This window comes from Ranitomeya variabilis, chromosome 6, assembly GCF_051348905.1.
Source record: "Ranitomeya variabilis isolate aRanVar5 chromosome 6, aRanVar5.hap1, whole genome shotgun sequence".
Classification (NCBI taxonomy): Eukaryota; Metazoa; Chordata; class Amphibia; order Anura; family Dendrobatidae; genus Ranitomeya; species Ranitomeya variabilis.
The window spans coordinates 404,486,993-404,630,135 of NC_135237.1; positions in this window are offsets into that span (position 1 = coordinate 404,486,993).

Consider the following 143,143-nt stretch of genomic DNA (forward strand, 5'->3'; position numbering starts at 1 on the left):
CCGGGTATCAGATTTTTTGACGTTTTCAGGTTTTGAGAAGAATCACTTAATTCCCCTACTTCTACATCTAGAGGGTTAAAACTATGTTGGAAAGCATCCCAAAAGAGTTCCCAAAGAGGGGGTATAGTGCGTGTTTAATTTGTGGAAAAAAAAATTTTGGCTGAAAATCAGCCATTTTTGGCTTGGCCGGGTATCAGATTTTTTGACGTTTTCAGGTTTTCGAAAAATCACTTAATTCTCCTACTTCTACATCTAGGGGGTTAAAACTATGTTGGAAAGCATCCCAAAAGAGTTCCCAAAGAGGGGGTATAGTGCGTGTTTGATTTGTGGAAGAAAAAATTTTGGCTGAAAATCAGCCATTTTTGCCTTGGCCGGTTATTAGATTATTTGACGTTTTCAGGTTTTGCGAAAAATCACTTAATTCTCCTACTTCTACATCTAGAGGGTTAAAACTATGTTGGAAAGCATCCCAAAAGAGTTCCCAAAGAGGGGGTATAGTGCGTGTTTGAATTGTGGGAAAAAAAATTTTGGATGAAAATCAGCCATTTTTGGCTTGGCCGGGTATTAGATTTTTTGACGTTTTCAGGTTTTGCGAAAAATCACTTAATTCTCCTACTTCTACATCTAGAGGGTTAAAACTATGTTGGAAAGCATCCCAAAAGATTTCCCAAAGAGGGGGTATAGGGCGTGTTTGATTTGTGGAAAAAAAAATTTGGCTGAAAATCAGCCATTTTTGGCTTGGCCGGGTATCAGATTTTTTGACGTTTTCAGGTTTTGAGAAAAATCAGTTAATTCCCCTACTTCTACATCTAGAGGGTTAAAACTATGTTGGAAAGCATCCCAAAAGATTTCCCAAAGAAGGGGTATAGTGCGTGTTTGATTTGTGAAAAAAAAAAATTTCGCTGAAAATCAGCCATTTTTGGCTTGGCCGGGTATCAGATTTTTTGACGTTTTCAGGTTTTGCGAAAAATCACTTAATTCCCCTACTTCTACATCTAGAGGGTTAAAACTATGTTGGAAAGCATCCCAAAAGAGTTCCCAAAAAGGGGGTATAGTGCGTGTTTGATTTGTGGAAAAAAAAATTTGGCTGAAAATCAGCCATTTTTGGCTTGGCCGGGTATCAGATTTTTTGACGTTTTCAGGTTTTGAGAAGAATCACTTAATTCCCCTACTTCTACATCTAGAGGGTTAAAACTATGTTGGAAAGCATCCCAAAAGAGTTCCCAAAGAGGGGGTATAGTGCGTGTTTGATTTGTGGAAAAAAAATTTTGGCTGAAAATCAGCCATTTTTGGCTTGGCCGGGTATTAGATTTTTTGACGTTTTAAGGCTTTGCGAAAAATCACTTAATTCTCTTACTTCTACATCTAGAGGGTTAAAACTATGTTGGAAAGCATCCCAAAAGAGTTCCCAAAGAGGGGATATAGTGCGTGTTTGATTTGTGGAAAAAAAAAATTCTGGCTGAAAATCAGCCATTTTTGGCTTGGCCGGGTATTAGATTTTTTGACGTTTTCAGGTTTTCGAAAAATCACTTAATTCTCCTACTTCTACATCTAGGGGGTTAAAACTATGTTGGAAAGCATCCCAAAAGAGTTCCCAAAGAGGGGATATAGTGCGTGTTTGATTTGTGGAAAAAAAAATTTTGGCTGAAAATCAGCCATTTTTGCCTTGGCCGGTTATTAGATTATTTGACGTTTTCAGGTTTTGCGAAAAATCACTTAATTCTCCTACTTCTACATCTAGAGGGTTAAAACTATGTTGGAAAGCATCCCAAAAGAGTTCCCAAAGAGGGGGTATAGTGCGTGTTTGATTTGTGGAAAAAAAATTTGGCTGAAAATCAGCCATTTTTGGCTTGGCCGGGTATCAGATTTTTTGACGTTTTCAGGTTTTGAGAAGAATCACTTAATTCCCCTACTTCTACATCTAGAGGGTTAAAACTATGTTGGAAAGCATCCCAAAAGAGTTCCCAAAGAGGGGGTATAGTGCGTGTTTGAATTGTGGGAAAAAAAATTTTGGCTGAAAATCAGCCATTTTTGGCTTGGCCGGGTATTAGATTTTTTGACGTTTTCAGGTTTTGCGAAAAATCACTTAATTCTCCTACTTCTACATCTAGAGGGTTAAAACTATGTTGGAAAGCATCCCAAAAGATTTCCCAAAGAGGGGGTATAGGGCGTGTTTGATTTGTGGAAAAAAAAATTTGGCTGAAAATCAGCCATTTTTGGCTTGGCCGGGTATCAGATTTTTTGACGTTTTCAGGTTTTGAGAAAAATCAGTTAATTCCCCTACTTCTACATCTAGAGGGTTAAAACTATGTTGGAAAGCATCCAAAAAGATTTCCCAAAGAGGGGGTATAGTGCGTGTTTGATTTGTGGAAAAAAAAAATTTGGCTGAAAATCAGCCATTTTTGGCTTGGCCGGGTATTAGATTTTTTGACGTTTTCAGGTTTTGCGAAAAATCACTTAATTCTCCTACTTCTACATCTAGAGGGTTAAAATTATGTTGGAAAGCATCCCAAAAGATTTCCCAAAGAGGGGGTATAGGGCGTGTTTGATTTGTGGAAAAAAAAATTTTGGCTGAAAATCTGCCAATTTTGGCTTGGCCGGGTATCAGATTTTTTGACGTTTTCAGGTTTTGCGAAAAATCACTTAATTCCCCTACTTCTACATCTAGAGGGTTAAAACTATGTTGGAAAGCATCCCAAAAGAGTTCCCAAAAAGGGGGTATAGTGAGTGTTTGATTTGTGGAAAAAAAAATTTGGCTGAAAATCAGCCATTTTTGGCTTGGCCGGGTATCAGATTTTTTGACGTTTTCAGGTTTTGAGAAGAATCACTTAATTCCCCTACTTCTACATCTAGAGGGTTAAAACTATGTTGGAAAGCATCCCAAAAGAGTTCCCAAAGAGGGGGTATAGTGCGTGTTTGATTTGTGGAAAAAAAAATTTTGGCTGAAAATCAGCCATTTTTGGCTTGGCCGGGTATTAGATTTTTTGACGTTTTCAGGTTTTCGAAAAATCACTTAATTCTCCTACTTCTACATCTATGGGGTTAAAACTATGTTGGAAAGCATCCCAAAAGAGTTCCCAAAGAGGGGGTATAGTGCGTGTTTGATTTGTGGAAGAAAAAATTTTGGCTGAAAATCAGCCATTTTTGCCTTGGCCGGTTATTAGATTATTTGACGTTTTCAGGTTTTGCGAAAAATCACTTAATTCTCCTACTTCTACATCTAGAGGGTTAAAACTATGTTGGAAAGCATCCCAAAAGAGTTCCCAAAGAGGGGGTATAGTGCGTGTTTGATTTGTGGAAAAAAAAATTTGGCTGAAAATCAGCCATTTTTGGCTTGGCCGGGTATCAGATTTTTTGACGTTTTCAGGTTTTGAGAAGAATCACTTAATTCCCCTACTTCTAAATCTAGAGGGTTAAAACTATGTTGGAAAGCATCCCAAAAGAGTTCCCAAAGAGGGGGTATAGTGCGTGTTTGATTTGTGGGAAAAAAAATTTTGGCTGAAAATCAGCCATTTTTGGCTTGGCCGGGTATTAGATTTTTTGACGTTTTAAGGCTTTGCGAAAAATCACTTAATTCTCTTACTTCTACATCTAGAGGGTAAAACTATGTTGGAAAGCATCCCAAAAGAGTTCCCAAAGAGGGGATATAGTGCGTGTTTGATTTGTGGAAAAAAAAAATTCTGGCTGAAAATCAGCCATTTTTGGCTTGGCCGGGTATTAGATTTTTTGACGTTTTCAGGTTTTCGAAAAATCACTTAATTCTCCTACTTCTACATCTAGGGGGTTAAAGCTATGTTGGAAAGCATCCCAAAAGAGTTCCCAAAGAGGGGATATAGTGCGTGTTTGATTTGTGGAAAAAAAAATTTTGGCTGAAAATCAGCCATTTTTGCCTTGGCCGGTTATTAGATTATTTGACGTTTTCAGGTTTTGCGAAAAATCACTTAATTCTCCTACTTCTACATCTAGAGGGTTAAAACTATGTTAGAAAGCATCCCAAAAGAGTTCCCAAAGAGGGGGTATAGTGCGTGTTTGATTTTTGGAAAAAAAATTTGGCTGAAAATCAGCCATTTTTGGCTTGGCCGGGTATCAGATTTTTTGACGTTTTCAGGTTTTGAGAAGAATCACTTAATTCCCCTACTTCTACATCTAGAGGGTTAAAACTATGTTGGAAAGCATCCCAAAAGAGTTCCCAAAGAGGGGGTATAGTGCGTGTTTGAATTGTGGGAAAAAAAATTTTGGCTGAAAATCAGCCATTTTTGGCTTGGCCGGGTATTAGATTTTTTGACGTTTTAAGGCTTTGCGAAAAATCACTTAATTCTCTTACTTCTACATCTAGAGGGTTAAAACTATGTTGGAAAGCATCCCAAAAGAGTTCCCAAAGAGGGGATGTAGTGCGTGTTTGATTTGTGGAAAAAAAAATTCTGGCTGAAAATCAGCCATTTTTGGCTTGGCCGGGTATTAGATTTTTTGACGTTTTCAGGTTTTCGAAAAATCACTTAATTCTCCTACTTCTACATCTAGGGGGTTAAAACTATGTTGGAAAGCATCCCAAAAGAGTTCCCAAAGAGTGGATATAGTGCGTGTTTGATTTGTGGAAAAAAAAATTTTGGCTGAAAATCAGCCATTTTTGCCTTGGCCGGTTATTAGATTATTTGACGTTTTCAGGTTTTGCGAAAAATTACTTAATTCTCCTACTTCTACATCTAGAGTGTTAAAACTATGTTGGAAAGCATCCCAAAAGAGTTCCCAAAGAGGGGGTATACTGCGTGTTTGATTTGTGGAAAAAAAAATTTGGCTGAAAATCAGCCATTTTTGGCTTGGCCGGGTATCAGATTTTTTGACGTTTTCAGGTTTTGAGAAGAATCACTTAATTCCCCTACTTCTACATCTAGAGGGTTAAAACTCTGTTGGAAAGCATCCCAAAAGAGTTCCCAAAGAGGGGGTATAGGGCGTGATTGATTTGTGGAAAAAAAAATTTTGGCTGAAAATCTGCCAATTTTGGCTTGGCCGGGTATCAGATTTTTTGACGTTTTCAGGTTTTGCGAAAAATCACTTAATTCTCCTACTTCTACATCTAGAGGGTTAAAACTATGTTAGAAAGCATCCCAAAAGAGTTCCCAAAGAGGGGGTATAGTGCGTGTTTGATTTTTGGAAAAAAAATTTGGCTGAAAATCAGCCATTTTTGGCTTGGCCGGGTATCAGATTTTTTGACGTTTTCAGGTTTTGAGAAGAATCACTTAATTCCCCTACTTCTACATCTAGAGGGTTAAAACTATGTTGGAAAGCATCCCAAAAGAGTTCCCAAAGAGGGGGTATAGTGCGTGTTTGAATTGTGGGAAAAAAAATTTTGGCTGAAAATCAGCCATTTTTGGCTTGGCCGGGTATTAGATTTTTTGACGTTTTAAGGCTTTGCGAAAAATCACTTAATTCTCTTACTTCTACATCTAGAGGGTTAAAACTATGTTGGAAAGCATCCCAAAAGAGTTCCCAAAGAGGGGATGTAGTGCGTGTTTGATTTGTGGAAAAAAAAATTCTGGCTGAAATTCAGCCATTTTTGGCTTGGCCGGGTATTAGATTTTTTGACGTTTTCAGGTTTTCGAAAAATCACTTAATTCTCCTACTTCTACATCTAGGGGGTTAAAACTATGTTGGAAAGCATCCCAAAAGAGTTCCCAAAGAGTGGATATAGTGCGTGTTTGATTTGTGGAAAAAAAAATTTTGGCTGAAAATCAGCCATTTTTGCCTTGGCCGGTTATTAGATTATTTGACGTTTTCAGGTTTTGCGAAAAATTACTTAATTCTCCTACTTCTACATCTAGAGTGTTAAAACTATGTTGGAAAGCATCCCAAAAGAGTTCCCAAAGAGGGGGTATACTGCGTGTTTGATTTGTGGAAAAAAAAATTTGGCTGAAAATCAGCCATTTTTGGCTTGGCCGGGTATCAGATTTTTTGACGTTTTCAGGTTTTGAGAAGAATCACTTAATTCCCCTACTTCTACATCTAGAGGGTTAAAACTCTGTTGGAAAGCATCCCAAAAGAGTTCCCAAAGAGGGGGTATAGGGCGTGATTGATTTGTGGAAAAAAAAATTTTGGCTGAAAATCTGCCAATTTTGGCTTGGCCGGGTATCAGATTTTTTGACGTTTTCAGGTTTTGCGAAAAATCACTTAATTCCCCTACTTCTACATCTAGAGGGTTAAAACTATGTTGGAAAGCATCTCAAAAGAGTTCCCAAAGAGGGGGTATAGTGCGTGTTTGATTTGTGGAAAAAAAATTTGGCTGAAAATCAGCCATTTTTGGCTTGGCCGGGTATCAGATTTTTTGACGTTTTCAGGTTTTGAGAAGAATCACTTAATTCCCCTACTTCTACATCTAGAGGGTTAAAACTATGTTGGAAAGCATCCCAAAAGAGTTCCCAAAGAGGGGTATAGTGCGTGTTTGATTTGTGGGAAAAAAATTTTTGGCTGAAAATCAGACATTTTTTGCTTGGCCGGGTATTAGATTTTTTCACGTTTTCAGGTTTTGCGAAAAATCACTTAGTTCTCCTACTTCTACATCTAGAGGGTTAAAACTATGTTGGAAAGCATCCCAAAAGAGTTCCCAAAGAGGGGGTATAGTGCGTGTTTGATTTGTGGAAAAAAAAATTTGGCTGAAAATCAGCCATTTTTGGCTTGGCCGGGTATCAGATTTTTTGACGTTTTCAGGTTTTCAGAAGAATCACTTAATTCCCCTACTTCTACATCTAGAGGGTTAAAACTATGTTGGAAAGCATCCCAAAAGAGTTCCCAAAGAGGGGGTATAGTGCGTGTTTGATTTGTGGGAAAAAAATTTTTGGCTGAAAATCAGCCATTTTTGGCTTGGCCGGGTATTAGATTTTTTGACGTTTTAAGGTTTTGCGAAAAATCACTTAATTCTCTTACTTCTACATCTAGAGGGTTAAAACTATGTTGGAAAGCATCCCAAAAGAGTTCCCAAAGAGGGGATATAGTGCGTGTTTGATTTGTGGAAAAAAAAATTTTGGCTGAAAATCAGCCATTTTTGGCTTGGCCGGGTATTAGATTTTTTGACGTTTTCAGGTTTTCGAAAAATCACTTAATTCTCCTACTTCTACATCTAGGGGGTTAAAACTATGTTGGAAAGCATCCCAAAAGAGTTCCCAAAGAGGGGTATAGTGCGTGTTTGATTTGTGGGAAAAAAAATTTTGGCTGAAAATCAGACATTTTTGGCTTGGCCGGGTATTAGATTTTTTGACGTTTTCAGGTTTTGCGAAAAATCACTTAGTTCTCTGTCATGGTTCCCAATGGCAAGGGAACGTAAGAAACATATAAATAACGAACGAGCTCTCGGGTGATGGAAACTCGAGTTGACCGTGAGCTAAATCTACCACACAACTAACAGTAGCCAGGGAGCATACCTACGGCTTCCTAAATGCCACGCGCCAGCCGGAGGACTAACTACGCCTGGTAGAGGAAGAAACAGACCTGGCTTACCTCTAGGGAAATACCCCAAAAGATGATAGCAGCCCCCCACATGTAATAACGGTGAATTAAGAGGAAAAGACATACACAGTATGAAAGTAGATTTAGCAAAGAGAGGTCCACTTACTAGATAGCAGTAGGATACAAAAGAGGACTTCACGGTCAACTGAAAACCCTTTCAAAAACCATCCTGAAATTACTTTAAGACTCCTGTGTCAACTCATGACACAGGAGTGGCAATTTCAGCCCACAAGAGCTTCCAGCTACAGAGAATTACAAAAACTGCAAACTGGACAAAAGGTACAAAACCAAAGGACAAAGTCCACTTAGCTGATCAGCAGACTAGTAGCAGGAACATGCAACTGAAGGCTCAGGTTACAATGATGACCGGCAAGGAAATGACTGGAGAGCAAGGCTAAATAGGAAACTCCCAAACACTGATGGAAGCAGGTGAACAGAAGCAGCAAAGTGCAAACAAGTCACCGGTACCACCAGCAACCACCAGGGGAGCCCATAAAGCGGATACACAACAGTACCCTCCCCTTAAGGAGGGGGCACCGAACCCTCACAAGAACCGCCAGGGTGATCTGGATGAGCCCTATGAAAGGCCCTCTCTGAAATTTGCCGCTAAGGCGCACTCATTCCACTGAGTAAGCACAGACCATTTACGAAATTTTTGGCAGTATATCTCAGCTTCATCTTGCCCTTGAGATAGGGCTATCAAAGCTTTTTCAGCTTGAATCTCCAAATTAGGTTCCTCATAAAGCAACCCTAAAGCCAGGAAAAACGCATCCACATTGAGCAACGCAGGATCCCCTGGTGCCAATGAAAATGCCCAATTTTGAGGGTCACCTCGCAGCAAAGAAATTACAATCTTAACCTGCTGGACAGGATCTCCTGAGGAGTGAGGTCTGAGAGAAAGGAATAATTTACAATTATATTTGAAATTCAGAAACCGAGATCTATCTCCGGAAAACACCTCTGGTGTAGGGATTTTAGGTTCAGAAATAGGAGTATGCATAACAAAATCTTGTAAATTTTGAACCTTCGTAGCAAGATTATTTAAACCTGCAGCCAAACTCTGAGGGTCCATCTTTAAACAGGTGAGCTCAGAGCCATTCAAGGATTATAAGGAGAGAAAGGCAAAGGCAGTAATTAGAGCTGAAATACAACTGATACAACTATGGAGCAAGCATAGGGGAAACGAAAAAAAAAAAAAATTTACAGACTTCTTTTTTCTCTCCTTTCTTCTGCCAATAAGTTTAACACGGGCCGGTCATACTGTCATGGTTCCCAATGGCAAGGGAACGTAAGAAACATATAAATAACGAACGAGCTCTCGGGTGATGGAAACTCGAGTTGACCGTGAGGTAAATCTACCACACAACTAACAGTAGCCAGGGAGCATACCTACGGCTTCCTAAATGCCACGCGCCAGCCGGAGGACTAACTACGCCTGGTAGAGGAAGAAACAAACCTGGCTTACCTCTAGGGAAATACGCCAAAAGATGATAGCAGCCCCCCACATGTAATAACGGTGAATTAAGAGGAAAAGACATACACAGTATGAAAGTAGATTTAGCAAAGAGAGGTCCACTTACTAGATAGCAGAAGGATACAAAAGAGGACTTCACGGTCAACTGAAAACCCTTTCAAAAACCATCCTGAAATTACTTTAAGACTCCTTTGTCAACTCATGACACAGGAGTGGCAATTTCAGCCCGCAAGAGCTTCCAGCTACAGAGAATTACAAAAACTGCAAACTGGACAAAAGGTACAAAACAAAAGGACAAAGTCCACTTAGCTGATCAGCAGACTAGTAGCAGGAACATGCAACCGAAGGCTCAGGTTACAATGATGACCGGCAAGGAAATGACTGGAGAGCAAGGCTAAATAGGAAACTCCCAAACACTGATGGAAGCAGGTGAACAGAAGCAGCAAAGTGCAAACAAGTCACCAGTACCACCAGCAACCACCAGGGGAGCCCAAAAAGCGGATACACAACAGTTCTCCTACTTCTACATCTAGAGGGTTAAAACTATGTTGGAAAGCATCCCAAAAGAGTTCCCAAAGAGGGGGTATAGTGCGTGTTTGATTTGTGGAAAAAAAAATTTGGCTGAAAATCAGCCATTTTTGGCTTGGCCGGGTATCAGATTTTTTGACGTTTTCAGGTTTTGAGAAGAATCACTTAATTCCCCTACTTCTACATCTAGAGGGTTAAAACTATGTTGGAAAGCATCCCAAAAGAGTTCCCAAAGAGGGGGTATAGTGCGTGTTTGATTTGTGTTAAAAAAATTTTGGCTGAAAATCAGACATTTTTGGCTTGGCCGGGTATTAGATTTGTTGACGTTTTAAGGCTTTGCGAAAAATCACTTAATTCTCTTACTTCTACATCTAGAGGGTTAAAACTATGTTGGAAAGCATCCCAAAAGAGTTCCCAAAGAGGGGATATAGTGCGTGTTTGATTTGTGGAAAAAAAAATTCTGGCTGAAAATCAGCCATTTTTGGCTTGGCCGGGTATTAGATTTTTTGACGTTTTCAGGTTTTCGAAAAATCACTTAATTCTCCTACTTCTACATCTAGGGGGTTAAAACTATGTTGGAAATCATCCCAAAAGAGTTCCCAAAGAGGGGATATAGTGCGTGTTTGATTTGTGGAAAAAAAAATTTTGGCTGAAAATCAGCCATTTTTGCCTTGGCCGGTTATTAGATTTGACGTTTTCAGGTTTTGCGAAAAATCACTTAATTCTCCTACTTCTACATCTAGAGGGTTAAAACTATGTTGGAAAGCATCCCAAAAGAGTTCCCAAAGAGGGGGTATAGTGCGTGTTTGATTTGTGGAAAATAAATTTGGCTGAAAATCAGCCATTTTTGGCTTGGCTGGGTATTAGATTTTTTGACGTTTTCAGGTTTTGCGAAAAATCACTTAGTTCTCCTACTTCTACATCTAGAGGGTTAAAACTATGTTGGAAAGCATCCCAAAAGATTTCCCAAAGAGGGGGTATAGGGCGTGTTTGATTTGTGGAAAAAAAAATTTTGGCTGAAAATCTGCCAATTTTGGCTTGGCCGGGTATCAGATTTTTTGACGTTTTCAGGTTTTGCGAAAAATCACTTAATTCCCCTACTTCTACATCTAGAGGGTTAAAACTATGTTGGAAAGCATCCCAAAAGAGTTCCCAAAGAGGGGGTATAGTGCGTGTTTGATTTGTGGAAAAAAAATTTGGCTGAAAATCAGCCATTTTTGGCTTGGCCGGGTATCAGATTTTTTGACGTTTTCAGGTTTTGAGAAGAATCACTTAATTCCCCTACTTCTACATCTAGAGGGTTAAAACTATGTTGGAAAGCATCCCAAAAGAGTTCCCAAAGAGGGGGTATAGTGCGTGTTTGATTTGTGGGAAATAAAATTTTGGCGGAAAATCAGCCATTTTTGGCTTGGCCGGGTATTAGATTTTTTGACGTTTTAAGGCTTTGCGAAAAATCACTTAATTCTCTTACTTCTACATCTAGAGGGTTAAAACTATGTTGGAAAGCATCCCACAAGAGTTCCCAAAGAGGGGATATAGTGCGTGTTTGATTTGTGGAAAAAAAAATTCTGGCTGAAAATCAGCCATTTTTGGCTTGGCCGGGTATTAGATTTTTTGACGTTTTCAGGTTTTCGAAAAATCACTTAATTCTCCTACTTCTACATCTAGGGGGTTAAAACTATGTTGGAAAGCATCCCAAAAGAGTTCCCAAAGAGGGGATATAGTGCGTGTTTGATTTGTGGAAAAAAAAATTTTGGCTGATAATCAGCCATTTTTGCCTTGGCCGGTTATTAGATTATTTGACGTTTTCAGGTTTTGCGAAAAATCACTTAATTCTCCTACTTCTACATCTAGAGGGTTAAAACTATGTTGGAAAGCATCCCAAAAGAGTTCCCAAAGAGGGGGTATAGTGCGTGTTTGATTTGTGGAAAAAAAAATTTGGCTGAAAATCAGCCATTTTTGGCTTGGCTGGGTATTAGATTTTTTGACGTTTTCAGGTTTTGCGAAAAATCACTTAGTTCTCCTACTTCTACATCTAGAGGGTTAAAACTCTGTTGGAAAGCATCCCAAAAGAGTTCCCAAAGAGGGGGTATAGTGCGTGTTTGATTTGTGGAAAAAAAAATTTTGGCTGAAAATCAGCCATTTTTGGCTTGGCCGGGTATTAGATTTTTTGACTTTTTCAGGTTTTGCGAAAAATCACTTAATTCTCCTACTTCTACATCTAGAGGGTTAAAACTATGTTGGAAAGCATCCCAAAAGATTTCCCAAAGAGGGGGTATAGGGCGTGTTTGATTTGTGGAAAAAAAAATTTTGGCTGAAAATCTGCCAATTTTGGCTTGGCCGGGTATCAGATTTTTTGACGTTTTCAGGTTTTGCGAAAAATCACTTAATTCCCCTACTTCTACATATAGAGGGTTAAAACTATGTTGGAAAGCATCCCAAAAGAGTTCCCAAAAAGGGGGTATAGTGCGTGTTTGATTTGTGGAAAAAAAAATTTGGCTGAAAATCAGCCATTTTTGGCTTGGCCGGTTATCAGATTTTTTGACGTTTTCAGGATTTGAGAAGAATCACTTAATTCCCCTACTTCTACATCTAGAGGGTTAAAACTATGTTGGAAAGCATCCCAAAAGAGTTCCCAAAGAGGGGCTATAGTGCGTGTTTGATTTGTGGAAAAAAAAATTTTGGCTGAAAATCAGCCATTTTTGGCTTTGCCGGGTATTAGATTTTTTGACGTTTTCAGGTTTTCGAAAAATCACTTAATTCTCCTACTTCTACATCTAGGGGGTTAAAACTATGTTGGAAAGCATCCCAAAAGAGTTCCCAAAGAGGGGGTATAGTGCGTGTTTGATTTGTGGAAAAAAAAATTCTGGCTGAAAATCAGCCATTTTTGGCTTGGCCGGGTATTAGATTTTTTGACGTTTTCAGGTTTTCGAAAAATCACTTAATTCTCTTACTTCTACATCTAGAGGGTTAAAACTATGTTGGAAAGCATCCCACAAGAGTTCCCAAAGAGGGGATATAGTGCGTGTTTGATTTGTGGAAAAAAAAATTCTGGCTGAAAATCAGCCATTTTTGGCTTGGCCGGGTATTAGATTTTTTGACGTTTTCAGGTTTTCGAAAAATCACTTAATTCTCCTACTTCTACATCTAGGGGGTTAAAACTATGTTGGAAAGCATCCCAAAAGAGTTCCCAAAGAGGGGATATAGTGCGTGTTTGATTTGTGGAAAAAAAAATTTTGGCTGATAATCAGCCATTTTTGCCTTGGCCGGTTATTAGATTATTTGACGTTTTCAGGTTTTGCGAAAAATCACTTAATTCTCCTACTTCTACATCTAGAGGGTTAAAACTATGTTGGAAAGCATCCCAAAAGAGTTCCCAAAGAGGGGGTATAGTGCGTGTTTGATTTGTGGAAAATAAAATTTGGCTGAAAATCAGCCATTTTTGGCTTGGCTGGGTATTAGATTTTTTGACGTTTTCAGGTTTTGCGAAAAATCACTTAGTTCTCCTACTTCTACATCTAGAGGGTTAAAACTCTGTTGGAAAGCATCCCAAAAGAGTTCCCAAAGAGGGGGTATAGTGCGTGTTTGATTTGTGGAAAAAAAAATTTTGGCTGAAAATCAGCCATTTTTGGCTTGGCCGGGTATTAGATTTTTTGACTTTTTCAGGTTTTGCGAAAAATCACTTAATTCTCCTACTTCTACATCTAGAGGGTTAAAACTATGTTGGAAAGCATCCCAAAAGATTTCCCAAAGAGGGGGTATAGGGCGTGTTTGATTTGTGGAAAAAAAAATTTTGGCTGAAAATCTGCCAATTTTGGCTTGGCCGGGTATCAGATTTTTTGACGTTTTCAGGTTTTGCGAAAAATCACTTAATTCCCCTACTTCTACATATAGAGGGTTAAAACTATGTTGGAAAGCATCCCAAAAGAGTTCCCAAAAAGGGGGTATAGTGCGTGTTTGATTTGTGGAAAAAACAATTTGGCTGAAAATCAGCCATTTTTGGCTTGGCCGGTTATCAGATTTTTTGACGTTTTCAGGTTTTGAGAAGAATCACTTAATTCCCCTACTTCTACATCTAGAGGGTTAAAACTATGTTGGAAAGCATCCCAAAAGAGTTCCCAAAGAGGGGCTATAGTGCGTGTTTGATTTGTGGAAAAAAAAATTTTGGCTGAAAATCAGCCATTTTTGGCTTTGCCGGGTATTAGATTTTTTGACGTTTTCAGGTTTTCGAAAAATCACTTAATTCTCCTACTTCTACATCTAGGGGGTTAAAACTATGTTGGAAAGCATCCCAAAAGAGTTCCCAAAGAGGGGGTATAGTGCGTGTTTGATTTGTGGGAAAAAAAATTTTGGCTGAAAATCAGCCATTTTTGGCTTGGCCGGGTATTAGATTTTTTGACGTTTTAAGGCTTTGCGAAAAATCACTTAATTCTCTTACTTCTACATCTAGAGGGTTAAAACTATGTTGGAAAGCATCCCACAAGAGTTCCCAAAGAGGGGATATAGTGCGTGTTTGATTTGTGGAAAAAAAATTCTGGCTGAAAATCAGCCATTTTTGGCTTGGCCGGGTATTAGATTTTTTGACGTTTTCAGGTTTTCGAAAAATCACTTAATTCTCCTACTTCTACATCTAGGGGGTTAAAACTATGTTGGAAAGCATCCCAAAAGAGTTCCCAAAGAGGGGATATAGTGCGTGTTTGATTTGTGGAAAAAAAAATTTTGGCTGAAAATCAGCCATTTTTGCCTTGGCCGGTTATTAGATTATTTGACGTTTTCAGGTTTTGCGAAAAATCACTTAATTCTCCTACTTCTACATCTAGAGGGTTAAAACTATGTTGGAAAGCATCCCAAAAGAGTTCCCAAAAAGGGGGTATAGTGCGTGTTTGATTTGTGGAAAAAAAAATTTGGCTGAAAATCAGCCATTTTTGGCTTGGCCGGGTATCAGATTTTTTGACGTTTTCAGGTTTTGAGAAGAATCACTTAATTCCCCTACTTCTACATCTAGAGGGTTAAAACTATGTTGGAAAGCATCCCAAAAGAGTTCCCAAAGAGGGGGTATAGTGCGTGTTTGATTTGTGTTAAAAAAATTTTGGCTGAAAATCAGCCATTTTTGGCTTGGCCGGGTATTAGATTTTTTGACTTTTTCAGGTTTTGCGAAAAATCACTTAATTCTCCTACTTCTACATCTAGAGGGTTAAAACTATGTTGGAAAGCATCCCAAAAGATTTCCCAAAGAGGGGGTATAGGGCGTGTTTGATTTGTGGAAAAAAAAATTTTGGCTGAAAATCTGCCAATTTTGGCTTGGCCGGGTATCAGATTTTTTGACGTTTTCAGGTTTTGCGAAAAATCACTTAATTCCCCTACTTCTACATATAGAGGGTTAAAACTATGTTGGAAAGCATCCCAAAAGAGTTCCCAAAAAGGGGGTATAGTGCGTGTTTGATTTGTGGAAAAAAAAATTTGGCTGAAAATCAGCCATTTTTGGCTTGGCCGGTTATCAGATTTTTTGACGTTTTCAGGATTTGAGAAGAATCACTTAATTCCCCTACTTCTACATCTAGAGGGTTAAAACTATGTTGGAAAGCATCCCAAAAGAGTTCCCAAAGAGGGGCTATAGTGCGTGTTTGATTTGTGGAAAAAAAAATTTTGGCTGAAAATCAGCCATTTTTGGCTTGGCCGGGTATTAGATTTTTTGACGTTTTCAGGTTTTCGAAAAATCACTTAATTCTCTTACTTCTACATCTAGAGGGTTAAAACTATGTTGGAAAGCATCCCACAAGAGTTCCCAAAGAGGGGATATAGTGCGTGTTTGATTTGTGGAAAAAAAAATTCTGGCTGAAAATCAGCCATTTTTGGCTTGGCCGGGTATTAGATTTTTTGACGTTTTCAGGTTTTCGAAAAATCACTTAATTCTCCTACTTCTACATCTAGGGGGTTAAAACTATGTTGGAAAGCATCCCAAAAGAGTTCCCAAAGAGGGGATATAGTGCGTGTTTGATTTGTGGAAAAAAAAATTTTGGCTGATAATCAGCCATTTTTGCCTTGGCCGGTTATTAGATTATTTGACGTTTTCAGGTTTTGCGAAAAATCACTTAATTCTCCTACTTCTACATCTAGAGGGTTAAAACTATGTTGGAAAGCATCCCAAAAGAGTTCCCAAAGAGGGGGTATAGTGCGTGTTTGATTTGTGGAAAATAAAATTTGGCTGAAAATCAGCCATTTTTGGCTTGGCTGGGTATTAGATTTTTTGACGTTTTCAGGTTTTGCGAAAAATCACTTAGTTCTCCTACTTCTACATCTAGAGGGTTAAAACTCTGTTGGAAAGCATCCCAAAAGAGTTCCCAAAGAGGGGGTATAGTGCGTGTTTGATTTGTGGAAAAAAAAATTTTGGCTGAAAATCAGCCATTTTTGGCTTGGCCGGGTATTAGATTTTTTGACTTTTTCAGGTTTTGCGAAAAATCACTTAATTCTCCTACTTCTACATCTAGAGGGTTAAAACTATGTTGGAAAGCATCCCAAAAGATTTCCCAAAGAGGGGGTATAGGGCGTGTTTGATTTGTGGAAAAAAAAATTTTGGCTGAAAATCTGCCAATTTTGGCTTGGCCGGGTATCAGATTTTTTGACGTTTTCAGGTTTTGCGAAAAATCACTTAATTCCCCTACTTCTACATATAGAGGGTTAAAACTATGTTGGAAAGCATCCCAAAAGAGTTCCCAAAAAGGGGGTATAGTGCGTGTTTGATTTGTGGAAAAAACAATTTGGCTGAAAATCAGCCATTTTTGGCTTGGCCGGTTATCAGATTTTTTGACGTTTTCAGGTTTTGAGAAGAATCACTTAATTCCCCTACTTCTACATCTAGAGGGTTAAAACTATGTTGGAAAGCATCCCAAAAGAGTTCCCAAAGAGGGGCTATAGTGCGTGTTTGATTTGTGGAAAAAAAAATTTTGGCTGAAAATCAGCCATTTTTGGCTTTGCCGGGTATTAGATTTTTTGACGTTTTCAGGTTTTCGAAAAATCACTTAATTCTCCTACTTCTACATCTAGGGGGTTAAAACTATGTTGGAAAGCATCCCAAAAGAGTTCCCAAAGAGGGGGTATAGTGCGTGTTTGATTTGTGGGAAAAAAAATTTTGGCTGAAAATCAGCCATTTTTGGCTTGGCCGGGTATTAGATTTTTTGACGTTTTAAGGCTTTGCGAAAAATCACTTAATTCTCTTACTTCTACATCTAGAGGGTTAAAACTATGTTGGAAAGCATCCCACAAGAGTTCCCAAAGAGGGGATATAGTGCGTGTTTGATTTGTGGAAAAAAAATTCTGGCTGAAAATCAGCCATTTTTGGCTTGGCCGGGTATTAGATTTTTTGACGTTTTCAGGTTTTCGAAAAATCACTTAATTCTCCTACTTCTACATCTAGGGGGTTAAAACTATGTTGGAAAGCATCCCAAAAGAGTTCCCAAAGAGGGGATATAGTGCGTGTTTGATTTGTGGAAAAAAAAATTTTGGCTGAAAATCAGCCATTTTTGCCTTGGCCGGTTATTAGATTATTTGACGTTTTCAGGTTTTGCGAAAAATCACTTAGTTCTCCTACTTCTACATCTAGAGGGTTAAAACTCTGTTGGAAAGCATCCCAAAAGAGTTCCCAAAGAGGGGGTATAGTGCGTGTTTGATTTGTGGAAAAAAAAATTTTGGCTGAAAATCAGCCATTTTTGGCTTGGCCGGGTATTAGATTTTTTGACTTTTTCAGGTTTTGCGAAAAATCACTTAATTCTCCTACTTCTACATCTAGAGGGTTAAAACTATGTTGGAAAGCATCCCAAAAGATTTCCCAAAGAGGGGGTATAGGGCGTGTTTGATTTGTGGAAAAAAAAATTTTGGCTGAAAATCTGCCAATTTTGGCTTGGCCGGGTATCAGATTTTTTGACGTTTTCAGGTTTTGCGAAAAATCACTTAATTCCCCTACTTCTACATATAGAGGGTTAAAACTATGTTGGAAAGCATCCCAAAAGAGTTCCCAAAAAGGGGGTATAGTGCGTGTTTGATTTGTGGAAAAAACAATTTGGCTGAAAATCAGCCATTTTTGGCTTGGCCGGTTATCAGATTTTTTGACGTTTTCAGGTTTTGAGAAGAATCACTTAATTCCCCTACTTCTACATCTAGAGGGTTAAAACTATGTTGGAAAGCATCCCAAAAGAGTTCCCAAAGAGGGGCTATAGTGCGTGTTTGATTTGTGGAAAAAAAAATTTTGGCTGAAAATCAGCCATTTTTGGCTTTGCCGGGTATTAGATTTTTTGACGTTTTCAGGTTTTCGAAAAATCACTTAATTCTCCTACTTCTACATCTAGGGGGTTAAAACTATGTTGGAAAGCATCCCAAAAGAGTTCCCAAAGAGGGGGTATAGTGCGTGTTTGATTTGTGGGAAAAAAAATTTTGGCTGAAAATCAGCCATTTTTGGCTTGGCCGGGTATTAGATTTTTTGACGTTTTAAGGCTTTGCGAAAAATCACTTAATTCTCTTACTTCTACATCTAGAGGGTTAAAACTATGTTGGAAAGCATCCCACAAGAGTTCCCAAAGAGGGGATATAGTGCGTGTTTGATTTGTGGAAAAAAAATTCTGGCTGAAAATCAGCCATTTTTGGCTTGGCCGGGTATTAGATTTTTTGACGTTTTCAGGTTTTCGAAAAATCACTTAATTCTCCTACTTCTACATCTAGGGGGTTAAAACTATGTTGGAAAGCATCCCAAAAGAGTTCCCAAAGAGGGGATATAGTGCGTGTTTGATTTGTGGAAAAAAAAATTTTGGCTGAAAATCAGCCATTTTTGCCTTGGCCGGTTATTAGATTATTTGACGTTTTCAGGTTTTGCGAAAAATCACTTAATTCTCCTACTTCTACATCTAGAGGGTTAAAACTATGTTGGAAAGCATCCCAAAAGAGTTCCCAAAAAGGGGGTATAGTGCGTGTTTGATTTGTGGAAAAAAAAATTTGGCTGAAAATCAGCCATTTTTGGCTTGGCCGGGTATCAGATTTTTTGACGTTTTCAGGTTTTGAGAAGAATCACTTAATTCCCCTACTTCTACATCTAGAGGGTTAAAACTATGTTGGAAAGCATCCCAAAAGAGTTCCCAAAGAGGGGGTATAGTGCGTGTTTGATTTGTGTTAAAAAAATTTTGGCTGAAAATCAGACATTTTTGGCTTGGCCGGGTATTAGATTTTTTGACTTTTTCAGGTTTTGCGAAAAATCACTTAGTTCTCCTACTTCTACATCTAGAGGGTTAAAACTATGTTGGAAAGCATCCCAAAAGAGTTCCCAAAGAGGGGGTATAGTGCGTGTTTGATTTGTGGAAAAAAAAATTCTGGCTGAAAATCAGCCATTTTTGGCTTGGCCGGGTATTAGATTTTTTGACGTTTTCAGGTTTTCGAAAAATCACTTAATTCTCCTACTTCTACATCTAGGGGGTTAAAACTATGTTGGAAATCATCCCAAAAGAGTTCCCAAAGAGGGGATATAGTGCGTGTTTGATTTGTGGAAAAAAAAATTTTGGCTGAAAATCAGCCATTTTTGCCTTGGCCGGTTATTAGATTATTTGACGTTTTCAGGTTTTGCGAAAAATCACTTAATTCTCCTACTTCTACATCTAGAGGGTTAAAACTATGTTGGAAAGCATCCCAAAAGAGTTCCTAAAGAGGGGGTATAGTGCGTGTTTGATTTGTGGAAAATAAATTTGGCTGAAAATCAGCCATTTTTGGCTTGGCTGGGTATTAGATTTTTTGACGTTTTCAGGTTTTGCAAAAAATCACTTAGTTCTCCTACTTCTACATCTAGAGGGTTAAAACTCTGTTGGAAAGCATCCCAAAAGAGTTCCCAAAGAGGGGGTATAGTGCGTGTTTGATTTGTGGAAAAAAAAATTTTGGCTGAAAATCAGCCATTTTTGGCTTGGCCGGGTATTAGATTTTTTGACGTTTTCAGGTTTTGCGAAAAATCACTTAATTCTCCTACTTCTACATCTAGAGGGTTAAAACTATGTTGGAAAGCATCCCAAAAGATTTCCCAAAAAGGGGGTATAGGGCGTGTTTGATTTGTGGAAAAAAAAATTTTGGCTGAAAATCTGCCAATTTTGGCTTGGCCGGGTATCAGATTTTTTGACGTTTTCAGGTTTTGCGAAAAATCACTTAATTCCCCTACTTCTACATCTAGAGGGTTAAAACTATGTTGGAAAGCATCCCACATGAGTTCCCAAAGAGGGGATATAGTGCGTGTTTGATTTGTGGAAAAAAAAATTCTGGCTGAAAATCAGCCATTTTTGGCTTGGCCGGGTATTAGATTTTTTGACGTTTTCAGGTTTTCGAAAAATCACTTAATTCTCCTACTTCTACATCTAGGGGGTTAAAACTATGTTGGAAAGCATCCCAAAAGAGTTCCCAAAGAGGGGGTATAGTGCGTGTTTGATTTCTGGAAGAAAAAATTTTGGCTGAAAATCAGCCATTTTTGCCTTGGCCGGTTATTAGATTGTTTGACGTTTTCAGGTTTTGCGAAAAATCACTTAATTCTCCTACTTCTACATCTAGAGGGTTAAAACTATGTTGGAAAGCATCCCAAAAGAGTTCCCAAAGACGGGGTATAGTGCGTGTTTGATTTGTGGAAAAAAAAATTTGGCTGACAATCAGCCATTTTTGGCTTGGCCGGGTATCAGATTTTTTGACGTTTTCAGGTTTTGAGAAAAATCACTTAATTCCCCTACTTCTACATCTAGAGGGTTAAAACTATGTTGGAAAGCATCCCAAAAGAGTTCCCAAAGACGGGGTATAGTGCGTGTTTGATTTGTGGAAAAAAAAATTTGGCTGAAAATCAGCCATTTTTGGCTTGGCCGGGTATCAGATTTTTTGACGTTTTCAGGTTTTGAGAAAAATCACTTAATTCCCCTACTTCTACATCTAGAGGGTTAAAACTATGTTGGAAAGCATCCCAAAAGAGTTCCCAAAGAGGGGGTATAGTGCGTGTTTGATTTGTGGGAAAAAAAATTTTGGCTGAAAATCAGCCATTTTTGCCTTGGCCGGTTATTAGATTATTTGACGTTTTCAGGTTTTGCGAAAAATCACTTAATTCTCCTACTTCTACATCTAGAGGGTTAAAACTATGTTGGAAAGCATCCCAAAAGAGTTCCCAAAGAGGGGGTATAGTGCGTGTTTGATTTGTGGAAAAAAAATTTGGCTGAAAATCAGCCATTTTTGGCTTGGCCGGGTATCAGATTTTTTGACGTTTTCAGGTTTTGAGAAGAATCACTTAATTCCCCTACTTCTACATCTAGAGGGTTAAAACTATGTTGGAAAGCATCCCAAAAGAGTTCCCAAAGAGGGGGTATAGTGCGTGTTTGATTTGTGGGAAAAAAATTTTTGGCTGAAAATCAGCCATTTTTGGCTTGGCCGGGTATTAGATTTTTTGACGTTTTAAGGCTTTGCGAAAAATCACTTAATTCTCTTACTTCTACATCTAGAGGGTTAAAACTATGTTGGAAAGCATCCCAAAAGAGTTCCCAAAGAGGGGATATAGTGCGTGTTTGATTTGTGGAAAAAAAAATTCTGGCTGAAAATCAGCCATTTTTGGCTTGGCCGGGTATTAGAATTTTTGACGTTTTCAGGTTTTCGAAAAATCACTTAATTCTCCTACTTCTACATCTAGGGGGTTAAAACTATGTTGGAAAGCATCCCAAAAGAGTTCCCAAAGAGGGGATATAGTGCGTGTTTGATTTGTGGAAAAAAAAATTTTGGCTGAAAATCAGCCATTTTTGCCTTGGCCGGTTATTAGATTATTTGACGTTTTCAGGTTTTGCGAAAAATCACTTAATTCTCCTACTTCTACATCTAGAGGGTTAAAACTATGTTGGAAAGCATCCCAAAAGAGTTCCCAAAGAGGGGGTATAGTGCGTGTTTGATTTGTGGAAAATAAATTTGGCTGAAAATCAGCCATTTTTGGCTTGGCTGGGTATTAGATTTTTTGACGTTTTCAGGTTTTGCGAAAAATCACTTAGTTCTCCTACTTCTACATCTAGAGGGTTAAAACTATGTTGGAAAGCATCCCAAAAGATTTCCCAAAGAGGGGGTATAGGGCGTTTTTGATTTGTGGAAAAAAAAATTTTGGCTGAAAATCTGCCAATTTTGGCTTGGCCGGGTATCAGATTTTTTGACGTTTTCAGGTTTTGCGAAAAATCACTTAATTCCCCTACTTCTACATCTAGAGAGTTAAAACTATGTTGGAAAGCATCCCAAAAGAGTTCCCAAAAAGGGGGTATAGTGCGTGTTTGATTTGTGGAAAAAAAAATTTGGCTGAAAATCAGCCATTTTTGGCTTGGCCGGGTATCAGATTTTTTGACGTTTTCAGGTTTTGAGAAGAATCACTTAATTCACCTACTTCTACATCTAGAGGGTTAAAACTATGTTGGAAAGCATCCCAAAAGAGTTCCCAAAGAGGGGGTATAGTGCGTGTTTGATTTGTGGAAAAAAAATTTTTGGCTGAAAATCAGCCATTTTTGGCTTGGCCGGGTATTAGATTTTTTGACGTTTTCAGGTTTTCGAAAAATCACTTAATTCTCCTACTTCTACATCTAGGGGGTTAAAAATATGTTGGAAAGCATCCCAAAAGAGTTCCCAAAGAGGGGGTATAGTGCGTGTTTGATTTGTGGAAGAAAAAATTTTGGCTGAAAATCAGCCATTTTTGCCTTGGCCGGTTATTAGATTATTTGATGTTTTCAGGTTTTGCGAAAAATCACTTAATTCTCCTACTTCTACATCTAAAGGGTTAAAACTATGTTGGAAAGCATCCCAAAAGAGTTCCCAAAGAGGGGGTATAGTGCGTGTTTGATTTGTGGAAAAAAAATTTGGCTGAAAATCAGCCATTTTTGGCTTGGCCGGGTATCAGATTTTTTGACGTTTTCAGGTTTTGAGAAGAATCACTTAATTCCCCTACTTCTACATCTAGAGGGTTAAAACTATGTTGGAAAGCATCCCAAAAGAGTTCCCAAAGAGGGGGTATAGTGCGTGTTTGATTTGTGGGAAAAAAAATTTTGGCGGAAAATCAGCCATTTTTGGCTTGGCCGGGTATTAGATTTTTTGACGTTTTAAGGCTTTGCGAAAAATCACTTAATTCTCTTACTTCTACATCTAGAGGGTTAAAACTATGTTGGAAAGCATCCCACAAGAGTTCCCAAAGAGGGGATATAGTGTGTGTTTGATTTGTGGAAAAAAAAATTCTGGCTGAAAATCAGCCATTTTTGGCTTGGCCGGGTATTAGATTTTTTGACGTTTTCAGGTTTTCAAAAATTCACTAAATTCTCCTACTTCTACATCTAGGGGGTTAAAACTATGTTGGAAAGCATCCCAAAAGAGTTCCCAAAGAGGGGATATAGTGCGTGTTTGATTTGTGGAAAAAAAAATTTTGGCTGATAATCAGCCATTTTTGCCTTGGCCGGTTATTAGATTATTTGACGTTTTCAGGTTTTGCGAAAAATCACTTAATTCTCCTACTTCTACATCTAGAGGGTTAAAACTATGTTGGAAAGCATCCCAAAAGAGTTCCCAAAGAGGGGGTATAGTGCGTGTTTGATTTGTGGAAAAAAAAATTTGGCTGAAAATCAGCCATTTTTGGCTTGGCTGGGTATTAGATTTTTTGACAATTTCAGGTTTTGCGAAAAATCACTTAGTTCTCTTACTTCTACATCTAGAGGGTTAAAACTCTGTTGGAAAGCATCCCAAAAGAGTTCCCAAAGAGGGGGTATAGTGCGTGTTTGATTTGTGGAAAAAAAAATTTTGGCTGAAAATCAGCCATTTTTGGCTTGGCCGGGTATTAGATTTTTTGACTTTTTCAGGTTTTGCGAAAAATCACTTAATTCTCCTACTTCTACATCTAGAGGGTTAAAACTATGTTGGAAAGCATCCCAAAAGATTTCCCAAAGAGGGGGTATAGGGCGTGTTTGATTTGTGGAAAAAAAAAATTTGGCTGAAAATCTGCCAATTTTGGCTTGGCCGGGTATCAGATTTTTTGACGTTTTCAGGTTTTGCGAAAAATCACTTAATTCTCCTACTTCTACATCTAGAGGGTTAAAACTATGTTGGAAAGCATCCCAAAAAAGTTCCCAAAAAGGGGGTATAGTGCGTGTTTGATTTGTGGAAAAAAAAATTTGGCTGAAAATCAGCCATTTTTGGCTTGGCCGGTTATCAGATTTTTTGACGTTTTCAGGTTTTGAGAAGAATCACTTAATTCCCCTACTTCTACATCTAGAGGGTTAAAACTATGTTGGAAAGCATCCCAAAAGAGTTCCCAAAGAGGGGGTATAGTGCGTGTTTGATTTGTGGAAAAAAAAATTTTGGCTGAAAATCAGCCATTTTTGGCTTGGCCGGGTATTAGATTTTTTGACGTTTTCAGGTTTTCGAAAAATCACTTAATTCTACTTCTACATCTAGGGGGTTAAAACTATGTTGGAAAGCATCCCAAAAGAGTTCCCAAAGAGGGGGTATAGTGCGTGTTTGATTTGTGGGAAATAAAATTTTGGCTGAAAATCAGCCATTTTTGGCTTGGCCGGGTATTAGATTTTTTGACGTTTTAAGGCTTTGCAAAAAATCACTTAATTCTCTTACTTCTACATCTAGAGGGTTAAAACTATGTTGGAAAGCATCCCACAAGAGTTCCCAAAGAGGGGATATAGTGCGTGTTTGATTTGTGGAAAAAAAAATTCTGGCTGAAAATCAGCCATTTTTGGCTTGGCCGGGTATTAGATTTTTTGACGTTTTCAGGTTTTCGAAAAATCACTTAATTCTCCTACTTCTACATCTAGGGGGTTAAAACTATGTTGGAAAGCATCCCAAAAGAGTTCCCAAAGAGGGGATATAGTGCGTGTTTGATTTGTGGAAAAAAAATTTTTGGCTGAAAATCAGCCATTTTTGCCTTGGCCGGTTATTAGATTATTTGACGTTTTCAGGTTTTGCGAAAAATCACTTAATTCTCCTACTTCTACATCTAGAGGGTTAAAACTATGTTGGAAAGCATCCCAAAAGAGTTCCCAAAAAGGGGGTATAGTGCGTGTTTGATTTGTGGAAAAAAAAATTTGGCTGAAAATCAGCCATTTTTGGCTTGGCCGGGTATCAGATTTTTTGACGTTTTCAGGTTTTGAGAAGAATCACTTAATTCCCCTACTTCTACATCTAGAGGGTTAAAACTATGTTGGAAAGCATCCCAAAAGAGTTCCCAAAGAGGGGGTATAGTGCGTGTTTGATTTGTGTTAAAAAAATTTTGGCTGAAAATCAGACATTTTTGGCTTGGCCGGGTATTAGATTTTTTGACGTTTTCAGGTTTTGCGAAAAATCACTTAGTTCTCCTACTTCTACATCTAGAGGGTTAAAACTATGTTGGAAAGCATCCCAAAAGAGTTCCCAAAGAGGGGGTATAGTGCGTGTTTGATTTGTGGAAAAAAAAATTTTGGCTGAAAATCAGCCATTTTTGGCTTGGCCGGGTATTAGATTTTTTGACGTTTTCAGGTTTTCGAAAAATCACTTAATTCTCCTACTTCTACATCTAGGGGGTTAAAACTATGTTGGAAAGCATCCCAAAAGAGTTCCCAAAGAGGGGGTATAGTGCGTGTTTGATTTGTGGACGAAAAAATTTTGGCTGAAAATCAGCCATTTTTGCCTTGGCCGGTTATTAGATTATTTGACGTTTTCAGGTTTTGCGAAAAATCACTTAATTCTCCTACTTCTACATCTAGAGGGTTAAAACTATGTTGGAAAGCATCCCAAAAGAGTTCCCAAAGAGGGGGTATAGTGCGTGTTTGATTTGTGGAAAAAAAAATTTGGCTGAAAATCAGCCATTTTTGGCTTGGCCGGGTATCAGATTTTTTGACGTTTTCAGGTTTTGAGAAAAATCACTTAATTCCCCTACTTCTACATCTAGAGGGTTAAAACTATGTTGGAAAGCATCCCAAAAGAGTTCCCAAAGAGGGGGTATAGTGCGTGTTTGATTTGTGGAAAAAAAAATTTTGGCTGAAAATCAGCCATTTTTGGCTTGGCCGGGTATTAGATTTTTTGACGTTTTCAGGTTTTCGAAAAATCACTTAATTCTCCTACTTCTACATCTAGGGGGTTAAAACTATGTTGGAAAGCATCCCAAAAGAGTTCCCAAAGAGGGGGTATAGTGCGTGTTTGATTTGTGGACGAAAAAATTTTGGCTGAAAATCAGCCATTTTTGCCTTGGCCGGTTATTAGATTATTTGACGTTTTCAGGTTTTGCGAAAAATCACTTAATTCTCCTACTTCTACATCTAGAGGGTTAAAACTATGTTGGAAAGCATCCCAAAAGAGTTCCCAAAGAGGGGGTATAGTGCGTGTTTGATTTGTGGAAAAAAAAATTTGGCTGAAAATCAGCCATTTTTGGCTTGGCCGGGTATCAGATTTTTTGACGTTTTCAGGTTTTGAGAAAAATCACTTAATTCCCCTACTTCTACATCTAGAGGGTTAAAACTATGTTGGAAAGCATCCCAAAAGAGTTCCCAAAGAGGGGGTATAGTGCGTGTTTGATTTGTGGGAAAAAATTTTTTGGCTGAAAATCAGCCATTTTTGGCTTGGCCGGGTATTAGATTTTTTGACGTTTTAAGGCTTTGCGAAAAATCACTTAATTCTCTTACTTCTACATCTAGAGGGTTAAAACTATGTTGGAAAGCATCCCAAAAGAGTTCCCAAAGAGAGGGGATATAGTGCGTGTTTGGTTTGTGGAAAAAAAAATTCTGGCTGAAAATCAGCCATTTTTGGCTTGGCCGGGTATTAGATTTTTTGACGTTTTCAGGTTTTGCGAAAAATCACTTAATTCTCCTACTTCTACATCTAGAGGGTTAAAACTATGTTGGAAAGCATCCCAAAAGAGTTCCCAAAGAGGGGGTATAGTGCGTGTTTGATTTGTGGAAAATAAATTTGGCTGAAAATCAGCCATTTTTGGCTTGGCTGGGTATTAGATTTTTTGACGTTTTCAGGTTTTGCGAAAAATCACTTAGTTCTCCTACTTCTACATCTAGAGGGTTACAACTCTGTTGGAAAGCATCCCAAAAGAGTTCCCAAAGAGGGGGTATAGTGCGTGTTTGATTTGTGGAAAAAAAAATTTTGGCTGAAAATCAGCCATTTTTGGCTTGGCCGGGTATTAGATTTTTTGACGTTTTCAGGTTTTGCGAAAAATCACTTAATTCTCCTACTTCTACATCTAGAGGGTTAAAACTATGTTGGAAAGCATCCCAAAAGATTTCCCAAAAAGGGGGTATAGGGCGTGTTTGATTTGTGGAAAAAAAAATTTTGGCTGAAAATCTGCCAATTTTGGCTTGGCCGGGTATCAGATTTTTTGACGTTTTCAGGTTTTGCGAAAAATCACTTAATTCCCCTACTTCTACATCTAGAGAGTTAAAACTATGTTGGAAAGCATCCCAAAAGAGTTCCCAAAAAGGGGGTATAGTGCGTGTTTGATTTGTGGAAAAAAAAATTTGGCTGAAAATCAGCCATTTTTGGCTTGGCCGGGTATCAGATTTTTTGACGTTTTCAGGTTTTGAGAAGAATCACTTAATTCACCTACTTCTACATCTAGAGGGTTAAAACTATGTTGGAAAGCATCCCAAAAGAGTTCCCAAAGAGGGGGTATAGTGCGTGTTTGATTTGTGGAAAAAAATTTTTTGGCTGAAAATCAGCCATTTTTGGCTTGGCCGGGTATTAGATTTTTTGACGTTTTCAGGTTTTCGAAAAATCACTTAATTCTCCTACTTCTACATCTAGGGGGTTAAAAATATGTTGGAAAGCATCCCAAAAGAGTTCCCAAAGAGGGGGTATAGTGCGTGTTTGATTTGTGGAAGAAAAAATTTTGGCTGAAAATCAGCCATTTTTGCCTTGGCCGGTTATTAGATTATTTGATGTTTTCAGGTTTTGCGAAAAATCACTTAATTCTCCTACTTCTACATCTAAAGGGTTAAAACTATGTTGGAAAGCATCCCAAAAGAGTTCCCAAAGAGGGGGTATAGTGCGTGTTTGATTTGTGGAAAAAAAATTTGGCTGAAAATCAGCCATTTTTGGCTTGGCCGGGTATCAGATTTTTTGACGTTTTCAGGTTTTGAGAAGAATCACTTAATTCCCCTACTTCTACATCTAGAGGGTTAAAACTATGTTGGAAAGCATCCCAAAAGAGTTCCCAAAGAGGGGGTATAGTGCGTGTTTGATTTGTGGGAAAAAAAATTTTGGCGGAAAATCAGCCATTTTTGGCTTGGCCGGGTATTAGATTTTTTGACGTTTTAAGGCTTTGCGAAAAATCACTTAATTCTCTTACTTCTACATCTAGAGGGTTAAAACTATGTTGGAAAGCATCCCACAAGAGTTCCCAAAGAGGGGATATAGTGCGTGTTTGATTTGTGGAAAAAAAAATTCTGGCTGAAAATCAGCCATTTTTGGCTTGGCCGGGTATTAGATTTTTTGACGTTTTCAGGTTTTCGAAAAATCACTTAATTCTCCTACTTCTACATCTAGGGGGTTAAAACTATGTTGGAAAGCATCCCAAAAGAGTTCCCAAAGAGGGGATATAGTGCGTGTTTGATTTGTGGAAAAAAAAATTTTGGCTGATAATCAGCCATTTTTGCCTTGGCCGGTTATTAGATTATTTGACGTTTTCAGGTTTTGCGAAAAATCACTTAATTCTCCTACTTCTACATCTAGAGGGTTAAAACTATGTTGGAAAGCATCCCAAAAGAGTTCCCAAAGAGGGGGTATAGTGCGTGTTTGATTTGTGGAAAAAAAAATTTGGCTGAAAATCAGCCATTTTTGGCTTGGCTGGGTATTAGATTTTTTGACGTTTTCAGGTTTTGCGAAAAATCACTTAGTTCTCCTACTTCTACATCTAGAGGGTTAAAACTCTGTTGGAAAGCATCCCAAAAGAGTTCCCAAAGAGGGGGTATAGTGCGTGTTTGATTTGTGGAAAAAAAAATTTTGGCTGAAAATCAGCCATTTTTGGCTTGGCCGGGTATTAGATTTTTTGACTTTTTCAGGTTTTGCGAAAAATCACTTAATTCTCCTACTTCTACATCTAGAGGGTTAAAACTATGTTGGAAAGCATCCCAAAAGATTTCCCAAAGAGGGGGTATAGGGCGTGTTTGATTTGTGGAAAAAAAAAATTTGGCTGAAAATCTGCCAATTTTGGCTTGGCCGGGTATCAGATTTTTTGACGTTTTCAGGTTTTGCGAAAAATCACTTAATTCTCCTACTTCTACATCTAGAGGGTTAAAACTATGTTGGAAAGCATCCCAAAAGAGTTCCCAAAGAGGGGGTATAGTGCGTGTTTGATTTGTGGAAAAAAAAATTTTGGCTGAAAATCAGCCATTTTTGGCTTGGCCGGGTATTAGATTTTTTGACGTTTTCAGGTTTTCGAAAAATCACTTAATTCTCCTACTTCTACATCTAGGGGGTTAAAACTATGTTGGAAAGCATCCCAAAAGAGTTCCCAAAGAGGGGGTATAGTGCGTGTTTGATTTGTGGGAAATAAAATTTTGGCTGAAAATCAGCCATTTTTGGCTTGGCCGGGTATTAGATTTTTTGACGTTTTAAGGCTTTGCGAAAAATCACTTAATTCTCTTACTTCTACATCTAGAGGGTTAAAACTATGTTGGAAAGCATCCCACAAGAGTTCCCAAAGAGGGGATATAGTGCGTGTTTGATTTGTGGAAAAAAAAATTCTGGCTGAAAATCAGCCATTTTTGGCTTGGCCGGGTATTAGATTTTTTGACGTTTTCAGGTTTTCGAAAAATCACTTAATTCTCCTACTTCTACATCTAGGGGGTTAAAACTATGTTGGAAAGCATCCCAAAAGAGTTCCCAAAGAGGGGATATAGTGCGTGTTTGATTTGTGGAAAAAAAATTTTTGGCTGAAAATCAGCCATTTTTGCCTTGGCCGGTTATTAGATTATTTGACGTTTTCAGGTTTTGCGAAAAATCACTTAATTCTCCTACTTCTACATCTAGAGGGTTAAAACTATGTTGGAAAGCATCCCAAAAGAGTTCCCAAAAAGGGGGTATAGTGCGTGTTTGATTTGTGGAAAAAAAAATTTGGCTGAAAATCAGCCATTTTTGGCTTGGCCGGGTATCAGATTTTTTGACGTTTTCAGGTTTTGAGAAGAATCACTTAATTCCCCTACTTCTACATCTAGAGGGTTAAAACTATGTTGGAAAGCATCCCAAAAGAGTTCCCAAAGAGGGGGTATAGTGCGTGTTTGATTTGTGTTAAAAAAATTTTGGCTGAAAATCAGACATTTTTGGCTTGGCCGGGTATTAGATTTTTTGACGTTTTCAGGTTTTGCGAAAAATCACTTAGTTCTCCTACTTCTACATCTAGAGGGTTAAAACTATGTTGGAAAGCATCCCAAAAGAGTTCCCAAAGAGGGGGTATAGTGCGTGTTTGATTTGTGGAAAAAAAAATTTTGGCTGAAAATCAGCCATTTTTGGCTTGGCCGGGTATTAGATTTTTTGACGTTTTCAGGTTTTCGAAAAATCACTTAATTCTCCTACTTCTACATCTAGGGGGTTAAAACTATGTTGGAAAGCATCCCAAAAGAGTTCCCAAAGAGGGGGTATAGTGCGTGTTTGATTTGTGGACGAAAAAATTTTGGCTGAAAATCAGCCATTTTTGCCTTGGCCGGTTATTAGATTATTTGACGTTTTCAGGTTTTGCGAAAAATCACTTAATTCTCCTACTTCTACATCTAGAGGGTTAAAACTATGTTGGAAAGCATCCCAAAAGAGTTCCCAAAGAGGGGGTATAGTGCGTGTTTGATTTGTGGAAAAAAAAATTTGGCTAAAAATCAGCCATTTTTGGCTTGGCCGGGTATCAGATTTTTTGACGTTTTCAGGTTTTGAGAAAAATCACTTAATTCCCCTACTTCTACATCTAGAGGGTTAAAACTATGTTGGAAAGCATCCCAAAAGAGTTCCCAAAGAGGGGGTATAGTGCGTGTTTGATTTGTGGAAAAAAAAATTTTGGCTGAAAATCAGCCATTTTTGGCTTGGCCGGGTATTAGATTTTTTGACGTTTTCAGGTTTTCGAAAAATCACTTAATTCTCCTACTTCTACATCTAGGGGGTTAAAACTATGTTGGAAAGCATCCCAAAAGAGTTCCCAAAGAGGGGGTATAGTGCGTGTTTGATTTGTGGACGAAAAAATTTTGGCTGAAAATCAGCCATTTTTGCCTTGGCCGGTTATTAGATTATTTGACGTTTTCAGGTTTTGCGAAAAATCACTTAATTCTCCTACTTCTACATCTAGAGGGTTAAAACTATGTTGGAAAGCATCCCAAAAGAGTTCCCAAAGAGGGGGTATAGTGCGTGTTTGATTTGTGGAAAAAAAAATTTGGCTGAAAATCAGCCATTTTTGGCTTGGCCGGGTATCAGATTTTTTGACGTTTTCAGGTTTTGAGAAAAATCACTTAATTCCCCTACTTCTACATCTAGAGGGTTAAAACTATGTTGGAAAGCATCCCAAAAGAGTTCCCAAAGAGGGGGTATAGTGCGTGTTTGATTTGTGGGAAAAAATTTTTTGGCTGAAAATCAGCCATTTTTGGCTTGGCCGGGTATTAGATTTTTTGACGTTTTAAGGCTTTGCGAAAAATCACTTAATTCTCTTACTTCTACATCTAGAGGGTTAAAACTATGTTGGAAAGCATCCCAAAAGAGTTCCCAAAGAGAGGGGATATAGTGCGTGTTTGGTTTGTGGAAAAAAAAATTCTGGCTGAAAATCAGCCATTTTTGGCTTGGCCGGGTATTAGATTTTTTGACGTTTTCAGGTTTTGCGAAAAATCACTTAATTCTCCTACTTCTACATCTAGAGGGTTAAAACTATGTTGGAAAGCATCCCAAAAGAGTTCCCAAAGAGGGGGTATAGTGCGTGTTTGATTTGTGGAAAATAAATTTGGCTGAAAATCAGCCATTTTTGGCTTGGCTGGGTATTAGATTTTTTGACGTTTTCAGGTTTTGCGAAAAATCACTTAGTTCTCCTACTTCTACATCTAGAGGGTTAAAACTCTGTTGGAAAGCATCCCAAAAGAGTTCCCAAAGAGGGGGTATAGTGCGTGTTTGATTTGTGGAAAAAAAAATTTTGGCTGAAAATCAGCCATTTTTGGCTTGGCCGGGTATTAGATTTTTTGACGTTTTCAGGTTTTGCGAAAAATCACTTAATTCTCCTACTTCTACATCTAGAGGGTTAAAACTATGTTGGAAAGCATCCCAAAAGATTTCCCAAAAAGGGGGTATAGGGCGTGTTTGATTTGTGGAAAAAAAAATTTTGGCTGAAAATCTGCCAATTTTGGCTTGGCCGGGTATCAGATTTTTTGACGTTTTCAGGTTTTGCGAAAAATCACTTAATTCCCCTACTTCTACATCTAGAGAGTTAAAACTATGTTGGAAAGCATCCCAAAAGAGTTCCCAAAAAGGGGGTATAGTGCGTGTTTGATTTGTGGAAAAAAAAATTTGGCTGAAAATCAGCCATTTTTGGCTTGGCCGGGTATCAGATTTTTTGACGTTTTCAGGTTTTGAGAAGAATCACTTAATTCACCTACTTCTACATCTAGAGGGTTAAAACTATGTTGGAAAGCATCCCAAAAGAGTTCCCAAAGAGGGGGTATAGTGCGTGTTTGATTTGTGGAAAAAAATTTTTTGGCTGAAAATCAGCCATTTTTGGCTTGGCCGGGTATTAGATTTTTTGACGTTTTCAGGTTTTCGAAAAATCACTTAATTCTCCTACTTCTACATCTAGAGGGTTAAAAATATGTTGGAAAGCATCCCAAAAGAGTTCCCAAAGAGGGGGTATAGTGCGTGTTTGATTTGTGGAAGAAAAAATTTTGGCTGAAAATCAGCCATTTTTGCCTTGGCCGGTTATTAGATTATTTGATGTTTTCAGGTTTTGCGAAAAATCACTTAATTCTCCTACTTCTACATCTAAAGGGTTAAAACTATGTTGGAAAGCATCCCAAAAGAGTTCCCAAAGAGGGGGTATAGTGCGTGTTTGATTTGTGGAAAAAAAATTTGGCTGAAAATCAGCCATTTTTGGCTTGGCCGGGTATCAGATTTTTTGACGTTTTCAGGTTTTGAGAAGAATCACTTAATTCCCCTACTTCTACATCTAGAGGGTTAAAACTATGTTGGAAAGCATCCCAAAAGAGTTCCCAAAGAGGGGGTATAGTGCGTGTTTGATTTGTGGGAAAAAAAATTTTGGCGGAAAATCAGCCATTTTTGGCTTGGCCGGGTATTAGATTTTTTGACGTTTTAAGGCTTTGCGAAAAATCACTTAATTCTCTTACTTCTACATCTAGAGGGTTAAAACTATGTTGGAAAGCATCCCACAAGAGTTCCCAAAGAGGGGATATAGTGCGTGTTTGATTTGTGGAAAAAAAAATTCTGGCTGAAAATCAGCCATTTTTGGCTTGGCCGGGTATTAGATTTTTTGACGTTTTCAGGTTTTCGAAAAATCACTTAATTCTCCTACTTCTACATCTAGGGGGTTAAAACTATGTTGGAAAGCATCCCAAAAGAGTTCCCAAAGAGGGGATATAGTGCGTGTTTGATTTGTGGAAAAAAAAATTTGGCTGAAAATCAGCCATTTTTGGCTTGGCTGGGTATTAGATTTTTTGACGTTTTCAGGTTTTGCGAAAAATCACTTAGTTCTCCTACTTCTACATCTAGAGGGTTAAAACTCTGTTGGAAAGCATCCCAAAAGAGTTCCCAAAGAGGGGGTATAGTGCGTGTTTGATTTGTGGAAAAAAAAATTTTGGCTGAAAATCAGCCATTTTTGGCTTGGCCGGGTATTAGATTTTTTGACTTTTTCAGGTTTTGCGAAAAATCACTTAATTCTCCTACTTCTACATCTAGAGGGTTAAAACTATGTTGGAAAGCATCCCAAAAGATTTCCCAAAGAGGGGGTATAGGGCGTGTTTGATTTGTGGAAAAAAAAAATTTGGCTGAAAATCTGCCAATTTTGGCTTGGCCGGGTATCAGATTTTTTGACGTTTTCAGGTTTTGCGAAAAATCACTTAATTCTCCTACTTCTACATCTAGAGGGTTAAAACTATGTTGGAAAGCATCCCAAAAGAGTTCCCAAAAAGGGGGTATAGTGCGTGTTTGATTTGTGGAAAAAAAAATTTGGCTGAAAATCAGCCATTTTTGGCTTGGCCGGTTATCAGATTTTTTGACGTTTTCAGGTTTTGAGAAGAATCACTTAATTCCCCTACTTCTACATCTAGAGGGTTAAAACTATGTTGGAAAGCATCCCAAAAGAGTTCCCAAAGAGGGGGTATAGTGCGTGTTTGATTTGTGGAAAAAAAAATTTTGGCTGAAAATCAGCCATTTTTGGCTTGGCCGGGTATTAGATTTTTTGACGTTTTCAGGTTTTCGAAAAATCACTTAATTCTCCTACTTCTACATCTAGGGGGTTAAAACTATGTTGGAAAGCATCCCAAAAGAGTTCCCAAAGAGGGGGTATAGTGCGTGTTTGATTTGTGGGAAATAAAATTTTGGCTGAAAATCAGCCATTTTTGGCTTGGCCGGGTATTAGATTTTTTGACGTTTTAAGGCTTTGCGAAAAATCACTTAATTCTCTTACTTCTACATCTAGAGGGTTAAAACTATGTTGGAAAGCATCCCACAAGAGTTCCCAAAGAGGGGATATAGTGCGTGTTTGATTTGTGGAAAAAAAAATTCTGGCTGAAAATCAGCCATTTTTGGCTTGGCCGGGTATTAGATTTTTTGACGTTTTCAGGTTTTTGAAAAATCACTTAATTCTCCTACTTCTACATCTAGGGGGTTAAAACTATGTTGGAAAGCATCCCAAAAGAGTTCCCAAAGAGGGGATATAGTGCGTGTTTGATTTGTGGAAAAAAAATTTTTGGCTGAAAATCAGCCATTTTTGCCTTGGCCGGTTATTAGATTATTTGACGTTTTCAGGTTTTGCGAAAAATCACTTAATTCTCCTACTTCTACATCTAGAGGGTTAAAACTATGTTGGAAAGCATCCCAAAAGAGTTCCCAAAGAGGGGGTATAGTGCGTGTTTGATTTGTGGAAAAAAAAATTTTGGCTGAAAATCAGCCATTTTTGGCTTGACCGGGTATTAGATTTTTTGACGTTTTCAGGTTTTCGAAAAATCACTTAATTCTCCTACTTCTACATCTAGGGGGTTAAAACTATGTTGGAAAGCATCCCAAAAGAGTTCCCAAAGAGGGGGTATAGTGCGTGTTTGATTTGTGGACGAAAAAATTTTGGCTGAAAATCAGCCATTTTTGCCTTGGCCGGTTATTAGATTATTTGACGTTTTCAGGTTTTGCGAAAAATCACTTAATTCTCCTACTTCTACATCTAGAGGGTTAAAACTATGTTGGAAAGCATCCCAAAAGAGTTCCCAAAGAGGGGGTATAGTGCGTGTTTGATTTGTGGAAAAAAAAATTTGGCTGAAAATCAGCCATTTTTGGCTTGGCCGGGTATCAGATTTTTTGACGTTTTAAGGCTTTGCGAAAAATCACTTAATTCTCTTACTTCTACATCTAGAGGGTTAAAACTATGTTGGAAAGCATCCCAAAAGAGTTCCCAAAGAGAGGGGATATAGTGCGTGTTTGGTTTGTGGAAAAAAAAATTCTGGCTGAAAATCAGCCATTTTTGGCTTGGCCGGGTATTAGATTTTTTTACGTTTTCTGGTTTTGCGAAAAATCACTTAATTCTCCTACTTCTACATCTAGAGGGTTAAAACTATGTTGGAAAGCATCCCAAAAGAGTTCCCAAAGAGGGGGTATAGTGCGTGTTTGATTTGTGGAAAATAAATTTGGCTGAAAATCAGCCATTTTTGGCTTGGCTGGGTATTAGATTTTTTGACGTTTTCAGGTTTTGCGAAAAATCACTTAGTTCTCCTACTTCTACATCTAGAGGGTTAAAACTCTGTTGGAAAGCATCCCAAAAGAGTTCCCAAAGAGGGGGTATAGTGCGTGTTTGATTTGTGGAAAAAAAATTTTTGGCTGAAAATCAGCCATTTTTGGCTTGGCCGGGTATTAGATTTTTTGACGTTTTCAGGTTTTGCGAAAAATCACTTAATTCTCCTACTTCTACATCTAGAGGGTTAAAACTATGTTGGAAAGCATCCCAAAAGATTTCCCAAAAAGGGGGTATAGGGCGTGTTTGATTTGTGGAAAAAAAAATTTTGGCTGAAAATCTGCCAATTTTGGCTTGGCCGGGTATCAGATTTTTTGACGTTTTCAGGTTTTGCGAAAAATCACTTAATTCCCCTACTTCTACATCTAGAGAGTTAAAACTATGTTGGAAAGCATCCCAAAAGAGTTCCCAAAAAGGGGGTATAGTGCGTGTTTGATTTGTGGAAAAAAAAATTTGGCTGAAAATCAGCCATTTTTGGCTTGGCCGGGTATCAGATTTTTTGACGTTTTCAGGTTTTGAGAAGAATCACTTAATTCACCTACTTCTACATCTAGAGGGTTAAAACTATGTTGGAAAGCATCCCAAAAGAGTTCCCAAAGAGGGGGTATAGTGCGTGTTTGATTTGTGGAAAAAAATTTTTTGGCTGAAAATCAGCCATTTTTGGCTTGGCCGGGTATTAGATTTTTTGACGTTTTCAGGTTTTCGAAAAATCACTTAATTCTCCTACTTCTACATCTAGGGGGTTAAAAATATGTTGGAAAGCATCCCAAAAGAGTTCCCAAAGAGGGGGTATAGTGCGTGTTTGATTTGTGGAAGAAAAAATTTTGGCTGAAAATCAGCCATTTTTGCCTTGGCCGGTTATTAGATTATTTGATGTTTTCAGGTTTTGCGAAAAATCACTTAATTCTCCTACTTCTACATCTAAAGGGTTAAAACTATGTTGGAAAGCATCCCAAAAGAGTTCCCAAAGAGGGGGTATAGTGCGTGTTTGATTTGTGGAAAAAAAATTTGGCTTAAAATCAGCCATTTTTGGCTTGTCCGGGTATCAGATTTTTTGACGTTTTCAGGTTTTGAGAAGAATCACTTAATTCCCCTACTTCTACATCTAGAGGGTTAAAACTATGTTGGAAAGCATCCCAAAAGAGTTCCCAAAGAGGGGGTATAGTGCGTGTTTGATTTGTGGGAAAAAAAATTTTGGCGGAAAATCAGCCATTTTTGGCTTGGCCGGGTATTAAATTTTTTGACGTTTTAAGGCTTTGCGAAAAATCACTTAATTCTCTTACTTCTACATCTAGAGGGTTAAAACTATGTTGGAAAGCATCCCACAAGAGTTCCCAAAGAGGGGATATAGTGCGTGTTTGATTTGTGGAAAAAAAAATTCTGGCTGAAAATCAGCCATTTTTGGCTTGGCCGGGTATTAGATTTTTTGACGTTTTCAGGTTTTCGAAAAATCACTTAATTCTCCTACTTCTACATCTAGGGGGTTAAAACTATGTTGGAAAGCATCCCAAAAGAGTTCCCAAAGAGGGGATATAGTGCGTGTTTGATTTGTGGAAAAAAAAATTTTGGCTGATAATCAGCCATTTTTGCCTTGGCCGGTTATTAGATTATTTGACGTTTTCAGGTTTTGCGAAAAATCACTTAATTCTCCTACTTCTACATCTAGAGGGTTAAAACTATGTTGGAAAGCATCCCAAAAGAGTTCCCAAAGAGGGGGTATAGTGCGTGTTTGATTTGTGGAAAAAAAAATTTGGCTGAAAATCAGCCATTTTTGGCTTGGCTGGGTATTAGATTTTTTGACGTTTTCAGGTTTTGCGAAAAATCACTTAGTTCTCCTACTTCTACATCTAGAGGGTTAAAACTCTGTTGGAAAGCATCCCAAAAGAGTTCCCAAAGAGGGGGTATAGTGCGTGTTTGATTTGTGGAAAAAAAAATTTTGGCTGAAAATCAGCCATTTTTGGCTTGGCCGGGTATTAGATTTTTTGACTTTTTCAGGTTTTGCGAAAAATCACTTAATTCTCCTACTTCTACATCTAGAGGGTTAAAACTATGTTGGAAAGCATCCCAAAAGATTTCCCAAAGAGGGGGTATAGGGCGTGTTTGATTTGTGGAAAAAAAAAATTTGGCTGAAAATCTGCCAATTTTGGCTTGGCCGGGTATCAGATTTTTTGACGTTTTCAGGTTTTGCGAAAAATCACTTAATTCTCCTACTTCTACATCTAGAGGGTTAAAACTATGTTGGAAAGCATCCCAAAAGAGTTCCCAAAAAGGGGGTATAGTGCGTGTTTGATTTGTGGAAAAAAAAATTTGGCTGAAAATCAGCCATTTTTGGCTTGGCCGGTTATCAGATTTTTTGACGTTTTCAGGTTTTGAGAAGAATCACTTAATTCCCCTACTTCTACATCTAGAGGGTTAAAACTATGTTGGAAAGCATCCCAAAAGAGTTCCCAAAGAGGGGGTATAGTGCGTGTTTGATTTGTGGAAAAAAACATTTTGGCTGAAAATCAGCCATTTTTGGCTTGGCCGGGTATTAGATTTTTTGACGTTTTCAGGTTTTCGAAAAATCACTTAATTCTCCTACTTCTACATCTAGGGGGTTAAAACTATGTTGGAAAGCATCCCAAAAGAGTTCCCAAAGAGGGGGTATAGTGCGTGTTTGATTTGTGGGAAATAAAATTTTGGCTGAAAATCAGCCATTTTTGGCTTGGCCGGGTATTAGATTTTTTGACGTTTTAAGGCTTTGCGAAAAATCACTTAATTCTCTTACTTCTACATCTAGAGGGTTAAAACTATGTTGGAAAGCATCCCACAAGAGTTCCCAAAGAGGGGATATAGTGCGTGTTTGATTTGTGGAAAAAAAAATTCTGGCTGAAAATCAGCCATTTTTGGCTTGGCCGGGTATTAGATTTTTTGACGTTTTCAGGTTTTCGAAAAATCACTTAATTCTCCTACTTCTACATCTAGGGGGTTAAAACTATGTTGGAAAGCATCCCAAAAGAGTTCCCAAAGAGGGGATATAGTGCGTGTTTGATTTGTGGAAAAAAAATTTTTGGCTGAAAATCAGCCATTTTTGCCTTGGCCGGTTATTAGATTATTTGACGTTTTCAGGTTTTGCGAAAAATCACTTAATTCTCCTACTTCTACATCTAGAGGGTTAAAACTATGTTGGAAAGCATCCCAAAAGAGTTCCCAAAAAGGGGGTATAGTGCGTGTTTGATTTGTGGAAAAAAAAATTTGGCTGAAAATCAGCCATTTTTGGCTTGGCCGGGTATCAGATTTTTTGACGTTTTCAGGTTTTGAGAAGAATCACTTAATTCCCCTACTTCTACATCTAGAGGGTTAAAACTATGTTGGAAAGCATCCCAAAAGAGTTCCCAAAGAGGGGGTATAGTGCGTGTTTGATTTGTGTTAAAAAAATTTTGGCTGAAAATCAGACATTTTTGGCTTGGCCGGGTATTAGATTTTTTGACGTTTTCAGGTTTTGCGAAAAATCACTTAGTTCTCCTACTTCTACATCTAGAGGGTTAAAACTATGTTGGAAAGCATCCCAAAAGAGTTCCCAAAGAGGGGGTATAGTGCGTGTTTGATTTGTGGAAAAAAAAATTTTGGCTGAAAATCAGCCATTTTTGGCTTGGCCGGGTATTAGATTTTTTGACGTTTTCAGGTTTTCGAAAAATCACTTAATTCTCCTACTTCTACATCTAGGGGGTTAAAACTATGTTGGAAAGCATCCCAAAAGAGTTCCCAAAGAGGGGGTATAGTGCGTGTTTGATTTGTGGACGAAAAAATTTTGGCTGAAAATCAGCCATTTTTGCCTTGGCCGGTTATTAGATTATTTGACGTTTTCAGGTTTTGCGAAAAATCACTTAATTCTCCTACTTCTACATCTAGAGGGTTAAAACTATGTTGGAAAGCATCCCAAAAGAGTTCCCAAAGAGGGGGTATAGTGCGTGTTTGATTTGTGGAAAAAAAAATTTGGCTGAAAATCAGCCATTTTTGGCTTGGCCGGGTATCAGATTTTTTGACGTTTTCAGGTTTTGAGAAAAATCACTTAATTCCCCTACTTCTACATCTAGAGGGTTAAAACTATGTTGGAAAGCATCCCAAAAGAGTTCCCAAAGAGGGGGTATAGTGCGTGTTTGATTTGTGGGAAAAAAATTTTTGGCTGAAAATCAGCCATTTTTGGCTTGGCCGGGTATTAGATTTTTTGACGTTTTAAGGCTTTGCGAAAAATCACTTAATTCTCTTACTTCTACATCTAGAGGGTTAAAACTATGTTGGAAAGCATCCCAAAAGAGTTCCCAAAGAGAGGGGATATAGTGCGTGTTTGGTTTGTGGAAAAAAAAATTCTGGCTGAAAATCAGCCATTTTTGGCTTGGCCGGGTATTAGATTTTTTGACGTTTTCAGGTTTTGCGAAAAATCACTTAATTCTCCTACTTCTACATCTAGAGGGTTAAAACTATGTTGGAAAGCATCCCAAAAGAGTTCCCAAAGAGGGGGTATAGTGCGTGTTTGATTTGTGGAAAATAAATTTGGCTGAAAATCAGCCATTTTTGGCTTGGCTGGGTATTAGATTTTTTGACGTTTTCAGGTTTTGCGAAAAATCACTTAGTTCTCCTACTTCTACATCTAGAGGGTTAAAACTCTGTTGGAAAGCATCCCAAAAGAGTTCCCAAAGAGGGGGTATAGTGCGTGTTTGATTTGTGGAAAAAAAAATTTTGGCTGAAAATCAGCCATTTTTGGCTTGGCCGGGTATTAGATTTTTTGACGTTTTCAGGTTTTGCGAAAAATCACTTAATTCTCCTACTTCTACATCTAGAGGGTTAAAACTATGTTGGAAAGCATCCCAAAAGATTTCCCAAAAAGGGGGTATAGGGCGTGTTTGATTTGTGGAAAAAAAAATTTTGGCTGAAAATCTGCCAATTTTGGCTTGGCCCGGTATCAGATTTTTTGACGTTTTCAGGTTTTGCGAAAAATCACTTAATTCCCCTACTTCTACATCTAGAGGGTTAAAACTATGTTGGAAAGCATCCCACATGAGTTCCCAAAGAGGGGATATAGTGCGTGTTTGATTTGTGGAAAAAAAAATTCTGGCTGAAAATCAGCCATTTTTGGCTTGGCCGGGTATTAGATTTTTTGACGTTTTCAGGTTTTCGAAAAATCACTTAATTCTCCTACTTCTACATCTAGGGGGTTAAAACTATGTTGGAAAGCATCCCAAAAGAGTTCCCAAAGAGGGGATATAGTGCATGTTTGATTTGTGGAAAAAAAATTTTTGGCTGAAAATCAGCCATTTTTGCCTTGGCCGGTTATTAGATTATTTGACGTTTTCAGGTTTTGCGAAAAATCACTTAATTCTCCTACTTCTACATCTAGAGGGTTAAAACTATGTTGGAAAGCATCCCAAAAGAGTTCCCAAAAAGGGGGTATAGTGCGTGTTTGATTTGTGGAAAAAAAAATTTGGCTGAAAATCAGCCATTTTTGGCTTGGCCGGGTATCAGATTTTTTGACATTTTAAGGTTTTGAGAAGAATCACTTAATTCCCCTACTTCTACATCTAGAGGGTTAAAACTATGTTGGAAAGCATCCCAAAAGAGTTCCCAATGAGGGGGTATAGTGCGTGTTTGATTTGTGTTAAAAAAATTTTGGCTGAAAATCAGACATTTTTGGCTTGGCCGGGTATTAGATTTTTTGACGTTTTCAGGTTTTGCGAAAAATCACTTAGTTCTCCTACTTCTACATCTAGAGGGTTAAAACTATGTTGGAAAGCATCCCAAAAGAGTTCCCAAAGAGGGGGTATAGTGCATGTTTGATTTGTGGAAAAAAAAATTTTGGCTGAAAATCAGCCATTTTTGGCTTGGCCGGGTATTAGATTTTTTGACGTTTTCAGGTTTTCGAAAAAATCACTTAATTCTCCTACTTCTACATCTAGGGGGTTAAAACTATGTTGGAAAGCATCCCAAAAGAGTTCCCAAAAAGGGGGTATAGTGCGTGTTTGATTTCTGGAAGAAAAAATTTTGGCTGAAAATCAGCCATTTTTGCCTTGGCCGGTTATTAGATTATTTGACGTTTTCAGGTTTTGCGAAAAATCACTTAATTCTCCTACTTCTACATCTAGAGGGTTAAAACTATGTTGGAAAGCATCCCAAAAGAGTTCCCAAAGACGGGGTATAGTGCGTGTTTGATTTGTGGAAAAAAAATTTGGCTGAAAATCAGCCATTTTTGGCTTGGCCGGGTATCAGATTTTTTGACGTTTTCAGGTTTTGAGAAAAATCACTTAATTCCCCTACTTCTACATCTAGAGGGTTAAAACTATGTTGGAAAGCATCCCAAAAGAGTTCCCAAAGAGGGGATATAGTGCGTGTTTGATTTGTGGAAAAAAAAATTCTGGCTGAAAATCAGCCATTTTTGGCTTGGCCGGGTATTAGATTTTTTGACGTTTTCAGGTTTTCGAAAAATCACTTAATTCTCCTACTTCTACATCTAGGGGGTTAAAACTATGTTGGAAAGCATCCCAAAAGAGTTCCCAAAGAGGGGGTATAGTGCGTGTTTGATTTGTGGAAAAAAAATTTGGCTGAAAATCAGCCATTTTTGGCTTGGCCGGGTATCAGATTTTTTGACGTTTTCAGGTTTTGCGAAAAATCACTTAATTCCCCTACTTCTACATCTAGAGGGTTAAAACTATGTTGGAAAGCATCCCAAAAGAGTTCCCAAAAAGGGGGTATAGTGCGTGTTTGATTTGTGGAAAAAAAAATTTGGCTGAAAATCAGCCATTTTTGGCTTGGCCGGGTATTAGATTTTTTGACGTTTTAAGGCTTTGCGAAAAATCACTTAATTCTCTTACTTCTACATCTAGAGGGTTAAAACTATGTTGGAAAGCATCCCAAAAGAGTTCCCAAAGAGGGGATATAGTGCGTGTTTGATTTGTGGAAAAAAAAATTCTGGCTGAAAATCAGCCATTTTTGGCTTGGCCGGGTATTAGATTTTTTGACGTTTTCAGGTTTTCGAAAAATCACTTAATTCTCCTACTTCTACATCTAGGGGGTTAAAACTATGTTGGAAAGCATCCCAAAAGAGTTCCCAAAGAGGGGATATAGTGCGTGTTTGATTTGTGGAAAAAAATTTTTTGGCTGAAAATCAGCCATTTTTGCCTTGGCCGGTTATTAGATTATTTGACGTTTTCAGGTTTTGAGAAGAATCACTTAATTCCCCTACTTCTACATCTAGAGGGTTAAAACTATGTTGGAAAGCATCCCAAAAGAGTTCCCAAAGAGGGGGTATAGTGCGTGTTTGATTTGTGTTAAAAAAATTTTGGCTGAAAATCAGACATTTTTGGCTTGGCCGGGTATTAGATTTTTTGACGTTTTCAGGTTTTGCGAAAAATCACTTAGTTCTCCTACTTCTACATCTAGAGGGTTAAAACTATGTTGGAAAGCATCCCAAAAGAGTTCCCAAAGAGGGGGTATAGTGCGTGTTTGATTTGTGGAAAAAAAAATTTTGGCTGAAAATCAGCCATTTTTGGCTTGGCCGGGTATTAGATTTTTTGACGTTTTCAGGTTTTCGAAAAATCACTTAATTCACCTACTTCTACATCTAGGGGGTTAAAACTATGTTGGAAAGCATCCCAAAAGAGTTCCCAAAGAGGGGGTATAGTGCGTGTTTGATTTGTGGAAAAAAAAATTTGGCTGAAAATCAGCCATTTTTGGCTTGGCCGGGTATCAGATTTTTTGACGTTTTCAGGTTTTGAGAAAAATCACTTAATTCCCCTACTTCTACATCTAGAGGGTTAAAACTATGTTGGAAAGCATCCCAAAAGAGTTCCCTAAGAGGGGGTATAGTGCGTGTTTGATTTGTGGGAAAAAAAATTTTGGCTGAAAATCAGCCATTTTTGGCTTGGCCGGGTATTAGATTTTTTGACGTTTTAAGGCTTTGCGAAAAAATCACTTAATTCTCTTACTTCTACATCTAGAGGGTTAAAACTATGTTGGAAAGCATCCCAAAAGAGTTCCCAAAGAGAGGGGATATAGTGCGTGTTTGGTTTGTGGAAAAAAAAATTCTGGCTGAAAATCAGCCATTTTTGGCTTGGCCGGGTATTAGATTTTTTGACGTTTTCAGGTTTTCGAAAAATCACTTAATTCTCCTACTTCTACATCTAGGGGGTTAAAACTATGTTGGAAATCATCCCAAAAGAGTTCCCAAAGAGGGGATATAGTGCGTGTTTGATTTGTGGAAAAAAAAATTTTGGCTGAAAATCAGCCATTTTTGCCTTGGCCGGTTATTAGATTATTTGACATTTTCAGGTTTTGCGAAAAATCACTTAATTCTCCTACTTCTACATCTAGAGGGTTAAAACTATGTTGGAAAGCATCCCAAAAGAGTTCCCAAAGAGGGGGTATAGTGCGTGTTTGATTTGTGGAAAATAAATTTGGCTGAAAATCAGCCATTTTTGGCTTGGCTGGGTATTAGATTTTTTGACGTTTTCAGGTTTTGCGAAAAATCACTTAGTTCTCCTACTTCTACATCTAGAGGGTTAAAACTCTGTTGGAAAGCATCCCAAAAGAGTTCCCAAAGAGGGGGTATAGTGCGTGTTTGATTTGTGGAAAAAAAAATTTTGGCTGAAAATCAGCCATTTTTGGCTTGGCCGGGTATTAGATTTTTTGACGTTTTCAGGTTTTGCGAAAAATCACTTAATTCTCCTACTTCTACATCTAGAGGGTTAAAACTATGTTGGAAAGCATCCCAAAAGATTTCCCAAAAAGGGGGTATAGGGCGTGTTTGATTTGTGGAAAAAAAAATTTTGGCTGAAAATCTGCCAATTTTGGCTTGGCCGGGTATCAGATTTTTTGACGTTTTCAGGTTTTGCAAAAAATCACTTAATTCCCCTACTTCTACATCTAGAGGGTTAAAACTATGTTGGAAAGCATCCCACATGAGTTCCCAAAGAGGGGATATAGTGCGTGTTTGATTTGTGGAAAAAAAAATTCTGGCTGAAAATCAGCCATTTTTGGCTTGGCCGGGTATTAGATTTTTTGACGTTTTCAGGTTTTCGAAAAATCACTTAATTCTCCTACTTCTACATCTAGGGGGTTAAAACTATGTTGGAAAGCATCCCAAAAGAGTTCCCAAAGAGGGGATATAGTGCGTGTTTGATTTGTGGAAAAAAAATTTTGGCTGAAAATCAGCCATTTTTGCCTTGGCCGGTTATTAGATTATTTGACGTTTTCAGGTTTTGCGAAAAATCACTTAATTCTCCTACTTCTACATCTAGAGGGTTAAAACTATGTTGGAAAGCATCCCAAAAGAGTTCCCAAAAAGGGGGTATAGTGCGTGTTTGATTTGTGGAAAAAAAAATTTGGCTGAAAATCAGCCATTTTTGGGTTGGCCGGGTATCAGATTTTTTGACATTTTAAGGTTTTGAGAAGAATCACTTAATTCCCCTACTTCTACATCTAGAGGGTTAAAACTATGTTGGAAAGCATCCCAAAAGAGTTCCCAAAGAGGGGGTATAGTGCGTGTTTGATTTGTGTTAAAAAAATTTTGGCTGAAAATCAGACATTTTTGGCTTGGCCGGGTATTAGATTTTTTGACGTTTTCAGGTTTTGCGAAAAATCACTTAGTTCTCCTACTTCTACATCTAGAGGGTTAAAACTATGTTGGAAAGCATCCCAAAAGAGTTCCCAAAGAGGGGGTATAGTGCATGTTTGATTTGTGGAAAAAAAAATTTTGGCTGAAAATCAGCCATTTTTGGCTTGGCCGGGTATTAGATTTTTTGACGTTTTCAGGTTTTCGAAAAATCACTTAATTCTCCTACTTCTACATCTAGGGGGTTAAAACTATGTTGGAAAGCATCCCAAAAGAGTTCCCAAAGAGGGGGTATAGTGCGTGTTTGATTTCTGGAAGAAAAAATTTTGGCTGAAAATCAGCCATTTTTGCCTTGGCCGGTTATTAGATTATTTGACGTTTTCAGGTTTTGCGAAAAATCACTTAATTCTCCTACTTCTACATCTAGAGGGTTAAAACTATGTTGGAAAGCATCCCAAAAGAGTTCCCAAAGACGGGGTATAGTGCGTGTTTGATTTGTGGAAAAAAAAATTTGGCTGAAAATCAGCCATTTTTGGCTTGGCCGGGTATCAGATTTTTTGACGTTTTCAGGTTTTGAGAAAAATCACTTAATTCCCCTACTTCTACATCTAGAGGGTTAAAACTATGTTGGAAAGCATCCCAAAAGAGTTCCCAAAGAGGGGGTATAGTGCGTGTTTGATTTGTGGGAAAAAATTTTTTGGCTGAAAATCAGCCATTTTTGGCTTGGCCGGGTATTAGATTTTTTGACGTATTAAGGCTTTGCGAAAAATCACTTAATTCTCTTACTTCTACATCTAGAGGGTTAAAACTATGTTGGAAAGCATCCCAAAAGAGTTCCCAAAGAGGGGATATAGTGCGTGTTTGATTTGTGGAAAAAAAATTCTGGCTGAAAATCAGCCATTTTTGGCTTGGCCGGGTATTAGATTTTTTGACGTTTTCAGGTTTTCGAAAAATCACTTAATTCTCCTACTTCTACATCTAGGGGGTTAAAACTATGTTGGAAAGCATCCCAAAAGAGTTCCCAAAGAGGAGATATAGTGCCGGTTTGATTTGTGGAAAAAAAAATTTTGGCTGAAAATCAGCCATTTTTGCCTTGGCCGGTTATTAGATTATTTGACGTTTTCAGGTTTTGCGAAAAATCACTTAATTCTCCTACTTCTACATCTAGAGGGTTAAAACTATGTTGGAAAGCATCCCAAAAGAGTTCCCAAAGAGGGGGTATAGTGCGTGTTTGATTTGTGGAAAAAAAATTTGGCTGAAAATCAGCCATTTTTGGCTTGGCCGGGTATCAGATTTTTTGACGTTTTCAGGTTTTGAGAAGAATCACTTAATTCCCCTACTTCTACATCTAGAGGGTTAAAACTATGTTGGAAAGCATCCCAAAAGAGTTCCCAAAGAGGGGGTATAGTGCGTGTTTGATTTGTGGAAAAAAAAATTTTGGCTGAAAATCAGCCATTTTTGGCTTGGCCGGGTATTAGATTTTTTGACGTTTTCAGGTTTTCGAAAAATCACTTAATTCTCCTACTTCTACATCTAGGGGGTTAAAACTATGTTGGAAAGCATCCCAAAAGAGTTCCCAAAGAGGGGGTATAGTGCGTGTTTGATTTGTGGGAAATAAAATTTTGGCTGAAAATCAGCCATTTTTGGCTTGGCCGGGTATTAGATTTTTTGACGTTTTAAGGCTTTGCGAAAAATCACTTAATTCTCTTACTTCTACATCTAGAGGGTTAAAACTATGTTGGAAAGCATCCCACAAGAGTTCCCAAAGAGGGGATATAGTGCGTGTTTGATTTGTGGAAAAAAAAATTCTGGCTGAAAATCAGCCATTTTTGGCTTGGCCGGGTATTAGATTTTTTGACGTTTTCAGGTTTTTGAAAAATCACTTAATTCTCCTACTTCTACATCTAGGGGGTTAAAACTATGTTGGAAAGCATCCCAAAAGAGTTCCCAAAGAGGGGATATAGTGCGTGTTTGATTTGTGGAAAAAAAATTTTTGGCTGAAAATCAGCCATTTTTGCCTTGGCCGGTTATTAGATTATTTGACGTTTTCAGGTTTTGCGAAAAATCACTTAATTCTCCTACTTCTACATCTAGAGGGTTAAAACTATGTTGGAAAGCATCCCAAAAGAGTTCCCAAAGAGGGGGTATAGTGCGTGTTTGATTTGTGTTAAAAAAATTTTGGCTGAAAATCAGACATTTTTGGCTTGGCCGGGTATTAGATTTTTTGACGTTTTCAGGTTTTGCGAAAAATCACTTAGTTCTCCTACTTCTACATCTAGAGGGTTAAAACTATGTTGGAAAGCATCCCAAAAGAGTTCCCAAAGAGGGGGTATAGTGCGTGTTTGATTTGTGGAAAAAAAAATTTTGGCTGAAAATCAGCCATTTTTGGCTTGACCGGGTATTAGATTTTTTGACGTTTTCAGGTTTTCGAAAAATCACTTAATTCTCCTACTTCTACATCTAGGGGGTTAAAACTATGTTGGAAAGCATCCCAAAAGAGTTCCCAAAGAGGGGGTATAGTGCGTGTTTGATTTGTGGACGAAAAAATTTTGGCTGAAAATCAGCCATTTTTGCCTTGGCCGGTTATTAGATTATTTGACGTTTTCAGGTTTTGCGAAAAATCACTTAATTCTCCTACTTCTACATCTAGAGGGTTAAAACTATGTTGGAAAGCATCCCAAAAGAGTTCCCAAAGAGGGGGTATAGTGCGTGTTTGATTTGTGGAAAAAAAAATTTGGCTGAAAATCAGCCATTTTTGGCTTGGCCGGGTATCAGATTTTTTGACGTTTTCAGGTTTTGAGAAAAATCACTTAATTCCCCTACTTCTACATCTAGAGGGTTAAAACTATGTTGGAAAGCATCCCAAAAGAGTTCCCAAAGAGGGGGTATAGTGCGTGTTTGATTTGTGGGAAAAAAATTTTTGGCTGAAAATCAGCCATTTTTGGCTTGGCCGGGTATTAGATTTTTTGACGTTTTAAGGCTTTGCGAAAAATCACTTAATTCTCTTACTTCTACATCTAGAGGGTTAAAACTATGTTGGAAAGCATCCCAAAAGAGTTCCCAAAGAGAGGGGATATAGTGCGTGTTTGGTTTGTGGAAAAAAAAATTCTGGCTGAAAATCAGCCATTTTTGGCTTGGCCGGGTATTAGATTTTTTTACGTTTTCTGGTTTTGCGAAAAATCACTTAATTCTCCTACTTCTACATCTAGAGGGTTAAAACTATGTTGGAAAGCATCCCAAAAGAGTTCCCAAAGAGGGGGTATAGTGCGTGTTTGATTTGTGGAAAATAAATTTGGCTGAAAATCAGCCATTTTTGGCTTGGCTGGGTATTAGATTTTTTGACGTTTTCAGGTTTTGCGAAAAATCACTTAGTTCTCCTACTTCTACATCTAGAGGGTTAAAACTCTGTTGGAAAGCATCCCAAAAGAGTTCCCAAAGAGGGGGTATAGTGCGTGTTTGATTTGTGGAAAAAAAAATTTTGGCTGAAAATCAGCCATTTTTGGCTTGGCCGGGTATTAGATTTTTTGACGTTTTCAGGTGTTGCGAAAAATCACTTAATTCTCCTACTTCTACATCTAGAGGGTTAAAACTATGTTGGAAAGCATCCCAAAAGATTTCCCAAAAAGGGGGTATAGGGCGTGTTTGATTTGTGGAAAAAAAAATTTTGGCTGAAAATCTGCCAATTTTGGCTTGGCCGGGTATCAGATTTTTTGACGTTTTCAGGTTTTGCGAAAAATCACTTAATTCCCCTACTTCTACATCTAGAGAGTTAAAACTATGTTGGAAAGCATCCCAAAAGAGTTCCCAAAAAGGGGGTATAGTGCGTGTTTGATTTGTGGAAAAAAAAATTTGGCTGAAAATCAGCCATTTTTGGCTTGGCCGGGTATCAGATTTTTTGACGTTTTCAGGTTTTGAGAAGAATCACTTAATTCACCTACTTCTACATCTAGAGGGTTAAAACTATGTTGGAAAGCATCCCAAAAGAGTTCCCAAAGAGGGGGTATAGTGCGTGTTTGATTTGTGGAAAAAAAATTTTTGGCTGAAAATCAGCCATTTTTGGCTTGGCCGGGTATTAGATTTTTTGACGTTTTCAGGTTTTCGAAAAATCACTTAATTCTCCTACTTCTACATCTAGGGGGTTAAAAATATGTTGGAAAGCATCCCAAAAGAGTTCCCAAAGAGGGGGTATAGTGCGTGTTTGATTTGTGGAAGAAAAAATTTTGGCTGAAAATCAGCCATTTTTGCCTTGGCCGGTTATTAGATTATTTGATGTTTTCAGGTTTTGCGAAAAATCACTTAATTCTCCTACTTCTACATCTAAAGGGTTAAAACTATGTTGGAAAGCATCCCAAAAGAGTTCCCAAAGAGGGGGTATAGTGCGTGTTTGATTTGTGGAAAAAAAATTTGGCTGAAAATCAGCCATTTTTGGCTTGTCCGGGTATCAGATTTTTTGACGTTTTCAGGTTTTGAGAAGAATCACTTAATTCCCCTACTTCTACATCTAGAGGGTTAAAACTATGTTGGAAAGCATCCCAAAAGAGTTCCCAAAGAGGGGGTATAGTGCGTGTTTGATTTGTGGGAAAAAAAATTTTGGCGGAAAATCAGCCATTTTTGGCTTGGCCGGGTATTAAATTTTTTGACGTTTTAAGGCTTTGCGAAAAATCACTTAATTCTCTTACTTCTACATCTAGAGGGTTAAAACTATGTTGGAAAGCATCCCACAAGAGTTCCCAAAGAGGGGATATAGTGCGTGTTTGATTTGTGGAAAAAAAAATTCTGGCTGAAAATCAGCCATTTTTGGCTTGGCCGGGTATTAGATTTTTTGACGTTTTCAGGTTTTCGAAAAATCACTTAATTCTCCTACTTCTACATCTAGGGGGTTAAAACTATGTTGGAAAGCATCCCAAAAGAGTTCCCAAAGAGGGGATATAGTGCGTGTTTGATTTGTGGAAAAAAAAATTTTGGCTGATAATCAGCCATTTTTGCCTTGGCCGGTTATTAGATTATTTGACGTTTTCAGGTTTTGCGAAAAATCACTTAATTCTCCTACTTCTACATCTAGAGGGTTAAAACTATGTTGGAAAGCATCCCAAAAGAGTTCCCAAAGAGGGGGTATAGTGCGTGTTTGATTTGTGGAAAAAAAAATTTGGCTGAAAATCAGCCATTTTTGGCTTGGCTGGGTATTAGATTTTTTGACGTTTTCAGGTTTTGCGAAAAATCACTTAGTTCTCCTACTTCTACATCTAGAGGGTTAAAACTCTGTTGGAAAGCATCCCAAAAGAGTTCCCAAAGAGGGGGTATAGTGCGTGTTTGATTTGTGGAAAAAAAAATTTTGGCTGAAAATCAGCCATTTTTGGCTTGGCCGGGTATTAGATTTTTTGACTTTTTCAGGTTTTGCGAAAAATCACTTAATTCTCCTACTTCTACATCTAGAGGGTTAAAACTATGTTGGAAAGCATCCCAAAAGATTTCCCAAAGAGGGGGTATAGGGCGTGTTTGATTTGTGGAAAAAAAAAATTTGGCTGAAAATCTGCCAATTTTGGCTTGGCCGGGTATCAGATTTTTTGACGTTTTCAGGTTTTGCGAAAAATCACTTAATTCTCCTACTTCTACATCTAGAGGGTTAAAACTATGTTGGAAAGCATCCCAAAAGAGTTCCCAAAAAGGGGGTATAGTGCGTGTTTGATTTGTGGAAAAAAAAATTTGGCTGAAAATCAGCCATTTTTGGCTTGGCCGGTTATCAGATTTTTTGACGTTTTCAGGTTTTGAGAAGAATCACTTAATTCCCCTACTTCTACATCTAGAGGGTTAAAACTATGTTGGAAAGCATCCCAAAAGAGTTCCCAAAGAGGGGGTATAGTGCGTGTTTGATTTGTGGAAAAAAAAATTTTGGCTGAAAATCAGCCATTTTTGGCTTGGCCGGGTATTAGATTTTTTGACGTTTTCAGGTTTTCGAAAAATCACTTAATTCTCCTACTTCTACATCTAGGGGGGTTAAAACTATGTTGGAAAGCATCCCAAAAGAGTTCCCAAAGAGGGGGTATAGTGCGTGTTTGATTTGTGGGAAATAAAATTTTGGCTGAAAATCAGCCATTTTTGGCTTGGCCGGGTATTAGATTTTTTGACGTTTTAAGGCTTTGCGAAAAATCACTTAATTCTCTTACTTCTACATCTAGAGGGTTAAAACTATGTTGGAAAGCATCCCACAAGAGTTCCCAAAGAGGGGATATAGTGCGTGTTTGATTTGTGGAAAAAAAAATTCTGGCTGAAAATCAGCCATTTTTGGCTTGGCCGGGTATTAGATTTTTTGACGTTTTCAGGTTTTCGAAAAATCACTTAATTCTCCTACTTCTACATCTAGGGGGTTAAAACTATGTTGGAAAGCATCCCAAAAGAGTTCCCAAAGAGGGGATATAGTGCGTGTTTGATTTGTGGAAAAAAAATTTTTGGCTGAAAATCAGCCATTTTTGCCTTGGCCGGTTATTAGATTATTTGACGTTTTCAGGTTTTGCGAAAAATCACTTAATTCTCCTACTTCTACATCTAGAGGGTTAAAACTATGTTGGAAAGCATCCCAAAAGAGTTCCCAAAAAGGGGGTATAGTGCGTGTTTGATTTGTGGAAAAAAAAATTTGGCTGAAAATCAGCCATTTTTGGCTTGGCCGGGTATCAGATTTTTTGACGTTTTCAGGTTTTGAGAAGAATCACTTAATTCCCCTACTTCTACATCTAGAGGGTTAAAACTATGTTGGAAAGCATCCCAAAAGAGTTCCCAAAGAGGGGGTATAGTGCGTGTTTGATTTGTGTTAAAAAAATTTTGGCTGAAAATCAGACATTTTTGGCTTGGCCGGGTATTAGATTTTTTGACGTTTTCAGGTTTTGCGAAAAATCACTTAGTTCTCCTACTTCTACATCTAGAGGGTTAAAACTATGTTGGAAAGCATCCCAAAAGAGTTCCCAAAGAGGGGGTATAGTGCGTGTTTGATTTGTGGAAAAAAAAATTTTGGCTGAAAATCAGCCATTTTTGGCTTGGCCGGGTATTAGATTTTTTGACGTTTTCAGGTTTTCGAAAAATCACTTAATTCTCCTACTTCTACATCTAGGGGGTTAAAACTATGTTGGAAAGCATCCCAAAAGAGTTCCCAAAGAGGGGGTATAGTGCGTGTTTGATTTGTGGACGAAAAAATTTTGGCTGAAAATCAGCCATTTTTGCCTTGGCCGGTTATTAGATTATTTGACGTTTTCAGGTTTTGCGAAAAATCACTTAATTCTCCTACTTCTACATCTAGAGGGTTAAAACTATGTTGGAAAGCATCCCAAAAGAGTTCCCAAAGAGGGGGTATAGTGCGTGTTTGATTTGTGGAAAAAAAAATTTGGCTGAAAATCAGCCATTTTTGGCTTGGCCGGGTATCAGATTTTTTGACGTTTTCAGGTTTTGAGAAAAATCACTTAATTCCCCTACTTCTACATCTAGAGGGTTAAAACTATGTTGGAAAGCATCCCAAAAGAGTTCCCAAAGAGGGGGTATAGTGCGTGTTTGATTTGTGGGAAAAAAATTTTTGGCTGAAAATCAGCCATTTTTGGCTTGGCCGGGTATTAGATTTTTTGACGTTTTAAGGCTTTGCGAAAAATCACTTAATTCTCTTACTTCTACATCTAGAGGGTTAAAACTATGTTGGAAAGCATCCCAAAAGAGTTACCAAAGAGAGGGGATATAGTGCGTGTTTGGTTTGTGGAAAAAAAAATTCTGGCTGAAAATCAGCCATTTTTGGCTTGGCCGGGTATTAGATTTTTTGACGTTTTCAGGTTTTGCGAAAAATCACTTAATTCTCCTACTTCTACATCTAGAGGGTTAAAACTATGTTGGAAAGCATCCCAAAAGAGTTCCCAAAGAGGGGGTATAGTGCGTGTTTGATTTGTGGAAAATAAATTTGGCTGAAAATCAGCCATTTTTGGCTTGGCTGGGTATTAGATTTTTTGACGTTTTCAGGTTTTGCGAAAAATCACTTAGTTCTCCTACTTCTACATCTAGAGGGTTAAAACTCTGTTGGAAAGCATCCCAAAAGAGTTCCCAAAGAGGGGGTATAGTGCGTGTTTGATTTGTGGAAAAAAAATTTTTGGCTGAAAATCAGCCATTTTTGCCTTGGCCGGTTATTAGATTATTTGACGTTTTCAGGTTTTGCGAAAAATCACTTAATTCTCCTACTTCTACATCTAGAGGGTTAAAACTATGTTGGAAAGCATCCCAAAAGAGTTCCCAAAAAGGGGGTATAGTGCGTGTTTGATTTGTGGAAAAAAAAATTTGGCTGAAAATCAGCCATTTTTGGCTTGGCCGGGTATCAGATTTTTTGACATTTTAAGGATTTGAGAAGAATCACTTAATTCCCCTACTTCTACATCTAGAGGGTTAAAACTATGTTGGAAAGCATCCCAAAAGAGTTCCCAAAGAGGGGGTATAGTGCGTGTTTGATTTGTGTTAAAAAAATTTTGGCTGAAAATCAGACATTTTTGGCTTGGCCGGGTATTAGATTTTTTGACGTTTTCAGGTTTTGCGAAAAATCACTTAGTTCTCCTACTTCTACATCTAGAGGGTTAAAACTATGTTGGAAAGCATCCCAAAAGAGTTCCCAAAGAGGGGGTATAGTGCATGTTTGATTTGTGGAAAAAAAAATTTTGGCTGAAAATCAGCCATTTTTGGCTTGGCCGGGTATTAGATTTTTTGACGTTTTCAGGTTTTCGAAAAAATCACTTAATTCTCCTACTTCTACATCTAGGGGGTTAAAACTATGTTGGAAAGCATCCCAAAAGAGTTCCCAAAGAGGGGGTATAGTGCGTGTTTGATTTCTGGAAGAAAAAATTTTGGCTGAAAATCAGCCATTTTTGCCTTGGCCGGTTATTAGATTATTTGACGTTTTCAGGTTTTGCGAAAAATCACTTAATTCTCCTACTTCTACATCTAGAGGGTTAAAACTATGTTGGAAAGCATCCCAAAAGAGTTCCCAAAGACGGGGTATAGTGCGTGTTTGATTTGTGGAAAAAAAATTTGGCTGAAAATCAGCCATTTTTGGCTTGGCCGGGTATCAGATTTTTTGACGTTTTCAGGTTTTGAGAAAAATCACTTAATTCCCCTACTTCTACATCTAGAGGGTTAAAACTATGTTGGAAAGCATCCCAAAAGAGTTCCCAAAGAGGGGATATAGTGCGTGTTTGATTTGTGGAAAAAAAAATTCTGGCTGAAAATCAGCCATTTTTGGCTTGGCCGGGTATTAGATTTTTTGACGTTTTCAGGTTTTCGAAAAATCACTTAATTCTCCTACTTCTACATCTAGGGGGTTAAAACTATGTTGGAAAGCATCCCAAAAGAGTTCCCAAAGAGGGGGTATAGTGCGTGTTTGATTTGTGGAAAAAAAATTTGGCTGAAAATCAGCCATTTTTGGCTTGGCCGGGTATCAGATTTTTTGAAGTTTTCAGGTTTTGCGAAAAATCACTTAATTCCACTACTTCTACATCTAGAGGGTTAAAACTATGTTGGAAAGCATCCCAAAAGAGTTCCCAAAAAGGGGGTATAGTGCGTGTTTGATTTGTGGAAAAAAAAATTTGGCTGAAAATCAGCCATTTTTGGCTTGGCCGGGTATTAGATTTTTTGACGTTTTAAGGCTTTGCGAAAAATCACTTAATTCTCTTACTTCTACATCTAGAGGGTTAAAACTATGTTGGAAAGCATCCCACAAGAGTTCCCAAAGAGGGGATATAGTGCGTGTTTGATTTGTGGAAAAAAAAATTCTGGCTGAAAATCAGCCATTTTTGGCTTGGCCGGGTATTAGATTTTTTGACGTTTTCAGGTTTTCGAAAAATCACTTAATTCTCCTACTTCTACATCTAGGGGGTTAAAACTATGTTGGAAAGCATCCCAAAAGAGTTCCCAAAGAGGGGATATAGTGCGTGTTTGATTTGTGGAAAAAAATTTTTTGGCTGAAAATCAGCCATTTTTGCCTTGGCCGGTTATTAGATTATTTGACGTTTTCAGGTTTTGAGAAGAATCACTTAATTCCCCTACTTCTACATCTAGAGGGTTAAAACTATGTTGGAAAGCATCCCAAAAGAGTTCCCAAAGAGGGGGTATAGTGCGTGTTTGATTTGTGTTAAAAAAATTTTGGCTGAAAATCAGACATTTTTGGCTTGGCCGGGTATTAGATTTTTTGACGTTTTCAGGTTTTGCGAAAAATCACTTAGTTCTCCTACTTCTACATCTAGAGGGTTAAAACTATGTTGGAAAGCATCCCAAAAGAGTTCCCAAAGAGGGGGTATAGTGCGTGTTTGATTTGTGGAAAAAAAAATTTTGGCTGAAAATCAGCCATTTTTGCCTTGGCCGGGTATTAGATTTTTTGACGTTTTCAGGTTTTCGAAAAATCACTTAATTCACCTACTTCTACATCTAGGGGGTTAAAACTATGTTGGAAAGCATCCCAAAAGAGTTCCCAAAGAGGGGGTATAGTGCGTGTTTGATTTGTGGAAAAAAAAATTTGGCTGAAAATCAGCCATTTTTGGCTTGGCCGGGTATCAGATTTTTTGACGTTTTCAGGTTTTGAGAAAAATCACTTAATTCCCCTACTTCTACATCTAGAGGGTTAAAACTATGTTGGAAAGCATCCCAAAAGAGTTCCCTAAGAGGGGGTATAGTGCGTGTTTGATTTGTGGGAAAAAAATTTTTGGCTGAAAATCAGCCATTTTTGGCTTGGCCGGGTATTAGATTTTTTGACGTTTTAAGGCTTTGCGAAAAAATCACTTAATTCTCTTACTTCTACATCTAGAGGGTTAAAACTATGTTGGAAAGCATCCCAAAAGAGTTCCCAAAGAGAGGGGATATAGTGCGTGTTTGGTTTGTGGAAAAAAAAATTCTGGCTGAAAATCAGCCATTTTTGGCTTGGCCGGGTATTAGATTTTTTGACGTTTTCAGGTTTTCGAAAAATCACTTAATTCTCCTACTTCTACATCTAGGGGGTTAAAACTATGTTGGAAATCATCCCAAAAGAGTTCCCAAAGAGGGGATATAGTGCGTGTTTGATTTGTGGAAAAAAAAATTTTGGCTGAAAATCAGCCATTTTTGCCTTGGCCGGTTATTAGATTATTTGACATTTTCAGGTTTTGCGAAAAATCACTTAATTCTCCTACTTCTACATCTAGAGGGTTAAAACTATGTTGGAAAGCATCCCAAAAGAGTTCCCAAAGAGGGGGTATAGTGCGTGTTTGATTTGTGGAAAATAAATTTGGCTGAAAATCAGCCATTTTTGGCTTGGCTGGGTATTAGATTTTTTGACGTTTTCAGGTTTTGCGAAAAATCACTTAGTTCTCCTACTTCTACATCTAGAGGGTTAAAACTCTGTTGGAAAGCATCCCAAAAGAGTTCCCAAAGAGGGGGTATAGTGCGTGTTTGATTTGTGGAAAAAAAAATTTTGGCTGAAAATCAGCCATTTTTGGCTTGGCCGGGTATTAGATTTTTTGACGTTTTCAGGTTTTGCGAAAAATCACTTAATTCTCCTACTTCTACATCTAGAGGGTTAAAACTATGTTGGAAAGCATCCCAAAAGATTTCCCAAAAAGGGGGTATAGGGCGTGTTTGATTTGTGGAAAAAAAAATTTTGGCTGAAAATCTGCCAATTTTGGCTTGGCCGGGTATCAGATTTTTTGACGTTTTCAGGTTTTGCGAAAAATCACTTAATTCCCCTACTTCTACATCTAGAGGGTTAAAACTATGTTGGAAAGCATCCCACATGAGTTCCCAAAGAGGGGATATAGTGCGTGTTTGATTTGTGGAAAAAAAAATTCTGGCTGAAAATCAGCCATTTTTGGCTTGGCCGGGTATTAGAGTTTTTGACGTTTTCAGGTTTTCGAAAAATCACTTAATTCTCCTACTTCTACATCTAGGGGGTTAAAACTATGTTGGAAAGCATCCCAAAAGAGTTCCCAAAGAGGGGATATAGTGCGTGTTTGATTTGTGGAAAAAAAATTTTGGCTGAAAATCAGCCATTTTTGCCTTGGCCGGTTATTAGATTATTTGACGTTTTCAGGTTTTGCGAAAAATCACTTAATTCTCCTACTTCTACATCTAGAGGGTTAAAACTATGTTGGAAAGCATCCCAAAAGAGTTCCCAAAAAGGGGGTATAGTGCGTGTTTGATTTGTGGAAAAAAAAATTTGGCTGAAAATCAGCCATTTTTGGGTTGGCCGGGTATCAGATTTTTTGACATTTTAAGGTTTTGAGAAGAATCACTTAATTCCCCTACTTCTACATCTAGAGGGTTAAAACTATGTTGGAAAGCATCCCAAAAGAGTTCCCAAAGAGGGGGTATAGTGCGTGTTTGATTTGTGTTAAAAAAATTTTGGCTGAAAATCAGACATTTTTGGCTTGGCCGGGTATTAGATTTTTTGACGTTTTCAGGTTTTGCGAAAAATCACTTAGTTCTCCTACTTCTACATCTAGAGGGTTAAAACTATGTTGGAAAGCATCCCAAAAGAGTTCCCAAAGAGGGCGTATAGTGCATGTTTGATTTGTGGAAAAAAAAATTTTGGCTGAAAATCAGCCATTTTTGGCTTGGCCGGGTATTAGATTTTTTGACGTTTTCAGGTTTTCGAAAAATCACTTAATTCTCCTACTTCTACATCTAGGGGGTTAAAACTATGTTGGAAAGCATCCCAAAAGAGTTCCCAAAGAGGGGGTATAGTGCGTGTTTGATTTCTGGAAGAAAAAATTTTGGCTGAAAATCAGCCATTTTTGCCTTGGCCGGTTATTAGATTATTTGACGTTTTCAGGTTTTGCGAAAAATCACTTAATTCTCCTACTTCTACATCTAGAGGGTTAAAACTATGTTGGAAAGCATCCCAAAAGAGTTCCCAAAAAGGGGGTATAGTGCGTGTTTGATTTGTGGAAAAAAAAATTTGGCTGAAAATCAGCCATTTTTGGCTTGGCCGGGTATCAGATTTTTTGACATTTTAAGGTTTTGAGAAGAATCACTTAATTCCCCTACTTCTACATCTAGAGGGTTAAAACTATGTTGGAAAGCATCCCAAAAGAGTTCCCAAAGAGGGGGTATAGTGCGTGTTTGATTTGTGTTAAAAAAATTTTGGCTGAAAATCAGACATTTTTGGCTTGGCCGGGTATTAGATTTTTTGACGTTTTCAGGTTTTGCGAAAAATCACTTAGTTCTCCTACTTCTACATCTAGAGGGTTAAAACTATGTTGGAAAGCATCCCAAAAGAGTTCCCAAAGAGGGGGTATAGTGCATGTTTGATTTGTGGAAAAAAAAATTTTGGCTGAAAATCAGCCATTTTTGGCTTGGCCGGGTATTAGATTTTTTGACGTTTTCAGGTTTTCGAAAAAATCACTTAATTCTCCTACTTCTACATCTAGGGGGTTAAAACTATGTTGGAAAGCATCCCAAAAGAGTTCCCAAAGAGGGGGTATAGTGCGTGTTTGATTTCTGGAAGAAAAAATTTTGGCTGAAAATCAGCCATTTTTGCCTTGGCCGGTTATTAGATTATTTGACGTTTTCAGGTTTTGCGAAAAATCACTTAATTCTCCTACTTCTACATCTAGAGGGTTAAAACTATGTTGGAAAGCATCCCAAAAGAGTTCCCAAAGACGGGGTATAGTGCGTGTTTGATTTGTGGAAAAAAAATTTGGCTGAAAATCAGCCATTTTTGGCTTGGCCGGGTATCAGATTTTTTGACGTTTTCAGGTTTTGAGAAAAATCACTTAATTCCCCTACTTCTACATCTAGAGGGTTAAAACTATGTTGGAAAGCATCCCAAAAGAGTTCCCAAAGAGGGGATATAGTGCGTGTTTGATTTGTGGAAAAAAAAATTCTGGCTGAAAATCAGCCATTTTTGGCTTGGCCGGGTATTAGATTTTTTGACGTTTTCAGGTTTTCGAAAAATCACTTAATTCTCCTACTTCTACATCTAGGGGGTTAAAACTATGTTGGAAAGCATCCCAAAAGAGTTCCCAAAGAGGGGGTATAGTGCGTGTTTGATTTGTGGAAAAAAAATTTGGCTGAAAATCAGCCATTTTTGGCTTGGCCGGGTATCAGATTTTTTGAAGTTTTCAGGTTTTGCGAAAAATCACTTAATTCCCCTACTTCTACATCTAGAGGGTTAAAACTATGTTGGAAAGCATCCCAAAAGAGTTCCCAAAAAGGGGGTATAGTGCGTGTTTGATTTGTGGAAAAAAAAATTTGGCTGAAAATCAGCCATTTTTGGCTTGGCCGGGTATTAGATTTTTTGACGTTTTAAGGCTTTGCGAAAAATCACTTAATTCTCTTACTTCTACATCTAGAGGGTTAAAACTATGTTGGAAAGCATCCCACAAGAGTTCCCAAAGAGGGGATATAGTGCGTGTTTGATTTGTGGAAAAAAAAATTCTGGCTGAAAATCAGCCATTTTTGGCTTGGCCGGGTATTAGATTTTTTGACGTTTTCAGGTTTTCGAAAAATCACTTAATTCTCCTACTTCTACATCTAGGGGGTTAAAACTATGTTGGAAAGCATCCCAAAAGAGTTCCCAAAGAGGGGATATAGTGCGTGTTTGATTTGTGGAAAAAAATTTTTTGGCTGAAAATCAGCCATTTTTGCCTTGGCCGGTTGTTAGATTATTTGACGTTTTCAGGTTTTGAGAAGAATCACTTAATTCCCCTACTTCTACATCTAGAGGGTTAAAACTATGTTGGAAAGCATCCCAAAAGAGTTCCCAAAGAGGGGGTATAGTGCGTGTTTGATTTGTGTTAAAAAAATTTTGGCTGAAAATCAGACATTTTTGGCTTGGCCGGGTATTAGATTTTTTGACGTTTTCAGGTTTTGCGAAAAATCACTTAGTTCTCCTACTTCTACATCTAGAGGGTTAAAACTATGTTGGAAAGCATCCCAAAAGAGTTCCCAAAGAGGGGGTATAGTGCGTGTTTGATTTGTGGAAAAAAAAATTTTGGCTGAAAATCAGCCATTTTTGCCTTGGCCGGGTATTAGATTTTTTGACGTTTTCAGGTTTTCGAAAAATCACTTAATTCACCTACTTCTACATCTAGGGGGTTAAAACTATGTTGGAAAGCATCCCAAAAGAGTTCCCAAAGAGGGGGTATAGTGCGTGTTTGATTTGTGGAAAAAAAAATTTGGCTGAAAATCAGCCATTTTTGGCTTGGCCGGGTATCAGATTTTTTGACGTTTTCAGGTTTTGAGAAAAATCACTTAATTCCCCTACTTCTACATCTAGAGGGTTAAAACTATGTTGGAAAGCATCCCAAAAGAGTTCCCTAAGAGGGGGTATAGTGCGTGTTTGATTTGTGGGAAAAAAAATTTTGGCTGAAAATCAGCCATTTTTGGCTTGGCCGGGTATTAGATTTTTTGACGTTTTAAGGCTTTGCGAAAAAATCACTTAATTCTCTTACTTCTACATCTAGAGGGTTAAAACTATGTTGGAAAGCATCCCAAAAGAGTTCCCAAAGAGAGGGGATATAGTGCGTGTTTGGTTTGTGGAAAAAAAAATTCTGGCTGAAAATCAGCCATTTTTGGCTTGGCCGGGTATTAGATTTTTTGACGTTTTCAGGTTTTCGAAAAATCACTTAATTCTCCTACTTCTACATCTAGGGGGTTAAAACTATGTTGGAAATCATCCCAAAAGAGTTCCCAAAGAGGGGATATAGTGCGTGTTTGATTTGTGGAAAAAAAATTTTTGGCTGAAAATCAGCCATTTTTGGCTTGGCCGGGTATTAGATTTTTTGACGTTTTCAGGTTTTGCGAAAAATCACTTAATTCTCCTACTTCTACATCTAGAGGGTTAAAACTATGTTGGAAAGCATCCCAAAAGATTTCCCAAAAAGGGGGTATAGGGCGTGTTTGATTTGTGGAAAAAAAAATTTTGGCTGAAAATCTGCCAATTTTGGCTTGGCCGGGTATCAGATTTTTTGACGTTTTCAGGTTTTGCGAAAAATCACTTAATTCCCCTACTTCTACATCTAGAGGGTTAAAACTATGTTGGAAAGCATCCCACATGAGTTCCCAAAGAGGGGATATAGTGCGTGTTTGATTTGTGGAAAAAAAAATTCTGGCTGAAAATCAGCCATTTTTGGCTTGGCCGGGTATTAGATTTTTTGACGTTTTCAGGTTTTCGAAAAATCACTTAATTCTCCTACTTCTACATCTAGGGGGTTAAAACTATGTTGGAAAGCATCCCAAAAGAGTTCCCAAAGAGGGGATATAGTGCGTGTTTGATTTGTGGAAAAAAAATTTTGGCTGAAAATCAGCCATTTTTGCCTTGGCCGGTTATTAGATTATTTGACGTTTTCAGGTTTTGCGAAAAATCACTTAATTCTCCTACTTCTACATCTAGAGGGTTAAAACTATGTTGGAAAGCATCCCAAAAGAGTTCCCAAAAAGGGGGTATAGTGCGTGTTTGATTTGTGGAAAAAAAAATTTGGCTGAAAATCAGCCATTTTTGGGTTGGCCGGGTATCAGATTTTTTGACATTTTAAGGTTTTGAGAAGAATCACTTAATTCCCCTACTTCTACATCTAGAGGGTTAAAACTATGTTGGAAAGCATCCCAAAAGAGTTCCCAAAGAGGGGGTATAGTGCGTGTTTGATTTGTGTTAAAAAAATTTTGGCTGAAAATCAGACATTTTTGGCTTGGCCGGGTATTAGATTTTTTGACGTTTTCAGGTTTTGCGAAAAATCACTTAGTTCTCCTACTTCTACATCTAGAGGGTTAAAACTATGTTGGAAAGCATCCCAAAAGAGTTCCCAAAGAGGGGGTATAGTGCATGTTTGATTTGTGGAAAAAAAAATTTTGGCTGAAAATCAGCCATTTTTGGCTTGGCCGGGTATTAGATTTTTTGACGTTTTCAGGTTTTCGAAAAATCACTTAATTCTCCTACTTCTACATCTAGGGGGTTAAAACTATGTTGGAAAGCATCCCAAAAGAGTTCCCAAAGAGGGGGTATAGTGCGTGTTTGATTTCTGGAAGAAAAAATTTTGGCTGAAAATCAGCCATTTTTGCCTTGGCCGGTTATTAGATTATTTGACGTTTTCAGGTTTTGCGAAAAATCACTTAATTCTCCTACTTCTACATCTAGAGGGTTAAAACTATGTTGGAAAGCATCCCAAAAGAGTTCCCAAAGACGGGGTATAGTGCGTGTTTGATTTGTGGAAAAAAAAATTTGGCTGAAAATCAGCCATTTTTGGCTTGGCCGGGTATCAGATTTTTTGACGTTTTCAGGTTTTGAGAAAAATCACTTAATTCCCCTACTTCTACATCTAGAGGGTTAAAACTATGTTGGAAAGCATCCCAAAAGAGTTCCCAAAGAGGGGGTATAGTGCGTGTTTGATTTGTGGGAAAAAATTTTTTGGCTGAAAATCAGCCATTTTTGGCTTGGCCGGGTATTAGATTTTTTGACGTATTAAGGCTTTGCGAAAAATCACTTAATTCTCTTACTTCTACATCTAGAGGGTTAAAACTATGTTGGAAAGCATCCCAAAAGAGTTCCCAAAGAGGGGATATAGTGCGTGTTTGATTTGTGGAAAAAAAATTCTGGCTGAAAATCAGCCATTTTTGGCTTGGCCGGGTATTAGATTTTTTGACGTTTTCAGGTTTTCGAAAAATCACTTAATTCTCCTACTTCTACATCTAGGGGGTTAAAACTATGTTGGAAAGCATCCCAAAAGAGTTCCCAAAGAGGAGATATAGTGCCGGTTTGATTTGTGGAAAAAAAAATTTTGGCTGAAAATCAGCCATTTTTGCCTTGGCCGGTTATTAGATTATTTGACGTTTTCAGGTTTTGCGAAAAATCACTTAATTCTCCTACTTCTACATCTAGAGGGTTAAAACTATGTTGGAAAGCATCCCAAAAGAGTTCCCAAAGAGGGGGTATAGTGCGTGTTTGATTTGTGGAAAAAAAATTTGGCTGAAAATCAGCCATTTTTGGCTTGGCCGGGTATCAGATTTTTTGACGTTTTCAGGTTTTGAGAAGAATCACTTAATTCCCCTACTTCTACATCTAGAGGGTTAAAACTATGTTGGAAAGCATCCCAAAAGAGTTCCCAAAGAGGGGGTATAGTGCGTGTTTGATTTGTGGGAAAAAAAATTTTGGCTGAAAATCAGCTATTTTTGGCTTGGCCGGGTATTAGATTTTTTGACGTTTTAAGGCTTTGCGAAAAATCACTTAATTCTCTTACTTCTACATCTAGAGGGTTAAAACTATGTTGGAAAGCATCCCAAAAGAGTTCCCAAAGAGGGGATATAGTGCGTGTTTGATTTGTGGAAAAAAAAATTCTGGCTGAAAATCAGCCATTTTTGGCTTGGCCGGGTATTAGATTTTTTGACGTTTTCAGGTTTTCGAAAAATCACTTAATTCTCCTACTTCTACATCTAGGGGGTTAAAACTATGTTGGAAAGCATCCCAAAAAAGTTCCCAAAGAGGAGATATAGTGCCGGTTTGATTTGTGGAAAAAAAAATTTTGGCTGAAAATCAGCCATTTTTGCCTTGGCCGGTTATTAGATTATTTGACGTATTCAGGTTTTGCGAAAAATCACTTAATTCTCCTACTTCTACATCTAGAGGGTTAAAACTATGTTGGAAAGCATCCCAAAAGAGTTCCCAAAGAGGGGGTATAGTGCGTGTTTGATTTGTGGAAAAAAAATTTGGCTGAAAATCAGCCATTTTTGGCTTGGCCGGGTATCAGATTTTTTGACGTTTTCAGGTTTTGAGAAGAATCATTTAATTCCCCTACTTCTACATCTAGAGGGTTAAAACTATGTTGGAAAGCATCCCAAAAGAGTTCCCAAAGAGGGGGTATAGTGCGTGTTTGATTTGTGGGAAAAAAAATTTTGGCTGAAAATCAGCCATTTTTGGCTTGGCCGGGTATTAGATTTTTTGACGTTTTAAGGCTTTGCGAAAAATCACTTAATTCTCTTACTTCTACATCTAGAGGGTTAAAACTATGTTGGAAAGCATCCCAAAAGAGTTCCCAAAGAGGGGATATAGTGCGTGTTTGATTTGTGGAAAAAAAAATTCTGGCTGAAAATCAGCCATTTTTGGCTTGGCCGGGTATTAGATTTTTTGACGTTTTCAGGTTTTCGAAAAATCACTTAATTCTCCTACTTCTACATCTAGGGGGTTAAAACTATGTTGGAAATCATCCCAAAAGAGTTCCCAAAGAGGGGATATAGTGCGTGTTTGATTTGTGGGAAAAAAAATTCTGGCTGAAAATCAGCCATTTTTGGCTTGGCCGGGTATCAGATTTTTTGACGTTTTCAGGTTTTGAGAAGAATCACTTAATTCCCCTACTTCTACATGTAGGGGGTTAGAACTATGTTGGAAATCATCCCAAAAGAGTTCCCAAAGAGGGGATATAGTGCGTGTTTGATTTGTGGGAAAAAAAATTTTGGCTGAAAATCAGCCATTTTTGGCTTGGCCGGGTATTAGATTTTTTGACGTTTTAAGGCTTTGCGAAAAATCACTTAATTCTCTTCTACATCTAGAGGGTTAAAACTATGTTGGAAAGCATCCCAAAAGAGTTCTCAAAGAGGGGATATAGTGCGTGTTTGATTTGTGGAAAAAAAAATTCTGGCTGAAAATCAGCCATTTTTGGCTTGGCCGGGTATTAGATTTTTTGACGTTTTCAGGTTTTCGAAAAATCACTTAATTCTCCTACTTCTACATCTAGGGGGTTAAAACTATGTTGGAAAGCATCCCAAAAGAGTTCCCAAAGAGGAGATATAGTGCCGGTTTGATTTGTGGAAAAAAAATTTTTGGCTGAAAATCAGCCATTTTTGCCTTGGCCGGTTATTAGATTATTTGACGTTTTCAGGTTTTGCGAAAAATCACTTAATTCTCCTACTTCTACATCTAGAGGGTTAAAACTATGTTGGAAAGCATCCCAAAAGAGTTCCCAAAGAGGGGGTATAGTGCGTGTTTGATTTGTGGGAAAAAAAATTTTGGCTGAAAATCAGCCATTTTTGGCTTGGCCGGGTATTAGATTTTTTGACGTTTTAAGGCTTTGCGAAAAATCACTTAATTCTCTTACTTCTACATCTAGAGGGTTAAAACTATGTTGGAAAGCATCCCAAAAGAGTTCCCAAAGAGGGGATATAGTGCGTGTTTGATTTGTGGAAAAGAAAATTCTGGCTGAAAATCAGACATTTTTGGCTTGGCCGGGTATTAGATTTTTTGACGTTTTCAGGTTTTGCGAAAAATCACTTAGTTCTCCTACTTCTACATCTAGAGGGTTAAAACTATGTTGGAAAGCATCCCAAAAGAGTTCCCAAAGAGGGGGTATAGTGCATGTTTGATTTGTGGAAAAAAAAATTTTGGCTGAAAATCAGCCATTTTTGGCTTGGCCGGGTATTAGATTTTTTGACGTTTTCAGGTTTTCGAAAAAATCACTTAATTCTCCTACTTCTACATCTAGGGGGTTAAAACTATGTTGGAAAGCATCCCAAAAGAGTTCCCAAAGAGGGGGTATAGTGCGTGTTTGATTTCTGGAAGAAAAAATTTTGGCTGAAAATCAGCCATTTTTGCCTTGGCCGGTTATTAGATTATTTGACGTTTTCAGGTTTTGCGAAAAATCACTTAATTCTCCTACTTCTACATCTAGAGGGTTAAAACTATGTTGGAAAGCATCCCAAAAGAGTTCCCAAAGACGGGGTATAGTGCGTGTTTGATTTGTGGAAAAAAAATTTGGCTGAAAATCAGCCATTTTTGGCTTGGCCGGGTATCAGATTTTTTGACGTTTTCAGGTTTTGAGAAAAATCACTTAATTCCCCTACTTCTACATCTAGAGGGTTAAAACTATGTTGGAAAGCATCCCAAAAGAGTTCCCAAAGAGGGGATATAGTGCGTGTTTGATTTGTGGAAAAAAAAATTCTGGCTGAAAATCAGCCATTTTTGGCTTGGCCGGGTATTAGATTTTTTGACGTTTTCAGGTTTTCGAAAAATCACTTAATTCTCCTACTTCTACATCTAGGGGGTTAAAACTATGTTGGAAAGCATCCCAAAAGAGTTCCCAAAGAGGGGGTATAGTGCGTGTTTGATTTGTGGAAAAAAAATTTGGCTGAAAATCAGCCATTTTTGGCTTGGCCGGGTATCAGATTTTTTGAAGTTTTCAGGTTTTGCGAAAAATCACTTAATTCCCCTACTTCTACATCTAGAGGGTTAAAACTATGTTGGAAAGCATCCCAAAAGAGTTCCCAAAAAGGGGGTATAGTGCGTGTTTGATTTGTGGAAAAAAAAATTTGGCTGAAAATCAGCCATTTTTGGCTTGGCCGGGTATTAGATTTTTTGACGTTTTAAGGCTTTGCGAAAAATCACTTAATTCTCTTACTTCTACATCTAGAGGGTTAAAACTATGTTGGAAAGCATCCCACAAGAGTTCCCAAAGAGGGGATATAGTGCGTGTTTGATTTGTGGAAAAAAAAATTCTGGCTGAAAATCAGCCATTTTTGGCTTGGCCGGGTATTAGATTTTTTGACGTTTTCAGGTTTTCGAAAAATCACTTAATTCTCCTACTTCTACATCTAGGGGGTTAAAACTATGTTGGAAAGCATCCCAAAAGAGTTCCCAAAGAGGGGATATAGTGCGTGTTTGATTTGTGGAAAAAAAATTTTTGGCTGAAAATCAGCCATTTTTGCCTTGGCCGGTTGTTAGATTATTTGACGTTTTCAGGTTTTGAGAAGAATCACTTAATTCCCCTACTTCTACATCTAGAGGGTTAAAACTATGTTGGAAAGCATCCCAAAAGAGTTCCCAAAGAGGGGGTATAGTGCGTGTTTGATTTGTGTTAAAAAAATTTTGGCTGAAAATCAGACATTTTTGGCTTGGCCGGGTATTAGATTTTTTGACGTTTTCAGGTTTTGCGAAAAATCACTTAGTTCTCCTACTTCTACATCTAGAGGGTTAAAACTATGTTGGAAAGCATCCCAAAAGAGTTCCCAAAGAGGGGGTATAGTGCGTGTTTGATTTGTGGAAAAAAAAATTTTGGCTGAAAATCAGCCATTTTTGCCTTGGCCGGGTATTAGATTTTTTGACGTTTTCAGGTTTTCGAAAAATCACTTAATTCACCTACTTCTACATCTAGGGGGTTAAAACTATGTTGGAAAGCATCCCAAAAGAGTTCCCAAAGAGGGGGTATAGTGCGTGTTTGATTTGTGTTAAAAAAATTTTGGCTGAAAATCAGACATTTTTGGCTTGGCCGGGTATTAGATTTTTTGACGTTTTCAGGTTTTGCGAAAAATCACTTAGTTCTCCTACTTCTACATCTAGAGGGTTAAAACTATGTTGGAAAGCATCCCAAAAGAGTTCCCAAAGAGGGGGTATAGTGCGTGTTTGATTTGTGGAAAAAAAAATTTTGGCTGAAAATCAGCCATTTTTGCCTTGGCCGGGTATTAGATTTTTTGACGTTTTCAGGTTTTCGAAAAATCACTTAATTCACCTACTTCTACATCTAGGGGGTTAAAACTATGTTGGAAAGCATCCCAAAAGAGTTCCCAAAGAGGGGGTATAGTGCGTGTTTGATTTGTGGAAAAAAAAATTTTGGCTGAAAATCAGCCATTTTTGCCTTGGCCGGGTATTAGATTTTTTGACGTTTTCAGGTTTTCGAAAAATCACTTAATTCACCTACTTCTACATCTAGAGGGTTAAAACTATGTTGGAAAGCATCCCAAAAGAGTTCCCTAAGAGGGGGTATAGTGCGTGTTTGATTTGTGGGAAAAAAAATTTTGGCTGAAAATCAGCCATTTTTGGCTTGGCCGGGTATTAGATTTTTTGACGTTTTAAGGCTTTGCGAAAAAATCACTTAATTCTCTTACTTCTACATCTAGAGGGTTAAAACTATGTTGGAAAGCATCCCAAAAGAGTTCCCAAAGAGAGGGGATATAGTGCGTGTTTGGTTTGTGGAAAAAAAAATTCTGGCTGAAAATCAGCCATTTTTGGCTTGGCCGGGTATTAGATTTTTTGACGTTTTCAGGTTTTCGAAAAATCACTTAATTCTCCTACTTCTACATCTAGGGGGTTAAAACTATGTTGGAAATCATCCCAAAAGAGTTCCCAAAGAGGGGATATAGTGCGTGTTTGATTTGTGGAAAAAAAAATTTTGGCTGAAAATCAGCCATTTTTGCCTTGGCCGGTTATTAGATTATTTGACATTTTCAGGTTTTGCGAAAAATCACTTAATTCTCCTACTTCTACATCTAGAGGGTTAAAACTATGTTGGAAAGCATCCCAAAAGAGTTCCCAAAGAGGGGGTATAGTGCGTGTTTGATTTGTGGAAAATAAATTTGGCTGAAAATCAGCCATTTTTGGCTTGGCTGGGTATTAGATTTTTTGACGTTTTCAGGTTTTGCGAAAAATCACTTAGTTCTCCTACTTCTACATCTAGAGGGTTAAAACTCTGTTGGAAAGCATCCCAAAAGAGTTCCCAAAGAGGGGGTATAGTGCGTGTTTGATTTGTGGAAAAAAAATTTTTGGCTGAAAATCAGCCATTTTTGGCTTGGCCGGGTATTAGATTTTTTGACGTTTTCAGGTTTTGCGAAAAATCACTTAATTCTCCTACTTCTACATCTAGAGGGTTAAAACTATGTTGGAAAGCATCCCAAAAGATTTCCCAAAAAGGGGGTATAGGGCGTGTTTGATTTGTGGAAAAAAAAATTTTGGCTGAAAATCTGCCAATTTTGGCTTGGCCGGGTATCAGATTTTTTGACGTTTTCAGGTTTTGCGAAAAATCACTTAATTCCCCTACTTCTACATCTAGAGGGTTAAAACTATGTTGGAAAGCATCCCACATGAGTTCCCAAAGAGGGGATATAGTGCGTGTTTGATTTGTGGAAAAAAAAATTCTGGCTGAAAATCAGCCATTTTTGGCTTGGCCGGGTATTAGATTTTTTGACGTTTTCAGGTTTTCGAAAAATCACTTAATTCTCCTACTTCTACATCTAGGGGGTTAAAACTATGTTGGAAAGCATCCCAAAAGAGTTCCCAAAGAGGGGATATAGTGCGTGTTTGATTTGTGGAAAAAAAATTTTGGCTGAAAATCAGCCATTTTTGCCTTGGCCGGTTATTAGATTATTTGACGTTTTCAGGTTTTGCGAAAAATCACTTAATTCTCCTACTTCTACATCTAGAGGGTTAAAACTATGTTGGAAAGCATCCCAAAAGAGTTCCCAAAAAGGGGGTATAGTGCGTGTTTGATTTGTGGAAAAAAAAATTTGGCTGAAAATCAGCCATTTTTGGGTTGGCCGGGTATCAGATTTTTTGACATTTTAAGGTTTTGAGAAGAATCACTTAATTCCCCTACTTCTACATCTAGAGGGTTAAAACTATGTTGGAAAGCATCCCAAAAGAGTTCCCAAAGAGGGGGTATAGTGCGTGTTTGATTTGTGTTAAAAAAATTTTGGCTGAAAATCAGACATTTTTGGCTTGGCCGGGTATTAGATTTTTTGACGTTTTCAGGTTTTGCGAAAAATCACTTAGTTCTCCTACTTCTACATCTAGAGGGTTAAAACTATGTTGGAAAGCATCCCAAAAGAGTTCCCAAAGAGGGGGTATAGTGCATGTTTGATTTGTGGAAAAAAAAATTTTGGCTGAAAATCAGCCATTTTTGGCTTGGCCGGGTATTAGATTTTTTGACGTTTTCAGGTTTTCGAAAAATCACTTAATTCTCCTACTTCTACATCTAGGGGGTTAAAACTATGTTGGAAAGCATCCCAAAAGAGTTCCCAAAGAGGGGGTATAGTGCGTGTTTGATTTCTGGAAGAAAAAATTTTGGCTGAAAATCAGCCATTTTTGCCTTGGCCGGTTATTAGATTATTTGACGTTTTCAGGTTTTGCGAAAAATCACTTAATTCTCCTACTTCTACATCTAGAGGGTTAAAACTATGTTGGAAAGCATCCCAAAAGAGTTCCCAAAGACGGGGTATAGTGCGTGTTTGATTTGTGGAAAAAAAAATTTGGCTGAAAATCAGCCATTTTTGGCTTGGCCGGGTATCAGATTTTTTGACGTTTTCAGGTTTTGAGAAGAATCACTTAATTCCCCTACTTCTACATGTAGGGGGTTAGAACTATGTTGGAAATCATCCCAAAAGAGTTCCCAAAGAGGGGATATAGTGCGTGTTTGATTTGTGGGAAAAAAAATTTTGGCTGAAAATCAGCCATTTTTGGCTTGGCCGGGTATTAGATTTTTTGACGTTTTAAGGCTTTGCGAAAAATCACTTAATTCTCTTCTACATCTAGAGGGTTAAAACTATGTTGGAAAGCATCCCAAAAGAGTTCTCAAAGAGGGGATATAGTGCGTGTTTGATTTGTGGAAAAAAAAATTCTGGCTGAAAATCAGCCATTTTTGGCTTGGCCGGGTATTAGATTTTTTGACGTTTTCAGGTTTTCGAAAAATCACTTAATTCTCCTACTTCTACATCTAGGGGGTTAAAACTATGTTGGAAAGCATCCCAAAAGAGTTCCCAAAGAGGAGATATAGTGCCGGTTTGATTTGTGGAAAAAAAATTTTTGGCTGAAAATCAGCCATTTTTGCCTTGGCCGGTTATTAGATTATTTGACGTTTTCAGGTTTTGCGAAAAATCACTTAATTCTCCTACTTCTACATCTAGAGGGTTAAAACTATGTTGGAAAGCATCCCAAAAGAGTTCCCAAAGAGGGGGTATAGTGCGTGTTTGATTTGTGGGAAAAAAAATTTTGGCTGAAAATCAGCCATTTTTGGCTTGGCCGGGTATTAGATTTTTTGACGTTTTAAGGCTTTGCGAAAAATCACTTAATTCTCTTACTTCTACATCTAGAGGGTTAAAACTATGTTGGAAAGCATCCCAAAAGAGTTCCCAAAGAGGGGATATAGTGCGTGTTTGATTTGTGGAAAAGAAAATTCTGGCTGAAAATCAGCCATTTTTGGCTTGGCCGGGTATTAGATTTTTTGACGTTTTCAGGTTTTCGAAAAATCACTTAATTCTCCTACTTCTACATCTAGGGGGTTAAAACTATGTTGGAAAGCATCCCAAAAGAGTTCCCAAAGAGGAGATATAGTGCCGGTTTGATTTGTGGAAAAAAAAATTTTGGCTGAAAATCAGCCATTTTTCCCTTGGCCGGTTATTAGATTATTTGACGTTTTCAGGTTTTGCGAAAAATCACTTAATTCTCCTACTTCTACATCTAGAGGGTTAAAACTATGTTGGAAAGCATCCCAAAAGAGTTCCCAAAGAGGGGGTATAGTGCGTGTTTGATTTGTGGAAAAAAAATTTGGCTGAAAATCAGCCATTTTTGGCTTGGCCGGGTATCAGATTTTTTGACGTTTTCAGGTTTTGAGAAGAATCATTTAATTCCCCTACTTCTACATCTAGAGGGTTAAAACTATGTTGGAAAGCATCCCAAAAGAGTTCCCAAAGAGGGGGTATAGTGCGTGTTTGATTTGTGGGAAAAAAATTTTTGGCTGAAAATCAGCCATTTTTGGCTTGGCCGGGTATTAGATTTTTTGACGTTTTAAGGCTTTGCGAAAAATCACTTAATTCTCTTACTTCTACATCTAGAGGGTTAAAACTATGTTGGAAAGCATCCCAAAAGAGTTCCCAAAGAGGGGATATAGTGCGTGTTTGATTTGTGGAAAAAAAAATTCTGGCTGAAAATCAGCCATTTTTGGCTTGGCCGGGTATTAGATTTTTTGACGTTTTCAGGTTTTCGAAAAATCACTTAATTCTCCTACTTCTACATCTAGGGGGTTAAAACTATGTTGGAAATCATCCCAAAAGAGTTCCCAAAGAGGGGATATAGTGCCGGTTTGATTTGTGGAAAAAAAAATTTTGGCTGAAAATCAGCCATTTTTGCCTTGGCCGGTTATTAGATTATTTGACGTTTTCAGGTTTTGCGAAAAATCACTTAATTCTCCTACTTCTACATCTAGAGGGTTAAAACTATGTTGGAAAGCATCCCAAAAGAGTTCCCAAAGAGGGGATATAGTGCGTGTTTGATTTGTGGAAAAAAAAATTCTGGCTGAAAATCAGCCATTTTTGGCTTGGCCGGGTATTAGATTTTTTGACGTTTTCAGGTTTTGAGAAGAATCACTTAATTCCCCTACTTCTACATCTAGGGGGTTAAAACTATGTTGGAAATCATCCCAAAAGAGTTCCCAAAGAGGGGATATAGTGCGTGTTTGATTTGTGGAAAAAAAAATTTTGGCTGAAAATCAGCCATTTTTGCCTTGGCCGGTTATTAGATTATTTGACGTTTTCAGGTTTTGCGAAAAATCACTTAATTCTCCTACTTCTACATCTAGAGGGTTAAAACTATGTTGGAATGCATCCCAAAAGAGTTCCCAAAGAGGGGGTATAGTGCGTGTTTGATTTGTGGAAAATAAATTTGGCTGAAAATCAGCCATTTTTGGCTTGGCTGGGTATTAGATTTTTTGACGTTTTCAGGTTTTGCGAAAAATCACTTAGTTCTCCTACTTCTACATCTAGAGGGTTAAAACTATGTTGGAAAGCATCCCAAAAGAGTTCCCAAAGAGGGGGTATAGTGCGTGTTTGATTTGTGGAAAAAAAATTTTTGGCTGAAAATCAGCCATTTTTGGCTTGGCCGGGTATTAGATTTTTTGACGTTTTCAGGTTTTGCGAAAAATCACTTAATTCTCCTACTTCTACATCTAGAGGGTTAAAACTATGTTGGAAAGCATCCCAAAAGATTTCCCAAAGAGGGGGTATAGGGCGTGTTTGATTTGTGGAAAAAAAAAATTTGGCTGAAAATCTGCCAATTTTGGCTTGGCCGGGTATCAGATTTTTTGACGTTTTCAGGTTTTGCGAAAAATCACTTAATTCCCCTACTTCTACATCTAGAGGGTTAAAACTATGTTGGAAAGCATCCCAAAAGAGTTCCCAAAAAGGGGGTATAGTGCGTGTTTGATTTGTGGAAAAAAAAAATTGGCTGAAAATCAGCCATTTTTGGCTTGGCCGGGTATCAGATTTTTTGACGTTTTCAGGTTTTGAGAAGAATCACTTAATTCTCCTACTTCTACATCTAGAGGGTTAAAACTATGTTGGAAAGCATCCCAAAAGAGTTCCCAAAGAGGGGGTATAGTGCGTGTTTGATTTGTGGAAAAAAAAATTCTGGCTGAAAATCAGCCATTTTTGGCTTGGCCGGGTATTAGATTTTTTGACGTTTTCAGGTTTTCGAAAAATCACTTAATTCTCCTACTTCTACATCTAGGGGGTTAAAACTATGTTGGAAATCATCCCAAAAGAGTTCCCAAAGAGGGGATATAGTGCGTGTTTGATTTGTGGGAAAAAAAATTCTGGCTGAAAATCAGCCATTTTTGGCTTGGCCGGGTATCAGATTTTTTGACGTTTTCAGGTTTTGAGAAGAATCACTTAATTCCCCTACTTCTACATGTAGGGGGTTAGAACTATGTTGGAAATCATCCCAAAAGAGTTCCCAAAGAGGGGATATAGTGCGTGTTTGATTTGTGGGAAAAAAAATTTTGGCTGAAAATCAGCCATTTTTGGCTTGGCCGGGTATTAGATTTTTTGACGTTTTAAGGCTTTGCGAAAAATCACTTAATTCTCTTCTACATCTAGAGGGTTAAAACTATGTTGGAAAGCATCCCAAAAGAGTTCTCAAAGAGGGGATATAGTGCGTGTTTGATTTGTGGAAAAAAAAATTCTGGCTGAAAATCAGCCATTTTTGGCTTGGCCGGGTATTAGATTTTTTGACGTTTTCAGGTTTTCGAAAAATCACTTAATTCTCCTACTTCTACATCTAGGGGGTTAAAACTATGTTGGAAAGCATCCCAAAAGAGTTCCCAAAGAGGAGATATAGTGCCGGTTTGATTTGTGGAAAAAAAATTTTTGGCTGAAAATCAGCCATTTTTGCCTTGGCCGGTTATTAGATTATTTGACGTTTTCAGGTTTTGCGAAAAATCACTTAATTCTCCTACTTCTACATCTAGAGGGTTAAAACTATGTTGGAAAGCATCCCAAAAGAGTTCCCAAAGAGGGGGTATAGTGCGTGTTTGATTTGTGGGAAAAAAAATTTTGGCTGAAAATCAGCCATTTTTGGCTTGGCCGGGTATTAGATTTTTTGACGTTTTAAGGCTTTGCGAAAAATCACTTAATTCTCTTACTTCTACATCTAGAGGGTTAAAACTATGTTGGAAAGCATCCCAAAAGAGTTCCCAAAGAGGGGATATAGTGCGTGTTTGATTTGTGGAAAAGAAAATTCTGGCTGAAAATCAGCCATTTTTGGCTTGGCCGGGTATTAGATTTTTTGACGTTTTCAGGTTTTCGAAAAATCACTTAATTCTCCTACTTCTACATCTAGGGGGTTAAAACTATGTTGGAAAGCATCCCAAAAGAGTTCCCAAAGAGGAGATATAGTGCCGGTTTGATTTGTGGAAAAAAAAATTTTGGCTGAAAATCAGCCATTTTTCCCTTGGCCGGTTATTAGATTATTTGACGTTTTCAGGTTTTGCGAAAAATCACTTAATTCTCCTACTTCTACATCTAGAGGGTTAAAACTATGTTGGAAAGCATCCCAAAAGAGTTCCCAAAGAGGGGGTATAGTGCGTGTTTGATTTGTGGAAAAAAAATTTGGCTGAAAATCAGCCATTTTTGGCTTGGCCGGGTATCAGATTTTTTGACGTTTTCAGGTTTTGAGAAGAATCATTTAATTCCCCTACTTCTACATCTAGAGGGTTAAAACTATGTTGGAAAGCATCCCAAAAGAGTTCCCAAAGAGGGGGTATAGTGCGTGTTTGATTTGTGGGAAAAAAATTTTTGGCTGAAAATCAGCCATTTTTGGCTTGGCCGGGTATTAGATTTTTTGACGTTTTAAGGCTTTGCGAAAAATCACTTAATTCTCTTACTTCTACATCTAGAGGGTTAAAACTATGTTGGAAAGCATCCCAAAAGAGTTCCCAAAGAGGGGATATAGTGCGTGTTTGATTTGTGGAAAAAAAAATTCTGGCTGAAAATCAGCCATTTTTGGCTTGGCCGGGTATTAGATTTTTTGACGTTTTCAGGTTTTCGAAAAATCACTTAATTCTCCTACTTCTACATCTAGGGGGTTAAAACTATGTTGGAAATCATCCCAAAAGAGTTCCCAAAGAGGGGATATAGTGCCGGTTTGATTTGTGGAAAAAAAAATTTTGGCTGAAAATCAGCCATTTTTGCCTTGGCCGGTTATTAGATTATTTGACGTTTTCAGGTTTTGCGAAAAATCACTTAATTCTCCTACTTCTACATCTAGAGGGTTAAAACTATGTTGGAAAGCATCCCAAAAGAGTTCCCAAAGAGGGGATATAGTGCGTGTTTGATTTGTGGAAAAAAAAATTCTGGCTGAAAATCAGCCATTTTTGGCTTGGCCGGGTATTAGATTTTTTGACGTTTTCAGGTTTTGAGAAGAATCACTTAATTCCCCTACTTCTACATCTAGGGGGTTAAAACTATGTTGGAAATCATCCCAAAAGAGTTCCCAAAGAGGGGATATAGTGCGTGTTTGATTTGTGGAAAAAAAAATTTTGGCTGAAAATCAGCCATTTTTGCCTTGGCCGGTTATTAGATTATTTGACGTTTTCAGGTTTTGCGAAAAATCACTTAATTCTCCTACTTCTACATCTAGAGGGTTAAAACTATGTTGGAATGCATCCCAAAAGAGTTCCCAAAGAGGGGGTATAGTGCGTGTTTGATTTGTGGAAAATAAATTTGGCTGAAAATCAGCCATTTTTGGCTTGGCTGGGTATTAGATTTTTTGACGTTTTCAGGTTTTGCGAAAAATCACTTAGTTCTCCTACTTCTACATCTAGAGGGTTAAAACTATGTTGGAAAGCATCCCAAAAGAGTTCCCAAAGAGGGGGTATAGTGCGTGTTTGATTTGTGGAAAAAAAATTTTTGGCTGAAAATCAGCCATTTTTGGCTTGGCCGGGTATTAGATTTTTTGACGTTTTCAGGTTTTGCGAAAAATCACTTAATTCTCCTACTTCTACATCTAGAGGGTTAAAACTATGTTGGAAAGCATCCCAAAAGATTTCCCAAAGAGGGGGTATAGGGCGTGTTTGATTTGTGGAAAAAAAAAATTTGGCTGAAAATCTGCCAATTTTGGCTTGGCCGGGTATCAGATTTTTTGACGTTTTCAGGTTTTGCGAAAAATCACTTAATTCCCCTACTTCTACATCTAGAGGGTTAAAACTATGTTGGAAAGCATCCCAAAAGAGTTCCCAAAAAGGGGGTATAGTGCGTGTTTGATTTGTGGAAAAAAAAAATTGGCTGAAAATCAGCCATTTTTGGCTTGGCCGGGTATCAGATTTTTTGACGTTTTCAGGTTTTGAGAAGAATCACTTAATTCTCCTACTTCTACATCTAGAGGGTTAAAACTATGTTGGAAAGCATCCGAAAAGAGTTCCCAAAGAGGGGGTATAGTGCGTGTTTGATTTGTGGAAAAAAAAATTTGGCTGAAAATCAGCCATTTTTGGCTTGGCCGGGTATCAGATTTTTTGACGTTTTCAGGTTTTGAGAAGAATCACTTAATTCCCCTACTTCTACATCTAGAGGGTTAAAACTATGTTGGAAAGCATCCCAAAAGAGTTCCCAAAGAGGGGGTATAGTGCGTGTTTGATTTGTGGGAAAAAATTTTTGGCTGAAAATCAGCCATTTTTGGCTTGGCCGGGTATTAGATTTTTTGACGTTTTAAGGCTTTGCGAAAAATCACTTAATTCTCTTACTTCTACATCTAGAGGGTTAAAACTATGTTGGAAAGCATCCCACAAGAGTTCCCAAAGAGGGGATATAGTGCGTGTTTGATTTGTGGAAAAAAAAATTCTGGCTGAAAATCAGCCATTTTTGGCTTGGCCGGGTATTAGATTTTTTGACGTTTTCAGGTTTTCGAAAAATCACTTAATTCTCCTACTTCTACATCTAGGGGGTTAAAACTATGTTGGAAAGCATCTCAAAAGAGTTACCAAAGAGGGGATATAGTGCGTGTTTGATTTGTGGAAAAAAAAATTTTGGCTGAAAATCAGCCATTTTTGCCTTGGCCGGTTATTAGATTATTTGACGTTTTCAGGTTTTGCGAAAAATCACTTAATTCTCCTACTTCTACATCTAGAGTGTTAAAACTATGTTGGAAAGCATCCCAAAAGAGTTCCCAAAGAGGGGGTATAGTGCGTGTTTGATTTGTGGAAAAAAAATTTGGCTGAAAATCAGCCATTTTTGGCTTGGCCGGGTATCAGATTTTTTGACGTTTTCAGGTTTTGAGAAGAATCATTTAATTCCCCTACTTCTACATCTAGAGGGTTAAAACTATGTTGGAAAGCATCCCAAAAGAGTTCCCAAAGAGGGGGTATAGTGCGTGTTTGATTTGTGGGAAAAAAAATTTTGGCTGAAAATCAGCCATTTTTGGCTTGGCCGGGTATTAGATTTTTTGACGTTTTAAGGCTTTGCGAAAAATCACTTAATTCTCTTACTTCTACATCTAGAGGGTTAAAACTATGTTGGAAAGCATCCCAAAAGAGTTCCCAAAGAGGGGATATAGTGCGTGTTTGATTTGTGGAAAAAAAAATTCTGGCTGAAAATCAGCCATTTTTGGCTTGGCCGGGTATTAGATTTTTTGACGTTTTCAGGTTTTCGAAAAATCACTTAATTCTCCTACTTCTACATCTAGGGGGTTAAAACTATGTTGGAAATCATCCCAAAAGAGTTCCCAAAGAGGGGATATAGTGCGTGTTTGATTTGTGGAAAAAAAAATTTTGGCTGAAAATCAGCCATTTTTGCCTTGGCCGGTTATTAGATTATTTGACGTTTTCAGGTTTTGCGAAAAATCACTTAATTCTCCTACTTCTACATCTAGAGGGTTAAAACTATGTTGGAAAGCATCCCAAAAGAGTTCCCAAAGAGGGGATATAGTGCGTGTTTGATTTGTGGAAAAAAAAATTCTGGCTGAAAATCAGCCATTTTTGGCTTGGCCGGGTATCAGATTTTTTGACGTTTTCAGGTTTTGAGAAGAATCACTTAATTCCCCTACTTCTACATGTAGGGGGTTAGAACTATGTTGGAAATCATCCCAAAAGAGTTCCCAAAGAGGGGATATAGTGCGTGTTTGATTTGTGGGAAAAAAAATTTTGGCTGAAAATCAGCCATTGTTGGCTTGGCCGGGTATTAGATTTTTTGACGTTTTAAGGCTTTGCGAAAAATCACTTAATTCTCTTACTTCTACATCTAGAGGGTTAAAACTATGTTGGAAAGCATCCCAAAAGAGTTCTCAAAGAGGGGATATAGTGCGTGTTTGATTTGTGGAAAAAAAAATTCTGGCTGAAAATCAGCCATTTTTGGCTTGGCCGGGTATTAGATTTTTTGACGTTTTCAGGTTTTCGAAAAATCACTTAATTCTCCTACTTCTACATCTAGGGGGTTAAAACTATGTTGGAAAGCATCCCAAAAGAGTTCCCAAAGAGGAGATATAGTGCCGGTTTGATTTGTGGAAAAAAAATTTTTGGCTGAAAATCAGCCATTTTTGCCTTGGCCGGTTATTAGATTATTTGACGTTTTCAGGTTTTGCGAAAAATCACTTAATTCTCCTACTTCTACATCTAGAGGGTTAAAACTATGTTGGAAAGCATCCCAAAAGAGTTCCCAAAGAGGGGGTATAGTGCGTGTTTGATTTGTGGGAAAAAAAATTTTGGCTGAAAATCAGCCATTTTTGGCTTGGCCGGGTATTAGATTTTTTGACGTTTTAAGGCTTTGCGAAAAATCACTTAATTCTCTTACTTCTACATCTAGAGGGTTAAAACTATGTTGGAAAGCATCCCAAAAGAGTTCCCAAAGAGGGGATATAGTGCGTGTTTGATTTGTGGAAAAGAAAATTCTGGCTGAAAATCAGCCATTTTTGGCTTGGCCGGGTATTAGATTTTTTGACGTTTTCAGGTTTTCGAAAAATCACTTAATTCTCCTACTTCTACATCTAGGGGGTTAAAACTATGTTGGAAAGCATCCCAAAAGAGTTCCCAAAGAGGAGATATAGTGCCGGTTTGATTTGTGGAAAAAAAAATTTTGGCTGAAAATCAGCCATTTTTCCCTTGGCCGGTTATTAGATTATTTGACGTTTTCAGGTTTTGCGAAAAATCACTTAATTCTCCTACTTCTACATCTAGAGGGTTAAAACTATGTTGGAAAGCATCCCAAAAGAGTTCCCAAAGAGGGGGTATAGTGCGTGTTTGATTTGTGGAAAAAAAATTTGGCTGAAAATCAGCCATTTTTGGCTTGGCCGGGTATCAGATTTTTTGACGTTTTCAGGTTTTGAGAAGAATCATTTAATTCCCCTACTTCTACATCTAGAGGGTTAAAACTATGTTGGAAAGCATCCCAAAAGAGTTCCCAAAGAGGGGGTATAGTGCGTGTTTGATTTGTGGGAAAAAAATTTTTGGCTGAAAATCAGCCATTTTTGGCTTGGCCGGGTATTAGATTTTTTGACGTTTTAAGGCTTTGCGAAAAATCACTTAATTCTCTTACTTCTACATCTAGAGGGTTAAAACTATGTTGGAAAGCATCCCAAAAGAGTTCCCAAAGAGGGGATATAGTGCGTGTTTGATTTGTGGAAAAAAAAATTCTGGCTGAAAATCAGCCATTTTTGGCTTGGCCGGGTATTAGATTTTTTGACGTTTTCAGGTTTTCGAAAAATCACTTAATTCTCCTACTTCTACATCTAGGGGGTTAAAACTATGTTGGAAATCATCCCAAAAGAGTTCCCAAAGAGGGGATATAGTGCCGGTTTGATTTGTGGAAAAAAAAATTTTGGCTGAAAATCAGCCATTTTTGCCTTGGCCGGTTATTAGATTATTTGACGTTTTCAGGTTTTGCGAAAAATCACTTAATTCTCCTACTTCTACATCTAGAGGGTTAAAACTATGTTGGAAAGCATCCCAAAAGAGTTCCCAAAGAGGGGATATAGTGCGTGTTTGATTTGTGGAAAAAAAAATTCTGGCTGAAAATCAGCCATTTTTGGCTTGGCCGGGTATTAGATTTTTTGACGTTTTCAGGTTTTGAGAAGAATCACTTAATTCCCCTACTTCTACATCTAGGGGGTTAAAACTATGTTGGAAATCATCCCAAAAGAGTTCCCAAAGAGGGGATATAGTGCGTGTTTGATTTGTGGAAAAAAAAATTTTGGCTGAAAATCAGCCATTTTTGCCTTGGCCGGTTATTAGATTATTTGACGTTTTCAGGTTTTGCGAAAAATCACTTAATTCTCTTCTACATCTAGAGGGTTAAAACTATGTTGGAAAGCATCCCAAAAGAGTTCTCAAAGAGGGGATATAGTGCGTGTTTGATTTGTGGAAAAAAAAATTCTGGCTGAAAATCAGCCATTTTTGGCTTGGCCGGGTATTAGATTTTTTGACGTTTTCAGGTTTTCGAAAAATCACTTAATTCTCCTACTTCTACATCTAGGGGGTTAAAACTATGTTGGAAAGCATCCCAAAAGAGTTCCCAAAGAGGAGATATAGTGCCGGTTTGATTTGTGGAAAAAAAATTTTTGGCTGAAAATCAGCCATTTTTGCCTTGGCCGGTTATTAGATTATTTGACGTTTTCAGGTTTTGCGAAAAATCACTTAATTCTCCTACTTCTACATCTAGAGGGTTAAAACTATGTTGGAAAGCATCCCAAAAGAGTTCCCAAAGAGGGGGTATAGTGCGTGTTTGATTTGTGGGAAAAAAAATTTTGGCTGAAAATCAGCCATTTTTGGCTTGGCCGGGTATTAGATTTTTTGACGTTTTAAGGCTTTGCGAAAAATCACTTAATTCTCTTACTTCTACATCTAGAGGGTTAAAACTATGTTGGAAAGCATCCCAAAAGAGTTCCCAAAGAGGGGATATAGTGCGTGTTTGATTTGTGGAAAAGAAAATTCTGGCTGAAAATCAGCCATTTTTGGCTTGGCCGGGTATTAGATTTTTTGACGTTTTCAGGTTTTCGAAAAATCACTTAATTCTCCTACTTCTACATCTAGGGGGTTAAAACTATGTTGGAAAGCATCCCAAAAGAGTTCCCAAAGAGGAGATATAGTGCCGGTTTGATTTGTGGAAAAAAAAATTTTGGCTGAAAATCAGCCATTTTTCCCTTGGCCGGTTATTAGATTATTTGACGTTTTCAGGTTTTGCGAAAAATCACTTAATTCTCCTACTTCTACATCTAGAGGGTTAAAACTATGTTGGAAAGCATCCCAAAAGAGTTCCCAAAGAGGGGGTATAGTGCGTGTTTGATTTGTGGAAAAAAAATTTGGCTGAAAATCAGCCATTTTTGGCTTGGCCGGGTATCAGATTTTTTGACGTTTTCAGGTTTTGAGAAGAATCATTTAATTCCCCTACTTCTACATCTAGAGGGTTAAAACTATGTTGGAAAGCATCCCAAAAGAGTTCCCAAAGAGGGGGTATAGTGCGTGTTTGATTTGTGGGAAAAAAATTTTTGGCTGAAAATCAGCCATTTTTGGCTTGGCCGGGTATTAGATTTTTTGACGTTTTAAGGCTTTGCGAAAAATCACTTAATTCTCTTACTTCTACATCTAGAGGGTTAAAACTATGTTGGAAAGCATCCCAAAAGAGTTCCCAAAGAGGGGATATAGTGCGTGTTTGATTTGTGGAAAAAAAAATTCTGGCTGAAAATCAGCCATTTTTGGCTTGGCCGGGTATTAGATTTTTTGACGTTTTCAGGTTTTCGAAAAATCACTTAATTCTCCTACTTCTACATCTAGGGGGTTAAAACTATGTTGGAAATCATCCCAAAAGAGTTCCCAAAGAGGGGATATAGTGCCGGTTTGATTTGTGGAAAAAAAAATTTTGGCTGAAAATCAGCCATTTTTGCCTTGGCCGGTTATTAGATTATTTGACGTTTTCAGGTTTTGCGAAAAATCACTTAATTCTCCTACTTCTACATCTAGAGGGTTAAAACTATGTTGGAAAGCATCCCAAAAGAGTTCCCAAAGAGGGGATATAGTGCGTGTTTGATTTGTGGAAAAAAAAATTCTGGCTGAAAATCAGCCATTTTTGGCTTGGCCGGGTATTAGATTTTTTGACGTTTTCAGGTTTTGAGAAGAATCACTTAATTCCCCTACTTCTACATCTAGGGGGTTAAAACTATGTTGGAAATCATCCCAAAAGAGTTCCCAAAGAGGGGATATAGTGCGTGTTTGATTTGTGGAAAAAAAAATTTTGGCTGAAAATCAGCCATTTTTGCCTTGGCCGGTTATTAGATTATTTGACGTTTTCAGGTTTTGCGAAAAATCACTTAATTCTCCTACTTCTACATCTAGAGGGTTAAAACTATGTTGGAATGCATCCCAAAAGAGTTCCCAAAGAGGGGGTATAGTGCGTGTTTGATTTGTGGAAAATAAATTTGGCTGAAAATCAGCCATTTTTGGCTTGGCTGGGTATTAGATTTTTTGACGTTTTCAGGTTTTGCGAAAAATCACTTAGTTCTCCTACTTCTACATCTAGAGGGTTAAAACTATGTTGGAAAGCATCCCAAAAGAGTTCCCAAAGAGGGGGTATAGTGCGTGTTTGATTTGTGGAAAAAAAATTTTTGGCTGAAAATCAGCCATTTTTGGCTTGGCCGGGTATTAGATTTTTTGACGTTTTCAGGTTTTGCGAAAAATCACTTAATTCTCCTACTTCTACATCTAGAGGGTTAAAACTATGTTGGAAAGCATCCCAAAAGATTTCCCAAAGAGGGGGTATAGGGCGTGTTTGATTTGTGGAAAAAAAAAATTTGGCTGAAAATCTGCCAATTTTGGCTTGGCCGGGTATCAGATTTTTTGACGTTTTCAGGTTTTGCGAAAAATCACTTAATTCCCCTACTTCTACATCTAGAGGGTTAAAACTATGTTGGAAAGCATCCCAAAAGAGTTCCCAAAAAGGGGGTATAGTGCGTGTTTGATTTGTGGAAAAAAAAAATTGGCTGAAAATCAGCCATTTTTGGCTTGGCCGGGTATCAGATTTTTTGACGTTTTCAGGTTTTGAGAAGAATCACTTAATTCTCCTACTTCTACATCTAGAGGGTTAAAACTATGTTGGAAAGCATCCGAAAAGAGTTCCCAAAGAGGGGGTATAGTGCGTGTTTGATTTGTGGAAAAAAAAATTTGGCTGAAAATCAGCCATTTTTGGCTTGGCCGGGTATCAGATTTTTTGACGTTTTCAGGTTTTGAGAAGAATCACTTAATTCCCCTACTTCTACATCTAGAGGGTTAAAACTATGTTGGAAAGCATCCCAAAAGAGTTCCCAAAGAGGGGGTATAGTGCGTGTTTGATTTGTGGGAAAAAATTTTTGGCTGAAAATCAGCCATTTTTGGCTTGGCCGGGTATTAGATTTTTTGACGTTTTAAGGCTTTGCGAAAAATCACTTAATTCTCTTACTTCTACATCTAGAGGGTTAAAACTATGTTGGAAAGCATCCCACAAGAGTTCCCAAAGAGGGGATATAGTGCGTGTTTGATTTGTGGAAAAAAAAATTCTGGCTGAAAATCAGCCATTTTTGGCTTGGCCGGGTATTAGATTTTTTGACGTTTTCAGGTTTTCGAAAAATCACTTAATTCTCCTACTTCTACATCTAGGGGGTTAAAACTATGTTGGAAAGCATCTCAAAAGAGTTACCAAAGAGGGGATATAGTGCGTGTTTGATTTGTGGAAAAAAAAATTTTGGCTGAAAATCAGCCATTTTTGCCTTGGCCGGTTATTAGATTATTTGACGTTTTCAGGTTTTGCGAAAAATCACTTAATTCTCCTACTTCTACATCTAGAGTGTTAAAACTATGTTGGAAAGCATCCCAAAAGAGTTCCCAAAGAGGGGGTATAGTGCGTGTTTGATTTGTGGAAAAAAAATTTGGCTGAAAATCAGCCATTTTTGGCTTGGCCGGGTATCAGATTTTTTGACGTTTTCAGGTTTTGAGAAGAATCATTTAATTCCCCTACTTCTACATCTAGAGGGTTAAAACTATGTTGGAAAGCATCCCAAAAGAGTTCCCAAAGAGGGGGTATAGTGCGTGTTTGATTTGTGGGAAAAAAAATTTTGGCTGAAAATCAGCCATTTTTGGCTTGGCCGGGTATTAGATTTTTTGACGTTTTAAGGCTTTGCGAAAAATCACTTAATTCTCTTACTTCTACATCTAGAGGGTTAAAACTATGTTGGAAAGCATCCCAAAAGAGTTCCCAAAGAGGGGATATAGTGCGTGTTTGATTTGTGGAAAAAAAAATTCTGGCTGAAAATCAGCCATTTTTGGCTTGGCCGGGTATTAGATTTTTTGACGTTTTCAGGTTTTCGAAAAATCACTTAATTCTCCTACTTCTACATCTAGGGGGTTAAAACTATGTTGGAAATCATCCCAAAAGAGTTCCCAAAGAGGGGATATAGTGCGTGTTTGATTTGTGGAAAAAAAAATTTTGGCTGAAAATCAGCCATTTTTGCCTTGGCCGGTTATTAGATTATTTGACGTTTTCAGGTTTTGCGAAAAATCACTTAATTCTCCTACTTCTACATCTAGAGGGTTAAAACTATGTTGGAAAGCATCCCAAAAGAGTTCCCAAAGAGGGGATATAGTGCGTGTTTGATTTGTGGAAAAAAAAATTCTGGCTGAAAATCAGCCATTTTTGGCTTGGCCGGGTATCAGATTTTTTGACGTTTTCAGGTTTTGAGAAGAATCACTTAATTCCCCTACTTCTACATGTAGGGGGTTAGAACTATGTTGGAAATCATCCCAAAAGAGTTCCCAAAGAGGGGATATAGTGCGTGTTTGATTTGTGGGAAAAAAAATTTTGGCTGAAAATCAGCCATTGTTGGCTTGGCCGGGTATTAGATTTTTTGACGTTTTAAGGCTTTGCGAAAAATCACTTAATTCTCTTACTTCTACATCTAGAGGGTTAAAACTATGTTGGAAAGCATCCCAAAAGAGTTCTCAAAGAGGGGATATAGTGCGTGTTTGATTTGTGGAAAAAAAAATTCTGGCTGAAAATCAGCCATTTTTGGCTTGGCCGGGTATTAGATTTTTTGACGTTTTCAGGTTTTCGAAAAATCACTTAATTCTCCTACTTCTACATCTAGGGGGTTAAAACTATGTTGGAAAGCATCCCAAAAGAGTTCCCAAAGAGGAGATATAGTGCCGGTTTGATTTGTGGAAAAAAAATTTTTGGCTGAAAATCAGCCATTTTTGCCTTGGCCGGTTATTAGATTATTTGACGTTTTCAGGTTTTGCGAAAAATCACTTAATTCTCCTACTTCTACATCTAGAGGGTTAAAACTATGTTGGAAAGCATCCCAAAAGAGTTCCCAAAGAGGGGGTATAGTGCGTGTTTGATTTGTGGGAAAAAAAATTTTGGCTGAAAATCAGCCATTTTTGGCTTGGCCGGGTATTAGATTTTTTGACGTTTTAAGGCTTTGCGAAAAATCACTTAATTCTCTTACTTCTACATCTAGAGGGTTAAAACTATGTTGGAAAGCATCCCAAAAGAGTTCCCAAAGAGGGGATATAGTGCGTGTTTGATTTGTGGAAAAGAAAATTCTGGCTGAAAATCAGCCATTTTTGGCTTGGCCGGGTATTAGATTTTTTGACGTTTTCAGGTTTTCGAAAAATCACTTAATTCTCCTACTTCTACATCTAGGGGGTTAAAACTATGTTGGAAAGCATCCCAAAAGAGTTCCCAAAGAGGAGATATAGTGCCGGTTTGATTTGTGGAAAAAAAAATTTTGGCTGAAAATCAGCCATTTTTCCCTTGGCCGGTTATTAGATTATTTGACGTTTTCAGGTTTTGCGAAAAATCACTTAATTCTCCTACTTCTACATCTAGAGGGTTAAAACTATGTTGGAAAGCATCCCAAAAGAGTTCCCAAAGAGGGGGTATAGTGCGTGTTTGATTTGTGGAAAAAAAATTTGGCTGAAAATCAGCCATTTTTGGCTTGGCCGGGTATCAGATTTTTTGACGTTTTCAGGTTTTGAGAAGAATCATTTAATTCCCCTACTTCTACATCTAGAGGGTTAAAACTATGTTGGAAAGCATCCCAAAAGAGTTCCCAAAGAGGGGGTATAGTGCGTGTTTGATTTGTGGGAAAAAAATTTTTGGCTGAAAATCAGCCATTTTTGGCTTGGCCGGGTATTAGATTTTTTGACGTTTTAAGGCTTTGCGAAAAATCACTTAATTCTCTTACTTCTACATCTAGAGGGTTAAAACTATGTTGGAAAGCATCCCAAAAGAGTTCCCAAAGAGGGGATATAGTGCGTGTTTGATTTGTGGAAAAAAAAATTCTGGCTGAAAATCAGCCATTTTTGGCTTGGCCGGGTATTAGATTTTTTGACGTTTTCAGGTTTTCGAAAAATCACTTAATTCTCCTACTTCTACATCTAGGGGGTTAAAACTATGTTGGAAATCATCCCAAAAGAGTTCCCAAAGAGGGGATATAGTGCCGGTTTGATTTGTGGAAAAAAAAATTTTGGCTGAAAATCAGCCATTTTTGCCTTGGCCGGTTATTAGATTATTTGACGTTTTCAGGTTTTGCGAAAAATCACTTAATTCTCCTACTTCTACATCTAGAGGGTTAAAACTATGTTGGAAAGCATCCCAAAAGAGTTCCCAAAGAGGGGATATAGTGCGTGTTTGATTTGTGGAAAAAAAAATTCTGGCTGAAAATCAGCCATTTTTGGCTTGGCCGGGTATTAGATTTTTTGACGTTTTCAGGTTTTGAGAAGAATCACTTAATTCCCCTACTTCTACATCTAGGGGGTTAAAACTATGTTGGAAATCATCCCAAAAGAGTTCCCAAAGAGGGGATATAGTGCGTGTTTGATTTGTGGAAAAAAAAATTTTGGCTGAAAATCAGCCATTTTTGCCTTGGCCGGTTATTAGATTATTTGACGTTTTCAGGTTTTGCGAAAAATCACTTAATTCTCCTACTTCTACATCTAGAGGGTTAAAACTATGTTGGAAAGCATCCCAAAAGAGTTCCCAAAGAGGGGGTATAGTGCGTGTTTGATTTGTGGAAAATAAATTTGGCTGAAAATCAGCCATTTTTGGCTTGGCTGGGTATTAGATTTTTTGACGTTTTCAGGTTTTGCGAAAAATCACTTAGTTCTCCTACTTCTACATCTAGAGGGTTAAAACTATGTTGGAAAGCATCCCAAAAGAGTTCCCAAAGAGGGGGTATAGTGCGTGTTTGATTTGTGGAAAAAAAATTTTTGGCTGAAAATCAGCCATTTTTGGCTTGGCCGGGTATTAGATTTTTTGACGTTTTCAGGTTTTGCGAAAAATCACTTAATTCTCCTACTTCTACATCTAGAGGGTTAAAACTATGTTGGAAAGCATCCCAAAAGATTTCCCAAAGAGGGGGTATAGGGCGTGTTTGATTTGTGGAAAAAAAAAATTTGGCTGAAAATCTGCCAATTTTGGCTTGGCCGGGTATCAGATTTTTTGACGTTTTCAGGTTTTGTGAAAAATCACTTAATTCCCCTACTTCTACATCTAGAGGGTTAAAACTATGTTGGAAAGCATCCCAAAAGAGTTCCCAAAAAGGGGGTATAGTGCGTGTTTGATTTGTGGAAAAAAAAATTTGGCTGAAAATCAGCCATTTTTGGCTTGGCCGGGTATCAGATTTTTTGACGTTTTCAGGTTTTGAGAAGAATCACTTAATTCTCCTACTTCTACATCTAGAGGGTTAAAACTATGTTGGAAAGCATCCGAAAAGAGTTCCCAAAGAGGGGGTATAGTGCGTGTTTGATTTGTGGAAAAAAAAATTTGGCTGAAAATCAGCCATTTTTGGCTTGGCCGGGTATCAGATTTTTTGACGTTTTCAGGTTTTGAGAAGAATCACTTAATTCCCCTACTTCTACATCTAGAGGGTTAAAACTATGTTGGAAAGCATCCCAAAAGAGTTCCCAAAGAGGGGGTATAGTGCGTGTTTGATTTGTGGGAAAAAATTTTTGGCTGAAAATCAGCCATTTTTGGCTTGGCCGGGTATTAGATTTTTTGACGTTTTAAGGCTTTGCGAAAAATCACTTAATTCTCTTACTTCTACATCTAGAGGGTTAAAACTATGTTGGAAAGCATCCCACAAGAGTTCCCAAAGAGGGGATATAGTGCGTGTTTGATTTGTGGAAAAAAAAATTCTGGCTGAAAATCAGCCATTTTTGGCTTGGCCGGGTATTAGATTTTTTGACGTTTTCAGGTTTTCGAAAAATCACTTAATTCTCCTACTTCTACATCTAGGGGGTTAAAACTATGTTGGAAAGCATCTCAAAAGAGTTCCCAAAGAGGGGATATAGTGCGTGTTTGATTTGTGGAAAAAAAAATTTTGGCTGAAAATCAGCCATTTTTGCCTTGGCCGGTTATTAGATTATTTGACGTTTTCAGGTTTTGCGAAAAATCACTTAATTCTCCTACTTCTACATCTAGAGGGTTAAAACTATGTTGGAAAGCATCCCAAAAGAGTTCCCAAAGAGGGGGTATAGTGCGTGTTTGATTTGTGGAAAAAACAATTTGGCTGAAAATCAGCCATTTTTGGCTTGGCTGGGTATTAGATTTTTTGACGTTTTCAGGTTTTGCGAAAAATCACTTAGTTCTCCTACTTCTACATCTAGAGGGTTAAAACTCTGTTGGAAAGCATCCCAAAAGAGTTCCCAAAGAGGGGGTATAGTGCGTGTTTGATTTGTGGAAAAAAAAATTTTGGCTGAAAATCAGCCATTTTTGGCTTGGCCGGGTATTAGATTTTTTGACGTTTTCAGGTTTTGCGAAAAATCACTTAATTCCCCTACTTCTACATCTAGAGGGTTAAAACTATGTTGGAAAGCATCCCAAAAGAGTTCCCAAAGAGGGGGTATAGTGCGTGTTTGATTTGTGGAAGAAAAAATTTTGGCTGAAAATCAGCCATTTTTGCCTTGGCCGGTTATTAGATTATTTGACGTTTTCAGGTTTTGCGAAAAATCACTTAATTCTCCTACTTCTACATCTAGAGGGTTAAAACTATGTTGGAAAGCATCCCAAAAGAGTTCCCAAAGAGGGGGTATAGTGCGTGTTTGATTTGTGGAAAAAAAATTTGGCTGAAAATCAGCCATTTTTGGCTTGGCCGGGTATCAGATTTTTTGACGTTTTCAGGTTTTGAGAAGAATCACTTAATTCCCCTACTTCTACATCTAGAGGGTTAAAACTATGTTGGAAAGCATCCCAAAAGAGTTCCCAAAGAGGGGGTATAGTGCGTGTTTGATTTGTGGGAAAAAAAATTTTGGCTGAAAATCGGCCATTTTTGGCTTGGCCGGGTATTAGATTTTTTGACGTTTTAAGGCTTTGCGAAAAATCACTTAATTCTCTTACTTCTACATCTAGAGGGTTAAAACTATGTTGGAAAGCATCCCAAAAGAGTTCCCAAAGAGGGGATATAGTGCGTGTTTGATTTGTGGAAAAAAAAATTCTGGCTGAAAATCAGCCATTTTTGGCTTGGCCGGGTATTAGATTTTTTGACGTTTTCAGGTTTTCGAAAAATCACTTAATTCTCCTACTTCTACATCTAGGGGGTTAAAACTATGTTGGAAAGCATCCCAAAAGAGTTCCCAAAGAGTGGATATAGTGCGTGTTTGATTTGTGGAAAAAAAAATTTTGGCTGAAAATCAGCCATTTTTGCCTTGGCCGGTTATTAGATTATTTGACGTTTTCAGGTTTTGCGAAAAATCACTTAATTCTCCTACTTCTACATCTAGAGGGTTAAAACTATGTTGGAAAGCATCCCAAAAGAGTTCCCAAAGAGGGGGTATAGTGCGTGTTTGATTTGTGGAAAAAACAATTTGGCTGAAAATCAGCCATTTTTGGCTTGGCTGGGTATTAGATTTTTTGACGTTTTCAGGTTTTGCGAAAAATCACTTAGTTCTCCTATAAACACATTTTCAAATGGTAGGTGCCACAAGAAAAAATGAAGTGAGAGGAAAGGTAAAAGTCAAATACGTTTATTCAGAATATTCTTCTAAAAATGTATAACACATAATAAAATTAGACAAAAAAAGGGGGGAAAAAACGGAAACCTCCAAAACCAAGGGAGGTACGCCACAAGAATACACACTGCGCACAGAGCTATATGTCATAAGGTAATGTATTTAGGAAGGGTGCTCATGAAAAGCAATCAGATGTATCCAATGTATTAGCCGCAAGGTGCTATAAAAACACATGGGAAGTGAGAAAAAACTTCACTATATGCACTGATTGAACGTATCATAAGAGCGAATCTCAATCCTTAATCAGGATATATTTACCTGTAATGGTAGGTGTCAAAAGGTCTGTGCGCTCAAGTCAGCGTGGTGTGGAGGCCTCCCGCGCCCAACAAGCGCCGTTTCGCAAATTAGCTTCTTCCAAATGGGGCGTGGATAGTGTCATGGGTTTCGCCGGTGCTTTAATAGTGTGGGTTTAAGGGGGGGGCGGTCCGTGAAATGTCTTTGTTAGCGCGCGTCATCAGGGCGGTCCCCCTTTAGCCAAAGGGACTTCCGGACCGGCGCACCATGACACGCAGTGGAACGCACTGCGGTCATGTGTGTGGGCGCCTCTGGAAGTCAGGAGGGGCGTACCGAACCTGCGCGTGCGCACTAGACCCACGGACCGGGGACAAAGAATAAACAGGGAATGCGCAGTAGAAAATGTGCTGACGTAAAGGAGAGGAGGAGGCTGGGCGGGATTAGGGCAAAATGGGGCGTAATGGTAAACATGACAGTTACTATAGAGATGGGAGATGGAAAAGAAAACGTAGCGATGGCGATGGGCTTTGGTCAATGAAATAGTGAGGGAGAAGTTGCTATGTAAATTTGGATGAAGAAGGGGGATTGTAAATTGGGAAGCCAGGGTGGGGGCAAGTGAACCCGGGCAATATATCCTGGGTGTGCGCATAGATGCTCATTGGGTGCTGTAAAATGAAAGGATGTAAAAAAGATGAAGGTGCTAATTAGTGGTGCAAGGGAAAGAGGGTGACCATTCTAATGTTATCCTAATGTGAGTATATAACCATTATTAATGTCCCAAGAGGACATGGTGCCTAATATTTTAGGATCTAATGGGAAATGTGTGGTGATTACAATAATATCGTGCACCATGGCTTGGGACAAGCCATTAGAATGCCATTAAAGGCATATGAGATAAAATAAAAGAAAGTGGCAATTACTGCGATAAAAGCCAAAACAAAGGAGAGGCTATAGGGAACTCAAAACATTAAGGGGAGTGTATATAACAGCATGAAAGACTAATAAGGGATATAAAATTGGGAAAGACACCTGTGGGTGTCGTGCACCGTGGCTTAGGGTAAGCCATTTAAATGCCATTAAAGGCATATAGGGTGACTTTAAGGTGACAACTAGTGCAGTAAAAAAAGAAAGAAGGGGGGCTAAAAGGAACTCCATATGTTATAAAAGGTGTATAAATTGATAAAAACCATACAAGTTGGAAAAGACACCTAAGGATGACAAGGGATGTTCAAGGAATATTACTAACATAGGCGCATACATAATCTTACCATATTCCCACTCTAAGATCCCATAAAGCCCGTAGTCCTCTCCTTTTTATCATGTGAGGTCCCGAGATATTGATCACGGAAAAAATCCTTGTTCGTGCAGAACCGGCGTGATGATCTTTCAGTGGAGATGCGTAGTCCGGACCATTTTTCAGACATGGAGACAGCACATGAAGCGCCTATTCCCCGATAAAGAACATTGGTAGTGTAAATCTATGAGGAAAGGAATGGAGTCAATAAAAACATATCAAGAAAATTTGAAACACAAAAAGTATATTATTGACCAGAATTGTTAAAAACACCTTAGAAACAATTTAAAAACAATCAATAAAAAGGAGAGCAGTTACAAAAAAGAAATAAAACCAAAGTTTTCGTTGAGGCCAAGAGGGGTGACCGTATTCAGGCGGTATATCCACTTACTTTCTCATTGCGCCAAGGGTTTGGCCAGATCTCCCCCACGTGTGCCTAGATTGATTTGATCGATAGCTTTAAAGAAAAAATTTTTGGGATTGCAGTCGTGATGGATTTTGAAATGACGGGGTATTGTTTTTAGTAGAGATATATCAGTGATAGTTTTGGCTTTTTCAATATCCCGAATATGCTCCCGAACACGAATTTTCATTTCCCGCGTGGTTAGTCCGATGTATATGAGTTTGCAAGAGCATGTAGCATAGTAGATTACCCCCTGGGAAGAGCAAGTAAGATGTTTCCTTATATCAAAATTTTTGGAGCTATCCGAGTTACTGAAGGAGGATGCTTTTCTCATATTGAGACATGCTTTGCATCCGCCACAGGGGAAGAAACCATTTTTGAGGGGCTGCGTTCTAGGTGTAATGGTTGGATCATAGTGGCTGTGTACTAGTAGATCTCTTAAATTACGGCTCCTTTTAGCTACCATAGAAGGAAAGGGAGGGAGGATTTTCCGTAGTATTGGATCCGTCATGAGGATATTCCAGTGTCTGTGGAAGGCTGATTTTATATCTTTCCAACGGTTATTATATGTGGAGATGTACCTCACCTGGTTGCTGTTGTCCCGAGGTTTTTTTAAGGAATAGAGAAGTTGTTCCCTAGAGATGTTTTTTGCTTTCCTGTAGCCATTTTTAATGCTCCGTTTGCTGTATCCTCGATTTAAAAATCTTTTAGTGAGATCAGCAGCTTGGTCCTCAAAATTGGGGGTTTCAGAGCATATTCTTTTAGCTCTAAGAAATTGGCCTACTGGTATGCCTTTAATGGTGGCCGGTGGGTGTGAGGAAGTGGCATGTAGTAAGGAATTTGTGGCCGTAGGTTTCCTATACAAGTTGGTGTTGATTATGCCCTCCGTGGAGACTTTTATATTGATATCTAAAAAGTCTAGCTCTCTTCCATATTTGTATGTTAGTAGAATGTTGGATTTGTTATTGTTGAGCTTAGCCATTAGTGTATGAAGGTCCTCCATAGTTCCCTCCCACACAAACCATACATCATCGATGTACCTCATCCAGTCCTGGACACCCTGTATTTCGGGGATAGTGTCACCCTGGAAGATTTCCCTTTCCCATGCTCCCAAAAAAAGGTTGGCATATGAGGGGGCGCATGAGGCCCCCATAGCAGTACCCTGTGTCTGCAAATAAATATTTTTGTTAAAAATAAAAGTGTTATGTTTGAGAACAAATTCCAGGAGGGTCAAGATTAGTGTGGTTAATTCTGGGTCCAGATTACTGGTTTGTAGATACCATGCTACCGCCTTAAGGCCATCCTCATGTCTGATGGAGGTGTACAAGGCCTCAACATCGGCGGTTACCATGACCATATGATTTTCCAAACAGAGATTATTTAATTTTTGGAGGGCCGATGTTGTGTCTTGGATGTAAGAGGGTAGGGTGAAAACTAAGGGTTTTAAATAAAAATCAATAAAGTCTGAAATAATTTCACAGAGACTGCCATTGCCTGAGATGATAGGTCTTCCGGGTGGGTCCAATGGATCTTTGTGTAATTTAGGGATTAGGTACAGAGTGGGAAGTTTAGGATGGAGCTTTTGAATAAATTCCATCATTTTTTTGGTGATGATACCTTTTTCAAAGGCTTTTTCTATTATCTCCAGTAGTTCTGTGTGATATTTAGAAAGGGGGTTGAAGCACAGTTTTCTATAGCAGTGGGGGGCATTTAGTAGTTTATGTGCTTGTTTTTCGTACATATTAGTTGGCCAAATAACCAAGTTGTCCCCCTTATCTGCTGGTTTGAATACTACATCATTGAGGGATTGTAGGCGGGCCAGAGCCAGTTTCTCCTCTTTGTTCAGGTTAGATGTCCAAAGAGGTTTTTTGGCCAGAGCTTCAATTTCCGTAGTGAGAACTTTGGTGAATACCTCTATAGCTGGACATGTATTTATGGGAGGGAATTTTTTAGATTTGCTGAATAATTTGTGTGGAAAATTACTCACATTTGATGATGCGTTTTCTTCCAAGAGCTCCTCCAAATTCCTTAATGTTTCCCTTTCTTCCACTGTGGAGAAGGTGTCATTTACATCATTCTTGAAGTGTAATTTCTTAAGGATGAGCTTCCTGGAGAAGAGGTGTAGGTCCTTTACTGCAGTGAAAGTATCCAGTCGAGACGTAGGTGAGAACGTTAGACCTCTCTCCAGAAGGCTCACCTCTACCATGGATAGTGTGTGTTTAGATAGGTTAATTACCTTCAATTGGTCCCCCTGTGTGCGCAGGGCTTTAGATCTAGTGAAGATATCCGGTAATCTTCGTGATGTTTCACCAGCTGTATTTTCACTCTCACTTAGGGAGGTGTTGTCCGAGCTTGATATAGCGGAGCTCACAGAAGGACTCCTCTCATGGGTGGCTCTTGTTTTCTTCCGGTCATTCACTTTACCCCTACCAGGGGGGTTTTGTCTTTTGATTTGCCAACGGTAGATTTTGTCAGTATCATAGTCATTAGTATCCCTTTGGAACTTCTTAATTTTGCTCTGACAGATCTCGTTTTCCCACTTGTCCACGTCCTTGTTGATTTCGGTCATGATCTTGTCCAAGTTGTCAACTGGGACATCCTTTACCAGCTGTTTCTCGTAATCCTCGATCTGTGAGTCGATTGATTGTAAAGACATGGTATTTTTGTCAATAATGATCTGGATGAAGTCCAGGGAGCAGGTAGTGGCCGCCGAGGTCCATCTCTTGATGAGGACATCGTCCTCCAATTCAAAGGAAGGGTATAACTGGACCCTCAAACCTCTTGGGATTATCTGCTTGTCCATATAATTTTCCAGAGTTGCTCGGTTCCACCAGAGCCTCGTTTTTTTATATAAAGCGTTCCTGTATGCTTTGATCAAATCTTTATTAGATGTAACTGCATCACCAGTGGTGTTGGAGGCCCCCTGTCTAAATAAATTAGTTGCCTTATTCAGCCAGGTTTTTTCCCTGGCTTTAAAGTCCATTTTAAAGAATGAGCGGACAATCTGTTTGTAGGATACAGAGAGAACGATTATTTCCATAGTCCTATATTAACAATGGCTAGGGTCACTTCGACATAACTTATAAACACATTTTCAAATGGTAGGTGCCACAAGAAAAAATGAAGTGAGAGGAAAGGTAAAAGTCAAATACGTTTATTCAGAATATTCTTCTAAAAATGTATAACACATAATAAAATTAGACAAAAAAAGGGGGGAAAAAACGGAAACCTCCAAAACCAAGGGAGGTACGCCACAAGAATACACACTGCGCACAGAGCTATATGTCATAAGGTAATGTATTTAGGAAGGGTGCTCATGAAAAGCAATCAGATGTATCCAATGTATTAGCCGCAAGGTGCTATAAAAACACATGGGAAGTGAGAAAAAACTTCACTATATGCACTGATTGAACGTATCATAAGAGCGAATCTCAATCCTTAATCAGGATATATTTACCTGTAATGGTAGGTGTCAAAAGGTCTGTGCGCTCAAGCTCAAAACTATGTTGGAAAGCATCCCAAAAGAGTTCCCAAAGAGGGGGTATAGTGCGTGTTTGATTTGTGGAAAAAACAATTTGGCTGAAAATCAGCCATTTTTGGCTTGGCTGGGTATTAGATTTTTTGACGTTTTCAGGTTTTGCGAAAAATCACTTAGTTCTCCTACTTCTACATCTAGAGGGTTAAAACTCTGTTGGAAAGCATCCCAAAAGAGTTCCCAAAGAGGGGGTATAGTGCGTGTTTGATTTGTGGAAAAAAAAATTTTGGCTGAAAATCAGCCATTTTTGGCTTGGCCGGGTATTAGATTTTTTGACGTTTTCAGGTTTTGCGAAAAATCACTTAATTCCCCTACTTCTACATCTAGAGGGTTAAAACTATGTTGGAAAGCATCCCAAAAGAGTTCCCAAAGAGGGTGTATAGTGCGTGTTTGATTTGTGGAAAAAAAATTTTTGGCTGAAAATCAGCCATTTTTGGCTTGGCCGGGTATTAGATTTTTTGACGTTTTCAGGTTTTGCGAAAAATCACTTAATTCCCCTACTTCTACATCTAGAGGGTTAAAACTATGTTGGAAAGCATCCCAAAAGAGTTCCCAAAGAGGGGGTATAGTGCGTGTTTGATTTGTGGAAGAAAAAATTTTGGCTGAAAATCAGCCATTTTTGCCTTGGCCGGTTATTAGATTATTTGACGTTTTCAGGTTTTGCGAAAAATCACTTAATTCTCCTACTTCTACATCTAGAGGGTTAAAACTATGTTGGAAAGCATCCCAAAAGAGTTCCCAAAGAGGGGGTATAGTGCGTGTTTGATTTGTGGAAAAAAAAATTTGGCTGAAAATCAGCCATTTTTGGCTTGGCCGGGTATCAGATTTTTTGACGTTTTCAGGTTTTGAGAAGAATCACTTAATTCCCCTACTTCTACATCTAGAGGGTTAAAACTATGTTGGAAAGCATCCCAAAAGAGTTCCCAAAGAGGGGGTATAGTGCGTGTTTGATTTGTGGGAAAAAAAATTTTGGCTGAAAATCAGCCATTTTTGGCTTGGCCGGGTATTAGATTTTTTGACGTTTTAAGGCTTTGCGAAAAATCACTTAATTCTCTTACTTCTACATCTAGAGGGTTAAAACTATGTTGGAAAGCATCCCAAAAGAGTTCCCAAAGAGGGGATATAGTGCGTGTTTGATTTGTGGAAAAATAAATTCTGGCTGAAAATCAGCCATTTTTGGCTTGGCCGGGTATTAGATTTTTTGACGTTTTCAGGTTTTCGAAAAATCACTTAATTCTCCTACTTCTACATCTAGGGGGTTAAAACTATGTTGGAAAGCATCCCAAAAGAGTTCCCAAAGAGTGGATATAGTGCGTGTTTGATTTGTGGAAAAAAAAATTTTGGCTGAAAATCAGCCATTTTTGCCTTGGCCGGTTATTAGATTATTTGACGTTTTCAGGTTTTGCGAAAAATCACTTAATTCTCCTACTTCTACATCTAGAGGGTTAAAACTATGTTGGAAAGCATCCCAAAAGAGTTCCCAAAGAGGGGGTATAGTGCGTGTTTGATTTGTGGAAGAAAAAATTTGGCTTAAAATCAGCCATTTTTGGCTTGGCTGGGTATTAGATTTTTTGACGTTTTCAGGTTTTGCGAAAAATCACTTAGTTCTCCTACTTCTACATCTAGAGGGTTAAAACTCTGTTGGAAAGCATCCCAAAAGAGTTCCCAAAGAGGGGGTATAGTGCGTGTTTGATTTGTGGAAAAAAAAATTTTGGCTGAAAATCTGCCAATTTTGGCTTGGCCGGGTATCAGATTTTTTGACGTTTTCATGTTTTGCGAAAAATCACATAATTCCCCTACTTCTACATCTAGAGGGTTAAAACTATGTTTGAAAGCATCCCAAAAGAGTTCCCAAAGAGGGGGTATAGTGCGTGTTTGATTTGTGGGAAAAAAAATTTTGGCTGAAAATCTGCCAATTTTGGCTTGGCCGGGTATCAGATTTTTTGACGTTTTCAGGTTTTGAGAAGAATCACTTAATTCCCCTACTTCTACATCTAGAGGGTTAAAACTATGTTGGAAAGCATCCCAAAAGAGTTCCCAAAGAGGGGGTATAGTGCGTGTTTGATTTGTGGGAAAAAATTTTTGGCTGAAAATCAGACATTTTTGGCTTGGCCGGGTATTAGATTTTTTGACGTTTTCAGGTTTTGCGAAAAATCACTTTGTTCTCCTACTTCTACATCTAGAGGGTTAAAACTATGTTGGAAAGCATCCCAAAAGAGTTCCCAAAGAGGGGGTATAGTGCGTGTTTGATTTGTGGAAAAAAAATTTTTGGCTGAAAATCAGCTATTTTTGGCTTGGCCGGGTATTAGATTTTTTGACGTTTTCAGGTTTTGCGAAAAATCACTTAATTCTCCTACTTCTACATCTAGAGGGTTAAAACTATGTTGGAAAGCATCCCAAAAGAGTTCCCAAAGAGGGGGTATAGTGCATGTTTGATTTGTGGAAAAAAAAATTTTGGCTGAAAATCTGCCAATTTTGGCTTGGCCGGGTATCAGATTTTTTGATGTTTTCAAGTTTTGAGAAGAATCACTTAATTCCCCTACTTCTACATCTAGAGGGTTAAAACTATGTTGGAAAGCATCCCAAAAGAGTTCCCAAAGAGGGGGTATAGTGCATGTTTGATTTGTGGGAAAAAAATTTTGGCTGAAAATCAGACATTTTTGGCTTGGCCGGGTATTAGATTTTTTGACGTTTTCAGGTTTTGCGAAAAATCACTTAGTTCTCCTACTTCTACATCTAGAGGGTTAAAACTGTGTTGGAAAGCATCCCAAAAGAGTTCCCAAAGAGGGTATATAGTGCGTGTTTGATTTGTGGGAAAAAAATTTTGGCTGAAAATCAGACATTTTTGGCTTGGCCGGGTATTAGATTTTTTGACGTTTTCAGGTTTTGCGAAAAATCACTTAATTCTCCTACTTCTACATCTAGAGGGTTAAAACTATGTTGGAAAGCATCCCAAAAGAGTTCCCAAAGAGGGGGTATAGTGCGTGTTTGATTTGTGGAAAAAAAAATTGGCTGAAAATCAGCCATTTTTGGCTTGGCCGGGTATTAGATTTTTTGACGTTTTCAGGTTTTGCGAAAAATCACTTAGTTCTCCTACTTCTACATCTAGAGGGTTAAAACTCTGTTGGAAAGCATCCCAAAAGAGTTCCCAAAGAGGGGGTATAGTGCGTGTTTGATTTGTGGAAAAAAAAATTTGGCTGAAAATCAGACATTTTTGGCTTGGCCGGGTATTAGATTTTTTGACGTTTTCAGGTTTTGCGAAAAATCACTTAGTTCTCCTACTTCTACATCTAGAGGGTTAAAACTATGTTGGAAAGCATCCCAAAAGAGTTCCCAAAGAGGGTATATAGTGCGTGTTTGATTTGTGGGAAAAAAATTTTGGCTGAAAATCAGACATTTTTGGCTTGGCCGGGTATTAGATTATTTGACGTTTTCAGGTTTTGCGAAAAATCACTTAATTCTCCTACTTCTACATCTAGAGGGTTAAAACTATGTTGGAAAGCATCCCAAAAGAGTTCCCAAAGAGGGGGTATAGTGCGTGTTTGATTTGTGGAAAAAAAAAATTGGCTGAAAATCAGCCATTTTTGGCTTGGCCGGGTATTAGATTTTTTGACGTTTTCAGGTTTTGCGAAAAATCACTTAGTTCTCCTACTTCTACATCTAGAGGGTTAAAACTCTGTTGGAAAGCATCCCAAAAGAGTTCCCAAAGAGGGGGTATAGTGCGTGTTTGATTTGTGGAAAAAAAAATTTTGGCTGAAAATCAGCCATTTTTGGCTTGGCCGGGTATTAGATTTTTTGACGTTTTCAGGTTTTCGAAAAATCACTTAATTCTCCTACTTCTACATCTAGGGGGTTAAAACTATGTTGGAAAGCATCCCAAAAGAGTTCCCAAAGAGGGGGTATAGTGCGTGTTTGATTTGTGGGAAAAACATTTTTGGCTGAAAATCAGCCATTTTTGGCTTGGCCGGATATTAGATTTTTTGACGTTTTCAGGTTTTGCGAAAAATCACGTAATTCTCCTACTTCTACATCTAGAGGGTTAAAACTATGTTGGAAAGCATCCCAAAAGAGTTCCCAAAGAGGGGGTATAGTGCGCGTTTGATTTGTAGAAAAAAATTTTGGCTGAAAATCAGCCATTTTTGGCTTGGCCGGGTATTAGATTTTTTGACGTTTTCAGGTTTTGCGAAAAATCACTTAATTCTCCTACTTCTACATCTAGAGGGTTAAAACTATGTTGGAAAGCATCCCAAAAGAGTTCCCAAAGAGGGGGTATAGTGCGTGTTTGATTTGTGGAAAAAAAATTTTTGGCTGAAAATCTGCCAATTTTGGCTTGGCCGGGTATCAGATTTTTTGACGTTTTCAGGTTTTGCGAAAAATCACTTAAGTCCCCGACTTCTACATCTAGAGGGTTAAAACTATGTTGGAAAGCATCCCAAAAGAGTTCCCAAAGAGGGGGTATAGTGCGTGTTTGATTTGTGGGAAAAAAATTTTTGGCTGAAAATCAGCCATTTTTGGCTTGGCCGGGTATTAGATTTTTTGACGTTTTCAGGTTTTGCGAAAAATCACTTAATTCTCTTACTTCTACATCTAGAGGGTTAAAACTATGTTGGAAAGCATCCCAAAAGAGTTCCCAAAGAGGGGGTATAGTGCGTGTGTGATTTGTGGAAAAAAAAATTTGGCTGAAAATCAGCCATTTTTGGCTTGGCCGGGTATCAGATTTTTTGACGTTTTCAGGTTTTGCGAAAAATCACTTAATTCCCCTACTTCTACATCTAGAGGGTTAAAACTATGTTGGAAAGCATCCCAAAAGAGTTCCCCAAGAGGGGTATAGTGCGTGTTTGATTTGTGGAAAAAAAAATTTGGCTGAAAATCAGCCATTTTTGGCTTGGCCGGGTATCAGATTTTTTGACGTTTTCAGGTTTTGAGAAGAATCACTTAATTCCCCTATTTCTACATCTAGAGGGTTAAAACTATGTTGGAAAGCATCCCAAAAGAGTTCCCAAAGAGGGGGTATAGTGCGTGTTTGATTTGTGGAAAAAAAAATTTGGCTGAAAATCTGCCAATTTTGGCTTGGCCGGGTATCAGATTTTTTGACGTTTTCAGCTTTTGCGAAAAATCACTTAATTCTCCTACTTCTACATCTAGAGGGTTAAAACCATGTTGGAAAGCATCCCAAAAGAGTTCCCAAAGAGGGGGTATAGTGCGTGTTTGATTTGTGGGAAAAAAATTTTTGGCTAAAACTCAGCCATTTTTGGCTTGGCCGCGTATTAGATATTCTGACTTTTTCAGGTTTTGCGAAAAATCACTTAATTCTCCTACTTCTACATCTAGAGGGTTAAAACTATGTTGGAAAGCATCCCAAAAGGGTTCCCAAAGAGGGGGTATAGTGCATGTTTGATTTGTGGAAAAAAAATTTGGCTGATAATCAGCAATTTTTTAATTGACCGGGTATTAGATTTTTTGACGTTTTCAGGTTTTGCGAAAAATCACTTAATTCTCCTACTTCTACATCTAGAGGGTTAAAACTATGTTGGAAAGCATCCCAAAAGAGTTCCCAAAGAGGGGGTATAGTGCGTGTTTGATTTGTGGAAAAACAAATTTTGGCTGAAAATCAGCCATTTTTGGCTTGGCCGGGTATTAGATTTTTTGACGTTTTCAGGCTTTGCGAAAAATCACTTAATTCTCCTACTTCTACATTTAGGGGGTTAAAACTATGTTGGAAAGCATCCCAAAAGAGTTCCCAAAGAGGGGGTATAGTGCGTGTTTGATTTGTGGAAAAAAATTAGATTTTTTGACGTTTTCAGGTTTTGCGAAAAATCACTTAATTCTCCTACTTCTACATCTAGAGGGTTAAAACTATGTTGGAAAGCATCCCAAAAGAGTTCCCAAAGAGGGGGTATAGTGCGTGTTTGATTTGTGGAAAAAAAAATTTTGTCTGAAAATCAGCCATTTTTTGCTTGGCCGGGTATTAGATTTTTTGACGTTTTTATGTTTTGCGAAAAATCACTTAATTCTCCTACTTCTACATCTAGAGGGTTAAAACTATGTTGGAAAGCATCCCAAAAGAGTTCCCAAAGAGGGGGTATAGTGCATGTTTGATTTGTGGGAAAAAAAATTTTGGCTGAAAATCAGCCATTTTTGTTTTGGCCGGGTATGAGATTTTTTGACGTTTTCAGGTTTTGCGAAAAATCACTTAATTCTCCTACTTCTACATCTAGAGGGTTAAAACTATGTTGGAAAGCATCCCAAAAGAGTTCCCAAAGAGGGGGTATAGTGCGTGTTTGATTTGTGGAAAACAAATTTTGGCTGAAAATCAGCCATTTTTGGCTTGGCCGGGTATTAGATTTTTTGACGTTTTCAGGTTTTGCGAAAAATCACTTAATTCTCCTACTTCTACATCTAGAGGGTTAAAACTATGTTGGAAAGCATCCCAAAAGAGTTCCCAAAGAGGGGGTATAGTGCGTGTTTGATTTGTGGAAAACAAATTTTGGCTGAAAATCAGCCATTTTTGGCTTGGCCGGGTATTAGATTTTTTGACGTTTTCAGGTTTTGCGAAAAATCAATTAATTCTCCTACTTCTACATCTAGAGGGTTAAAACTATGTTGGAAAGCATCCCAAAAGAGTTCCCAAAGAGGGGGTATAGTGCGTGTTTGATTTGTGGAAAAAAAAAATTTGTCTGAAAATCAGCCATTTTTTGCTTGGCCGGGTATTAGATTTTTTGACGTTTTTATGTTTTGCGAAAAATCACTTAATTCTCCTACTTCTACATCTAGAGGGTTAAAACTATGTTGGAAAGCATCCCAAAAGAGTTCCCAAAGAGGGGGTATAGTGCATGTTTGATTTGTGGGAAAAAAATTTTTGGCTGAAAATCAGCCATTTTTGTTTTGGCCGGGTATGAGATTTTTTGACGTTTTCAGGTTTTGCAAAAAATCACTTAATTCTCCTACTTCTACATCTAGAGGGTTAAAACTATGTTGGAAAGCATCCCAAAAGAGTTCCCAAAGAGGGGGTATAGTGCGTGTTTGATTTGTGGGAAAAACATTTTTGGCTGAAAATCAGCCATTTTTGGCTAGGCCGGGTATTAGATTTTTTGACGTTTTCAGGTTTTGCGAAAAATCACTTAATTCTCCTACTTCTACATCTAGAGGGTTAAAACTATGTTGGAAAGCATCCCAAAAGAGTTCCCAAAGAGGGGGTATAGTGCATGTTTGATTTGTGGGAAAAAAAATTTTGGATGAAAATCAGCCATTTTTGTTTTGGCCGGGTATGAGATTTTTTGACGTTTTCAGGTTTTGCGGAAAATCACTTAATTCTCCTACTTCTACATCTAGAGGGTTAAAACTATGTTGGAAAGCATCCCAAAAGAGTTCCCAAAGAGGGGGTATAGTGCGTGTTTGATTTGTGGGAAAAACATTTTTGGCTGAAAATCAGCCATTTTTGGCTTGGCCGGATATTAGATTTTTTGACGTTTTCAGGTTTTGCGAAAAATTACGTAATTCTCCTACTTCTACATCTAGAGGGTTAAAACTATGTTGGAAAGCATCCCAAAAGAGTTCCCAAAGAGGGAGTATAGTGCGCGTTTGATTTGTAGAAAAATTTTTTGGCTGAAAATCAGCCATTTTTGGCTTGGCCGGGTATTAGATTTTTTGACGTTTTCAGGTTTTGCGAAAAATCACTTAATTCTCCTACTTCTACATCTAGAGGGTTAAAACTATGTTGGAAAGCATCCCAAAAGAGTTCCCAAAGAGGGGGTATAGTGCGTGTTTGATTTGTGGAAAAAAAAATTTTGGCTGAAAATCTGCCAATTTTGGCTTGGCCGGGTATCAGATTTTTTGACGTTTTCAGGTTTTGCGAAAAATCACTTAAGTCCCCGACTTCTACATCTAGAGGGTTAAAACTATGTTGGAAAGCATCCCAAAAGAGTTCCCAAAGAGGGGGTATAGTGCGTGTTTGATTTGTGGGAAAAAAAATTTTGGCTGAAAATCAGCCATTTTTGGCTTGGCCGGGTATTAGATTTTTTGACGTTTTCAGGTTTTGCGAAAAATCACTTAATTCTCTTACTTCTACATCTAGAGGGTTAAAACTATGTTGGAAAGCATCCCAAAAGAGTTCCCAAAGAGGGGGTATAGTGCGTGTGTGATTTGTGGAAAAAAATTTTTTTGCTGAAAATCTGCCAATTTTGGCTTCGCCGGGTATCAGATTTTTTGACGTTTTCAGCTTTTGCGAAAAATCACTTAATTCCCCTACTTCTACATCTAGAGGGTTAAAACTATGTTGGAAAGCATCCCAAAAGAGTTCCCCAAGAGGGGGTATAGTGCGTGTTTGATTTGTGGAAAAAAAAATTTGGCTGAAAATCAGCCATTTTTGGCTTGGCCGGGTATCAGATTTTTTGACGTTTTCAGGTTTTGAGAAGAATCACTTAATTCCCCTATTTCTACATCTAGAGGGTTAAAACTATGTTGGAAAGCATCCCAAAAGAGTTCCCAAAGAGGGGGTATAGTGCGTGTTTGATTTGTGGAAAAAAAAATTTGGCTGAAAATCTGCCAATTTTGGCTTGGCCGGGTATCAGATTTTTTGACGTTTTCAGCTTTTGCGAAAAATCACTTAATTCTCCTACTTCTACATCTAGAGGGTTAAAACCATGTTGGAAAGCATCCCAAAAGAGTTCCCAAAGAGGGGGTATAGTGCGTGTTTGATTTGTGGGAAAAAAAATTTTGGCTAAAACTCAGCCATTTTTGGCTTGGCCGCGTATTAGATATTTTGACTTTTTCAGGTTTTGCGAAAAATCACTTAATTCTCCTACTTCTACATCTAGAGGGTTAAAACTATGTTGGAAAGCATCCCAAAAGGGTTCCCAAAGAGGGGGTATAGTGCATGTTTGATTTGTGGAAAAAAAATTTGGCTGATAATCAGCAATTTTTTAATTGACCGGGTATTAGATTTTTTGACGTTTTCAGGTTTTGCGAAAAATCACTTAATTCTCCTACTTCTACATCTAGAGGGTTAAAACTATGTTGGAAAGCATCCCAAAAGAGTTCCCAAAGAGGGGGTATAGTGCGTGTTTGATTTGTGGAAAAACAAATTTTGGCTGAAAATCAGCCATTTTTGGCTTGGCCGGGTATTAGATTTTTTGACGTTTTCAGGCTTTGCGAAAAATCACTTAATTCTCCTACTTCTACATTTAGGGGGTTAAAACTATGTTGGAAAGCATCCCAAAAGAGTTCCCAAAGAGGGGGTATAGTGCGTGTTTGATTTGTGGAAAAAAATTAGATTTTTTGACGTTTTCAGGTTTTGCGAAAAATCACTTAATTCTCCTACTTCTACATCTAGAGGGTTAAAACTATGTTGGAAAGCATCCCAAAAGAGTTCCCAAAGAGGGGGTATAGTGCGTGTTTGATTTGTGGAAAAAAAAATTTTGTCTGAAAATCAGCCATTTTTTGCTTGGCCGGGTATTAGATTTTTTGACGTTTTTATGTTTTGCGAAAAATCACTTAATTCTCCTACTTCTACATCTAGAGGGTTAAAACTATGTTGGAAAGCATCCCAAAAGAGTTCCCAAAGAGGGGGTATAGTGCATGTTTGATTTGTGGGAAAAAAAATTTTGGCTGAAAATCAGCCATTTTTGTTTTGGCCGGGTATGAGATTTTTTGACGTTTTCAGGTTTTGCGAAAAATCACTTAATTCTCCTACTTCTACATCTAGAGGGTTAAAACTATGTTGGAAAGCATCCCAAAAGAGTTCCTAAAGAGGGGGTATAGTGCGTGTTTGATTTGTGGAAAACAAATTTTGGCTGAAAATCAGCCATTTTTGGCTTGGCCGGGTATTAGATTTTTTGACGTTTTCAGGTTTTGCGAAAAATCACTTAATTCTCCTACTTCTACATCTAGAGGGTTAAAACTATGTTGGAAAGCATCCCAAAAGAGTTCCCAAAGAGGGGGTATAGTGCGTGTTTGATTTGTGGAAAAAAATTTTTTGTCTGAAAATCAGCCATTTTTTGCTTGGCCGGGTATTAGATTTTTTGACGTTTTTATGTTTTGCGAAAAATCACTTAATTCTCCTACTTCTACATCTAGAGGGGTTAAAACTATGTTGGAAAGCATCCCAAAAGAGTTCCCAAAGAGGGGGTATAGTGCATGTTTGATTTGTGGGAAAAAAAATTTTGGCTGAAAATCAGCCATTTTTGTTTTGGCCGGGTATGAGATTTTTTGACGTTTTCAGGTTTTGCAAAAAATCACTTAATTCTCCTACTTCTACATCTAGAGGGTTAAAACTATGTTGGAAAGCATCCCAAAAGAGTTCCCAAAGAGGGGGTATAGTGCGTGTTTGATTTGTGGGAAAAACATTTTTGGCTGAAAATCAGCCATTTTTGGCTAGGCCGGGTATTAGATTTTTTGACGTTTTCAGGTTTTGCGAAAAATCACTTAATTCTCCTACTTCTACATCTAGAGGGTTAAAACTATGTTGGAAAGCATCCCAAAAGAGTTCCCAAAGAGGGGGTATAGTGCATGTTTGATTTGTGGGAAAAAAAATTTTGGCTGAAAATCAGCCATTTTTGTTTTGGCCGGGTATGAGATTTTTTGACGTTTTCAGGTTTTGCGGAAAATCACTTAATTCTCCTACTTCTACATCTAGAGGGTTAAAACTATGTTGGAAAGCATCCCAAAAGAGTTCCCAAAGAGGGGGTATAGTGCGTGTTTGATTTGTGGGAAAAACATTTTTGGCTGAAAATCAGCCATTTTTGGCTTGGCCGGATATTATATTTTTTGACGTTTTCAGGTTTTGCGAAAAATTACGTAATTCTCCTACTTCTACATCTAGAGGGTTAAAACTATGTTGGAAAGCATCCCAAAAGAGTTCCCAAAGAGGGAGTATAGTGCGCGTTTGATTTGTAGAAAAATTTTTTGGCTGAAAATCAGCCATTTTTGGCTTGGCCGGGTATTAGATTTTTTGACGTTTTCAGGTTTTGCGAAAAATCACTTAATTCTCCTACTTCTACATCTAGAGGGTTAAAACTATGTTGGAAAGCATCCCAAAAGAGTTCCCAAAGAGGGGGTATAGTGCGTGTTTCATTTGTGGAAAAAAAAATTTTGGCTGAAAATCTGCCAATTTTGGCTTGGCCGGGTATCAGATTTTTTGACGTTTTCAGGTTTTGCGAAAAATCACTTAAGTCCCCGACTTCTACATCTAGAGGGTTAAAACTATGTTGGAAAGCATCCCAAAAGAGTTCCCAAAGAGGGGGTATAGTGCGTGTTTGATTTGTGGGAAAAAAATTTTTGGCTGAAAATCAGCCATTTTTGGCTTGGCCGGGTATTAGATTTTTTGACGTTTTCAGGTTTTGCGAAAAATCACTTAATTCTCTTACTTCTACATCTAGAGGGTTAAAACTATGTTGGAAAGCATCCCAAAAGAGTTCCCAAAGAGGGGGTATAGTGCGTGTGTGATTTGTGGAAAAAAAATTTTTTGCTGAAAATCTGCCAATTTTGGCTTCGCCGGGTATCAGATTTTTTGACGTTTTCAGCTTTTGCGAAAAATCACTTAATTCCCCTACTTCTACATCTAGAGTGTTAAAACTATGTTGGAAAGCATCCCAAAAGAGTTCCCCAAGAGGGGGTATAGTGCGTGTTTGATTTGTGGAAAAAAAAATATGGCTGAAAATCAGCCATTTTTGGCTTGGCCGGGTATCAGATTTTTTGACGTTTTCAGGTTTTGAGAAGAATCACTTAATTCCCCTATTTCTACATCTAGAGGGTTAAAACTATGTTGGAAAGCATCCCAAAAGAGTTCCCAAAGAGGGGGTATAGTGCGTGTTTGATTTGTGGAAAAAAAAATTTGGCTGAAAATCTGCCAATTTTGGCTTGGCCGGGTATCAGATTTTTTGACGTTTTCAGCTTTTGCGAAAAATCACTTAATTCTCCTACTTCTACATCTAGAGGGTTAAAACCATGTTGGAAAGCATCCCAAAAGAGTTCCCAAAGTGGGGGTATGGTGCATGTTTGATTTGTGGTAAAAAAAATTTTGGCTAAAACTCAGCCATTTTTGGCTTGGCCGCGTATTAGATATTTTGACTTTTTCAGGTTTTGCGAAAAATCACTTAATTCTCCTACTTCTACATCTAGAGGGTTAAAACTATGTTGGAAAGCATCCCAAAAGGGTTCCCAAAGAGGGCGTATAGTGCATGTTTGATTTGTGGAAAAAAAAAATTGGCTGATAATCAGCAATTTTTTAATTGACCGGGTATTAGATTTTTTGACGTTTTCAGGTTTTGCAAAAAATCACTTAATTCTCCTACTTCTACATCTAGAGGGTTAAAACTATGTTGGAAAGCATCCCAAAAGAGTTCCCAAAGAGGGGGTATAGTGCGTGTTTGATTTGTGGAAAAAAAAATTTTGGCTGAAAATCAGCCATTTTTGGCTTGGCCGGGTATTAGATTTTTTGACGTTTTCAGGTTTTGCGAAAAATCACTTAATTCTCCTACTTCTACATCTAGAGGGTTAAAACTATGTTGGAAAGCATCCCAAAAGAGTTCCCAAAGAGGGGGTATAGTGCGTGTTTGATTTGTGGAAAAAAAAATTTTGGCTGAAAATCAGCCATTTTTGGCTTGGTCGGGTATTAGATTTTTTGACGTTTTCAGGTTTTGCGAAAAATCACTTAATTCCCCTACTTCTACGTCTAGAGGGTTAAAACTATGTTGGAAAGCATCCCAAAAGAGTTCCCAAAGAGGGGGTATAGTGCGTGTTTGATTTGTGGGAAAAAAAATTTTGGCTGAAAATTAGCCATTTTTGGCTTGGCCGGTTATTAGATTTTTTGACGTTTTCACGTTTTGCGAAAAATCACTTAAATCTCCTACTTCTACATCTAGAGGGTTAAAACTATGTTGGAATGCATCCCAAAAGAGTTCCCAAAGAGGGGGTATAGTGCGTGTTTGATTTGTGGAAAAAAAATTTTTGGCTGAAAATCTGCCACTTTTGGCTTGGCCGGGTATCAGATTTTTTGACGTTTTCAGGTTTTGCGAAAAATCACTTAATTCTCCTACTTCTACATCTAGAGGGTTAAAACTATGTTGGAAAGCATCCCAAAAGAGTTCCCAAAGAGGGGGTATAGTGCGTGTTTGATTTGTGGGAAAAAAAATTTTGGCTGAAAATTAGCCATTTTTGGCTTGGCCAGGTATTAGATTTTTTGACGTTTTCAGGTTTTGCAAAAAATCACTTAATTCTCTTACTTCTACATCTAGAGGGTTAAAACTATGTTGGAAAGCATCCCAAAAGAGTTCCCAAAGAGGGGGTATAGTGCGTGTTTGATTTGTGGAAAAAAAATTTTTGGCTGAAAATCAGCCATTTTTGGCTTGGCCGGGTATTAGATTTTTTTACGTTTTCAGGTTTTCGAAAAATCACTTAAATCTCCTACTTCGACATCTAGGGGGTTAAAACTATGTTGGAAAGCATCCCAAAAGAGTTCCTAAAGAGGGGGTATAGTGCGTGTTTGATTTGTGGAAAAAAAAATTTTGGCTGAAAATCAGCCATTTTTGCCTTGGCCGGTTATTAGATTATTTGACGTTTTCAGGTTTTGCGAAAAATCACTTAATTCTCCTACTTCTACATCTAGAGGGTTAAAACTATGTTGGAAAGCATCCCAAAAGAGTTCCCAAAGAGGGGGTATAGTGCGTGTTTGATTTGTGGAAAAAAAAATTTGGCTGAAAATCAGCCATTTTTGGCTTGGCCGGGTATTAGATTTTTTGACGTTTTCAGGTTTTGCGAAACATCACTTAGTTCTCCTACTTGTACATCTAGAGGGTTAAAACTCTGTTGGAAAGCATCCCAAAAGAGTTCCCAAAGAGGGGGTATAGTGCGTGTTTGATTTGTGGAAAAAAAAATTTTGGCTGAAAATCAGCCATTTTTGGCTTGGCCGGGTATTAGATTTTTTGACGTTTTCAGGTTTTGCGAAAAATCACTTAATTCTCCTACTTCTACATCTAGAGGGTTAAAACTATGTTGGAAAGCATCCCAAAAGAGTTCCCAAAGAGGGGGTATAGTGCGTGTTTGATTTGTGGAAAAAAAATTTTGGCTGAAAATCAGCCATTTTTGCCTTGGCCGGTTATTAGATTATTTGACGTTTTCAGGTTTTGCGAAAAATCACTTAATTCTCCTACTTCTACATCTAGAGGGTTAAAACTATGTTGGAAAGCATCCCAAAAGAGTTCCCAAAGAGGGGGTATAGTGCGTGTTTGATTTGTGGAAAAAAAAATTTTGGCTGAAAATCAGCCATTTTTGCCTTGGCCGGTTATTAGATTATTTGACGTTTTCAGGTTTTGCGAAAAATCACTTAATTCTCCTACTTCTACATCTAGAGGGTTAAAACTATGTTGGAAAGCATCCCAAAAGAGTTCCCAAAGAGGGGGTATAGTGCGTGTTTGATTTGTGGAAAAAAAAATTTGGCTGAAAATCAGCCATTTTTGGCTTGGCCGGGTATTAGATTTTTTGACGTTTTCAGGTTTTGCGAAACATCACTTAGTTCTCCTACTTCTACATCTAGAGGGTTAAAACTCTGTTGGAAAGCATCCCAAAAGAGTTCCCAAAGAGGGGGTATAGTGCGTGTTTGATTTGTGGAAAAAAAAATTTTGGCTGAAAATCAGCCATTTTTGGCTTGGCCGGGTATTACATTTTTTGATGTTTTCAGGTTTTGCGAAAAATCACTTAATTCTCCTACTTCTACATCTAGAGGGTTAAAACTATGTTGGAAAGCATCCCAAAAGAGTTCCCAAAGAGGGGGTATAGTGCGTGTTTGATTTGTGGAAAAAAAATTTTGGCTGAAAATCTGCCAATTTTGGCTTGGCCGGGTATCAGATATTTTGACGTTTTCAGGTTTTCGAAAAATCACTTAATTCTCCTACTTCCACATCTAGGGGGTTAAAACTATGTTGGAAAGCATCCCAAAAGAGTTCCCAAAGAGGGGGTATAGTGCGTGTTTGATTTGTGGAAAAAAAAATTTTGGCTGAAAATCAGCCATTTTTGCCTTAGCCGGTTATTAGATTATTTGACGTTTTCAGGTTTTGCGAAAAATCACTTAATTCTCCTACTTCTACATCTAGAGGGTTAAAACTATGTTGGAAAGCATCCCAAAAGAGTTCCCAAAGAGGGGGTATAGTGCGTGTTTGATTTGTGGAAAAAACATTTTTGGCTGAAAATCAGCCATTTTTGGCTTGGCCGGGTATTAGATTTTTTTACGGTTTCAGGTTTTCTAAAAATCACTTAAATCTCCTACTTCTACATCTAGGGGGTTAAAACTATGTTGGAAAGCATCCCAAAAGAGTTCCCAAAGAGGGGGTATAGTGCGTGTTTGATTTGTGGGGAAAAAAAAATTGGCTGAAAATCAGCAATTTTTGCCTTGGCCGGGTATTAGATTATTTGACGTTTTCAGGTTTTGCGAAAAATCACTTAATTCTCCTACTTCTACATCTAGAGGGTTAAAACTATGTTGGAAAGCATCCCAAAAGAGTTCCCAAAGAGGGGGTATAGTGCGTGTTTGATTTGTGGGAAAAAAAAATTTGGCTGAAAATCAGCCATTTTTGGTTTGGCAGGGTATTAGATTTTTTGACGTTTTCTCGTTTTGCGAAAAATCACTTAATTCTCCTACTTCTACATCTAGAGGGTTAAAACTATGTTGGAAAGCATCCCAAAAGAGTTCCTAAAGAGGGGGTATAGTGCGTGTTTGATTTGTGGAAAAAAAAATTTTGGCTGAAAATCTGCCATTTTTGGCTTGGCCGGGTATCAGATTTTTTGACGTTTTCAGATTTTGCGAAAAATCACTTAATTCCCCTACTTCTACATCTAGAGGGTTAAAACTATGTTGGAAAGCATCCCAAAAGAGTTCCCCATAGAGGGGGTATAGTGCGTGTTTGATTTGTGGGGAAAAAAAATTTGGCTGAAAATCAGCCATTTTTGGTTTGGCAGGGTATTAGATTTTTCGACGTTTTCACGTTTTGCGAAAAATCACTTAATTCTCCTACTTCTACATCTAGAGGGTTAAAACTATGTTGGAAAGCATCCCAAAAGAGTTCCCAAAGAGGGGGTATAGTGCGTGTTTGATTTGTGGAAAAAAAAATTTTGGCTGAAAATCAGCCATTTTTGGCTTGGCCGGGTATTAGATTTTTTTACGTTTTCAGGTTTTCGAAAAATCACTTAATTCCACTACTTCTACATCTAGAGGGTTAAAACTATGTTGGAAAGCATCCCAAAAGAGTTCCCAAAGAGGGGGTATAGTGTGTGTTTGATTTGTGGGGAAAAAAAATTTGGCTGAAAATCAGCCATTTTTGGTTTGGCAGGGTATTAGATTTTTTGACGTTTTCACGTTTTGCGAAAAATCACTTAATTCTCCTACTTCTACATCTAGAGGGTTAAAACTATGTTGGAAAGCATCCCAAAAGAGTTCCCAAAGAGGGGGTATAGTGCGTGTTTGATTTGTGGGAAAAAAAATTTTGGCTAAAACTCAGCCATTTTTGGCTTGGCCGCGTATTAGATATTTTGACTTTTTCAGGTTTTGCGAAAAATCACTTAATTCTCCTACTTCTACATCTAGAGGGTTAAAACTATGTTGGAAAGCATCCCAAAAGGGTTCCCAAAGAGGGGGTATAGTGCATGTTTGATTTGTGGAAAAAAAATTTGGCTGATAATCAGCAATTTTTTAATTGACCGGGTATTAGATTTTTTGACGTTTTCAGGTTTTGCGAAAAATCACTTAATTCTCCTACTTCTACATCTAGAGGGTTAAAACTATGTTGGAAAGCATCCCAAAAGAGTTCCCAAAGAGGGGGTATAGTGCGTGTTTGATTTGTGGAAAAACAAATTTTGGCTGAAAATCAGCCATTTTTGGCTTGGCCGGGTATTAGATTTTTTGACGTTTTCAGGCTTTGCGAAAAATCACTTAATTCTCCTACTTCTACATTTAGGGGGTTAAAACTATGTTGGAAAGCATCCCAAAAGAGTTCCCAAAGAGGGGGTATAGTGCGTGTTTGATTTGTGGAAAAAAATTAGATTTTTTGACGTTTTCAGGTTTTGCGAAAAATCACTTAATTCTCCTACTTCTACATCTAGAGGGTTAAAACTATGTTGGAAAGCATCCCAAAAGAGTTCCCAAAGAGGGGGTATAGTGCGTGTTTGATTTGTGGAAAAAAAAATTTTGTCTGAAAATCAGCCATTTTTTGCTTGGCCGGGTATTAGATTTTTTGACGTTTTTATGTTTTGCGAAAAATCACTTAATTCTCCTACTTCTACATCTAGAGGGTTAAAACTATGTTGGAAAGCATCCCAAAAGAGTTCCCAAAGAGGGGGTATAGTGCATGTTTGATTTGTGGGAAAAAAAATTTTGGCTGAAAATCAGCCATTTTTGTTTTGGCCGGGTATGAGATTTTTTGACGTTTTCAGGTTTTGCGAAAAATCACTTAATTCTCCTACTTCTACATCTAGAGGGTTAAAACTATGTTGGAAAGCATCCCAAAAGAGTTCCTAAAGAGGGGGTATAGTGCGTGTTTGATTTGTGGAAAACAAATTTTGGCTGAAAATCAGCCATTTTTGGCTTGGCCGGGTATTAGATTTTTTGACGTTTTCAGGTTTTGCGAAAAATCACTTAATTCTCCTACTTCTACATCTAGAGGGTTAAAACTATGTTGGAAAGCATCCCAAAAGAGTTCCCAAAGAGGGGGTATAGTGCGTGTTTGATTTGTGGAAAAAAAATTTTTGTCTGAAAATCAGCCATTTTTTGCTTGGCCGGGTATTAGATTTTTTGACGTTTTTATGTTTTGCGAAAAATCACTTAATTCTCCTACTTCTACATCTAGAGGGGTTAAAACTATGTTGGAAAGCATCCCAAAAGAGTTCCCAAAGAGGGGGTATAGTGCATGTTTGATTTGTGGGAAAAAAAATTTTGGCTGAAAATCAGCCATTTTTGTTTTGGCCGGGTATGAGATTTTTTGACGTTTTCAGGTTTTGCAAAAAATCACTTAATTCTCCTACTTCTACATCTAGAGGGTTAAAACTATGTTGGAAAGCATCCCAAAAGAGTTCCCAAAGAGGGGGTATAGTGCGTGTTTGATTTGTGGGAAAAACATTTTTGGCTGAAAATCAGCCATTTTTGGCTAGGCCGGGTATTAGATTTTTTGACGTTTTCAGGTTTTGCGAAAAATCACTTAATTCTCCTACTTCTACATCTAGAGGGTTAAAACTATGTTGGAAAGCATCCCAAAAGAGTTCCCAAAGAGGGGGTATAGTGCATGTTTGATTTGTGGGAAAAAAAATTTTGGCTGAAAATCAGCCATTTTTGTTTTGGCCGGGTATGAGATTTTTTGACGTTTTCAGGTTTTGCGGAAAATCACTTAATTCTCCTACTTCTACATCTAGAGGGTTAAAACTATGTTGGAAAGCATCCCAAAAGAGTTCCCAAAGAGGGGGTATAGTGCGTGTTTGATTTGTGGGAAAAACATTTTTGGCTGAAAATCAGCCATTTTTGGCTTGGCCGGATATTATATTTTTTGACGTTTTCAGGTTTTGCGAAAAATTACGTAATTCTCCTACTTCTACATCTAGAGGGTTAAAACTATGTTGGAAAGCATCCCAAAAGAGTTCCCAAAGAGGGAGTATAGTGCGCGTTTGATTTGTAGAAAAATTTTTTGGCTGAAAATCAGCCATTTTTGGCTTGGCCGGGTATTAGATTTTTTGACGTTTTCAGGTTTTGCGAAAAATCACTTAATTCTCCTACTTCTACATCTAGAGGGTTAAAACTATGTTGGAAAGCATCCCAAAAGAGTTCCCAAAGAGGGGGTATAGTGCGTGTTTCATTTGTGGAAAAAAAAATTTTGGCTGAAAATCTGCCAATTTTGGCTTGGCCGGGTATCAGATTTTTTGACGTTTTCAGGTTTTGCGAAAAATCACTTAAGTCCCCGACTTCTACATCTAGAGGGTTAAAACTATGTTGGAAAGCATCCCAAAAGAGTTCCCAAAGAGGGGGTATAGTGCGTGTTTGATTTGTGGGAAAAAAATTTTTGGCTGAAAATCAGCCATTTTTGGCTTGGCCGGGTATTAGATTTTTTGACGTTTTCAGGTTTTGCGAAAAATCACTTAATTCTCTTACTTCTACATCTAGAGGGTTAAAACTATGTTGGAAAGCATCCCAAAAGAGTTCCCAAAGAGGGGGTATAGTGCGTGTGTGATTTGTGGAAAAAAAATTTTTTGCTGAAAATCTGCCAATTTTGGCTTCGCCGGGTATCAGATTTTTTGACGTTTTCAGCTTTTGCGAAAAATCACTTAATTCCCCTACTTCTACATCTAGAGTGTTAAAACTATGTTGGAAAGCATCCCAAAAGAGTTCCCCAAGAGGGGGTATAGTGCGTGTTTGATTTGTGGAAAAAAAAATATGGCTGAAAATCAGCCATTTTTGGCTTGGCCGGGTATCAGATTTTTTGACGTTTTCAGGTTTTGAGAAGAATCACTTAATTCCCCTATTTCTACATCTAGAGGGTTAAAACTATGTTGGAAAGCATCCCAAAAGAGTTCCCAAAGAGGGGGTATAGTGCGTGTTTGATTTGTGGAAAAAAAATTTGGCTGAAAATCTGCCAATTTTGGCTTGGCCGGGTATCAGATTTTTTGACGTTTTCAGCTTTTGCGAAAAATCACTTAATTCTCCTACTTCTACATCTAGAGGGTTAAAACCATGTTGGAAAGCATCCCAAAAGAGTTCCCAAAGTGGGGGTATGGTGCATGTTTGATTTGTGGTAAAAAAAATTTTGGCTAAAACTCAGCCATTTTTGGCTTGGCCGCGTATTAGATATTTTGACTTTTTCAGGTTTTGCGAAAAATCACTTAATTCTCCTACTTCTACATCTAGAGGGTTAAAACTATGTTGGAAAGCATCCCAAAAGGGTTCCCAAAGAGGGCGTATAGTGCATGTTTGATTTGTGGAAAAAAAAAATTGGCTGATAATCAGCAATTTTTTAATTGACCGGGTATTAGATTTTTTGACGTTTTCAGGTTTTGCAAAAAATCACTTAATTCTCCTACTTCTACATCTAGAGGGTTAAAACTATGTTGGAAAGCATCCCAAAAGAGTTCCCAAAGAGGGGGTATAGTGCGTGTTTGATTTGTGGAAAAAAAAATTTTGGCTGAAAATCAGCCATTTTTGGCTTGGCCGGGTATTAGATTTTTTGACGTTTTCAGGTTTTGCGAAAAATCACTTAATTCTCCTACTTCTACATCTAGAGGGTTAAAACTATGTTGGAAAGCATCCCAAAAGAGTTCCCAAAGAGGGGGTATAGTGCGTGTTTGATTTGTGGAAAAAAAAATTTTGGCTGAAAATCAGCCATTTTTGGCTTGGTCGGGTATTAGATTTTTTGACGTTTTCAGGTTTTGCGAAAAATCACTTAATTCCCCTACTTCTACGTCTAGAGGGTTAAAACTATGTTGGAAAGCATCCCAAAAGAGTTCCCAAAGAGGGGGTATAGTGCGTGTTTGATTTGTGGGAAAAAAAATTTTGGCTGAAAATTAGCCATTTTTGGCTTGGCCGGTTATTAGATTTTTTGACGTTTTCACGTTTTGCGAAAAATCACTTAAATCTCCTACTTCTACATCTAGAGGGTTAAAACTATGTTGGAATGCATCCCAAAAGAGTTCCCAAAGAGGGGGTATAGTGCGTGTTTGATTTGTGGAAAAAAAATTTTTGGCTGAAAATCTGCCACTTTTGGCTTGGCCGGGTATCAGATTTTTTGACGTTTTCAGGTTTTGCGAAAAATCACTTAATTCTCCTACTTCTACATCTAGAGGGTTAAAACTATGTTGGAAAGCATCCCAAAAGAGTTCCCAAAGAGGGGGTATAGTGCGTGTTTGATTTGTGGGAAAAAAAATTTTGGCTGAAAATTAGCCATTTTTGGCTTGGCCAGGTATTAGATTTTTTGACGTTTTCAGGTTTTGCAAAAAATCACTTAATTCTCTTACTTCTACATCTAGAGGGTTAAAACTATGTTGGAAAGCATCCCAAAAGAGTTCCCAAAGAGGGGGTATAGTGCGTGTTTGATTTGTGGAAAAAAAATTTTTGGCTGAAAATCAGCCATTTTTGGCTTGGCCGGGTATTAGATTTTTTTACGTTTTCAGGTTTTCGAAAAATCACTTAAATCTCCTACTTCGACATCTAGGGGGTTAAAACTATGTTGGAAAGCATCCCAAAAGAGTTCCTAAAGAGGGGGTATAGTGCGTGTTTGATTTGTGGAAAAAAAAATTTTGGCTGAAAATCAGCCATTTTTGCCTTGGCCGGTTATTAGATTATTTGACGTTTTCAGGTTTTGCGAAAAATCACTTAATTCTCCTACTTCTACATCTAGAGGGTTAAAACTATGTTGGAAAGCATCCCAAAAGAGTTCCCAAAGAGGGGGTATAGTGCGTGTTTGATTTGTGGAAAAAAAAATTTGGCTGAAAATCAGCCATTTTTGGCTTGGCCGGGTATTAGATTTTTTGACGTTTTCAGGTTTTGCGAAACATCACTTAGTTCTCCTACTTGTACATCTAGAGGGTTAAAACTCTGTTGGAAAGCATCCCAAAAGAGTTCCCAAAGAGGGGGTATAGTGCGTGTTTGATTTGTGGAAAAAAAAATTTTGGCTGAAAATCAGCCATTTTTGGCTTGGCCGGGTATTAGATTTTTTGACGTTTTCAGGTTTTGCGAAAAATCACTTAATTCTCCTACTTCTACATCTAGAGGGTTAAAACTATGTTGGAAAGCATCCCAAAAGAGTTCCCAAAGAGGGGGTATAGTGCGTGTTTGATTTGTGGAAAAAAAATTTTGGCTGAAAATCAGCCATTTTTGCCTTGGCCGGTTATTAGATTATTTGACGTTTTCAGGTTTTGCGAAAAATCACTTAATTCTCCTACTTCTACATCTAGAGGGTTAAAACTATGTTGGAAAGCATCCCAAAAGAGTTCCCAAAGAGGGGGTATAGTGCGTGTTTGATTTGTGGAAAAAAAAATTTTGGCTGAAAATCAGCCATTTTTGCCTTGGCCGGTTATTAGATTATTTGACGTTTTCAGGTTTTGCGAAAAATCACTTAATTCTCCTACTTCTACATCTAGAGGGTTAAAACTATGTTGGAAAGCATCCCAAAAGAGTTCCCAAAGAGGGGGTATAGTGCGTGTTTGATTTGTGGAAAAAAAAATTTGGCTGAAAATCAGCCATTTTTGGCTTGGCCGGGTATTAGATTTTTTGACGTTTTCAGGTTTTGCGAAACATCACTTAGTTCTCCTACTTCTACATCTAGAGGGTTAAAACTCTGTTGGAAAGCATCCCAAAAGAGTTCCCAAAGAGGGGGTATAGTGCGTGTTTGATTTGTGGAAAAAAAAATTTTGGCTGAAAATCAGCCATTTTTGGCTTGGCCGGGTATTACATTTTTTGATGTTTTCAGGTTTTGCGAAAAATCACTTAATTCTCCTACTTCTACATCTAGAGGGTTAAAACTATGTTGGAAAGCATCCCAAAAGAGTTCCCAAAGAGGGGGTATAGTGCGTGTTTGATTTGTGGAAAAAAAATTTTGGCTGAAAATCTGCCAATTTTGGCTTGGCCGGGTATCAGATATTTTGACGTTTTCAGGTTTTCGAAAAATCACTTAATTCTCCTACTTCCACATCTAGGGGGTTAAAACTATGTTGGAAAGCATCCCAAAAGAGTTCCCAAAGAGGGGGTATAGTGCGTGTTTGATTTGTGGAAAAAAAAATTTTGGCTGAAAATCAGCCATTTTTGCCTTAGCCGGTTATTAGATTATTTGACGTTTTCAGGTTTTGCGAAAAATCACTTAATTCTCCTACTTCTACATCTAGAGGGTTAAAACTATGTTGGAAAGCATCCCAAAAGAGTTCCCAAAGAGGGGGTATAGTGCGTGTTTGATTTGTGGAAAAAACATTTTTGGCTGAAAATCAGCCATTTTTGGCTTGGCCGGGTATTAGATTTTTTTACGGTTTCAGGTTTTCTAAAAATCACTTAAATCTCCTACTTCTACATCTAGGGGGTTAAAACTATGTTGGAAAGCATCCCAAAAGAGTTCCCAAAGAGGGGGTATAGTGCGTGTTTGATTTGTGGGGAAAAAAAAATTGGCTGAAAATCAGCAATTTTTGCCTTGGCCGGGTATTAGATTATTTGACGTTTTCAGGTTTTGCGAAAAATCACTTAATTCTCCTACTTCTACATCTAGAGGGTTAAAACTATGTTGGAAAGCATCCCAAAAGAGTTCCCAAAGAGGGGGTATAGTGCGTGTTTGATTTGTGGGAAAAAAAAATTTGGCTGAAAATCAGCCATTTTTGGTTTGGCAGGGTATTAGATTTTTTGACGTTTTCTCGTTTTGCGAAAAATCACTTAATTCTCCTACTTCTACATCTAGAGGGTTAAAACTATGTTGGAAAGCATCCCAAAAGAGTTCCTAAAGAGGGGGTATAGTGCGTGTTTGATTTGTGGAAAAAAAAATTTTGGCTGAAAATCTGCCATTTTTGGCTTGGCCGGGTATCAGATTTTTTGACGTTTTCAGATTTTGCGAAAAATCACTTAATTCCCCTACTTCTACATCTAGAGGGTTAAAACTATGTTGGAAAGCATCCCAAAAGAGTTCCCCATAGAGGGGGTATAGTGCGTGTTTGATTTGTGGGGAAAAAAAATTTGGCTGAAAATCAGCCATTTTTGGTTTGGCAGGGTATTAGATTTTTCGACGTTTTCACGTTTTGCGAAAAATCACTTAATTCTCCTACTTCTACATCTAGAGGGTTAAAACTATGTTGGAAAGCATCCCAAAAGAGTTCCCAAAGAGGGGGTATAGTGCGTGTTTGATTTGTGGAAAAAAAAATTTTGGCTGAAAATCAGCCATTTTTGGCTTGGCCGGGTATTAGATTTTTTTACGTTTTCAGGTTTTCGAAAAATCACTTAATTCCACTACTTCTACATCTAGAGGGTTAAAACTATGTTGGAAAGCATCCCAAAAGAGTTCCCAAAGAGGGGGTATAGTGTGTGTTTGATTTGTGGGGAAAAAAAATTTGGCTGAAAATCAGCCATTTTTGGTTTGGCAGGGTATTAGATTTTTTGACGTTTTCACGTTTTGCGAAAAATCACTTAATTCTCCTACTTCTACATCTAGAGGGTTAAAACTATGTTGGAAAGCATCCCAAAAGAGTTCCCAAAGAGGGGGTATAGTGCGTGTTTGATTTGTGGGAAAAAAAATTTTGGCTGAAAATCAGCCATTTTTGGCTTGGCAGGGTATTAGATTTTTTTGACGTTTTCAGGTTTTGCGAAAAATCACTTAAATCTCCTACTTCTACATCTAGAGGGTTAAAACTATGTTGGAATGCATCCCAAAAGAGTTCCCAAAGAGGGGGTATAGTGCGTGTTTGATTTGTGGAAAAAAAAATTTTGGCTGAAAATCTGCCAGTTTTGGCTTGGCCGGGTATTAGATTTTTTTACGTTTTCAGGTTTTCGAAAAATCACTTAAATCTCCTACTTCGACATCTAGGGGGTTAAAACTATGTTGGAAAGCATCCCAAAAGAGTTCCCAAAGAGGGGGTATAGTGCGTGTTTGATTTGTGGAAAAAAAAATTTTGGCTGAAAATCAGCCATTTTTGCCTTGGCCGGTTATTAGATTATTTGACGTTTTCAGGTTTTGTGAAAAATCACTTAATTCTCCTACTTCTAACATCTAGAGGGTTAAAACTATGTTGGAAAGCATCCCAAACGAGTTCCCAAAGAGGGGGTATAGTGCGTGTTTGATTTGTGGAAAAAAAAATTTGGCTGAAAATCAGCCATTTTTGGCTTGGCCGGGTATTAGATTTTTTGACGTTTTCAGGTTTTGCGAAACATCACTTAGTTCTTCTACTTCTACATCTAGAGGGTTAAAACTCTGTTGGAAAGCATCCCAAAAGAGTTCCCAAAGAGGGGGTATAGTGCGTGTTTGATTTGTGGAAAAAAAAATTTTGGCTGAAAATCAGCCATTTTTGGCTTGGCCGGGTATTAGATTTTTTGACGTTTTCAGGTTTTGCGAAAAATCACTTAATTCTGCTGCTTCTACATCTAGAGGGTTAAAACTATGTTGGAAAGCATCCCAAAAGAGTTCCCAAAGAGGGGGTATAGTGCGTGTTTGATTTGTGGAAAAAAAATTTTGGCTGAAAATCTGCCAATTTTGGCTTGGCCGAGTATCAGATTTTTTGACGTTATCAGGTTTTGCGAAAAATCACTTAATTCCCCTACTTCTACATCTAGAGGGTTAAAACTATGTTGGAAAGCATCCCAAAAGAGTTCCCAAAGAGGGGGTATAGTGCGTGTTTGATTTGTGGGAAAAAAATTTTTGGCTGAAAATCAGCCATTTTTGGCTTGGCAGGGTATTAGATTATTTGACGTTTTCAGGTTTTGCGAAAAATCACTTAATTCTCCTACTTCTACATCTAGAGGGTTAAAACTATGTTGGAAAGCATCCCAAAAGAGTTCCCAAAGAGGGGGTATAGTGCGTGTTTGATTTGTGGAAAAAAATATTTTGGCTGAAAATCAGCCATTTTTGGCTTGGCCGGGTATCAGATTTTTTGACGTTTTCAGGTTTTGAGAAGAATCACTTAATTCCCCTACTTCTACATCTAGAGGGTTAAAACTATGTTGGAAAGCATCCCAAAAGAGTTCCCAAAGAGGGGGTATAGCGCGTGTTTGATTTGTGGAAAAAAAAATTTTGGCTGAAAATCTGCCAATTTTGGCTTGGCCGGGTATCAGATTTTTTGACGTTTTCAGGTTTTGCGAAAAATCACTTAATTCCCCTACTTCTACATCTAGAGGGTTAAAACTATGTTGGAAAGCATCCCAAAAGAGTTCCCAAAGAGGGGGTATAGTGCGTGTTTGATTTGTGGGAAAAAAAAATTTGGCTGAAAATCAGCCATTTTTGGTTTGGCAGGGTATTAGATTTTTTGACGTTTTCACGTTTTGCGAAAAATCACTTAATTCTCCTACTTCTACATCTAGAGGGTTAAAACTATGTTGGAAAGCATCCCAAAAGAGTTCCCAAAGAGGGGGTATAGTGCGTGTTTGATTTGTGGGAAAAAAAATTTTGGCTGAAAATTAGCCATTTTTGGCTTGGCCAGGTATTAGATTTTTTGACGTTTTCAGGTTTTGCAAAAAATCACTTAATTCTCTTACTTCTACATCTAGAGGGTTAAAACTATGTTGGAAAGCATCCCAAAAGAGTTCCCAAAGAGGGGGTATAGTGCGTGTTTGATTTGTGGAAAAAAAATATGGCTGAAAATCAACCATTTTTGGCTTGGTCGGGTATTAGATTTTTTTACGTTTTCAGGTTTTCGAAAAATCACTTAAATCTCCTACTTCGACATCTAGGGGGTTAAAACTATGTTGGAAAGCATCCCAAAAGAGTTCCCAAAGAGGGGGTATAGTGCGTGTTTGATTTGTGGAAAAAAAATTTTTGCCTGAAAATCAGCCATTTTTGCCTTGGCCGGTTATTAGATTATTTGACGTTTTCAGGTTTTGCGAAAAATCACTTAATTCTCCTACTTCTACATCTAGAGGGTTAAAACTATGTTGGAAAGCATCCCAAAAGAGTTCCCAAAGAGGGGGTATAGTGCGTGTTTGATTTGTGGAAAAAAAAATTTTGGCTGAAAATCAGCCATTTTTTGCCTTAGCCGGTTATTAGATTATTTGACGTTTTCAGGTTTTGCGAAAAATCACTTAATTCTCCTACTTCTACATCTAGAGGGTTAAAACTATGTTGGAAAGCATCCCAAAAGAGTTCCCAAAGAGGGGGTATAGTGCGTGTTTGATTTGTGGAGAAAAAATTTTTGGCTGAAAATCAGCCATTTTTGGCTTGGCCGGGTATTAGATTTTTTTACGTTTTCAGGTTTTCGAAAAATCACTTAAATCTCCTAGTTCGACATCTAGGGGGTTAAAACTATGTTGGAAAGCATCCCAAAAGAGTTCCCAAAGAGGGGGTATAGTGCGTGTTTGATTTGTGGAAAAAATTTTTTTGCCTGAAAATCAGCCATTTTTGCCTTGGCCGGTTATTAGATTATTTGACGTTTTCAGGTTTTGCGAAAAATCACTTAATTCTCCTACTTCTACATCTAGAGGGTTAAAACTCTGTTGGAAAGCATCCCAAAAGAGTTCCCAAAGAGGGGGTATAGTGCGTGTTTGATTTGTGGAAAAAAAAATTTTGGCTAAAAATCAGCCATTTTTGCCTTAGCCGGTTATTAGATTATTTGACGTTTTCAGGTTTTGCGAAAAATCACTTAATTCTCCTACTTCTACATCTAGAGAGTTAAAACTATGTTGGAAAGCATCCCAAAAGAGTTCCCAAAGAGGGGGTATAGTGCGTGTTTGATTTGTGGAAAAAACATTTTTGGCTGAAAATCAGCCATTTTTGGCTTGGCCGGGTATTAGATTTTTTTACGTTTTCAGGTTTTCGAAAAATCACTTAAATCTCCTACTTCTACATCTAGGGGGTTAAAACTATGTTGGAAAGCATCCCAAAAGAGTTCCCAAAGAGGGGGTATAGTGTGTGTTTGATTTGTGGGGAAAAAAAATTTGGCTGAAAATCAGCCATTTTTGGTTTGGCAGGGTATTAGATTTTTTGACGTTTTCACGTTTTGCGAAAAATCACTTAATTCTCCTACTTCTACATCTAGAGGGTTAAAACTATGTTGGAAAGCATCCCAAAAGAGTTCCCAAAGAGGGGGTATAGTGCGTGTTTGATTTGTGGGAAAAAAAAATTTGGCTGAAAATCAGCCATTTTTGGTTTGGCAGGGTATTAGATTTTTTGACGTTTTCTCGTTTTGCGAAAAATCACTTAATTCTCCTACTTCTACATCTAGAGGGTTAAAACTATGTTGGAAAGCATCCCAAAAGAGTTCCTAAAGAGGGGGTATAGTGCGTGTTTGATTTGTGGAAAAAAAAATTTAGGCTGAAAATCTGCCATTTTTGGCTTGGCCGGGTATCAGATTTTTTGACGTTTTCAGATTTTGCGAAAAATCACTTAATTCCCCTACTTCTACATCTAGAGGGTTAAAACTATGTTGGAAAGCATCCCAAAAGAGTTCCCCATAGAGGGGGTATAGTGCGTGTTTGATTTGTGGGAAAAAAAAATTTGGCTGAAAAAGCCATTTTTGGCTTGGCTGGTTATTAGATTTTTTGACGTTTTCAGGTTTTGCAAAAAAACACTTAATTCTCTTACTTCTACATCTAGAGGGTTAAAACTATGTTGGAAAGCATCCCAAAAGAGTTCCCAAAGAGGGGGTATAGTGCGTGTTTGATTTGTGGAAAAAAAAATTTTGGCTGAAAATCAGCCATTTTTGGCTTGGCCGGGTAAATAGATTTTTTTACGTTTTCAGGTTTTCGAAAAATCACTTAATTCCACTACTTCTACATCTAGAGGGTTAAAACTATGTTGGAAAGCATCCCAAAAGAGTTCCCAAAGAGGGGGTATAGTGTGTGTTTGATTTGTGGGAAAAAAAAATTTGGCTGAAAATCAGCCATTTTTGGCTTGGCCGGGTATCAGATTTTTTCACGTTTTCAGGTTTTACGAAAAATCACTTAATTCCACTACTTCTACATCTAGAGGGTTAAAACTATGTTGGAAAGCATCCCAAAAGAGTTCCCAAAGAGGGGGTATAGTGCGTGTTTGATTTGTGGAAAAAAATTTTTTGCCTGAAAATCAGCCATTTTTGCCTTGGCCGGTTATTAGATTATTTGACGTTTTCAGGTTTTGCGAAAAATCACTTAATTCTCCTACTTCTACATCTAGAGGGTTAAAACTATGTTGGAAAGCATCCCAAAAGAGTTCCCAAAGAGGGGGTATAGTGCGTGTTTGATTTGTGGAAAAAAAAATTTTGGCTGAAAATCAGCCATTTTTGGCTTGGCCGGGTAATAGATTTTTTTACGTTTTCAGGTTTTCGAAAAATCACTTAATTCCACTACTTCTACATCTAGAGGGTTAAAACTATGTTGGAAAGCATCCCAAAAGAGTTCCCAAAGAGGGGGTATAGTGTGTGTTTGATTTGTGGGAAAAAAAAATTTGGCTGAAAATCAGCCATTTTTGGCTTGGCCGGGTATCAGATTTTTTCACGTTTTCAGGTTTTACGAAAAATCACTTAATTCCACTACTTCTACATCTAGAGGGTTAAAACTATGTTGGAAAGCATCCCAAAAGAGTTCCCAAAGAGGGGGTATAGTGCGTGTTTGATTTGTGGAAAAAAATTTTTTGCCTGAAAATCAGCCATTTTTGCCTTGGCCGGTTATTAGATTATTTGACGTTTTCAGGTTTTGCGAAAAATCACTTAATTCTCCTACTTCTACATCTAGAGGGTTAAAACTCTGTTGGAAAGCATCCCAAAAGAGTTCCCAAAGAGGGGGTATAGTGCGTGTTTGATTTGTGGAAAAAAAAATTTTGGCTAAAAATCAGCCATTTTTGCCTTAGCCGGTTATTAGATTATTTGACGTTTTCAGGTTTTGCGAAAAATCACTTAATTCTCCTACTTCTACATCTAGAGAGTTAAAACTATGTTGGAAAGCATCCCAAAAGAGTTCCCAAAGAGGGGGTATAGTGCGTGTTTGATTTGTGGAAAAAACATTTTTGGCTGAAAATCAGCCATTTTTGGCTTGGCCGGGTATTAGATTTTTTTACGTTTTCAGGTTTTCGAAAAATCACTTAAATCTCCTACTTCTACATCTAGGGGGTTAAAACTATGTTGGAAAGCATCCCAAAAGAGTTCCCAAAGAGGGGGTATAGTGTGTGTTTGATTTGTGGGGAAAAAAAATTTGGCTGAAAATCAGCCATTTTTGGTTTGGCAGGGTATTAGATTTTTTGACGTTTTCACGTTTTGCGAAAAATCACTTAATTCTCCTACTTCTACATCTAGAGGGTTAAAACTATGTTGGAAAGCATCCCAAAAGAGTTCCCAAAGAGGGGGTATAGTGCGTGTTTGATTTGTGGGAAAAAAAAATTTGGCTGAAAATCAGCCATTTTTGGTTTGGCAGGGTATTAGATTTTTTGACGTTTTCTCGTTTTGCGAAAAATCACTTAATTCTCCTACTTCTACATCTAGAGGGTTAAAACTATGTTGGAAAGCATCCCAAAAGAGTTCCTAAAGAGGGGGTATAGTGCGTGTTTGATTTGTGGAAAAAAAAATTTAGGCTGAAAATCTGCCATTTTTGGCTTGGCCGGGTATCAGATTTTTTGACGTTTTCAGATTTTGCGAAAAATCACTTAATTCCCCTACTTCTACATCTAGAGGGTAAAAACTATGTTGGAAAGCATCCCAAAAGAGTTCCCCATAGAGGGGGTATAGTGCGTGTTTGATTTGTGGGAAAAAAAAATTTGGCTGAAAAAGCCATTTTTGGCTTGGCTGGTTATTAGATTTTTTGACGTTTTCAGGTTTTGCAAAAAAACACTTAATTCTCTTACTTCTACATCTAGAGGGTTAAAACTATGTTGGAAAGCATCCCAAAAGAGTTCCCAAAGAGGGGGTATAGTGCGTGTTTGATTTGTGGAAAAAAAAATTTTGGCTGAAAATCAGCCATTTTTGGCTTGGCCGGGTAATAGATTTTTTTACGTTTTCAGGTTTTCGAAAAATCACTTAATTCCACTACTTCTACATCTAGAGGGTTAAAACTATGTTGGAAAGCATCCCAAAAGAGTTCCCAAAGAGGGGGTATAGTGTGTGTTTGATTTGTGGGAAAAAAAAATTTGGCTGAAAATCAGCCATTTTTGGCTTGGCCGGGTATCAGATTTTTTCACGTTTTCAGGTTTTACGAAAAATCACTTAATTCCACTACTTCTACATCTAGAGGGTTAAAACTATGTTGGAAAGCATCCCAAAAGAGTTCCCAAAGAGGGGGTATAGTGTGTGTTTGATTTGTGGGGAAAAAAAATTTGGCTGAAAATCAGCCATTTTTGGTTTGGCAGGGTATTAGATTTTTTGACGTTTTCACGTTTTGCGAAAAATCACTTAATTCTCCTACTTCTACATCTAGAGGGTTAAAACTATGTTGGAAAGCATCTCAAAAGAGTTCCCAAAGAGGGGGTATAGTGCGTGTTTGATTTGTGGAAAAAAAAATTTTGGCTGAAAATCTGCCATTTTTGGCTTGGCCGGGTCTCAGATTTTTTGACGTTTTCAGGTTTTGCGAAAAATCACTTAATTCCCCTACTTCTACATCTAGAAGGTTAAAACTATGTTGGAAAGCATCCCAAAAGAGTTCCCAAAGAGGGGGTATAGTGCGTGTTTGATTTGTGGGAAAAAAAATTTTGGCTGAAAATCAGCCATTTTTGGCTTGGCAGGGTATTAGATTTTTTTGACGTTTTCAGGTTTTGCAAAAAATCACTTAAATCTCCTACTTCTACATCTAGAGGGTTAAAACTATGTTGGAATGCATCCCAAAAGAGTTCCCAAAGAGGGGGTATAGTGCGTGTTTGATTTGTGGAAAAAAAAATTTTGGCTGAAAATCTGCCAGTTTTGGCTTGGCCGGGTATTAGATTTTTTTACGTTTTCAGGTTTTCAAAAAATCACTTAAATCTCCTACTTCGACATCTAGGGGGTTAAAACTATGTTGGAAAGCATCCCAAAAGAGTTCCCAAAGAGGGGGTATAGTGCGTGTTTGATTGGTGGAAAAAAAATTTGGCTGAAAATCAGCCATTTTTGGCTTGGCCGGGTATTACATTTTTTGACGTTTTCAGGTTTTGCGAAACATCACTTAGTTCTTCTACTTCTACATCTAGAGGGTTAAAACTCTGTTGGAAAGCATCCCAAAAGAGTTCCCAAAGAGGGGGTATAGTGCGTGTTTGATTTGTGGAAAAAAAAATTTTGGCTGAAAATCAGCCATTTTTGGCTTGGCCGGGTATTAGATTTTTTGACGTTTTCAGGTTTTGCGAAAAATCACTTAATTCTCCTACTTCTACATCTAGAGGGTTAAAACTATGTTGGAAATCATCCCAAAAGAGTTCCCAAAGAGGGGGTATAGTGCGTGTTTGATTTGTGGAAAAAAAATTTTGGCTGAAAATCTGCCAATTTTGGCTTGGCCGCGTATCAGATTTTTTGACGTTATCAGGTTTTGCGAAAAATCACTTAATTCCCCTACTTCTACATCTAGAGGGTTAAAACTATGTTGGAAAGCATCCCAAAAGAGTTCCCAAAGAGGGGGTATAGTGCGTGTTTGATTTGTGGGAAAAAAATTTTTGGCTGAAAATCAGCCATTTTTGGCTTGGCAGGGTATTAGATTATTTGACGTTTTCAGGTTTTGCGAAAAATCACTTAATTCTCCTACTTCTACATCTAGAGGGTTAAAACTATGTTGGAAAGCATCCCAAAAGAGTTCCCAAAGAGGGGGTATAGTGCGTGTTTGATTTGTGGGAAAAAAAAATTTGGCTGAAAATCAGCCATTTTTGGTTTGGCAGGGTATTAGATTTTTTGACGTTTTCTCGTTTTGCGAAAAATCACTTAATTCTCCTACTTCTACATCTAGAGGGTTAAAACTATGTTGGAAAGCATCCCAAAAGAGTTCCTAAAGAGGGGGTATAGTGCGTGTTTGATTTGTGGAAAAAAAAATTTTGGCTGAAAATCTGCCATTTTTGGCTTGGCCGGGTATCAGATTTTTTGACGTTTTCAGATTTTGCGAAAAATCACTTAATTCCCCTACTTCTACATCTAGAGGGTTAAAACTATGTTGGAAAGCATCCCAAAAGAGTTCCCCATAGAGGGGGTATAGTGCGTGTTTGATTTGTGGGAAAAAAAAATTTGGCTGAAAAAGCCATTTTTGGCTTGGCCGGTTATTAGATTTTTTGACGTTTTCAGGTTTTGCAAAAAAACACTTAATTCTCTTACTTCTACATCTAGAGGGTTAAAACTATGTTGGAAAGCATCCCAAAAGAGTTCCCAAAGAGGGGGTATAGTGCGTGTTTGATTTGTGGAAAAAAAAATTTTGGCTGAAAATCAGCCATTTTTGGCTTGGCCGGGTAATAGATTTTTTTACGTTTTCAGGTTTTCGAAAAATCACTTAATTCCACTACTTCTACATCTAGAGGGTTAAAACTATGTTGGAAAGCATCCCAAAAGCGTTCCCAAAGAGGGGGTATAGTGTGTGTTTGATTTGTGGGAAAAAAAAATTTGGCTGAAAATCAGCCATTTTTGGCTTGGCCGGGTATCAGATTTTTTCACGTTTTCAGGTTTTACGAAAAATCACTTAATTCCACTACTTCTACATCTAGAGGGTTAAAACTATGTTGGAAAGCATCCCAAAAGAGTTCCCAAAGAGGGGGTATAGTGTGTGTTTGATTTGTGGGGAAAAAAAATTTGGCTGAAAATCAGCCATTTTTGGTTTGGCAGGGTATTAGATTTTTTGACGTTTTCACGTTTTGCGAAAAATCACTTAATTCTCCTACTTCTACATCTAGAGGGTTAAAACTATGTTGGAAAGCATCCCAAAAGAGTTCCCAAAGAGGGGGTATAGTGCGTGTTTGATTTGTGGAAAAAAAAATTTTGGCTGAAAATCTGCCATTTTTGGCTTGGCCGGGTATCAGATTTTTTGACGTTTTCAGGTTTTGCGAAAAATCACTTAATTCCCCTACTTCTACATCTAGAAGGTTAAAACTATGTTGGAAATCATCCCAAAAGAGTTCCCAAAGAGGGGGTATAGTGCGTGTTTGATTTGTGGAAAAAAAATTTTGGCTGAAAATCTGCCAATTTTGGCTTGGCCGCGTATCAGATTTTTTGACGTTATCAGGTTTTGCGAAAAATCACTTAATTCCCCTACTTCTACATCTAGAGGGTTAAAACTATGTTGGAAAGCATCCCAAAAGAGTTCCCAAAGAGGGGGTATAGTGCGTGTTTGATTTGTGGGAAAAAATTTTTTGGCTGAAAATCAGCCATTTTTGGCTTGGCAGGGTATTAGATTATTTGACGTTTTCAGGTTTTGCGAAAAATCACTTAATTCTCCTACTTCTACATCTAGAGGGTTAAAACTATGTTGGAAAGCATCCCAAAAGAGTTCCCAAAGAGGGGGTATAGTGCGTGTTTGATTTGTGGGAAAAAAAAATTTGGCTGAAAATCAGCCATTTTTGGTTTGGCAGGGTATTAGATTTTTTGACGTTTTCTCGTTTTGCGAAAAATCACTTAATTCTCCTACTTCTACATCTAGAGGGTTAAAACTATGTTGGAAAGCATCCCAAAAGAGTTCCTAAAGAGGGGGTATAGTGCGTGTTTGATTTGTGGAAAAAAAAATTTTGGCTGAAAATCTGCCATTTTTGGCTTGGCCGGGTATCAGATTTTTTGACGTTTTCAGATTTTGCGAAAAATCACTTAATTCCCCTACTTCTACATCTAGAGGGTTAAAACTATGTTGGAAAGCATCCCAAAAGAGTTCCCCATAGAGGGGGTATAGTGCGTGTTTGATTTGTGGGAAAAAAAAATTTGGCTGAAAAAGCCATTTTTGGCTTGGCCGGTTATTAGATTTTTTGACGTTTTCAGGTTTTGCAAAAAAACACTTAATTCTCTTACTTCTACATCTAGAGGGTTAAAACTATGTTGGAAAGCATCCCAAAAGAGTTCCCAAAGAGGGGGTATAGTGCGTGTTTGATTTGTGGAAAAAAAAATTTTGGCTGAAAATCAGCCATTTTTGGCTTGGCCGGGTAATAGATTTTTTTACGTTTTCAGGTTTTCGAAAAATCACTTAATTCCACTACTTCTACATCTAGAGGGTTAAAACTATGTTGGAAAGCATCCCAAAAGAGTTCCCAAAGAGGGGGTATAGTGTGTGTTTGATTTGTGGGAAAAAAAAATTTGGCTGAAAATCAGCCATTTTTGGCTTGGCCGGGTATCAGATTTTTTCACGTTTTCAGGTTTTACGAAAAATCACTTAATTCCACTACTTCTACATCTAGAGGGTTAAAACTATGTTGGAAAGCATCCCAAAAGAGTTCCCAAAGAGGGGGTATAGTGTGTGTTTGATTTGTGGGGAAAAAAAATTTGGCTGAAAATCAGCCATTTTTGGTTTGGCAGGGTATTAGATTTTTTGACGTTTTCACGTTTTGCGAAAAATCACTTAATTCTCCTACTTCTACATCTAGAGGGTTAAAACTATGTTGGAAAGCATCCCAAAAGAGTTCCCAAAGAGGGGGTATAGTGCGTGTTTGATTTGTGGAAAAAAAAATTTTGGCTGAAAATCTGCCATTTTTGGCTTGGCCGGGTATCAGATTTTTTGACGTTTTCAGGTTTTGCGAAAAATCACTTAATTCCCCTACTTCTACATCTAGAAGGTTAAAACTATGTTGGAAAGCATCCCAAAAGAGTTCCCAAAGAGGGGGTATAGTGCGTGTTTGATTTGTGGGAAAAAAAATTTTGGCTGAAAATCAGCCATTTTTGGCTTGGCAGGGTATTAGATTTTTTTGACGTTTTCAGGTTTTGCAAAAAATCACTTAAATCTCCTACTTCTACATCTAGAGGGTTAAAACTATGTTGGAATGCATCCCAAAAGAGTTCCCAAAGAGGGGGTATAGTGCGTGTTTGATTTGTGGAAAAAAAATTTTTGGCTGAAAATCTGCCAGTTTTGGCTTGGCCGGGTATTAGATTTTTTTACGTTTTCAGGTTTTCAAAAAATCACTTAAATCTCCTACTTCGACATCTAGGGGGTTAAAACTATGTTGGAAAGCATCCCAAAAGAGTTCCCAAAGAGGGGGTATAGTGCGTGTTTGATTTGTGGAAAAAAAATTTGGCTGAAAATCAGCCATTTTTGGCTTGGCCGGGTATTACATTTTTTGACGTTTTCAGGTTTTGCGAAACATCACTTAGTTCTTCTACTTCTACATCTAGAGGGTTAAAACTCTGTTGGAAAGCATCCCAAAAGAGTTCCCAAAGAGGGGGTATAGTGCGTGTTTGATTTGTGGAAAAAAAAAATTTTGGCTGAAAATCAGCCATTTTTGGCTTGGCCGGGTATTAGATTTTTTGACGTTTTCAGGTTTTGCGAAAAATCACTTAATTCTCCTACTTCTACATCTAGAGGGTTAAAACTATGTTGGAAATCATCCCAAAAGAGTTCCCAAAGAGGGGATATAGTGCGTGTTTGATTTGTGGAAAAAAAATTTTGGCTGAAAATCTGCCAATTTTGGCTTGGCCGCGTATCAGATTTTTTGACGTTATCAGGTTTTGCGAAAAATCACTTAATTCCCCTACTTCTACATCTAGAGGGTTAAAACTATGTTGGAAAGCATCCCAAAAGAGTTCCCAAAGAGGGGGTATAGTGCGTGTTTGATTTGTGGGAAAAAAAATTTTGGCTGAAAATCAGCCATTTTTGGCTTGGCAGGGTATTAGATTATTTGACGTTTTCAGGTTTTGCGAAAAATCACTTAATTCTCCTACTTCTACATCTAGAGGGTTAAAACTATGTTGGAAAGCATCCCAAAAGAGTTCCCAAAAAGGGGGTATAGTGCGTGTTTGATTTGTGGAAAAAAAAAATTTGGCTGAAAATCAGCCTTTTTTGGCTTGGCCGGGTATCAGATTTTTTGACGTTTTCAGGTTTTGCGAAAAATCACTTAATTCCCCTACTTCTACATCTAGAGGGTTAAAACTATGTTGGAAAGCATCCCAAAAGAGTTCCCAAAGAGGGGGTATAGTGCGTGTTTGATTTGTGGGAAAAAAATTTTGGCTGAAAATCAGCCATTTTTGGCTTGGCAGGGTATTAGATTTTTTGACGTTTTCAGGTTTTGCAAAAAATCACTTAAATCTCCTACTTCTACATCTAGAGGGTTAAAACTATGTTGGAAAGCATCCCAAAAGAGTTCCCAAAGAGGGGGTATAGTGCGTGTTTGATTTGTGGAAAAAAAAATTTTGGCTGAAAATCTGCCATTTTTGGCTTGGCCGGGTATTAGATTTTTTTGACGTTTTCAGGTTTTGCGAAAAATCACTTAAATCTCCTACTTCTACATCTAGAGGGTTAAAACTATGTTGGAAAGCATCCCAAAAGAGTTCCCAAAGAGGGGGTATAGTGCGTGTTTGATTTGTGGAAAAAAAAAATTTTGGCTGAAAATCTGCCAATTTTGGCTTGGCCGGGTATCAGATTTTTTGACGTTTTCAGGTTTTGCGAAAAATCACTTAATTCCCCTACTTTTACATCTAGAGGGTTAAAACTACGTTGGAAAGCATCCCAAAAGAGTTCCCAAAGAGGTGGTATAGTGCGTGTTTGATTTGTGGGAAAAAAAATTTTGGCTGAAAATTAGCCATTATTGGCTTGGACAGGTATTAGATTTTTTTACGTTTTCAGGTTTTCGAAAAATCACTTAAATCTCCTACTTCTACATCTAGGGGGTTAAAACTATGTTGGAAAGCATCCCAAAAGAGTTCCCAAAGAGGGGGTACAGTGCGTGTTTTTTTTGTGGAAAAAAAAAATTTGGCTGAAAATCAGCAATTTTTGCCTTGGCCGGGTATTAGATTTTTTTGACGTTTTCAGGTTTTGCGAAAAATCACTTAAATCTCCTACTTCTACATCTAGAGGGTTAAAACTATGTTGGAAAGCATCCCAAAAGAGTTCCCAAAGAGGGGGTATAGTGCGTGTTTGATTTGTGGAAAAAAAAAATTTTGGCTGAAAATCTGCCAATTTTGGCTTGGCCGGGTATCAGATTTTTTGACGTTTTCAGGTTTTGCGAAAAATCACTTAATTCCCCTACTTTTACATCTAGAGGGTTAAAACTACGTTGGAAAGCATCCCAAAAGAGTTCCCAAAGAGGGGGTATAGTGCGTGTTTGATTTGTGGGAAAAAAAATTTTGGCTGAAAATTAGCCATTGTTGGCTTGGACAGGTATTAGATTTTTTTACGTTTTCAGGTTTTCGAAAAATCACTTAAATCTCCTACTTCTACATCTAGGGGGTTAAAACTATGTTGGAAAGCATCCCAAAAGAGTTCCCAAAGAGGGGGTACAGTGCGCGTTTGATTTGTGGAAAAAAAAAATTTGGCTGAAAATCAGCAATTTTTGCCTTGGCCGGGTATTAGATTATTTGACGTTTTCAGGTTTTGCGAAAAATCACTTAATTCTCCTACTTCTACATCTAGAGGGTTAAAACTATGTTGGAAAGCATCCCAAAAGAGTTCCCAAAGAGGGGGTATAGTGCGTGTTTGATTTGTGGAAAAAAAAATTTTGGCTAAAAATCAGCCATTTTTGGCTTGGCCGGGTATCAGATTTTTTGACGTTTTCACGTTTTGCGAAAAATCACTTAATTCTCCTACTTCTACATCTAGAGGGTTAAAACTATGTTGGAAAGCATCCCAAAAGAGTTCCCAAAGAGGGGGTATAGTGCGTGTTTGATTTGTGGAAAAAAATTTTGGCTGAAAATCTGCCATTTTTGGCTTGGCCGGGTATCAGATTTTTTGACGTTTTCAGGTTTTGCGAAAAATCACTTAATTCCCCTACTTCTACATCTAGAGGGTTAAAACTATGTTGGAAAGCATCCCAAAAGAGTTCCCAAAGAGGGGGTATAGTGCGTGTTTGATTTGTGGGAAAAAAATTTTGGCTGAAAATCAGCCATTTTTGGCTTGGCAGGGTATTAGATTTTTTGACGTTTTCAGGTTTTGCAAAAAATCACTTAAATCTCCTACTTCTACATCTAGAGGGTTAAAACTATGTTGGAAAGCATCCCAAAAGAGTTCCCAAAGAGGGGGTATAGTGCGTGTTTGATTTGTGGAAAAAAAAATTTTGGCTGAAAATCTGCCATTTTTGGCTTGGCCGGGTATTAGATTTTTTTGACGTTTTCAGGTTTTGCGAAAAATCACTTAAATCTCCTACTTCTACATCTAGAGGGTTAAAACTATGTTGGAAAGCATCCCAAAAGAGTTCCCAAAGAGGGGGTATAGTGCGTGTTTGATTTGTGGAAAAAAAAAATTTTGGCTGAAAATCTGCCAATTTTGGCTTGGCCGGGTATCAGATTTTTTGACGTTTTCAGGTTTTGCGAAAAATCACTTAATTCCCCTACTTTTACATCTAGAGGGTTAAAACTACGTTGGAAAGCATCCCAAAAGAGTTCCCAAAGAGGTGGTATAGTGCGTGTTTGATTTGTGGGAAAAAAAATTTTGGCTGAAAATTAGCCATTATTGGCTTGGACAGGTATTAGATTTTTTTACGTTTTCAGGTTTTCGAAAAATCACTTAAATCTCCTACTTCTACATCTAGGGGGTTAAAACTATGTTGGAAAGCATCCCAAAAGAGTTCCCAAAGAGGGGGTACAGTGCGTGTTTGATTTGTGGAAAAAAAAAATTTGGCTGAAAATCAGCAATTTTTGCCTTGGCCGGGTATTAGATTATTTGACGTTTTCAGGTTTTGCGAAAAATCACTTAATTCTCCTACTTCTACATCTAGAGGGTTAAAACTATGTTGGAAAGCATCCCAAAAGAGTTCCCAAAGAGGGGGTATAGTGCGTGTTTGATTTGTGGGAAAAAAAATTTTGGCTAAAAATCAGCCATTTTTGGCTTGGCCGGGTATCAGATTTTTTGACGTTTTCACGTTTTGCGAAAAATCACTTAATTCTCCTACTTCTACATCTAGAGGGTTAAAACTATGTTGGAAAGCATCCCAAAAGAGTTCCCAAAGAGGGGGTATAGTGCGTGTTTGATTTGTGGAAAAAATTTTTGGCTGAAAATCTGCCATTTTTGGCTTGGCCGGGTTTCAGATTTTTTGACGTTTTCAGGTTTTGCGAAAAATCACTTAATTCCCCTACTTCTACATCTAGAGGGTTAAAACTATGTTGGAAAGCATCCCAAAAGAGTTCCCAAAGAGGAGGTATAGTGCGTGTTTGATTTGTGGAACAAAAAATTTTGGCTGAAAATCTGCCAATTTTGGCTTGGCCGGGTATCAGATTTTTTGACGTTTTCAGGTTTTGCGAAAAATCACTTAATTCCCCTACTTCTACATCTAGAGGGTTAAAACTATGTTGGAAAGCATCCCAAAAGAGTTCCCAAAGAGGGGGTATAGTGCGTGTTTGATTTGTGGGAAAAAAAAATTTGGCTGAAAATCAGCCATTTTTGGTTTGGCAGGGTATTAGATTTTTTGACGTTTTCACGTTTTGCGAAAAATCACTTAATTCTCCTACTTCTACATCTAGAGGGTTAAAACTATGTTGGAAAGCATCCCAAAAGAGTTCCCAAAGAGGGGGTATAGTGCGTGTTTGATTTGTGGGAAAAAAATTTTGGCTGAAAATCTGCCATTTTTGGCTTGGCCGGGTATCAGATTATTTGACGTTTTCAGGTTTTGCGAAAAATCACTTAATTCTCCTACTTCTACATCTAGAGGGTTAAAACTATGTTGGAAAGCATCCCAAAAGAGTTCCCAAAGAGGGGGTATAGTGCGTGTTTGATTTGTGGAAAAAAAAATTTTGGCTAAAAATCAGCCATTTTTGGCTTGGCCGGGTATCAGATTTTTTGACGTTTTCACGTTTTGCGAAAAATCACTTAATTCTCCTACTTCTACATCTAGAGGGTTAAAACTATGTTGGAAAGCATCCCAAAAGAGTTCCCAAAGAGGGGGTATAGTGCGTGTTTGATTTGTGGAAAAAAATTTTGGCTGAAAATCTGCCATTTTTGGCTTGGCCGGGTATCAGATTTTTTGACGTTTTCAGGTTTTGCGAAAAATCACTTAATTCCCCTACTTCTACATCTAGAGGGTTAAAACTATGTTGGAAAGCATCCCAAAAGAGTTCCCAAAGAGGGGGTATAGTGCGTGTTTGATTTGTGGGAAAAAAATTTTGGCTGAAAATCAGCCATTTTTGGCTTGGCAGGGTATTAGATTTTTTGACGTTTTCAGGTTTTGCAAAAAATCACTTAAATCTCCTACTTCTACATCTAGAGGGTTAAAACTATGTTGGAAAGCATCCCAAAAGAGTTCCCAAAGAGGGGGTATAGTGCGTGTTTGATTTGTGGAAAAAAAAATTTTGGCTGAAAATCTGCCATTTTTGGCTTGGCCGGGTATTAGATTTTTTTGACGTTTTCAGGTTTTGCGAAAAATCACTTAAATCTCCTACTTCTACATCTAGAGGGTTAAAACTATGTTGGAAAGCATCCCAAAAGAGTTCCCAAAGAGGGGGTATAGTGCGTGTTTGATTTGTGGAAAAAAAAAATTTTGGCTGAAAATCTGCCAATTTTGGCTTGGCCGGGTATCAGATTTTTTGACGTTTTCAGGTTTTGCGAAAAATCACTTAATTCCCCTACTTTTACATCTAGAGGGTTAAAACTACGTTGGAAAGCATCCCAAAAGAGTTCCCAAAGAGGTGGTATAGTGCGTGTTTGATTTGTGGGAAAAAAAATTTTGGCTGAAAATTAGCCATTATTGGCTTGGACAGGTATTAGATTTTTTTACGTTTTCAGGTTTTCGAAAAATCACTTAAATCTCCTACTTCTACATCTAGGGGGTTAAAACTATGTTGGAAAGCATCCCAAAAGAGTTCCCAAAGAGGGGGTACAGTGCGTGTTTGATTTGTGGAAAAAAAAAATTTGGCTGAAAATCAGCAATTTTTGCCTTGGCCGGGTATTAGATTATTTGACGTTTTCAGGTTTTGCGAAAAATCACTTAATTCTCCTACTTCTACATCTAGAGGGTTAAAACTATGTTGGAAAGCATCCCAAAAGAGTTCCCAAAGAGGGGGTATAGTGCGTGTTTGATTTGTGGGAAAAAAAATTTTGGCTAAAAATCAGCCATTTTTGGCTTGGCCGGGTATCAGATTTTTTGACGTTTTCACGTTTTGCGAAAAATCACTTAATTCTCCTACTTCTACATCTAGAGGGTTAAAACTATGTTGGAAAGCATCCCAAAAGAGTTCCCAAAGAGGGGGTATAGTGCGTGTTTGATTTGTGGAAAAAATTTTTGGCTGAAAATCTGCCATTTTTGGCTTGGCCGGGTTTCAGATTTTTTGACGTTTTCAGGTTTTGCGAAAAATCACTTAATTCCCCTACTTCTACATCTAGAGGGTTAAAACTATGTTGGAAAGCATCCCAAAAGAGTTCCCAAAGAGGAGGTATAGTGCGTGTTTGATTTGTGGAACAAAAAATTTTGGCTGAAAATCTGCCAATTTTGGCTTGGCCGGGTATCAGATTTTTTGACGTTTTCAGGTTTTGCGAAAAATCACTTAATTCCCCTACTTCTACATCTAGAGGGTTAAAACTATGTTGGAAAGCATCCCAAAAGAGTTCCCAAAGAGGGGGTATAGTGCGTGTTTGATTTGTGGGAAAAAAAAATTTGGCTGAAAATCAGCCATTTTTGGTTTGGCAGGGTATTAGATTTTTTGACGTTTTCACGTTTTGCGAAAAATCACTTAATTCTCCTACTTCTACATCTAGAGGGTTAAAACTATGTTGGAAAGCATCCCAAAAGAGTTCCCAAAGAGGGGGTATAGTGCGTGTTTGATTTGTGGGAAAAAAATTTTGGCTGAAAATCTGCCATTTTTGGCTTGGCCGGGTATCAGATTTTTTGACGTTTTCAGGTTTTGCAAAAAATCACTTAATTCCCCTACTTCTACATCTAGAGGGTTAAAACTATGTTGGAAAGCATCCCAAAAGAGTTCCCAAAGAAGTGGTATAGTGCGTGTTTGATTTGTGGAAAAAAATTTTTGGCTGAAAATCTGCCATTTTTGGCTTGGCCGGGTATCAGATTTTTTGACGTTTTCAGGTTTTGCGAAAAATCACTTAATTCCCCTACTTCTACATCTAGAGGGTTAAAACTATGTTGGAAAGCATCCCAAAAGAGTTCCGAAAGAGGGGGTATAGTGCGTGTTTGATTTGTGGAAAAAAAAAATTTTGGCTGAAAATCTGCCAATTTTGGCTTGGCCGGGTATCAGATTTTTTGACGTTTTCAGGTTTTGCGAAAAATCACTTAATTCCCCTACTTTTACATCTAGAGGGTTAAAACTACGTTGGAAAGCATCCCAAAAGAGTTCCCAAATAGGGGGTATAGTGCGTGTTTGATTTGTGGGAAAAAAAATTTTGGCTGAAAATTAGCCATTATTGGCTTGGACAGGTATTAGATTTTTTTACGTTTTCAGGTTTTCGAAAAATCACTTAAATCTCCTACTTCTACATCTAGGGGGTTAAAACTATCTTGGAAAGCATCCCAAAAGAGTTCCCAAAGAGGGGGTACAGTGCGTGTTTGATTTGTGGGAAAAAAAAATTTGGCTGAAAATCAGCAATTTTTGCCTTGGCCGGGTATTAGATTATTTGACGTTTTCAGGTTTTGTGAAAAATCACTTAATTCTCCTACTTCTACATCTAGAGGGTTAAAACTATGTTGGAAAGCATCCCAAAAGAGTTCCCAAAGAGGGGGTATAGTGCGTGTTTGATTTGTGGAAAAAAAAATTTTGGCTAAAAATCAGCCATTTTTGGCTTGGCCGGGTATCAGATTTTTTGACATTTTCACGTTTTGCGAAAAATCACTTAATTCTCCTACTTCTACATCTAGAGGGTTAAAACTATGTTGGAAAGCATCCCAAAAGAGTTCCCAAAGAGGGGGTATAGTGTGTGTTTTATTTGTGGGGAAAAAAAATTTGGCTGAAAATCAGCCATTTTTGGCTTGGCCGGGTATCAGATTTTTTCACGTTTTCAGGTTTTACGAAAAATCACTTAATTCCACTACTTCTACATCTAGAGGGTTAAAACTATGTTGGAAAGCATCCCAAAAGAGTTCCCAAAGAGGGGGTATAGTGTGTGTTTGATTTGTGGGGAAAAAAAAATTGGCTGAAAATCAGCCATTTTTGGTTTGGCAGGGTATTAGATTTTTTGACGTTTTCACGTTTTGCGAAAAATCACTTAATTCTCCTACTTCTACATCAAGAGGGTTAAAACTATGTTGGAAAGCATCCCAAAAGAGTTCCCAAAGAGGGGGTATAGTGCGTGTTTGATTTGTGGAAAAAAAAATTTTGGCTGAAAATCTGCCATTTTTGGCTTGGCCGGGTATCAGATTTTTTGACGTTTTCAGGTTTTGCGAAAAATCACTTAATTCCCCTACTTCTACATCTAGAAGGTTAAAACTATGTTGGAAAGCATCCCAAAAGAGTTCCCAAAGAGGGGGTATAGTGCGTGTTTGATTTGTGGGAAAAAAAATTTTGGCTGAAAATCAGCCATTTTTGGCTTGGCAGGGTATTAGATTTTTTTGACGTTTTCAGGTTTTGCAAAAAATCACTTAAATCTCCTACTTCTACATCTAGAGGGTTAAAACTATGTTGGAATGCATCCCAAAAGAGTTCCCAAAGAGGGGGTATAGTGCGTGTTTGATTTGTGGAAAAAAAAATTTTGGCTGAAAATCTGCCAGTTTTGGCTTGGCCGGGTATTAGATTTTTTTACGTTTTCAGGTTTTCAAAAAATCACTTAAATCTCCTACTTCGACATCTAGGGGGTTAAAACTATGTTGGAAAGCATCCCAAAAGAGTTCCCAAAGAGGGGGTATAGTGCGTGTTTGATTTGTGGAAAAAAAATTTGGCTGAAAATCAGCCATTTTTGGCTTGGCCGGGTATTACATTTTTTGACGTTTTCAGGTTTTGCGAAACATCACTTAGTTCTTCTACTTCTACATCTAGAGGGTTAAAACTCTGTTGGAAAGCATCCCAAAAGAGTTCCCAAAGAGGGGGTATAGTGCGTGTTTGATTTGTGGGAAAAAAATTTTTGGCTGAAAATCAGCCATTTTTGGCTTGGCAGGGTATTAGATTATTTGACGTTTTCAGGTTTTGCGAAAAATCACTTAATTCTCCTACTTCTACATCTAGAGGGTTAAAACTATGTTGGAAAGCATCCCAAAAGAGTTCCCAAAGAGGGGGTATAGTGCGTGTTTGATTTGTGGAAAAAAAAATTTTGGCTGAAAATCAGCCTTTTTTGGCTTGGCCGGGTATCAGATTTTTTGACGTTTTCAGGTTTTGCGAAAAATCACTTAATTCCCCTACTTCTACATCTAGAGGGTTAAAACTATGTTGGAAAGCATCCCAAAAGAGTTCCCAAAGAGGGGGTATAGTGCGTGTTTGATTTGTGGGAAAAAAATTTTGGCTGAAAATCAGCCATTTTTGGCTTGGCAGGGTATTAGATTTTTTGACGTTTTCAGGTTTTGCAAAAAATCACTTAAATCTCCTACTTCTACATCTAGAGGGTTAAAACTATGTTGGAATGCATCCCAAAAGAGTTCCCAAAGAGGGGGTATAGTGCGTGTTTGATTTGTGGAAAAAAAAATTTTGGCTGAAAATCTGCCATTTTTGGCTTGGCCGGGTATTAGATTTTTTTGACGTTTTCAGGTTTTGCGAAAAATCACTTAAATCTCCTACTTCTACATCTAGAGGGTTAAAACTATGTTGGAAAGCATCCCAAAAGAGTTCCCAAAGAGGGGGTATAGTGCGTGTTTGATTTGTGGAAAAAAAAATTTTGGCTGAAAATCTGCCAATTTTGGCTTGGCCGGGTATCAGATTTTTTGACGTTTTCAGGTTTTGCGAAAAATCACTTAATTCCCCTACTTTTACATCTAGAGGGTTAAAACTACGTTGGAAAGCATCCCAAAAGAGTTCCCAAAGAGGGGGTATAGTGCGTGTTTGATTTGTGGGAAAAAAAATTTTGGCTGAAAATTAGCCATTGTTGGCTTGGACAGGTATTAGATTTTTTTACGTTTTCAGGTTTTCGAAAAATCACTTAAATCTCCTACTTCTACATCTAGGGGGTTAAAACTATGTTGGAAAGCATCCCAAAAGAGTTCCCAAAGAGGGGGTACAGTGCGTGTTTGATTTGTGGAAAAAAAAAATTTGGCTGAAAATCAGCAATTTTTGCCTTGGCCGGGTATTAGATTATTTGACGTTTTCAGGTTTTGCGAAAAATCACTTAATTCTCCTACTTCTACATCTAGAGGGTTAAAACTATGTTGGAAAGCATCCCAAAAGAGTTCCCAAAGAGGGGGTATAGTGCGTGTTTGATTTGTGGAAAAAAAAATTTTGGCTAAAAATCAGCCATTTTTGGCTTGGCCGGGTATCAGATTTTTTGACGTTTTCACGTTTTGCGAAAAATCACTTAATTCTCCTACTTCTACATCTAGAGGGTTAAAACTATGTTGGAAAGCATCCCAAAAGAGTTCCCAAAGAGGGGGTATAGTGCGTGTTTGATTTGTGGAAAAAAATTTTGGCTGAAAATCTGCCATTTTTGGCTTGGCCGGGTATCAGATTTTTTGACGTTTTCAGGTTTTGCGAAAAATCACTTAATTCCCCTACTTCTACATCTAGAGGGTTAAAACTATGTTGGAAAGCATCCCAAAAGAGTTCCCAAAGAGGGGGTATAGTGCGTGTTTGATTTGTGGGAAAAAAATTTTGGCTGAAAATCAGCCATTTTTGGCTTGGCAGGGTATTAGATTTTTTGACGTTTTCAGGTTTTGCAAAAAATCACTTAAATCTCCTACTTCTACATCTAGAGGGTTAAAACTATGTTGGAAAGCATCCCAAAAGAGTTCCCAAAGAGGGGGTATAGTGCGTGTTTGATTTGTGGGAAAAAAAATTTTGGCTGAAAATCTGCCATTTTTGGCTTGGCCGGGTATTAGATTTTTTTGACGTTTTCAGGTTTTGCGAAAAATCACTTAAATCTCCTACTTCTACATCTAGAGGGTTAAAACTATGTTGGAAAGCATCCCAAAAGAGTTCCCAAAGAGGGGGTATAGTGCGTGTTTGATTTGTGGAAAAAAAAAATTTTGGCTGAAAATCTCCCAATTTTGGCTTGGCCGGGTATCAGATTTTTTGACGTTTTCAGGTTTTGCGAAAAATCACTTAATTCCCCTACTTTTACATCTAGAGGGTTAAAACTACGTTGGAAAGCATCCCAAAAGAGTTCCCAAAGAGGGGGTATAGTGCGTGTTTGATTTGTGGGAAAAAAAATTTTGGCTGAAAATTAGCCATTATTGGCTTGGACAGGTATTAGATTTTTTTACGTTTTCAGGTTTTCGAAAAATCACTTAAATCTCCTACTTCTACATCTAGGGGGTTAAAACTATGTTGGAAAGCATCCCAAAAGAGTTCCCAAAGAGGGGGTACAGTGCGTGTTTGATTTGTGGAAAAAAAAAATTTGGCTGAAAATCAGCAATTTTTGCCTTGGCCGGGTATTAGATTATTTGACGTTTTCAGGTTTTGCGAAAAATCACTTAATTCTCCTACTTCTACATCTAGAGGGTTAAAACTATGTTGGAAAGCATCCCAAAAGAGTTCCCAAAGAGGGGGTATAGTGCGTGTTTGATTTGTGGAAAAAAAAATTTTGGCTAAAAATCAGCCATTTTTGGCTTGGCCGGGTATCAGATTTTTTGACGTTTTCACGTTTTGCGAAAAATCACTTAATTCTCCTACATCTACATCTAGAGGGTTAAAACTATGTTGGAAAGCATCCCAAAAGAGTTCCCAAAGAGGGGGTATAGTGCGTGTTTGATTTGTGGAAAAAAATTTTGGCTGAAAATCTGCCATTTTTGGCTTGGCCGGGTTTCAGATTTTTTGACGTTTTCAGGTTTTGCGAAAAATCACTTAATTCCCCTACTTCTACATCTAGAGGGTTAAAACTATGTTGGAAAGCATCCCAAAAGAGTTCCCAAAGAGGAGGTATAGTGCGTGTTTGATTTGTGGAAAAAAAA